Source organism: Mytilus edulis, chromosome 10 (genome assembly GCF_963676685.1).
Source record: "Mytilus edulis chromosome 10, xbMytEdul2.2, whole genome shotgun sequence".
Lineage (NCBI taxonomy): Eukaryota > Metazoa > Mollusca > Bivalvia > Mytilida > Mytilidae > Mytilus > Mytilus edulis.
The window spans coordinates 7,668,422-7,812,600 of NC_092353.1; the positions used below are offsets into that span (position 1 = coordinate 7,668,422).

Below are 144,179 nucleotides of genomic sequence, written 5' to 3' on the forward strand. Positions count from 1 at the left end.
CTTCGTCATCAGACCAGACGAGTTTCCTCGATAAAAGAAAATGTACGAAGGTAAATAACAATACACAGTCTTATTTGTGTTCAAATGAAAACAACTCAAGTAGTAGTTTCAATCAAAACTTTCCGATGAATAATTCCAATCAACAATACACCGGCCCAATGGCTAGTTCACCGATAGGATACCAACCTTTCCAAACATATCAACAGTACCCTCCACCACCTTTAGCTAACGTAACGCCCCCGCCCAATACAGGGGATAGAACGTACACTTCAAGAAATGTGTCAAAGGATGGCCAATATAGAAACAAAATTAACAACACTTGACAAAATAGAGTCCCGATTAAACAAAATGGAAACAAAATGTGGTTCTATGGATAACGAAATTATAGACTGTAAAAAGCGCATTAGCACATTAGAACAAAGTGCACAATTTCTGTCAAATGCACACGACGATCTAAAAGGTTTGAAATTAAAAGTAGACACTATTAACTCTGGTGTAGAATTGACGAAAAATGAAAACAAAGAGGTTCGTGATAAACTAGTGGATATTGAATCCCAAAATCTAAAGCAAAATTTAGTATTCTTTGAACTTGAGGAAGCTAGTGAAAACAATGAAGGAGCTAAGGGGGTGCAACGGGAGAAAAGGGGGGTGCAACGGGATCAACATATAATGAAAACTGTGTAAACAAAATTTTGGAATTCTGTGAAAACCAACTGAAAATAGAAAACGCAAAAGACAAGATAACCTTGGAAAAAGCGTATCGCTTAGGAAAAAGGAAAGATGGAGCAGCCAAACCAAGACCAATTGTGGTGAAATTTAGAAAATTCGAGGATCGTGAAATGATCCGCAGTGTCTCAAACCGTTTAAAAAACACCAATTATGGTATAAGCCCACAGTATCCCAAAGAGGTTCTAGAAAGACGGAAAAAACTGGTACCCATCATGCTCAATGGCCAATATAGAAACAAAATTAACAACACTTGACAAAATAGAGTCCCGATTAAACAAAATGGAAACAAAATGTGGTTCTATGGATAACGAAATTATAGACTGTAAAAAGCGCATTAGCACATTAGAACAAAGTGCACAATTTCTGTCAAATGCACACGACGATCTAAAAGGTTTGAAATTAAAAGTAGACACTATTAACTCTGGTGTAGAATTGACGAAAAATGAAAACAAAGAGGTTCGTGATAAACTAGTGGATATTGAATCCCAAAATCTAAAGCAAAATTTAGTATTCTTTGAACTTGAGGAAGCTAGTGAAAACAATGAAGGAGCTAAGGGGGGTGCAACGGGAGAAAAGGGGGGTGCAACGGGATCAACATATAATGAAAACTGTGTAAACAAAATTTTGGAATTCTGTGAAAACCAACTGAAAATAGAAAACGCAAAAGACAAGATAACCTTGGAAAAAGCGTATCGCTTAGGAAAAAGGAAAGATGGAGCAGCCAAACCAAGACCAATTGTGGTGAAATTTAGAAAATTCGAGGATCGTGAAATGATCCGCAGTGTCTCAAACCGTTTAAAAAACACCAATTATGGTATAAGCCCACAGTATCCCAAAGAGGTTCTAGAAAGACGGAAAAAACTGGTACCCATCATGCTCAAAGAAAGGAAAAAAAAACAAAAAAGCTTATATTGCTGGAGACAAATTGTATGTTAATGGTGAGCTATGGAAGGAATAGGAGGTAGCGGAGAATGATTGTGCTAAAAATAGTGGTTCCTTGAAAATTTGCTCTTGGAACATATCAAAAGGGTTGATCCGGAAATTGTCAGATAGAAATTTCTTGAATTTAGTAAATAAATATGATATATTGTGTCTAAATGAATGCTGGCTTAAATGTCCCGATGAATTTGAAATGAAAGGCTACGAAAAAGAATTTGTGTATAGAGAAAAATGTAAAGGAGGAGGTGTAGTTATTTTTTATAAGAAATGGTTAACTCCCTATACTACTTTATTGAATTGTTGTGCAGATAGTATGATCTGGTTAAAAATTGACAAAAATGTATGTTTAAATGGTTTAGATTTGTATATTTGTGCTATTTATATGCCGCCTGATAAAAATGTATTTTACCGTAAATATGATATAGATGTTTTCGATATACTGCAAGAAAATATTGAACATTATAGTACATTAGGAACTGTGGCTGTGATAGGCGACTTGAATGGACGAGTAGGTCTAAAAGCGGACAATATAGTTAATGATACATTGGATAAAGAACTGATTAACAGTATTTCTTTTATTGACTATGTAAATGATAGTTATATTTGTAATAGAAAATCTGAAGACATTAAACCTCCAAATAGTTTTGGTCAGCGTATATTGCAGTTATGCCAGTCGTCCGGTCTACGTATATGTAACGGCAGATTTGGAACAGATAGTGGGAAATTAACATTTAATAATAAAAACGGTAGTAGCGTTATTGATTTTTTATTGTTTACACAAAGTGAAATGTTTAAATGTTTAAAATCTTTTTATGTTGAACCATTTAATATGTATTCATGTCATGCTCCAATAGTAGTTGAATTGTACCTTAAGGGTAATAATCAGTCTTACGGTCAATGTCATTGTAATAAAACTAAGTTCAATATATTTAACTGGAATGAAGGGTCAGAAGATGATATCAGAAGTAAATTGATACTCAACACACAAAAGTTTGATGATCTACTGGTAAATTTTGACGAAAACAGCGATATAGATACGTGTGTAGAAAGACTTTATAATCTTTTAACTGATATATATGAACAGTATACGAAATCTGAAGTAACATACAAAGAACAGTGTGAATTTTGTGAAAATGGCGATAAAGTTCATAAATCTAATGCGGACAAGCCTTGGTTTACCGATGAATGCAAAACATTATACATACAATATCAAAATGCATTAGACAGTTTTAACAAATACCGCTCGGATGAAAACAGAATTAACTTTAACCTTTCAAAGCAAAAGTATAAGTGCTGCGAAACAAGACTTAAAAGACATTATAAGAACCAACGAGGAAATATGCTGTCGTCACTAAGGAAGAAAAATCCGAAACGTTTCTATAAGAATTTTAAAAAACGTAAAAAGCGCGTTAAAAATAACATTTCATTGGACCAATTCGAGGAACATTTTAAAAAACTTATGTCTAAACCGCCCGAAGTGAATGTTGGAACGAGTGATACTCCGGAAACAGTTTTTGAGGAACTTGATCTTCCGTTTACAGAAAAAGAACTGGATTCGTGCATCAAAAAAACTAAAAAGAGACAAGTCGACTGGTTATGATGATATAATGAATGAGTATATACTGTTTGGTAAAACTTTATTGAAACCTGTACTTTGCAAACTGTTCAACAATATTTTATGTTCTGGAAATTTTCCTGAAATATGGGTGAAATGTATTTTAATTCCAATTTTTAAGAAAGGAAATCCTGACGATCCTGGAAACTACAGAGGTATTTCGTTGGTGTCACATTTAGGAAAACTATTTACGTCGTTGATTAATTCAAGACTTATAACATGGTGCAAGATTAACAACACTCTGACAGATGCACAATTTGGATTCCGTCCTGGATACGGCACTTCTGATGCCATCTTCTGTCTTCATTCCCTGATTTCTAAGTCATTAAGAAAAGGTAAACGCTTATATTGCTGTTTTATCGATTATATTAAAGCGTTTGACAGTGTTTTTCATGTAAAATTGTGGTTGAGATTAGTTAGATGTGGCGTTACTGGTAAACTTCTTACTGTAATTAAGTCTATGTATTCTAAATTGAAAACTAGTATAAAGTGTAATGGAAAAATTTCAGATTTTTTTAATTGTAATACTGGCTTGATGCAAGGGGAATCTTTATCCCCTTTATTATACTCGTTGTATGTCAATGATATGGAAGTAGAGCTAATCAGTAATGGCTGTCAGTCATATGAATTGAAATCCTTAAATTTATTTTTACTTATGTATGCAGACGACACTGTTTTATTTAGTGAGAACATAGATGATCTGCAAAATATGATAAATACTGTAAACTCTTCTGCAGAGGAATATGGTTTATATATTAATATGTCTAAAACTAAAGTGGTCGTGTTTAGAAATAGAGGTAGTGTAAAAAGTCAAGAAAAATGGTTTTTGAATAACAACCAAATAGATATATGTGATAGTTTTGTATATTTGGGTATTCTTTTTAATTATAATGGCAGTTTTTTACATACACAAAAAATGTTAGCCAATCAAGGAAGAAAAGCTGTTTTTGCTTTATGTAGTAAAATTGTAGATGAATATTATAACTGTGAAACGTTACTGTCCTTATTTGATACTTATGTATCTAGTATACTTAATTATAGCTGTGTAGTGTGGGGTAATCATAAAGCTGATGATATAGAGAAAGTACATTTATATTTTTTAAAACGAATTCTAAAGGTTAGAAAAACTGCTGTAAATAACATGGTTTACTGTGAATTGGGACGTTATCCAATGTATTATGAAAGACAAAGAAGACTGATTCAGTTTTGGTTTAAATTATTAAATACTGATAACTGTATACTTAAAGCATGTTATGAAGATATGTTGGAGAGTTCATTTAAAAAACCCAATGACAAATCGAATTGGGCATGTTCAGTCAAAGATATTTTATGTAGATATGGTTTTCATGATGTATGGCTAAAACAAAGCGTAAATAATGTTGATATATTCATACATGAGTTAAAACAAAGAATGAAAGATACCTTTATTGCTGATGCTAATGCTTTTTTTAATAATTCATCAAAATGTATACTTTATAGATATATATATGACACAGATATACTGCAATTTTATTTAGATAGACCTGTTAATCAAATATATAAACCTTTTATATGTAAATATCGTATATCCGCCCATAGCCTCAACATAGAAACAGGCAGATATTACAATGTAGATAGAGAAAATAGATTATGTACTATGTGCAATAACAATATTGTAGAAGATGAATACCATGTTGTTCTAGAATGTAATAGATATAGTGATGTAAGAAAACTATACATTAAGAAATATTATTGGCAATATCCATCCACTTTTAAACTTATACAGTTGTTATCAGTTCACAATGTGAAAGAACTTAATAATTTAGGTAAATTTTTGTTTAATATTGAAAAAATTCGTAATATGTAGTTGTATTAATTATTTATCATATGAATTTATTTTCATTCTCCGCCATACATGTATTGTGTATAATTATTGTATTTATATTTCACTGATACAAAATATTGTAAAATTGTATATTCTATAAGCTGTATTGCTTCTGAATAAAGTATTTATTATTTATTATTAGTAAATAGAAAGCATCTCACTGATACTAAGGAAAAGAATACGCATTTGCATCATCACATATCTTAATCTAATAGTTACATTCGAATGTCAAACGGCCTACATTAAATGTTTTGACTCCGGATTTATTGACATTTTATCCGGAATTTTTTAGAACGCAAACCGATAGTGTGCTTTTGAAATGTGATCAATAATGTGAATGAATCAAGAGGTGTAGGATAGTTGGTCAACACAATGAATACAATTTTCAAAATCGTACCATATAGTACAAATATGTAGATGCTATACGGTAAAACTATTAAAACAAACAAACAAAAATTTAATTAAAATTTTATAAAAAACTAACGTTCCTGTTAGTATTTTTTTTTTAAATTCTTTTGAATATATATAATATCAATAAACACGAACGTCAAGTATTTACGGATGGACAGTTTATTTATCGAATGAATCTACTTTTAAATTCTAACATTCCACTATGTGAATATATTACTATACAAAATATAAGCAAAGACTTCTAAATCCATACTAAAACGGTACAAAATAATCAACATTATGGTTGTAATTAAATTTTGTTGTGATTATTGTAAATTATTTTTACGGTTGTTGTGAGTTGCAAGGATTTAAAATCATGCTTTATGAATTGAAAACACACAAGTATTTTTATTCACGACCGTTTAAAATTTAAATATTTTCTAAATGTATCGTACTTTCCGTGTTATGGATATATTACAATACAAAAAATAAATAATAATTACTCTTAAAACCTAAATACTAAAATGGTATGAAATAATTAACGTAGAAATATAATGATTATTGTTTATAAACATTTTTTTTTAGGATGCAAAATTTTATTTAGATTTAATTTTTATGTTTTCTTTACAAACGAATATCAGGGGCGGATCCAGTCATTTTAAAAAGGGGGGGGGGTCCCAACCCAGGACAAAAAAGGGGGGTCCAACTTTATGTCCCATTCAAATCCCCCCCCCCCCCCTGGATCCGCCAAAGAATATTTAAAAATACCAAAACAGAGTAGCTTGTAATATAAAATACTTATTTCTTAATTGCAACTCTGAAAATATTCTGATTTCAATCATTGTTAGTTTCTTCAGAAACAGAAATACAGTATATATTTTGTATATATGTCTTTGATTCCGATTGAATTAAATACCTTTTGATAAGAATATTATTATCTTTCTGTTCTCCGATCTTATATTAATATTTTAACCAGAATCGTTTCTCCCGTAAGTCTATGATGAAATACACACTCGGTATCCCGTGGTTAAATCTTCAAACATAATTAGTTCACATGTTATCGAGACAACATACATTACCACGTTATAATTGACCCAGATACACACAGTGTACAGTGGTCGTTTTAAAACAAATATAATTGCGTCGTCAAGGGCCATCAAGGGACCATATCAAAGACGTAGATAACAACCTGTTAAGACCTGTATAAAAGACCAAAAACTTTCGAGATGTTCCGAGAATTTTATTCTGACTTCCGGCCGAGAGATATCGAGTGTAGACACATCCAGAACTCGCCAATATATAAGCATGAACCCCTTAAGGGGTTCATGCAAAAACACATGCAGACAGAGGTAAGCATATCAAATATAGTATGATTAATTTTATCAAAGTTGCATGTGCGCCTCACGAGAGTATGATGCAAACGCCCGTGTGTAGCGACTGTGGGTGACCAGTCCTGCTAACAAAATGCAATCAAACAATTTAAATTGATTTGCAAGCTAGTTAGTTTGGAAACGTACACATTTCGGAACATGTATTTAATTAGATAAACTGCAAGCAGAGCAAAGCAATGCAACAGCAGTTAGAACCAATACAGAAGTTTACAAGAGTTCTAAATATGTGACGATGTTTCAGTCATAAAGGGGTATGAGATGCAGTGTTCATACAGAAATACTTGCTATATATGTGATGGTTCGAACATATTAAACGAACGGAAAAAAACTGTCATATTCCTGAATTGGTACAGGCATTTTCTTATGTCGAAAATGGTGGGTTTTATAGCTAGCTAAACATATCTCTTGTATGACATTCGCATCAATTTCCATTAAATTGACAACGGTGCGTGAACAAAACAAACAGACACAATAGATAAAAATGTAAAAAATAGGAGTACAGCGGTCAGCATTGTGTTATCATCGTAAGCACTATAAAAACAAACAAATGTAACAAAGATGCACAAAAAGACATACGTCAAAATTAACAACCTCATTTTGCTTTTTTATTATACGATTTTATTTATATAAAACTATGTAAAATCCACCCATAAAGGATTGAAAGAAAAGAACATTCTGAAGTTAATTTTGCAAACAGAAAGGATTTCATTATTCAAAATTGTATAAGACCTTTGGAACCTTGCACCGATGCATCACACTTGTTGATTTGGAGATTTGCATTCTCAGGAAGACATTTAGGGGATGAAATGAATCGTCATAGACGCACCTATGCACCCTTTTTTTCACCATATTTTAGAATGTATATCAGTGCAAAAATATCAAGCCAAAGTCAAAAGTTGAAATACAAAATTGAAGGTATGTAAAATTGTTATTTTGTGTCGTCTGGTAAGATAAAAAAAAAATATATATAATCTTGGAAACACTCAGATGTTGTGGATCATTTCTATACAAGTTCCTTTTATATACATCGAATTGGTATTCTACATGTACATCAAATTCAAGTAACTTCACAGTTTCTTTATATGACCAAATATTTTGCTGATTTTTGTTTTGTCTATAATAACCGACAACTAGAAAACCATAACATTTCATGGGATTTCCCTCAATCTTATTTAATTCAACCATTCAATCAGCAATAAGGAAAACAGAAAAGAAGTAGTCAGTATCCTTTTTTTTCTCGTTTGGAGGACCTGTTTTTCAACAAACTATCGACATTCCCATGGGAACCAACTGTGGTCCTCTTCTTGCAGACTTTTTCCTTTATGCTTATGGGGCTGAATTCATACATAAAAATCTTAGTAAGAAAGAAAAGAAGTTAGCAATATCCTTTAACTTTACTTTCTGCAATACAGATGATGTTCTACCTAAATAATTCAAAATTTGATGACTACGTTAAACGCATCTTTGAATTCCCATCCAACTTCAGATAAAGGACACAACAGATGCAACAATAAGTCAGCCTCACAATTAGAAATTGGCAATTAGGGTCGGTTGAAAACAACCTTTTACGACACAACAGATAATCAGCTTTCTAATTGTGAACTTTCCATTTCTATGTAGCAACATTCCAGCAGCACCTGCATACGGGTATACAATTTGTTTAACCTGGTATTATTATATATCCAGATACTAGTTTACTAACTGTAAGTAATATGGTTTGCTCTTATCCCTTCAATTCCATCAAGGTTAGTAAAACCCATATGGGGTGAAGCCGAATTCCTTATGTATTTGAGTAACCCTCTATCCTCATAGCGGGGTCACACAGTAGTAAACCGTATTTAAGATTTTATCGGCACACGCGACTTTGCTCGCCAAGTTTTGTAAATAAAATAAACAATGCAATACAACATTAATACATTGCGTCATCATTATTAGAAGACATAGAGTCATGAAAACCATATGAAAGCTACTGACCCCATATAAAGTCTGGCATAGGGGTCACCAAGTATCAAGGAGCACAACGTGAGTGAGTGCACCCTTAAGGACTTCTGTACATAGTAGTTTTTTAGTAATGTCAGAGAGAATTTGTTCCAGTCTTTAATGGTTTGAACGGAAAGAAAATTGTTAGCTGTCTTTATTACATTAAGTTGATCTTGTAGAAGACTGATTCTGCTGTAATAAATTTTGCGATGGTATGCAAATATTATGTTTATGAGGAGCTAAAATAAAATTTGAAAAAAATAGGCAGGACAGGAGTTTTGAATAAAAAAAAAAGCCAGGATGAGACACTTAGTAAAAAATAAAGGCAGGATGATATTTTACATGTTTTATGTAAAAAAAAATCCGGATGAACTAAAACAAAAAACAGGACTTAATAGAGTGAAAATGAAAAGGCAGGACAGAGATTACAACTAAAAAAAATGTAGGGCAACTTTGTTTATCCTAGCCCCCTATGAAAATCAAATGGTAGCTACCTTACAATTTTGTGAAACATTACTGGGTTCTTTCTTAGTCGGCAGTTTTGTAAGGTTTTCCAACTCATAGTACGTGTCTAACATTTTAAAGAAACTTCAGAGGTTTTTTTTATTTTTTTTGGTTGGCACACATACCTTGCCGCCCGTTTCTGTACCTTTTCTAGTGTTCGTATATTTTAATTTGTAAATTATAGTTCCCATATAGTACAACAGTATTCTAATTTAGGATTTTCGAAATGTATATATGTGTTTGATATGCTCTTTATCAAATTGTTTTTGATTGCATTATAAGTTTCTTCTGATGAAACATAAGGATTTATTTGCTTTAGCAGCGGTTTGCTGTATGTGGGTGTTCCATTTTAGGTCTTTGGAAATTGTGATACCTAAGTACTTTGAATGCTGATGTGGTTGTACATATTGTAAAAAAAAAGTAAATGTTTTTTTTGGGCTTTGTTCATGATGTATAGAAATAAATTCTAATCAGCCAGTCTCGTCCCTATGAAATGGCAGCTTCTATAGATCTTCTTAAAGCTTGAGGCAGTTGTTTTGAAAAATTAATTTGTCAGCACTGAAATTACACTGTCATATGCGAAGAGTCTAATTTGACTATGTTGGGTATATTCTGGAAGTTCATTCATATAAGTTAGGAATAGTGTTGATCCTTGCAGCTGGATTGTGCCCAGTTGGACACGGCTCTATAGCTGATATCACTGCCTGGTATTTTTTTATGATGATATGTTTTCTAAAGGTACTGTTTGATTTCTGCTTGAAAGAAAAGATTCAACCCAGTTTATTATTATTTTTCTGATATGACAAAGTATTTCATATGGAATAGTCTTCTCTTGTGTGTAGTTAGGTACCTTGACAAAAGCTTCAGCAAAATACAAGATTACAATAAAGATGTACTGTCATTCCGAGTTTGTGGAAACCATCATAAATTGGCAGATAGTTAAATTGTGCATGCAGAATCAGTAGACGCATTGAAGTCATTTCTACAAGAACACCGTACATGAAATCGGCGGCCTCGGTCTGCTTAGTGAAGCATTCAAGACTACCTGCATTGGTGGCAGTATGTGGTAGGGCATTCCAGTCTCGTATCGTCCTTGGGTAAAAAGATTCCTTCCGCACTTCGGTCCTACTCTACTGTAGTACAAGATGGTACTTGGTATCCATTGGTGTTGATGTTTCTGGATAGCCTATCTAGTGGAATGAGAGTATTACTGGTGTCAACTTTCACTACCCCGTTGGCAAGTTTCATCATTGAAAGCCTTGATGTACACCTACGGTCTTCGAGGGTTTTCCATTCTAGTTGGTTAAGCATGTCACTAACAGATGATGTGTTATGATATCTGTTAGTGATATATCTGGCTGCTCTCCTCTGTGCCATTTCCAGTCGGTTTTTGTTGTTTTGTTGATAAGGATTACAGACTGTACATGCATATTCTAGAGTCGGTCTTACAAGTGATTTGTATGCATTTTCTTTTATTGTGTTGTTATTGGTGTTCAAGTTACGTCTGAGGAATTAGCCTATGGTCTTGTTTGCCTTAACACATATATGTTTCACATGTGTTCATTCCATTTTAAATCGGAACTAATGGTACAGCGTGAGCCAATTAAGGTACTTTGCAGAATTAAAAGATTCGAGGGTGTGGCCATGCAGTACATTACTAGTTTGATTTATTTTGATTGATTTGATTGATTCTTTTATAATTAGGCTTACGTTTTCTTGAATCGTGTTTAGATTTTTCACGCAGACACTGTGCATAGTTTGTTCAAGTCAGGAAAATAAAAATTCATAGGTGGCAACCATGCACTTATAAAATTTAAAAAAAAAAAAAAATTATTTAGCTCAGATCATTTTTTAAGTTTTCGATGCTTTCCATCGTTTTTTATTTTTTTTATAAATTTAACACGTAATTCAGAATATTATTTTTAATCAAATACGATTCCAATACGGTATCAGAATACTTGTTTAGTGAAAAAAAACATATCGGCTCCTTTTTTGAAATTGAATGGTTGTTCCCTGAATAATATTATTATTAGACTTTCTTTGTCTGTATTTGTATTTATCTTCTTTTTCGATTATAGATAAAGGATCTTAAAGGGACCGACAAAGAAAAAAAATGCCTGTGTACAATTTTTAATTTTTTTTAAATAATCCCGCCAAATATTAATTTGATCACATGATATCCATGTGATTTATTCTAGCATGGCAGCCTCCATGAGTGTTGCCAACGCCGCAGCTAACGGCGATTTAACGGTAATTTCCAGCATAAAGAATCGAATTCAGTTAATACTCACAATAACAATCTGATGTTTATTGATTATTCGTTTCGCCTCAAAGTGAATAATCCCGAAGTAGCGACTAAGGAGAACAGAAGGTGGTTGTCAATGTAAACCACTATTAAAAATTCAAAATCAACAGCATGAACAGTGTTAAAATCGAAACTATAACAACTCGTTCCACTTTCGAATCGCCCCACCTTCTAAAGAGTCGTCCCACTCTTGTTTACCTGAATGCTCTTAATTGTTTACCAACTAAAAATAAGGTTATGTCCCATACACCATTATAAGTGATAAGTTATATGATTTGCTACTGACCCCCTACAGATCCATCAGGATAGAGGGTTAGTAAAATCCATAGGGGATGAGGTTGTAGGCTGAGTCCCCTATGAATGTTACTCACCCTCTAGTGAACTGTATATATAATTAATTTATTGCACGCAAGACTTTTCCTGCTGCTTTTTGTAGAAAAATAAACAAAGAAATACAACAAAATCAATAGACAACGTCACCATTAACCCTCTTGGAAGCAGGACAAATCGCCCCACTGGCAAAACGCCCCACACCAAATCGCCCCCACTTTTTCACCAACTCGCCCCACTTTTTGAAAAAATAGCCTCACTTGTGAAAAGGGTTATATCCCGTTAATTTTTCCCCGCTCAACTCGCCCCACTTATTGAAAAAAGGTAAAATCTACTTCAATATATAATTTTCAGGTCTTCCAAATAGCCCCACTCACAGACATATATGTGTATATACGTCTTTGCCCCACTTAAATGAAAACTAATTTACACAGAATACCAAAAAAAAGACGAAATTTATTAAACCATTATTTTTTAGGTTGAATAATGTTTAACATTCTTAAAATATAATTGCAAATACATTTTCGTATCATCATTGGAGAATAACTTTATACTTGTAAAAGAGGGACGAAAGATACCAAAGGGACAGTCAAACTCATAAATCAAAACAAACTGACAACGCCTGTAGTATCCTTTATCTCCAATTCGATGGGATAGATGCGTTCCACATAGTCACCAAATTTTGAATTGTTTAGTGAAAGAACGTCATCTATATAGCGGAAAGTAGAGTTAAAGGATATTGCTAACTTCTTATCTTTCTTCCTAAGAAGTTCCTGCATGAAGTCAGCCTCATAATAATGTAAGCTTAGTTGTCAGGGGCGGATCCAGCCATTTTAAAAAGGGGGGTTCCTAGGTCAAAGCGGGGGGAGGGGGGGGGGGGGGGGGGGGGGGGGTTCTAATTACATGTCCCCATTCAATTGCATTGATCGTCCAAAAAAAAAGGGAGGTTCCAACCCCCAAACCCCCCCCCCCCCCCCCCCTTCTGGATCCGCGCCTGGTTGTATAACAATTGAAAAGAAATCTGTTAATCAGTGTATCATAATCATACAATTGAAGGATTTCAATTAACAGCAATTTGATGTTATAGCACTTCACCAAGGTTTTCATAGGTATTGAAGTGAGGCAGGGACAGATATACAACGAGATTGCATCTTTTTTCATAAGTGGGGCGAGTTGACACTAATAAATTCATTGTGGTTTATCTATTTGTCCCGAGTGGGGCTAGTTGGCAAACCTTATTTCAGCAGGATTTCAACCCTTTTCATAAGTGGGGTATGTTGTTCAACCTTTATGCAATGGGATTTTAACCTTTTTCATAAGTGGGGCGATTTTTTATAAAGTGGGGCGAGTTTGTAAAAAAGTGGGGCGATTAGGAGTGGGGCAATTTGCCAGTGGGGTGATTTGTCATGGATTCACCCTCTTGATGCCGGAGAGACACATATGTCCACACAGGCAGTGCAGGAGGGACACATATGTCCATAGTTTAATTTATGCAAGCTTCTAATCAATGCTACATATCTCTTTCAATTAAAAGACCGAAGATTAGACAGTGTTATGTTTTTCTCCAATGGGTCCAAAATGTAACGGTCATTACATGTATGTCGTGACGTCATTTATCGAATAATGTCATTGTTTGGCATGTTACGTGACAGACGTTGAGCTGTCGTATTTTCCAGCATATAAAATGCAACCTTGAAAAAATGACGGCAGCAAGAGGGTTAACAGTAGATGTGACGTCATAAAATATCCATAAGGGGTCACCACGTGACGGCGCTAAACCAATCACAACGTGATATTTTACCAGCAGTGTGATAATGCATGTAATGCTACATGAATAAAATGGAAATCTGTCCCGGTTGACCTGAGAATCTGATATGCATGAACTATTGATGTCAATTTACAACAATAGACAACTTTCGAGTTCGATGCATTTCCATCAAAAACTCTGGTTTTAGTGAACGTCATTTGTGCTTTAAGGGGTGTTGTCACTTCCATTCCAATGTTGAGCCAGTGGTTGGAAAACAATAATCTATATTGTACGAATTATTCGGCAAATTGAATTCTCAAAATTGACAATCAGCATTGCTGTCATTAGGGTATTGTCATTAAGTACATTTTGTACCTACAGAACAACCATTATTTCTAGTTTATCCTGCATAATGACGATCACTAAGACGCTTGATGAACGTAAATAGTGCAGGGATGCCATAGATTTGTTAGAAATTTACACATGGCCTTAACCTTGTTGTTAGATTTCTATCCAGAGTGTTTGTGAGGGATACAATTAACAAATATCACGGCCAAGGCCATCATAGCCATGTGTAAATTAAAACAAATCTATTCATAAGATATTTGCAACTTCAGTTCATCTAAGACCTTCATCAATGAGCAAAACATATACAGCCTAGCAAGCTATAAAAGCCTGACCTAACAAATCATACAACAATTGATTTGCCTACAGTAATCTTATGAGTAAATGTTTTATCTGTTGCAGTATGCTAGACAATGTATAGAAAATGGTGGAAAAGTAAATGAATACTCGAGAGATGGCATGACACCATTAGCTGTAGCCTCTTTCTGGGGATATGCTGATATTGCAGAATTCTTACTGGAAGTAGGGTAAGTTTTATCTCAATCTAAATGAACCCATAGACAGACAGATATGGAACACCACAGCTGTCTTATGTGGAACACAGATATTACTGTACATTATGTTGTTTTATTATAACTTGATGGTATTTTGTCTTTACCTGATATGATTTTGAAAAATATGTAATAACATTTTGATATAACTCAATATGGAATAGTCATTACCGGTACTTGATGATATTTTGTTATTACCGGATGTGGTATCGTATTGACTTGATATACAACATGTAGTTTTGTCATTACTTAATATGGTTTTGTCATTACTCGATGTGGTTTCACCATTATTTAATGTGGTTCTGTACATGTCTTCAGGTAATTTGGTTTTAACACTTGTAAGGAAAAATATTTCTGGAAAAATTTGCTATGTATTTTAACTAAACTAAAAATTTTAATCAAGAACAGTGTAATTTTAATTAAAAAAGATATGAGGGAAAAATAGTCCAGTCAATCCAGCATAAACTTGCCCCCAACCTTGAAGTAATTGCAACAGACGATTTTTAAGTTTTAATCTTTAGCATTATACCCCAAATATACAAAGAAAAAAGTCCAACAAAATCTTACTTGAGGAAAACTATAAGATTTGATTTTTAAATTCCTATGGAGATTTGCATTTAAATGAGCGATAACTCTGCAAAAAGGCAGACATATCAATAAAAATTGTTACAAAATTATAACTTTACCGCTTCTATTCAACAGTATGTATTGATTCATAGATTTTTTTTTGTGCTGTCATTAGTATAACAAACAACTCTAAAGTTGTTTTCATATCTTTTATCAAGCTACAATCTAGATTTCATAATTCATTAGTTGACCATTTATTAAAACTTTCAGCATCATCATCGTAATGTTCAGTCAAGGTAAAGAATCTCAAATCTAATAAAACTAATAAAGCATATATTCTTCTTTTTGTGATTTAAAGTTTTTAAAAAAAGGTAGATGCTGAACAACATGAACAAATATAATTTACAGATATAAACAATACCAAATATTCACATTAATTTTTCAAAATGGTATCAAAGCCATAAATTTGCAATTTCTTTAATGAAAAATGTTCAAAAAGTTAAATAAAATACCCATAACCCATAAGAAATCAACTAAAAACTGAAGAAGGAAAAAAAGACTAATTTTTTGTGGAGTTATCTCCCTTTGCAATGTTAATTTCCATTAGAAATTAAAAAATGCTGATTTGAGTTTTCCTCAAGTTAGACTTTTCTGTGTATATTTGGGGCTTAATGCTATAGATTGGAACTTAAACATTTTCTGTTGCAATTAGTTTTGAGGTTCAAACTTAGTTTGACTGGACTAAAATTACTGTGAATTTTTTATATACATGGTATATATTTGAATTTTCTCTAAATTAGCTTTCGATTCATAGTTAACTTATTCTCATCAATTGGCGTCCGTTGTCTGTCGGCCGTAAACTTTTACAAAAAACTTTTCCTCTGAAACTAGTGGACCAAATTTAACCAAACTTGACCACAATCATCATTAGGGTATTTAGTTTTAAAAATGTGTCGTGTGACCTGGCCAAGCAACCAAGATGGCTGCCATGGCTAAAAAAAACAGGGGTAATGTGTAGATTTTGGCTAATATCTCTGAAACCAACGCATTTAGAGCAAATCTGACATAGTTAAAATTTTTATCAGGTCAAGATCTATCTGCTTTTAATTTTTCAGATTAATCGGACAACCCTTTGTTAGGTTGCTGCACCTGAATTAGTAATTTTAAGGAAATTTTGCCATATTTGGTTATTATCTTGAATATTATTATAGATAGAGAAAAACTGTAAACAGCAATAATGTTCAGCAAAGTAAGTTCTACAAATAAGTCAACATGACCAAAATGGTCAGTTCACCCCTTTAGGAGTTAGTGCCCTTTATAATCAATTTTAAACAATTTTCATAAATTTTGTAAATTTTTATATGCCCGTCAAAATTTTGACTGGATATAATATGTTATACAAATGTCCGGTGTCCGTCCATCTGTCTGGCGTAAACATGTCGCACTGTAAATTAAGATTGACTTATCCAAATTTCATGAAACTTATTATAGTTGTTTCTTATGATGGTCAAATGATCTGTATACTTTTTGGTGAAAATAAGATTAAAACTTTTTGAGTTACAGCACTTTGTAACTAAAACAGGGGGGTGTTTTTTTCACATGTCGCACCGTATATCAAAAACGATTTTTGATTATTGCTTAAAACTTTACACAATTCTTAGTTATATTAATCTTAAGATCTATATACTTTTTGGTGATGATTCAAAATTTCATTTTTGAGTTATTGAGTATTTTGTAAAAAAAGGGGGAGGGTTTTTTTACATGTGGCACTGTATCTCAAAAACGATTTATGATTATTGCTTAAAACTTTACACACTTTGTTATACTAATCTAAACATCTGTATACTTTTTGGTGATGATTCAAAATTTCATTTTTCAGTTATGTAGTATTTTGTAAAAAAGGGGAGGTTTTTTTTTTACATGTCACGCAGTATCTTAAAAACAATTTATAATTATTGCTTAAAACTTTTCACACTTCTTTGTTATATTACTCTAAAGATCTGTATACTTTTTGGTTTTGATTCAAAATTTTATTTTAGTGATATTTAGTTTTTTTGAAGAAAAAAAAGAGGGGGGGGGGGGGGTTCATATGTCCCCTTGTATCTCAAAAACAATATATGGTTATTGCTTAAAACTTTATCAGAAACTATTTATGATTATTGCATAAAACTTTCACACAAGGCGACGGGCGTAACATGCGCTCATGGCGCATCTGTTTATAACAAAATAATATCCACTGAAACTACTGGGCCAAGTTCATTATAGATAGAGATAATTGTAAGCATCAAGAATGTTCAGTAAAGTAAGATCTACAAACACATCACCATCATCAAAACACAATTTTGTCATGAATGCATCTGTGTCCTTTGTTTAATATGCACATAGACCAAGGTGAGCAACACAGGCTCTTTAGAGACTTTAGTTTATCATGTTTATATATGTTGTGTACAAGTTGTAATTTTGTACAAACTATAAAATCCTTGTACAAATTATATAATTTGTATAAAAGAGGAACGAAAGATACCAGAGGGACAGTCAAATTCATAAATCAAAAACAAACTGACAACGCCATGGCTGAAAAGGAAAACCCATCCCTAATATTTTCATGGCATTCCATCTATGCCATCGATTTTTCATGGAAAAAGGATGGAAATGATGTAAAATTTGATGAAATTCAATGAAATTCATGGCAAATATTTTCCATGGCAAAAATCAAAGATAAACAGACAAACAATAGTACACATGACATAACATAGAAAACTAAAGATTAAGCAACATGAACCCCACCAAAAACTAGGGGTGATCTCAGGTGCTCTGGAAGGGTAAGCAGATCCTGCTCCACATGTGGCACCTGTCGTGTTGCTTATGTGATAACAAATCCTGTAAATAGTCTAAATCAGTAGGTCACATTCATGAAAGAAAAGGGGATTATAGACACTACCAACATTTTGTGCACAACATATATATATTTTATATTTCCTCATGAACAAACTTATGCAAAAAAGGTACACTATAATACATGTATTAATTTTCAGATAATTCTGTTATTTTGTTTTAGAGCCAACATAAACTTGTGCAATAAAGGAACACAATGGACACCACTTCATTGTGCTGCTTTCCAAGGTCATGGGAAGGTCATAATGAAATTGATGGATCATAACCCTGACATGACATTGAAGGACAGTCAAGGAAGGTCAGTTTATTTCACAAGCATGAAAACAGACTGTAGAACTAGCATGGCAAGAATGTCCTAAAAAAAGTTTGTCTACTCATTTTGTTTTATGATAAAGAGATCAGCTCATTTCATCTTAAAGCTTTCTATATGTCTTAAATCCTTTATATCATTTGGCAAATTATTCCAAATGATTAGACCAGAATATTGAAAAGTCTTTTTGAAGTATTTAGACTTTGGCCTTGGTACATGTATATGAAGATGTCCAGATATTGTTGACCTAAGAGAATTACTATATAGATCACTGCATGCAGTAAATTTACTTGCAAGATAATCTGACGCTAGTCCATTCATACATTTAAACATTAAAATGGCTTGAAAATATTTTATCCGAGTAAAAATGGTCATCCAATTAAGTTCTTTAAACATTGATATTGATGGATAATCAAAAGGCTTATTCAAAATTAATCTTGCTGTGCGCTTTTGTGGTTTTTGAATTCGCTTAATGTTGCAATTTGCGGTAAAACACTATATGGTGCAACAATAATCAATTATTGGTAATATATAACTATTATAAAAAAGGATAGGACCTTTGCGAGGTAAGTATCATATTAGTCTTTTTAGCAGGTATAATCTGCTTGAAAATATTTCACATACTTTATCTATGTGAGTTGACCATGATAGATTTTTATCAATATGGATACCAAGAAGTTTTTCCACTTCTACATTGTCAAATGCAGTTTGATTTTGCGATAATACACCCAAGACATCGTTACAATTCTCAAGTTTTCTCTCAGATCCCATAAGCATACATTTGGACTTCTTGTTATTTATTATCATATTGGTTTTAGCACACCATTCAATGCATGTATCAACAATTTAATGTATTCGTTTATTGTTTCAGGACTGCAATTGATTTTGCATCAGCATTAGACTCAATATGGCCATTTTTTGCTGGTAAGTTAAATCAGTGTTAAAGCAATTTTGGCAAATGATATGGAAGTGATCTTGTTCAGCAATGCTCATGTGAAGAAAAATAGAAAAAACCGATTGAAAAGTATTTAAATATTGCTTACAACATTCTACTTGATGTGGAATATACTTTGTTCCAGTTTATTTTCACTCATCGGACAAATGTTGTCTTCATGTGATGTTTCTAACAGTCATCTTACTGTAGTTAAATGATAAATTTGTTTTTTAATTAGAAATAAGAAGATGTGGTATGAGTGCCAACGAGACAACTCTACATCCAAGTCACAATTTGTAAAAGTAAACCACTATAGATCAAAGTACAGTCTTCAACATTGCAATTGGCTCACTCTAAACAGTAAGCTATAAAGGGTCCTAAAAAGGACTAGTGTAAAACTATTCAAACAGGAAAAGCAACAGTCTAATATATATATAAAGATTGAAAAAACCCTTATGAACCACATCCACATACAATAACCACTGAACATCAGGTTCCTCATCTATAATGTTCTTTTCTAGAAGCAAAGGTTTTTATGCCCCACCTACGATAGTAGAGGGGCATTATGTTTTCTGGTCTGTGCCTCCGTTTGTCCGTCCGTCTGTGCCTCCGTTCGTCCATCCACTTCAGGTTAAAGTTTTTGGTCAAGGTAGTTTTTGATGAAGTTAAAGTTACATCAACTTGAAACTTAGTACACATGTTCCCTATGATATGATCTTTCTAATTTTAATTCCAAATTAAAGTTTTGACCCCAATTTCACGGTCCACTGAACATAGAAAATGATAGTGCGAGTGGGGCATTCGTGTACTATGGACACATTCTTGTTTATGATGATCTATTTTTGTTTGAAATACAATGAAAGAAGGATAAGATACTTAGGCAATTATAAACCATAAGTAAAAGTAAGGACACACAATAAAAACACTATGGAAACAAAACATTCAGCAACAGGCTTCAAAACATATATACTTCTAATATTTCTTAAATTTTCTTTGATAAAATGACACTCTTTGTTTGAAAACTTAGACTAAAAATAAAAATCATACAATAATGTGTCAGGAAAGGGTGATTAAAAAGTTTAAAGAAAGTAAAAATTCATGATTATATTTACTCCAAAAAAAGTACAATCTTTCAAAATGGAAAAGGATTAAAAGATATCAAATTAATGATATTTACACAAGCTAAAATATGATTTTGTTATTTAACTGGGTCTTACAGTAAAAGCGTATTTTTTTACTTTGGTTTTGGTTTTTTTCAGCTGCAGGATGTAGACGTACTATGAAGTCAGAATTAATACAAATGGATATTGTTAAAAAGGTATAAATTGTTAATTGTATATATATTGGTTGTTTAAAATTAATATAAAGTACCATACTACCATGTTGCCATAAACAAAACCATACATGATGATTGAGTTCAGCATATGGTCTTCAACTTTTAACGTAATCCAACATCAAACTGGTTATTAGGAAAGCACTTATAATAGTTGGCGTTAGATAGAATTGACACCATGTTTTTGGTGGAATTTTTAAACCTACCAACCACTTCATTCCAGATGACTTTAACAGTACTGTCCTAACTTTTGGAGTGATTGTGATTAACAACCATTGCACATAGACTGAGTAATCTATTTGAATGGGCTAAGCTGAATATGACAGATTTGACTAGATATGGTATACTTGTCTTTGTAATTTCTCATGGTTTTTGTTTAAAAAATGATAGTTGACCCCCTAGTATGGTTGAATTCAGTTTTGATAAATATGACAGTTGAAATGTTATAAAATATTCATGCTAGGACTGAAAAATGCAAATATTTAAAAAAAAAATGTCAGTTTCATATTTATGCTTTGATTTACTGTTCAATAGTAAACAACTTTAATACTGATATTTCCAGGTTAGCCAAGATGATCCATCAATTGCTGTTATTCCAAGATCAGATTTTGCTCATTTTTCCCGACCAGGTTCTGCTTATGTAATGAGATCTCAACCAATGAACGGACCAAGTACAGACAAATATAAGGTAAAAATACATTAATAGAATGAGAAATATATGATTCATTTGTTTTATTGTTCTCCATTTAAAATGTAAATGAGTGAAAATTAACTCTTGCTTATCTTATGTCTACTATTTAGTTTTAAATTGAGAATGGAAATTTGGAATGTGTATTTATTTTGGCTACAAAATGAATATAAACATGCACCTAAATAATCTGTCATCAAGAGCACGTCAAGTTTAAGGGGGACTATCAAACAAGCACAACCCAAGGGACAGGGGATCAGTCTTTCCCAAGACCTGAGCAATGGCAGACAAAACTATAAAGCAATCAGCAAGTTTTAACAGTTTTATACAATAACAGATCTAAATGATGATAATGTCAAAACAATAAACAAATAATTAAAATCCAAATGTTCTAAATTATAAAGTCACTAATCCAAAATCAAAGTACAGTTCAAGGTTCTAAATGTCCAAAGTTAAGGTTCAATTAAAATAATTCCACTTAACATTTCATTATCACTTGAAGTCCAAAGATTGGTTGAGTTGAGTTGATCTAGTTTTAGTTTTTTTCCCTCATATTCATGGTTTAGTGATCAGCATTTAGTGTTTGTGTTTTTCATAGATACCATAAATAACAGGTTCAACTGTATTTGGTGAATAGAATGATTTTGAAAGGTGTACATGGCAGAGTTCGACCTTGACCTAAACTCCCTACCAAATACTTCTATATTCTAAAACATTATCACCATGTGTTTAATTTCCATCACATTTTTTATTGGGAACTACAAACAACAAAGTTCTGATTGTTTTTATCTGAAGGTTAATTGTGCTCATGTTGTAAAATTATTCTTTTGTTTTTTATAACCAGATTGAGGCTGCCCAAACAGGTGATGTCTTAGCTGGGACACCTGATGAAATGAACCAGTGGGACAGACGAGGGAATCCATCATTATCCATGTGGAGAAGTTGATGACATTATGTTAAAAGTCAGCCATCCGTCCTATTACCAAGCTTCATACAGTACGTTTATAAAACAATGTAATTATAAATGTTAAATGGTAATATTGAAGCATACGTTTATAAAACAATGTAAATTGTGATATGGTAATATTGAAGCATACATTCCTGTCATCATTTACATACACATAAAATACATTTTATATATTTTTATGTAAATAAAAAAATGTACTAAGATTTATTTATACAGTTGTTTATCATAATATTTATATTTGTTTCTACTGTAAAAGTGTGGTATAGTCAGCAATGTTGGTGGAGTGTGTATTAACTTAAGATGCACCGTGTTATATTTGATCAATAGGTGAGGGATAGTACAACAATGTACACTAATAGTTAAGTTAGATGAAAGTGCAGATTCATATTACCTTATAAGTTTGATTTTTGCCACATTTTCGTATGTTAGTTTTATATATTCCAATATAAAAGATGCCTTCTTGTTATAATTTGAGTGGAAATCTGTTGTTATACAATGAAATTGTATAGTTGTAAAATGGTTCAAAGGGAGGTAACTACAATGCTGACTTGCTCGTTCTGTAGGTGAAATGATCTGATTGTTAATACCTTAGATGTTTTTAGTATGAAAAAAACTTTATTGATATCAGATAATTTTATTTAAAAAATGTTTTTCTGAACTGCGCCTTAGGATAGGAAAACATTTTGCAAAAAGAAAGAAATATTTATGGTATTTATTTTAATTGCAGAAATTTTATTTCTTTCAAAATTTAAACAGTTTGATTTATATAGGCAAATAAATCTAATGAAAGGATTGTGTAATAGATTGAATTTTAACAATTGGGAACAGTGTTTTGTAAAAATCTAGGTCATTGTCAACAATAAGAGGAGTTTCACATTGATGTTCTGTTATTTTTTGTGATTATGAATTACATTGTTAATCTTTGAAAATTCTAAGACTAAATTGTAGGTCATTGTCCATGTATCAAAATTTGGATTGTTTGGTCATTTTGTTGAATTTTCTTAAACCTCTGATGTTTTTGCATAAACAGTAAATTAAGATTAACTAAGGCAACAATAAATAATAAATGGGCATTACCAAAAAAACCTTAATTACATGTGAAAAATATTGTTTCAATTTCAAAGCTTTAGAGAACTTTGGTATATCATGTGAAAGTAAGTTTACATTTGCTGACCTTTGTTTAATTTTCAAATTGTGAAACAAGTACATTTAAAAGTATGTAAAACATTTCTTTCTTGTTTGAAAAAACAACAACACAAAGTTTATGAAAGTGTGAATTTCCAAAGACACCTCATTTTCTAGGGGGAAAAAACCTCACACGATCGGAGAGAGTATTATGGCATCCTCCATTAAATTTTAAATGCAGAGCGAAATAACTTATATGTTGTGTTCTTTTCAATTATAGAAATGTCATAAGATTTTTGTTTCTAATTCGGTGGGTAAATCTGTACCACTTGAAAGTTTCAGAATTAAAGTCTTGTGATATCATTCTATTATTATGAGGTCATCATAAAAGAAAACTGTAAAAACTGTTGTTGAACATGCATTATTGAGCTAATATTTTCTCCCCTGTACATGCATTGACTAATCATTAATGATTGCAATTAGTTTTATGTAACATGTACATTTTCAAGCATTGTAACAGAGTAAATAATTTACTGTAATTTTGCTAATTTACTGTGAAATCATGCCAGTCAGAAAGTACAGATATCTTCATTAAATAATATTTTCTGATTGGCAGTTACTGTTTTCTTGGTTAGTGCTTTTTAAAATACAGACAAACCATTTTTATTGATTTTTTGTTTATTCTGTAATAAAATTACAATAACATATATCTATTGTTGATGTATTTTTTCTGCACATACAACTTGCACTGTTTTAGATAGAAATCTATCACTGGAAGAAGATAATAAATTGGTGTGTTGCATATATGGTTTTTATCTTTTTCACCACAAGTGGTGTCTGTGGCCAAGCTGTCTTAGTAGTTCAACTATGGTGTTTAACTCCATCTTAATTGACTATATATCTATGATTGACAGTTTTCCTACCTTATGTGGGTTATTCTGTCAGGGCACTCTTGCTTCCTCCACCAATACAATTTGTATGGAGCTTAATTGGCCCTGCCTTTCAGTCCTGGTTTATTGACTTTAAAACAATTTCATGATTAGGTTAGTTATTAGGAAACCACTTATGCTAAGTGATATTTGGAATGCAGTTGTTTTGGCATTTTGATATCTTGTTTCCTCATATTTGTTTCTGTGTAGCTTTAGTCATAGTTATTTGACTGAATATTTTTCATAAATACACGCTTTTTATTTCCATCAACTTTATACTTTATACAGCCATTGAAAAAACACATGTAACACATACATGTTTTTCTTTTTTACCACATGGGGCTAGGTAGTCAACATAGGCGGATCTAAGGGGGGATAGGCCCAAGCTGTTTAAGTAGTTCAACTTTTATGTCACTAGCCTGTTAATACTTAGGTTATGATTTTAAGTCTCACACGTGGCAGTGCATTCTACTCAAAACTGAAATGTAGGTAGGATTGTCAGTTTTCCCGACTGAAGGTCAATGATTTTCTCAGTGCATTCTTGTGTCTTCCACTAATATATTATCTAGGAAGCTCATGAGGCCCTGTCCCCTCAGTCATGATAAATTGACTTTAAAATAATTTAGTAGTGTAAATGCTGAGGTCAGTTAATTGCAAAGAACTGATGGTAAGTTAATGATATTTGGTATGCAGTTTTTGTCGAGCCTGCAACTTTTGTTGCAGAAAGCTTGACATAGGGATAGTGATCCGGCGGCGGCGGCGTTAGCTAACTTCTTAAAAGCTTTATATTTTAGAAGGTAGAAGACCTGGATGCTTCATACTTTGTATACAGATGCCTCATGTTACGAACTTTCCATCAGTCACATGTCCAATGTCCTTGACCTCATTTTCATGGTTCAGTGACTACTTGAAAAAAAGTTAAGATTTTTTGAAATGTTATATTCTCTCTTATTATAAGTAATTGGATAACTATATTTTGTATGTGCGTACCTTACAAGGTCCTGATGCCCGTCAGACAGTTTTCAATTGACCTTGACCTCACTTCATGGATCAGTGAACAAGGTTAAGTTTTGGTGGTCAAGTCCATATCTCAGATACTATAAGCAATAGGTCTAGAATATTCGGTGTATGGAAGAACTGTAAGGTGAACATGTCCAACTGGCAGGTGTCATCTGACCTTGACCTCATTTTCATGGTTCAGTGGTTATAGTTAAGTTTGTGTGTTTTGGTCTGTTTTTCTTATACTATATGCAACAGGTCTACTATATTTGGTGTATGGAATGATTGTAAGGTGGACATGTCTAGCTGACAGGTGTCATCTGACCTTGACCTCATTTTCATGGTTCAGTGGTCAAAGTTAAGTTTTTGAGTTTTGGTCTATTTTTCTCATACTTTATGCATTAGTCAACTATATTTGGTGTATGGAAATATTTTATTATCTATATGTCTGTTACGCAGGTTTTATTTGACCTTGACCTCATTTTCACAGTCCATTGCTAAGTGTTAAGTGTTTGTGTTTTGGTCTGTTTTTCTTAATTTATAAGCAATAAGTCAACTATATTTGTTGTATTGAAGAATTGTTAGCTGTATATGTCTGCCTGGCATGGTTCATCTGACCTTGACCTCATTTGCATGGTTCATGATCAATGTTTTTTTTTCTTTGGTTAATGTTGAATTTATGTGACAGTGTTGTAATATAATTAGCTTTATATTTAGGTCTATCAACATAATATCAATGATTAGTAAAGAAGGCGAGACTTTTCTGCGTGTGCACTCTAGTTCTAGCATTGGCATATCTCATCTCTGCATTTTGTGTTTCTGTGTAGCTTTAACCAAGGGTCATGACTTTGAATATTTTCATAATAACATATTAAAGTATTGGTATTTTTACTTCAACATTTGCTATGATAATAACTTACAGCCAAGACATGTGTTTGTGTCAACAGTTTATTCTATTTAGATAGGAGTTTATATTTGATCTTTACAAGTTGTGTCTTATGTGAAAAGAGAAGAAAGATACAATAGGAACATTCAAACTCATAAGTAGAAATTACATAAGCAACACCATGGCTTTAAGAAAAAGACTTGGCAAACAAACGACTGGAAACTCTCAAATATAGACAAATATATATACTAGTACATTTATTCAGTAATGTTGTAAAATGAACCTTACTTATCAGCTGAGGGAATAATAATCTCAGAAAATAAAATATCCTTTCTAATCCCAGATTACTAGTATTTAAGTTCTCTGTGATGTATATACAAAATGCACAGCCAAATCGATAACTGAGGAACACTTCTGAAATGTTAAAACACAGACTCTGTAGTGAATAACTACTGATAGTTCTCCATCAATATCCTTATGTTTGTATAATGATGAAAATTAAAGCATGCAAGATTTTGAAAGGTTAACAAAAACATAATAATTTGGCTTAAATAAGCATCTGTTGTTGTCCGTCCTCCTCATTAAGTCTTTCATCTGTTTTTCAAAGATATTCTCTTAATTATGTAAATTAAACTACTGAACCAATTTCAACCAAAGTTGATGTGAATGATCTGTAGGGTAACTCAGTATAAAATTTGTGAATTTCATCCCTATTTACCAATCAATTTGGCGACTCTGACTTGACATATAACATAGGGATCAAGGCATATTGTTGGCTTCTATCTAAAAAAAAAAAAAAGAAATTTATATTAGAGGACAAGGATTTGTAAAGTAAGATCTATTTGGCGATGCATATTCTGGTTTTTTTTCCGTACCTGAAATTTCAGTGTTAATATACTCTCCCACCCCAAAAAATGTCCACGTTAAATGTATGTATTTGCCTATTAGTATTTGAACTTTTCCAATTCCAATTGTATCAACTATGATACGGTTAGCTTTTTAGAAAAGCTATTATTTGTTTACTATTTTCTTTCAACATTGCCAATATCTTGATATATAGATAATTATTGATTGGTAATAACATATATCTTGTATAGAGTGTTGCCTCAACACAATTGTTTTGTTTTATGTCGTTGCTATTATAAACAATGGTTATATATGTTTCTAGAAAATCTACAACATTCAAAAGAGCTTTCTGAAATGTGATCTGTATAAGATATCTAGGTCAATTGGAAACAGTGGTTCAATGAATCATCATTTTACATGAAGGGCAAGTATTTCTACATTTATTTATATACATACATTTTATTTAAAAAATGGATATGTTTGTTTTGAATTTATCAATTGATTGATCATGTATTGTATTTTATATTTTATAGAATATAAAACTAGAGCATTTACAAGATAAAATACATTAAAGTTAAATAATTTTGTCTGTACAATGTGTACGTACATTGGGAAAACACTGTGATGTATCATACCAGTTAGGCAATTCAGTCAAACTTGGCTGTTTCGTATTTTCATTTTAATACATGTCAGGGCTGTCTTGGGGATGTGGTGGTTTTGATTGGGATGGTTAGGGACTATAACCTCATTTCCCTTTATGACATTTTTATTTAGTAGATATTTCGTATTGTTTACCAACTCTTCTTTAAAATATTGTACCGGTGCCTAGATGTGTAAATTAAATTTTATGAATATATCCGAATAAAAATAACATCTTATGTTAGTATAAAAACATGCTAGAAATCAATGGTATACAAGCTGGTATAATAATATTTAAATAATGTGTTGCACATTAGAGAAATAATTGATGTCATAGTTATATTCAAATTAATATCACAAGGAAGAAAAGCACTTTAATAATTCATGTTGTTTTTATTTTATCAGTAGTAATGTATAATTTTTCGATTTGACATATGTGTGCAGAACAGCATAGTGCATATTTATACCTATACCTTCATAATTTGTTCATCATATCAACCAATGAAGTACGCGCGCTTATGAGAATACAAATTACAATTTCATTATCTCAATAAGACAATTCATATAATATTTCAATTCATTTTCAATGATTCCGTAGAATTAACAGTCAACATAAATACCTTTATTGCAAAACTGCATATATACACTTCAGATCAGTAAAAGTCTGCAATGGGTTATATATGTACACGGCTGTACTAATTGTTACTCGACCAGTCTGAATTGGTGTGAAATTACTTGATATTACTCGGCTGTAGTCTGAACCATACTTAACAATTTTATACGTATCTGGACCAAACTCAACATAGACTGAAACATGCTCGACCAAGTCTAAACCATGATCCGCATATTCTGAACCTTACTCGACCTTGTCTAAACAAATCAGACCTATTTTTTGTATCTATCTTGTATTTCATCAATTTTTCAACTATTTTTACAACAGCTATTTCCTCTGGCTAATTGATTTAAATCCAAAAGAGTTAAAATTAAAGTTTCAAAATAAACATGATAAACATAACATGCATAATGCAATGAGCATTAGAGAATGTTAAAACTTTTCGTTGTTATTAGTTGTTGTAACGATGGTTCGACATGTATATCTGTTTGCTGAAAATAATTCTCAATGTATATTTTCTGTTTGCTAAAGTATGAACTACTCAAAATTATTAGGATTTTCTTAGCGCAGGCAAAAATGACCGTAGCCGTATTTGGCACAACCTTTTGGTGTTGAGGGTCCTTAATACTCTTCAACTTTATACTTCTTTCGCTTTCTTACTATTTTGATATGAGCGTCACTGACGCCTCTTATACAGACGAAACGCGCGTATAACGTATACAATTATACGCCTGGTACCTTTGATACCTATTTACACCACTGGGTCGGTGCCACTACTGGAAGATGTTTCGTCATTGAGAGTATTACCATCCTAGTAGTCGGCACTTCGGTGTTCACATGAAATCAAATATATGGTCATTTGTATAAATTTGTTGTTTGCTCAAGTATGAATTATTCGAAATACTAATAATTGTCTTATCCAAGGCATAGATTACCATAGCCGTATATGGCACAACATTTTGAATTATTGGTCCTCAACTCTCATCAACTTTGTACTTGTTTGGCTTTTTAACTATGTTGATATGATCATAATGAGCGTCACTGTTGAGTCTTATGTAGACTGAACGCGCTTCTAGCGTATCAAATTATAAGCCCGATACCTTTGATAACTATTATGCGTTGTTTAAGTAATGTAAGGTCTCTGCTCGTCACTGAGACATTATCATGGCGGTAAATCCGTTATTTTTGCAATTTAATAAATAAACTTTAATAAAGAGAATTTTTAAAAATATGTATGATCAGATAAATCAATTAAAGTTACTAAAATATACTTTACAGAATTGACAATAAAAAAAACGTTTTCGTTTTTAGCGTAGACAACTATCAGATGGCTACAGTAACTGGTGAAGACGTACAACGATCAGTTGAAAGAAAGCAGCTTCCTGATGGCAAGAAGTTCCACGTGTTTATATCCTACAGTGAAAGTGACAGATTGTGGGTGGGAACAGTAATACAGCACTTACAAAATTACTATAACTTTAAATGTTTCGAACATTCAGCGGATTTTATCCCAGGAATGAAAATAACAGAAAATATAGAATATGCTATGTCCAACTCCGTGAAAACAATGTTTATTTTAACGGAGGAATATAATAAGAGTTACTGGTGTCAATATGAAGTAGAATTCGCTATTTTAAAGTTGTTGGCTGAAATGAAAGAAAATGTCATCATTCCAGTGTTGAAGGAAGAATGTGAGATACCAGGATATCTTAGGCCGTTTACCTACATAAATGGTACTGGAGATATGGACGTCTGGCTTCCTAAACTTGCCTTAGCCATTGAAGCAGAAGGTATTGTGTCTTACAGTTTTACATTAAATACATGACCCTGTTTGTCTTTTTTGCATAATTATAGATTATCGTTGGTCATCTCAACGAGATTGATTTACTCGCTTGAGCCGGTTATATGGTTTTAGTGCTAAGTCATTGATACTGAGTATGTACTCGCTCGTGTATGTAACAATGTTTTAGATTTTAACGAGAGAAATTTATGTATTACTGAAAAATTATTACACCAGGGTTTTCGATATCACAAACTAGTCAAAACATTTACTAAATTTTATCATCGGTATAAAGACATCATTCGTAAATATAGCTCAACATGCAGACTTCTAATACGTTTAGGTATTTCACATCCAAGTTTTTATGGTAATATTCTTTATAAAGCACAAAGGTGTCAGTATTCACCTCAGAAACTTACAAAACCTTTGAATAGACTTATTAAGAAGGGATATAATTACGATACTGTTGTCAAGTCATTAAAGATTGCATATTTTGGCGTTAATATTGAGTCACTGATAAGGTCTTTGCATCGGAACTAAACACATTATTTTTTTTTTAAACAGTTGTTGGCATGACACGGGTTATGTTCTTCTCATATATGTTATGATGGTATGATACTAAACCCCTAACGGGAAGGATTGTGCCTGATGTTCATATGATGAAATCATAATCTTTCAGTCAGTTTAATTGAAGTCTGGAGCTGGCATGTCAGTTAACTGCTAGTAGTCTGTTGTTATTTATGTATTATTGTCATTTTGTTTATTTTCTTTGGTTACATCTTCTGAAATCAGACTCGGATTTCTCTTGAACTGAATTTTAATGTGCGTATTGTTATGCGTTTACTTTACTACATTGGTTAGAGGTATAGGGGGAGGGTTGAGATCTCACAAACATGTTTAACCCCGCCGCATTTTTGCGCCTGTCCCAAGTCAGGAACCTCTGGCCTTTGTTAGTCTTGTATTTTAATTTTAGTTTCTTGTGTACAATTTGGAAATTAGTATGGCGTTCATTATCACTGGACTAGTATATATTTGTTTAGGGGCCAGCTGAAGGACGCCTCCGGGTGCGGGAATTTCTCGCTACATTGAAGACCTGTTGGTGACCCTCTGCTGTTGTTTTTTATTTGGTCGGGTTGTTGTCTCTTTGACACATTCCCCATTTCCATTCTCAATTTTACTTACTGTTTGTTTTTGGTTTTTTTTTCCAATATTAAATGTACTATTCTAGAAGATATGATCGGAACTGATTCTGACTAAACTTGAAAAAAATGTGTAATCTGAGCTGGCTCTACTTCTCGCCGTATCAATTTTTAAAATCTTTTTTTTTACATTCAGGCTATTTGTATTACCATGATGTTTCAGATTTACTTTAAAATATGTTTCTACTGTGCAATTTAACAGTCAGGGGTATTTCTAAGGACAATATGTGCAGAAACACTCAATGATTTTTACCTACTAGTCTTTTCGATAGTATTTTAGGGTACCCAAAAACTGGTACCCAAAAACTGGTCATATTCAATATACCCTACACATAAAATGAAACGGTGAATTTCCGTAAGACTTTGGCAGATGATGCATGGACCCCTACCTTTTCAATAATGTAATTGTAAGAAAAATTAAACGAGAGGAAAATTTTGGTGTTACCACAAGGCCTACCCCCGTAAAACAAAATATGCTCATGTACTAAATAGTTGTAAAAATAGTTTTCTGTTTTTCTTCTTTGCAGGGCAACAATATAACCATGAACTGGCATTAAATCGGGTGAGAGATGCAGGTAAGCTAGTAAATTACAAGTTAGTCGATAAAAGAGAGGCGAAGGATACCAAAGGGTCATTCAAAACTCACAAGTCAAAAGAGACTGACAACGCCATGACTTAACAGATAAGCACAAACAAACAACAGTATACAAAGCACAACATAACATAGGAAACAAGACTCTGAGCAACACTAAACCTACCAAAAACTGGGGGTGATCTCAGTCTCCATGTTGCACCCGTCGAGTGGCTCATTTTAGTACACACCCGGTGACAATGTCAAATAGCCTGGTCACACACGGCGAAAATGGGACGAGATTGTATTTAAGACAATTGGAACATATCCATTTTCGTCTGTAAAGTGGATATTTCAAAACTTTCAACCAATCGTGATGGCGTGCGGTACATATACGAAGGGAAGATTTCAACTTCACCACAATGAACTCTTGGTTGAATAGCTTCTTTATTAACAGCAACATTCTATTAAGTAATTCATTATAGGACATACAAGCCCTGGAATATCGTATCAATTACGAGATTTATACTCCGTATGCAGGTGCTGATGGAATTTTTCTACATAGAAATAGGAAGCTGGCTATTGGGAATCTGAAATCATCTCTTTTGTCGTAAAGTTATGTTTCAACCGACCATCATTGTCAATGTCTAGATGAATAAAGAAAGACAACAGTAGTATACCGGTGTTCAAAAGTCAAGTAAACAAATCTTGTGGGATAACTATTAAATAATATTCAAATTTAAACCATTGTCGTGACGTCAGCTTATTCATTTACCGTGGATTCTTTTTCCAGAATCAACGCTTTCTAGATCGGTCGCTAAATGGAATCATCAAAGTATATCTATTTGAAAGAAATCAACACATCAGTTTGTAATTAATAGTTATCCAACAAGGACGCGGTGTGTCAGTGTAAGATCACCCGATGGCCGGAGGCCAGAGGGTGATCTAACACTGACACACCAAGTCCGATAGGGATAACTATTTTACATCCCAGCTGTTTTAGATTAGACGAAAAATCATTTACAATTCATAAAATCTATTTTAGAACGCCACACAACCATTATAATATACAGTATATATTACTATATGATGTATACCCCTTATGACCCCGAACACGATGAGTAGTTATCAAACCATGTCAACTCGCCCCACTTGCCAATCGGTCCACACTATATCGCCACTTTATAAAAAAATCGCCCCCTCTTGTTTACCAACTCGCCCAACTTTTGAAAAAGTGTAAAATCAAATTGAACAATCAGTCTGACAACTCACTTATTAGCGAAAAAGGTTTAAACCCCACTGAATAAAGGTCACCCAACTCGCCCAACTTATAAAAAGATCTTGCTTCCTTTAAGTATGTTAAATTACTATTAGTTCGTATCCAGTCGTCATGGTGTAGTGGTATGTGTGAATGTGCGAATGCTGCCTTGTAGCGTCATAAGCCTACTTTTTTTTTCGAAATCTACAAGGGTGTCTTCAACGTGCAAGAGATATGGCTCTCTTTTAACACGGGTCAGCCATTTATCATCCCTTCCGACGGACTATCATCGTTTCCTCAAGACGATACTCGCAAATGGTGTTGAGGGAGAGCCGAAAATTGAGTTCCTAAAATTTTCATCCCGATCCGGCTGTTAATAAGAATTATGAATAGGGAACTATCACAGGTGCAGTCATTATCTTTCGACTTCAAGTTGTCAATACCTTAATTCTGAAAAAACACGATTGAAAGTTTTAGTTGAAATTGTATTAGTATGTCTATAAGTAAGTCAAAGATTGGTGCATTTGGTTAAATGAAGTTGAAGAAATTGTCTATGACTTATTTTCAGCTATTTTAATCAGATCATATAATATCAAATATTAACTTGATAACTAGGTAGCAATCACATACTATGCAATGAACATATATTTAATGAAAATGATTTAATCCTGTTTGTAACGATAAATATTTCTTTACTTACAGTGAACCGAAATAGGAACCTAGATCTTCTTCATGAGGAGAAAAGTCATTTCAGCTGTAGAGGACCGGTTTTTAAGTGGAAGTATGTGCCAGAATCACTTAGTATACCACCAATGCAGGTTAATATTTGTGAAACAAAACTACAGATGCAGAGGGTCAATGAAAACATATGTGTCATTAACTATCTGTACTTATATTATCATCAGCTGAATGGTACGAATTTTGTGAATAATGTCTTTTATGGCTATTGTGTTGGTTTAGTCGGGTTTGTTGTCTCCTTATCCTCCCTATTTAGATTATGTATCATCAACTTATCAAATCCGGATAGTGCAAAACAAACAAAACGTAATGCAAGTTGTAAATTGCTTACTTTATGATTATATTTAGAACAGAAGTGTGTTCGAAGCTAATAATATAGGTTATTGGTGATTTTCGTACTCTTCTACATTACATCTGCATGCCCCCGCTGCTAGGCGAAGGGGACATAACGATTTCCCTTGGCCGTCCGTCCTTACGTCCGTTCAAAGGTATTTTTACATCTTATAAAAAGCTTTAGTAGGGGCATTCGTTTCCTTAGACATAATCGTCTCTTTTATTATAAGCTGAATACTCTTACCTCACAGATTTGCCTAAGTCAATTCGACAAAAAATTGATAAAGCTCCGTAAGAAAGTCATTTCGTTTGAAACATAAAAGAACAATAAAAATGAGGAAAATTAGATACTTTATTCAAACGTAATTTTTTTCTCAAAAAGTTGAATCAATCTATAGATCATTTCCGGATGAAAATAAAAATGTCAAAGAGGGCAAATGATTTCAGAATACAAAGTCAGATATATGACAACATTTCTAGACGAATCTGAGACTTTTAAAGATTACTTGAAATCGTGTTGATGATCATTTTCATTACATCATCAGTTCGGAAGGTACTCCGAGACATAATTTATTATTTAAACGGGTAAAAGTTATAATAATGTGTCTGATCGCACAAATTATGCAAATTGATATGGTTATTCGCCGTTCGTTGCACATATATATATGTATGACGTTTCAAACATGACTCAACTTATTTTCATATGTTATAAACTATGTTTATATCTATAAGAGGAAGGCATCTTTCGATTAGAAAAAAAATAGTCATTTTTTTTATATCCCAAACTTCGGATAACAATTCTGTTATGGTAAGATTTCTCCACAAGTTCATACATCAGTAAACGAAATGTTCCAAATTGGTCCTCAGTGTCAGGTCCTAAAAAATGGAATAAATGAAAAAAAAGGGGGAATTCGTTCTAAATATTAAAGACAAAGTGGTAGTAAATGATGTTAAATTGCTTAAAAAAAGATATAAAGGTATGAAATACCTTTTCAAAATGTTTCCTTGTGTAAAATGATGTGTAGTTTTCACATCAATAATAATAAAAGAAATAATACATGAATATCCACAAATGATAGTGTTTCTCATCTAATTTAAAAAAAAAAGGCAACATTATATACCGCTGTTCGAAATTCATAAGTCGAGAGAGAAAAAACAAATCCGGGTTAACGAGGGAAACGTATCAGATATAAGAGAACTGCGACACAACAGAAACACAACACCAAAATGTAACACACACAGAGACAAACTATAATGTAACAATGGCCATTTTCCTGACTTGGTACAGGGCATTTTAAGAAAAAATGGTGGGTTGAACCTGGTTTTGTGGCATGCCAAACCTTCATCTTTAATGACATTGTTAATTAATGATAATGTTAAATTTGCATCTTACCACAGGTTAGCTCTGAGCTGTATAACGATATCATCAAGACAATTTCCTCAAAACATCTGGTGCTTGGACGGCATTGCAGAAATCTCTGGTGGCCTGTTATATGCTGCGTATTAACCATTGCCCTCCCTTCATTAGCTATTGGAATTGGAATGTGTTTTGGAGACATCGGTGATAAAGATCTGCAGATAGTGATAATTTCTATTTTGTTTGGAATCCCTGCTGTAGCATTGCTGTGGTTGGCTGGGTGTGGCTATTCGGAATATTGGGTAATATGTTGTAAAACTGATTCTCCGACATCATTATGAACATTAGCATTCGGCTGCGAGCAGTAGCATTCATGTCATCACGATAAGTATAGCTACACTTGAAAATTGAAACAAAATTAAATGATGCATGGATATTCTGAATAGCTAATGCCTTTTGTAAAGAATCAATATTAAGGGTTTAGACACGAAAATTCCCCCAACATTTGACATTAAGTTCAAAATTCAAGGAAACATCATGCGTGTAAAATGATGACACATGTTTACACAGGACAACCAAAAAAACTACGATTTGACCAACAGGTATACCTACAGGTCAAGGTCATTGTCATTTAAATGGTATGATCATTCGCGACATACATGCAGTCTAATTAGTGTTTTTCACTTTCATACGAAAGTCTGTGACGAAATGTAAACAAGTTATTGCTCGGTCAAAGTTAAAGAATACGATCAGAAAACGAAAAGATATATTTCCCAATTATACCGACACTCTTTTGCCGGAGTGAATATTATCATAAAACATATGAAAAAAGAAAAACTTTGTATAACATGAAACTCATACGATTGATACAAAGCACACAAAAAGAACAACAAAACCACAAACGAAACAAAGTACTAACAGTGAATGAAGCTAGTTGGAAGCTTTTGACAACTAACAAAAAAGTCATGTATTATTGAAATAGCAATAAGTACCGATCCAAAATCAAATGGACTTAGCGTCAAAATGTTCAAATTTAGGTAACGACAGGTTTTTAGCAATTTAAATAGTTGGGTTTAATCTGCTGATACAAACAAAAATAAATATTTGTACCGATTAAACAATATTCAAAGATATAATTACAGTGTTGAATTGGTAACCTTTTATAAAAATGTGCGAATCGATAATCATAAAAATAAGAAGATATGGTATGATTGCCAATGAGACAACTCTCGATATCAACCAGACAAAATAAAATAGAATTTTAAATCACCGTGAGACCTTTTAAATTTCTTACATGCGCAAAACCCATTCCGCATATTCAGCTTTAAAAGTCCCCGAAATGAAAAATGTACACCAGTTCAGAGGAAAACACTAACGAACTGATTTATGTACAAAATAATGAATACAAATACATATGATATACAGTATATGTCTATCAGGATAGCATCTAAATTCACGGTTGCGATAAACATAACCGTAAAAATAAGAATGTGCTATCCCGTTAGTAATATATTTCTACAGGTGCAGTAAAACTTCCAAACCAAATATTTGTATCTTAAAAAAAAAATAATGGTTTTAAAGTAATGTGTGGTGTCAAAATCATTGACTTACATTTTACCAGTTATACATAGATTACGTTCATTGAAATCCAAAACGTCTCTACAAACCCGGGCAGATAGAATATATAAATATAGTGATAAAAAAAATGAATCCCAGCAAATTGATGAATTTGCCAGCTTAGAAGTCATTATATAAATATACATACTTTTAACAACTACTAGATTTGAACAGTCAAGATTAAATAATTGTCCCGTTTTCTGGTATTTCATTGTTTATAAAAACATAGATCAAAGAAAGCTAATGTACTCGGTTATAATAATGCACGTGTCAAATTTAGTCCAGTTCTGCTATATAAAGTTGTGCAAATTAGTTGGTTCATAAGACTGTGAATCGGAATTGTAGTAAGCAGACTGAATTGTCGTTTAAGGTCAGTAACTAATTCTCTGTTGTTTGGTTGTTTGCTATATAAATTTAGGAGAAGCGAGTTAAATGATTTTAAAATGTGTGTTTTAGTAGAGTAATTTGTTGTTTATTAATCATATAATATTCATAAATTTATAAGACCAAGTTCCCGCACAATGTTAACACTGTATTAGATGTTCATTTGAGAAGAAAAACCAAAACAAAATCAAAATCGTAAACCAGTGTGAATTAATTTGTTTTACATCCTACATTCCTACATTGAACTTTTGATGTAGGTCTTAAGCAAGAGCCAAACAAAACATCACCTTTCATTAAGGAAATGCAACATAAGGGGCCGAAAATATAATCCTTTTTAATTTTGTCGTACATGTTTCTGTTTTCCATGTAAAACTGAAATATCTATATATAGTTGTTCGGCCATAAATTGTGATACATTATATAGATGTTGCGAAGAAGGGATTTTACAGCTTAATAATCTCTTCACACTACATGTAAGAATATCTAGCTTATTTTCTATTTAAAATTACAAAACAGGGCTTTACATGAGTTACAGAAGTTTAATTTCATTCAGATCTTTTTAGGAATATGACAGCTGTTTTCCATTCGTTTGATGTGTTTGAGCTTTTGATTTTGCCATTTGATTAGGGCCTTTTCGTTCTGAATTTTCCTCGGAGCTAAGTATTTTTTGTGATTTTAATTTATACCGCGGTTCAAATGTCATAAATCGATTAGGAGAAAATAAATCCGGATTACAAACTAAAACCGACAGAAACACGTCAACTATGCGAGGAAAACCACAGAAACTTTGAAGTGCAACAAAAACAAATGACAATGCAACATACATACATAGAAACGAACTATAAGTTAACAACTGCCTTATTCTTGCCTTGTTACAGGACATTTTATGAAACAGAGATGTGGCTAGCCAAACCTCGCACTTTATTGCAATGTTAAGCATACCGCTAAAATGACAACATTACATGACAGAAATACAGTACAAATAAATGCAAGAACACTCAACACAAAGAAAAACATAAATACATAATGTTATAGTATATTTTGACATGTTAACCACAGAATATCAACGAATATCTTAAATTAATTTAGGACATTACACAAAAACAGCATAATAGAATTACGAACCAGTTGTTATTGTATTGTTATATGTTAAATAGCATTTACTATCTTAATATATTCTTCACTTGTATTTTTGTCCATCTGATGAGTTAAGCCTTTTTCAACTGATTTTTATAGTTCGTTCTTATGTTGTACTGTTATATCACTGTCCCAGGTTAGGGAGAGGATTGGGATCCCGCTAACGTGTTTAACCCCGCCACATTATTTATGTATTTGCCTGTCCAAAGTCAGGAGCCTGTAATTTAGTGGTTATCGTTTGTTTATGTGTTACATATTTGTTTTTCTTTCATTTTTTTACATATATAAGGCCGTTAGTTTTCTCGTTTGAATTGTTTTACATTGTCTTATCGGGGCCTGTTATAGCTGACTATGCGGTATGGGCTTTGCTCATTGTTGAAGACCATACGGTGACCTATAGTTGTTAATATCTGTGTCATTTTGGTCTTCTGTGGATAGTTGTCTCATTGGCAATCATACCACATCTTCTTTTTTATATTCTTTTTAACACAGGGGCGACTGGAGATGAAACACACTTTACTGGAGGTTAACAGAAGATTTTTACCAAATAAGGTCATGGTTACTTATAAAAGACAAAGATTGACTGCTAATTTTACTGTATCCTTTGCAAATCAATTATTTTAAATCTATAATTGACAAAGAGATGTACGGATAAGAACCTAACATTTAACAAAGAAGCAAGATATTATGAAATAAGTTATATTTAGGCCGAAATCTTACATTTTATCTAAACTGAAAAAATACATTGATATTACATGTATCATTACAGCTAACGAAGATCAATAATATTTTAAACAAAAATAAAATGCGAAGAGAAAGAAAAATAAAAAGACAAAAACAAATAATAAACAACCTAACATCATGTCTGAAAAGAATAAAAAAAAAACAACCTCGGTTTCCAGAAACAGAAACGTGGAAGACATCTCTCAACAGCACCAGATCATTTGATTTTGTAGCTTGTATAAGAAAACTCAGATTGGGAATGTTCAAGTTCTTGGAAAAAATCTAAAAATCTTGTGAAAAGAAATACACCACCCACTCCCTCGATACACACAATAGTTTATTAAAAAAGATATAATTTCTAAATTTTTCTGTATTGACCTTGTTATTGGTCCGAGGCAACCTTGCTATTAAACTAGGTAGTCATTTAGCTTAATGCAAAATACACATAGGTTATAATATTTCCTTAACACAATATCAGATTTATTTCCTATTTTTTGACATGACATCATGTGTAGTAAGTATTTATGATATCTATGCACAAATGTTTTGATTCATACATATGCATGTATATAAGATATTTATGATATATACATTAACTTTTTCTAGAAAAATTAATTGGTTGCACCAGTAATCCATAGTTTGAAAGACACTTTAGCTTATTGAAGTTACATCTTGCACATCTTATCTTGAAACAGATGAATTTAATTATACCTACTGGTTAATGCATTAATACTATAACTTCTTTCAAGAAAAGAAAAATATTTTAGAACCAATGTATTTTGTTTTGGCTTTCATTGTAAGCTTAATGTTCAGAAAACCTTGTGTTTCTTAGTAAACGTGTATGACAGATCAATATTTGGTTTGTGGTTGGTAATGAAAGGAAATAGTCTGATCAACTATTACCATATGGTTTAGGAATGCTAAACTAAATAAATATTTTGGAATGTGTCAGTTTTTGTAGATGATCAACAGTACTTTCGGTTACCCTAACTCGTAAACAACTGTTAAGCTGTTAAGGTGTTGCGGGCGTGTTGATAGACAGATATGTTCTAAAAAAAAACAAGTTTACCGATACAAAACCAGTCGTGGACAGTGACTACATGATTCTAAGTTTGAACAAAACTATAATTGCAATATAATTCGGAGGTTTCGTTTTTAAGCCGAGTTCCATTCAACATTGTTACTCCATAATTGCTCATTTAAATGTAGCAGAAAAAACAGGAGTGTCTGAAACTTCCAGCAATTTCAATACCAGTGTGTAGTGGAATTTGTGGTACGTAATCAAAAGTTTTTTTTTTTGTGAACTGTAATTAGTGATTTCATCTTATCGACTTATTTTTTTTAAATCTTCAAATTGTTTGCATTTCTTTTTTTTAGAAAACAGATGTTTTTCATAGAATTAAAAATACATGTTCTGCGTATGTGAGCTGTAACGTCCTGTAAAATTTTAGATTTGGGGTCTCAAATTATTTTCTTACTTCCTCTGTTGAACATAGTTTAATGTCGTGCCCTTCAGGAATAACATGACTTACCAACAAAGTTTAAAAGTATCACGACGGGTGTCTATTATAGAACAGGAAAATATGACTGTAGAACACATGAGTACACACATGGCTTGTTTGTATATTTCTTTTGCCTAATCGTGTGTGTATAGGGTTTTGTGAGACTGATGTTGGATTCTTTATCTTTTTTTTTATTTTGGTCATTACATAATTGTCTGTCTTCTTCGCCTTGTGGGTTTTGATTGCATCATTAACGTATTTTTTTCTTTTTGTCTATTGAAGACATAGATTAACATTGAACCCTATAAATACAAGTGAATAGCAAGCACTGTCAACAGATGCTTCCCGAATTGTACAGTTATCAAGAGATTTTTTTTATTTCAAGTGTTCGAAATATTTACAAGTAAACTTTGAAGAACAAATAAAACATGTATTATTGCGTTTTTTTACCTGACGTGTATAAAACAATATAACTATGCAAGGACTAAATGTTCCATGTTCTATACAAAGTCAGGTATTTGGAAACCAAAATGGTTACCAATACTTTCACATATAGTCCCAATATACATGAAGACTCCTTTCGAGCTACGCTAAAATATATTTGACAAATGTTTCCCTGACCCTGTCTAACTCGCTAGGAGATCTAAGGATACATGGCTAATAATGTTGCTAAAAATATAATTTACAATTAAAAGGAGTTCATCCACCATAGAAATTAGGCGACGGTTCCTTGAAAAAGAAAAAGAAAAGTTACATTACATTACACATGTTTCGATACATTTCATTTAACATTTAAAAATGGACAAGGGTTTCTTAACCCTAGCTTATCTAGAGGGTCCAAATAATAAAATAAATAAAACGTATTACCATATACTTAGACTAAATGACATATGATTTTTACTGTATGATAATAGCATTAAATTAACGTATCTTTCATATTTTTCGAATTGTTGCTGATATGAAAAGTTTATCACATGCTTCGATTGTTATCACATGCCTTTCCGTAACGTTATCGCATGGCATTCCGGTGATACTCGGCATATTCTGGAAAATACACCGCAATGCTACGTTTCCAGTTGAAAACATTACAAACTAGTGTACAAAACAATTATTTGGATACTGAAAAGTGAATTGTGTAATATAATAATAAAAAACAAATATAAAAAAACAAACAAATTATTAAATAAATGCATTTTTCAAAAGTTCCGAACATAAATAAAAATTCAAAGCTAATTGAAAAAGATGCCTGTTCCAAACAGTGTTCATAATGTATATTGTTGATGTTTTGTCAATTCGTTCATATTAGATTTTTTTTCGTCTCTGTTGAGGCATATGGTAAAAAGATTTCATATCGAATGTTATAAATTTTGAGTCTGACGTCCGTGAACTTTTCACTCTCTGAATTTCATTTGGGAACCACGTAAAGTGATCAATATATGAATCTGTTATTTTTTCCATTGTTGATATGAAGCATATGATAAAAAGATCATAACATGTCATTGTCATATCGGACGTATTATCAGCCCTCGGTCAATATCAGCCCTTGAGCCATGCGGCTCTTGTGCTGATACATTTATCATTAGCATATAATACAAAAACCGCCGAAACATTAAATTAATGTCGGATTGATGTAAAGCAATTGCAAGTCTAGTAATACTAGCATCATGTGATCAATATTTTGTAATATAATTACAATAAAATACTTATAGTATGTATACGGAGTCTTCCGAATAAGATTGTTTACTATCAGAATTCGGATTGATGTTGAAATACGTGGATGTTAGGTGTCACTTTTATACAAAGTCGAGACAGTTTATTAATTATTGTTTTTCAGAAGTACAAAACTGCTGCTGCACATTGTGAAAATAACCGATATTAATAGATAACAAGGGAGTAACTGAAGTGTCGAACTTACGCATGTTACTTCTGTGATAGTGTTAAAAAATTGATTGTACTATTGAACCTGATTTAAAAAAAAAAGTATTGTTTGGTCTTAGAGGACTTGTTAATGCATAATAGCTGTTTGGTTCGAAATTTAATCATTACTGAACATACCTATACCACATATCATTTTATGCTGTAGAATCATATGGCTTCAGAACTACATAACAACAGAATCCGAGATAATCAAAGACGTGAAATGGAAGTTGTTAATATGAACGACGAGGATGATGATGATGAAGCACTATTAGATAATACAAATGAGAATTCAGTTACATGTGATGAACAGGTAGAGGCAATTAAGTATATGGACATACATATATATATTATTATGTTATACTTTATACTTATAGAATAGCTTGTTTGCAATTTATTCCTATGTCACCATACATCACGAACTGTGTAATAAACCAAGATAAAGCTGACAAGAACAGACGTCACTCGACTCACGAAAGCTATATGTATAGCATAGTTTCCCGAGCTTTACGAATTTTAATTTTTTGAACTACAATTATGTTTCTGCAAATTATAAATTTTGATATAAAATACATTCAGTTCACCGTTTTGTTAGATGTTTCTTATAAAATTCATGTAATGATACTTATAACACAATATATATCGTCTCGAACATAGTCTAGCAATGTTCGATCTACAAATGTTTTGTTCTTTCCTAAGAGAAATCACAACCCTTGCATCTGATGCATCGTGGCAGTACCGATTGAACTGTGTCAAGCGCCCTAGCCCACTCGACCAACTAGGCTTTATACAAATGTGGCTTTCGTTAGACGATAAATGCTTTTCTTCGTTACATGATGTATAGTGGCAAGTTGATGGCATACCTTTCAGCTGTTTTTTGTCTATCGTAAAGGATGACAATATATATGTACACAAATGTGTATTTGTTTTATATACGTGAGGTAGTATAATTATTTGAAAATATTTACGACCTTACACGTTTTGAATGACCCGTCTTAGATAGCAGAGGGGTACTATATGTTCTGCCTAGTGATATGTGCATTCGTCTGTTATTCCATATCAGTTTATTGTTTTGGTCAGAATATTTTTTAGTGTAGTAGTTGAAAGAAATTTAATACACTATTGAAAAAAAGAAGATGTGATATGCAAAATGACCTAAGAGATATAATGACGTAGAGGTTTACAACGAGGTTAATAATGATCAAAATCTATACATATTCATTCAGATACATCCTTTCTAAATTCTAAAATCAAGGTTATAAACTTAGTTCCACAGTTCACTAAACATATGACACTGGGATAATCTGATGATTTTTTTTTGTTCCTTTGCTAACTTTTGCTTCTTGTTGTATAATGTTTTCAGGAATTGTCAACTTCGTTTATTACGCAACAAATATGAAAGCTTAGAAAAGCAAAGAAATTTAACGTCATAATTGAATTTTGGCCAGTAAAGAACTGATAACAAGTACACAATACTTCTATTATGTTAAATGAACTTACGACAGAATTTTATACGACTGCAAACAATTTTTGCGGTCATTTATATTGGTATGATTGACATTGGCGTCGTCGTCGGCGTCGTCCGAAGACACATTGGGTTTCGCACAATAACTTTAGTTTAAGTAAATGGATCTCTATGAAATTTTACCGTAAGGTTCAATATCACAAAAGGAAGGTTGGGATTGATTTTTGGGGTTATAGTACCAAACAGTAAAATCACACAAATACTGAAATTAGAGGAAAATCAATTCGGAAAGTCCATAATCACATGGCAAAATCAAATAACAAAACACATCAAAAACGAATGGACAAGAACTCTCATATTCCTGAATTGGTACAGGCATTTTCAAATGTAGAAAATGAAGGATTAAACCTGGTTTTATAGCGCAGTGAAGGAAAAAGGGGCCAAAAATAAGCATTTTGTGGTAACTTCCAGACAATAACTTGTGTGTTAGTGTTTGGATCTCCCTTACATTTTCCTACAAGGTTCCATATCACAAAGGGAAAACTGGGTTTGAGTTTTGGGGTAATTGCCTCAAAATTTTAGGAATTTAGGGCCAAAAAAGGGTAAAAAATCAAGCATTTTTCTAGTTTCATGACAATAACTTGTATGAATCTTTCTGAAATTGTACTACAAGGTTCCATATCACAAAGGGAAATATGGCATTGATTTTGGAGTATTTGCCCAAAAGGTTTAGGAATAAGGGGCCAAAATAAGCATTTTCTAGTTTTCAGCAAATAACATGTGTTCAAGTGTATGGATCTTCCTGAAGTTGTACTGCAAGGTACCATACCACAAAATAAAGGCTGGGATTGAAGTTGGGGTGATGAATCATAAGGGGGTTCAAAAAATTTGGGCGGTTTTTTTTTTTTAATATTTTTTTTCTTTTTGGATATTGGATCATAATAGGTAAATTAAGATTTTTAAGTATTTAGACCGCATTCATTCTGTCAGAAACCTATATTGTGTCAAATTGTAATCACAATCAAAATTCAGAGCTGTATCAAGCTTGCATGTTGTGTCCATACTTGCCCCAACTGTTCAGGGTTCGACCTCTGCGGTCGTATGAAGCTGCGCTCAGCGGAGTATTTTATTTTTATTTTATACATGTGACTGAATATTTTTTTGACATTTATTTGACTGCGTGTGTGTTGGACATTTATACTACTGTATAGCTATTTTACATATGTTCGACTACATGTTCCTATTGATTTTACATTCATTCTATTTATTTGCATATTTGTTTGACATATACATGTTTTACAAATTATCTTGTTGTTGTTGTTGCAGGAGACGGTAACTAGTTACCTACTGGACTTATCTAGTGCTTACCTCATGGATTATATGAATGAAAAACTAGAACATGCTGTGGATAATAAAAGGCATGCAACAAAAGCAAAATGTATTTGTCAGTTTGCTGAGTCACTTAATTTAGCAAAAATGCAGATCGTGTAGGGTCGATGAACTATTAACATATATATACTCTTTCGTTTGTAAAATGTTTGTAATGTAAATGATTTTAATGTTATTTAACTTACATCTGTCTTAGGAATTATGACTTAAACAGCAAGTCATAAACACTATGACATTGTTTTAAATGTGTTAATATTTGTTAAACGAATCATCAAGAGTCATTGATTTGATTCAACACATAACTCAGTTGACTACGGAATGTCTTCACTCGGGATATATTACTGTTCAAATTTGAAGATTAGAGGTTTCTTGAGTGGTGGAACTTTTTATGCCCACTTACGATCCATCTTCGATAGTAGAGGGGCATTATGTTTTCTGGTCTGTGCGTCCGTCTATCCGTTAGTCCACTGAACATAGACAATGATAGTGCGAAGTTCAATCAACTTAAAACTTCGTACACAATTTTCCTATAATATGATCTTTCTAATTTAAGTGCCAAATTAAAGTTGTGATCCAATTTCACGGTCCACTGAACATGGAAAATGAAAGTGCGAGTGGGGCATTCCTGTACTATGGACATATTCTTGTTTACTTATATTTTAAAGGGAAATGCTGATTGCAATGTAACGAATGGATATGGCGTGCAATTACACAAAAGAAGTGTCTTAAACGTGTTTTTTATCACAATTAATTCAACTGTTGAATTAAATATACAGGGACGAAATAGAAAAATATAGAAAACTGTGTTATTCGTAATATCATTATAATCAAAAGTAAACTTTCGTCCTGTAAAAACTGAAATATAAAACTAAAGACAGAACAACACGAATACAATCATAATCAAGAGTAAACTCATGGAATTGTGCAAATGATGATACAAGCATGAAAATTACCACAAAGCATCATTATTATGTACTTTTTAAGAAACAACTGCTGGCCACTAAAAAAAATCATTTTTTCAAGATGGCCACGGCCTTTTTCTAAAATGGTTGTTTTTACAGTTTGAAAATACTGATTTTTTACTGAAAAACTTTTCTTTTACCTTCTTTTAGTGAAAAACAGCTATCAAGTTTGGTAGTTACCTTCCTTACATGTGTAAACATTTACTAAAAATGAATATTTGTAATATCCAGGGTTTGCACATGCGCGAAAATGTATCAAAATTCCTTTAAAAAAACATTTGAACTATTTACTATAAAATTAGGGTTTTGGGATTTTCAATGATCTTATGATTTGGTTTGATAACATGTTTCAAGGTTATGATATACATGATTTAAACAATTTTGCGCATGCGCAAACTATATATTGACATAAAGAGCAATTTTTATGCACTATATATATAGCTACCAGGACACACTGGTATAAATCGTAGTTCATCTCATTACTCTAAAAATCGAGGCTCTTATAGAGCTGTTCAAGTAAGTGTAACATCTATGATGCCACTGTTTAAAACAAAGCCCATTCAGTTGCAATGATCAGATATTCGATGGATAAGGCGTAAAATGTGGTTAATACGGAGAAACATCAATAGTAACGGCAGATCAGCCACTTTTGGTAATGACTATTCAGTGGGAATGGCCTGATTTGTACGGCGAAGATAAGTTTATTGTCATGTGAGGTGGATTGCACATTGAAATGACTTGTTATAAAATTCTGGGTGATATATTACGTAATAGTGGATGGACACTAAAACCAATATTGCAACACCTAGAACGGCAGATTCTTTGTATGTATGTATGTACAAATGTACCTAGGACTAGACACGCGCATCAGTTTTGCTTAAATTGTATATATCGGCTTAAGAAAGCTAAACACAGAAATTATAAACATATCATGACTCTGTGAATTTCGATGATTTGATAGACTGGTGTACGGAAATATAGTCATCTAGACCACAGTTTAATGCCTGGCGTTCAATTATAAAATAAGAACTTCCTGATAATTTGGTAGTATGCTCATTTCATGCGTCAGATTTTGTACAAACAGTCAATATAAAGCATGTTGCCGTATCTATCTAGGTCTTGATCGTGTTAATTATTCTCGATCGTTACCGACCTTCTCCGAGATATGGCTTCGATCTCTTCTCTAACATCACCCACAGGTGGCAATTGATTTTGAAAATGATAATTTTACTGTACGTAAGACTTGCAAATATTTTTCTTATAGCACAATTGATCAGGCAAAAAACAGAATAATGCAATTGTGAAGGGCGATGTTGTTGTCATAGGGTTAACCGAGGAACCCTTTTAGACAAATGAATGGTAGCTGGACCAGAAGTCAGATGAATTTGAAAGATCTAGTGGTTTGAGGCATTCTATAACAGATGAACCACTTCATGAACACTCTACAAAAACAGGATTTCTTTAAAAAGATCAAAGGCAAACAATACGAAGATCGTTTGAAGCAAATGCCAAACGAAGGAGAACCTGTTTCTTATAACCAGATCAAAAAGAACAACTTCCTAATATTATGTCCGTAAAATAAAACTGTAAACGTCTCTGTCAAAATCAAAGCTAGAGAACCTTAAAAGTGATTGCGATATCTTTTCTTGACTTTTATTTCTTGTCACAGTAGACAAATTGACTTGGAATATTTCTTTATCCATAAAAAACAAACTGCTCTTCCGTTTTAGTCTCAGGATGTCACTTTAAACAGTGGTATTAAATCGGTGCAAATGGGTATACTTGAAACATTTTGCGATTAGCTGATCCAAATTCTGACGCAATTGTCGTTGGTGGGGTAGCAATGGTTTATTCCAGGCCACCTTGTTGGGCAACAATATTTGATGATTTTGCAAATGATGTCATACTGCCTTACATAAAATCTTGCATCGATGAGTATTCAAGAGTAGACATTGTATTTGATGTTTACTAAATGAATAATTTAAAGGCTAGATGTGACAAGTCAAATGCAAGGTTCTTGTTCTAGACGGAAAGGTGTTGGTTCTAGTAGAGCACCAGGGGACTGGAGTAGTTTTCTTTGTGAAGATGACAACGAAACGAATTTTTTCAAGTTTCTTGCCGACAGAATTGCTTCTTTAGAGACTACTAAGGATACTTACCAGCTACCAATTGTAATCATGGAGAAGCATATACACGAATGTTTGTCCATGTTCGGCTTGCTTCCTGTACGTGACATATCAAATGCGTTTGGTCCTCGTGTAGCTAATCTTCCTTTCGTTCATGCATTCAGTGGATTTGTTTTTATCGGATTTTCGTGGGAAAGGGAATAGGTCAGTTTGGATGACATCGGAAGTATTGCCAGATGTAAGGGACGTTTTTTTCTTCGCTGAAGTATACAGACACATACATGGACATCATAGAAGCATTTGTTTTCATCATGTATGACAGAACAACATTTTGCTGTTAACAAGGCGCGATGTAAATTGTTACCCAGGAAGCAGCGGCATTGTGATGCAGTTCCGCCTACTAGAGTTTTTTTTTATCGGAACACATTCAAAGAAAAGCATATCAAGAAAGACAAGTTTGGGCTCAGCCTGATTTATGTATTCGACAGGTACCAAGTCATGAACACTTGGGTTGGATGAAAGAAAAAAATCGATGACAGTTGGAAACGAAAAAGGACTTCTTCGGCTGCCGTTACATCCTCCTGTCAGGTACTTATGAAATGCGAAGGCAAAAAATCCAGCTGTGTTGACAACTGTAAATGCTACCGTTCTGTCCTTCCTTGTACGGGTTTTTGTATTGGCTACTGTCAGATTATTATAAGATAACCAACCTGTCTATCTAACAAAACTAGGCATATAAACTTAACAAAGAATGTGATATCACTTGTTAAGTTGATGGAAATTATAGAAACAAATACATTTTCAAAATTTTTGCCACCATTTTGGAACCGGAAGTCACTTTTTTTGTCATTTATGAGTTGTTTTGTCGTTGTTTTGGAACTGTAATTTACGTTTTATCAAAACTTACATAGGATTATACCTATAAGACAGCTTTCAAGGATTTTCGAAATGTAACCAATTAGATATGACGCCATTTGCAAAATCATCGGTGGTCATCTTGAAAAAATGGAAATTTTTGATGGCCAGCACCTGACTTTTTTTCATTATCGTTTAGTCAAATTTCATGCTTGTATCACGATTTGCACAATTATGTCCATAATATCTCCCACTATATGTGGCAGCTGTCGTGTTGTTCATGAAAGTACAAACTCGGTGATATACATGTCTAATCATGGAAATAAAATGTCAATATAATACTTCCATGGGCTAATTCATCAGCTTTGATTAGTTCAAGGACAAGAGGACGGGATTGTGGTTACGATAATTGAAATATATTTTGTAAAAAAAAAGGGCAATGTATGGAGCCTTCGTAAAGCAAGCTATTAAGATGCACAGAGGAGAAAGATACCAGAGTTACATTCAAAGTCATAAGTAGAAATTAAATTGACAACAGCATGGCTAAAAAATAAAACGACTTCGCAAAATTAACTAAGGAATTTGTTGAAGTTGATTGAACTAGTACGTATTTTCCCTTTGCTATGAACTTTCTCATTTGAATGCCTAATTAGAGCTTTGACTCTTATGTCACGGTCACTAAACATAGAAAATTATAATACGAGTGTGGCATCCGTGCACTATGGACATATTCTTGTTTTTTGGTATCATTTATAATTACATTGTAGAAAATGAGATTGTCATATCAAAATATGACAATAAAAATGTGAAATGGTTGTATAAAATAAAAACAACAAACGTATACGTATCTTTACGGAAGCAACTAATTTAGGCCATTAATTTACACTTGTGGGAAAGTTTTTTTTAGGTTTTCAAGAGTTTTATTTGTATGTTACAGTAAACACAATGGATTCTTTCTTTTAAAACAATTACTTGGATCAATCAACTAATTTTGGCAATTTTTTGCTACTTTATTCATATACCTTCAATGTATATATAACAATCTCATAAAAAGCTTGTTATTTCGAAACTGAATAGCGATCATCCTGCAGACATTCCAAGATATCAAAAGTCATATATATACATATAAGTCTGAAAAATACACCCAACAGTGTTAGAGTTGTATTTTCTACTGACAAATTGTTGTCCGTCCCTCAGCGGGATTCGAACTCACACCGTTGATACACTACAGCACCAATCACTTAGCCTCATCCGCATCCGCTATATAAAAAAATAACTTCAATAGTCGTAGTGTTTATCTAGAGATAGACATAAGACACGTGATTTTTAAGCGTGTGTAGATGTTATATTATATATATATGTCGTGTACATTTTATTATTTTGTACAGGTTATTACTTGTACAAAATTTTCATACAAGTAATTACTCGTATGATGCCATCATACAGGTTATTACTTGTATAAATATAATTGTACAAGTAATAACCTGTACAAATTTTGTGGAGAAAAAGATAATAACTTGTACAACCCACTATCTTTCGTATTTTTTGAAATTTATATTGTGTTTGTTTTTCTGTTCTTATTTTCAAGTGTTTATCAGTATAATTTTTGAAATGTTAGAAAATTACAGATGAACGAATGACACAAAGCAATAATATAAGCTAAAGTGACACCTTGTGCAAATTTAGCTAAACTGCTAGATGCCATGTAAATACGGACTTTTGGTACATAGTGACATGGTCGTTAAAAGCAAAAATAAATTGGTATTCTCCATTCATTTATTTTCAAACACACATCATGACAAAATATTGCATACATAATATCATATATTGGAAATATGAGTCAAGCCTAATGGATTAAAAAACCTATTTGTTTGCACAAGACAAGGAAGCATGGCATCTTGAATTACACAATAAGTTCATTTGTTTGCATTTACATTTGCCTGTTTTACAGCCAACCCGACAGCTGCAGTGAACATGACCTTGGCCACCACTTATATAATTAAAGAAAGCAATTGTACTGCTTTTCTGACGTTAATCTCTGTGTTCTCTGGTGTGTCCAATATTGTCAATTCCTTTCTCTGAATCTTTTCAATTTGATTTCGACTCATGAAAGCTATCATTATTCCAATTTTTTTACCTATTTTACATGCACTAATTTATGCTCTGGCCGAAGGAGTTTCAGTTCTGTAATTACATTAGCCATAAATTCCCTTCCATTATCACTTTGCAGTATATGTGGAGCTCCCAAAAGCAAAAATATATCAGTGAGTTGGTAAGCCACTTCAGCTGCTCTTTTTGTCTTTAAAGGGCACAGTACACTACATTTGGTTAGGTGGTCCTGGTAGTGCATGATCCACTTGTATTCTCCATCTGGACATGCATGATAGTCAACAAGGTCTACTTGAAAACGGGAATTAAAGTATTGTTTTAAACATGTAAGATATAGTGATTTCCGATCTTGACATGGTTTGTAGGCTGTTAACAAACAGGAGACTATTTTCACTGTTGATGTGACAAAGACGTCTACTTTTTACTCTCTTTTGCGTTGTTTTATCTCCCTTGTACTCGTCCAACTTACAAATATTTCATCATATTTATTTTATTTCGCATGGCACACCATCAAATATAGTAAATATTAACACATTTAAGGTCAAATATTTGTTATTATACGTCGTTTTTGTAGAAAGTACCGTTTTACCTATAGCAGAGTGAAAACGTCAAAATGACGTCAATTATCGCCAAACCATGAACGATAGGCAACTAAGAATCAGAGAGACGTTATCATAGTATCGTGTAAAGTAAAATTTGAATTAGCTATATTACTAGCTGCTTAAAATAAGACAATAATACTACAAAAGTGTTATTCTTTCAATTTTTTATGAATGACCTTTGACCCCAATTTAAAAAAAATTGCACCATATTTCACTTTTGCGCCCGGGAAAAATGGAATCTACAATTTTTTTCCTTTCGAATGATATATAATATAGCTGTGTGTTAGATAGGTGCATTAAAAATATTTTTTAGGTCTGAATGTCACTCGCCTATTAGGCAAAGAAATGAATTATATATTAAAAGGGGAACGATATGTTGTGAACTTCAAATAGGCCAAAGTAAAATAATGATTTGTACAAGTTATTATCTTTTTCTCCACAAAATTTGTACAGGTTATTACTTGTACAATTATATTTATACAAGTAATAACCTGTATGATGGCATCATACAAGTAATTACTTGTATGAAAATTTTGTACAAGTAATAACCTGTACAAAATAATAACATGTACACGACATATATATGCAAGTAAAAAGTAAAATAGCAAAATAATAAACTCAGAGGAAAATTTAAAAAAAAAACAGTTTCTAATCAAATGTCAAATGTCAATATTAAAATCTGGAACATATCAAACGAATGGATAACAACTGTCATATTCCCGACTTGGTACAGTCATTTTTTTTTGAAGAAATTGTGGATTAAACCTGGTTTAAGAGCTAACTATTCCTCTCTCTTGTATGACAGTCGCATCAAATTCCATTATATTGACAATGATGTGTGAACAAATAGGTAAACATGTCAAAATAGGGGTACAGCAGACAACATCGTGTCATAAAATTTATCACTATAAAAACGAACAAACATGTAACAAAAAAGCACATAAAGACATCAGACAAAGTTTATTAACAAAATTTTAAAGACAAGAATACAAAAATGATCAATAGCACAATAACACAATGGCGGGATTGATAAGTACAGAGACACATCATATGCATCCAAGAAACACAAAAGGGCATATAGACAAAACACAATAGCAAGAATGAAGGACAAGAATACAATAAATTATAATAGAACAATAACACAATGACGGGATGTATAAGTACAAAGCCACATCATATGTATCAAACAGACTTACCAGTAAAAGCATTAAATTAAAAAAAAGAATGCTATAACACGTTATTATGAAGATAAACAATGTCAATACTCAGAGTTTATACTTTATGACCATCGTGTATCATTTGTGATGTTCAAACGGAATATTTATACACAAGGTCTTGGTACCTTCCGATAATTTTTTTCAGTAAAAGTACAAGACGTTCTTTGACAAACACCTGGTTCATCAACTTTCTGTTTAGACACTCTTCATTATCAGGGAATATATGATATACAAAAGATTTTAGTGCTTATAAATAATATCTGAAAAATATGAGTATCTGTATTATCCCTGATTACTATTAAAAAAATTATGTGTGAATAAATGCAGTCAAATCTATAACTGTCCATTTTAGACGTGTTCCCCAGACTGAGAAACAGTTCTGAAATGTATCAACACAGACTCTTTTGTGTTCTCTTTAGTTAATAAAATCTGATAGTTCTTTATCAATATCTTATGTTTATGTAATGATAAAAATGAAAGCATGTAAGGATTTGTAAGGATTGGTTTAGTAATTTAGATTTATTTGTCGCCGCATACTCAGTTTTTTTACGTACCTGAAAATCCAGTGTTTATATACCTCCCTCCCCCAAGAAATGTGAATGCTCTCAAGTAATGTATTTGCCTTTAGAAGGTTTTTTGTTTTTGAAATTTTCAATATCCAATTTCACCAGCTATGATAAGACTAGCTTTTTAGAAAAGCTATTACTTGTTTACTATTTAATATCAATATTGCAAAAGAGGGACGAAAGATACCAAAGGGACAGTCTAACTCATCAATCGAAAAAAAAAACTGACAACGCCATGGCTAAAAATGAAAAAGACAAACAGAAAACGTAAACATGACACAACATGACAACATAGAAAACTAATAGCTTTCTGAAATGTGATCTGTATAAAATATCTAGGTCAATGCAAACCAGTAGTTCAGTGAATCAACATTCATATCAAGGGCAAGTACACATACATTTATTTATATACAATTTTTCATGATATAAACTGATAATGTGTGTATTGAATTTATCACTTGATTGATCATAATTTGTATTCTATTTCAAACTAGAACATTTACAAGATACTTAAGTTAAAAACTAATTGAAGGTCTTTCCACGTCAATTTTATAAAATATTGATGAGAAGCTACTTTCGGTTTAATACTCAAGGCTATTTTTGGCGTCCACATGGTCTAGGCATAGGCCGGGGGTTACTGACTATAATTTCGGGTATAACTTTGCCGATAGCCTGGTCTAAACCAGAAAAAATTGAACAACATACCATGTTCTTAACAAAAATGTTGAAAAACATACCCTATTCCATACATCCTCAGAAAATGTATTTACCCTGTTAGTAGACCGTGTAAAATTGTTGCAGTTCTAAATCCGGGTTCTAGACTGTATCTTTAACAGTTAAAAAAGCGATCCTGTTCTAGACAAAAACTTTGGTGAAAAAAAGACCCTGTTCGCACCAGCAGTGCAGGAAAAAGCGGCACTGTTCTAACCAGCAGGGCATGAAAAAGGGACCTTGTTTTGTGGCACACTCATACCAGTAAAAATATAGGAAGGACCCCTCCCTTTCCCCCCTGGTTTCTTTATACTGATTTATTGTTTACCAGTAACAAATGAATATCATTTATGTCAAATGCATTAGGGGAAATAAGTTTTATTAATATGAAGTTTTCGTATCGCTTCTGTCAAATTTAGACAGAAAATCCTTAGGATATAGCGAGCAAATTGGTAGAAGAAATGTGTCGCTTTCTTTTACGGTTGCGGAGGATATATCACTGCAAAGAAAACAGTGTTTGTGGAGATAACTCTTACAATAAAAAGTTTCGCCAAAGCAGGGTCAATCTCAAAAGCGCAATATCAAATGAAAAAAAGTCTAAGCGACATCTTGCGGATTCATATAACTGGGCACGTAATAAGTTTGGAAGAAGAGGAAGAAAAAACTTATCGGAATAAATTCAAGAGGTCTTTACACAGAATAGTGGAAAGACCTTGTAAATATACAATAAGTAGCGTAGCCTGTACAATAGTGACGTACTTTGGGAAAACACTGCAACGATATTTTTTTCTTCTAAAATTCAGTTTACAAATAAAACGTAGATGAAATGGATGATTTTAATTAAACTGATCACAATAAAAAAAATGCCAGTTAGTTTTGGCTGTTTGATATTTTCATCTTAATACGTATCAGAAGTGCCACGAATGAAGTGGTAGTTAAGGTTGGGATGGACAGAGACTAACCTCATTTCCCTTTATGACTGAGCATTTCTGTTTAGTAGATAGTTCTTATATTTGACCAACTCTTCTTTCAGATATTGCATTAGTGTCTTGATGAGTATAAAGTACATTATATGCATATACCATCTTATGATACCTTAAAACATTCTGGAAATCAATGGTATTCAAGCTGGTATAGTTATATTTTATGTTTTGCACATAAAAGTTATAATGGATTTCAAAAGCTATAAATATAGTTAAATTCAATATCACAAACGAGGACATCCACTTATTTAAATTATGTTTAGAGTATTCACCGTTAGTGGTAAAAAACGGGTAAATTTGTTTTAAATGAGCAAAGATGTTAGAATATGCGTAAAATATATTAATAACCAGTCAAAATCCGGAATTGTTATCATATAAGGTGAAATTTCAACAGAAGTTATCTATAACATTTAAATATGAATATGTGTGCATAACAGCATACACCATGTATATTATTACAAAATGTATATTTATACCGCCATATTTGTTTTTTTCTCAATGAACTTTTTTTATTCATTTATTAACCAATGAAGTGCGCAGATGAGAACCGAAAATCACAATTTACTGTACAAATCATACAATATTTCAATTAATTTCAATGATAGATTGTATTAAGACTCAGCATAAATACCTGTATTCTGAAAATAACTGCATATATATCTTCTGGGGAAACACATTGATTTGAAATTGAGTAATGAAATAAACATTGTAAACACCGTTCTAGTACAACCGAACCGTATCATTTCGTTCGAAACCTGACAAATATTCTGTATCTCTCATTCGAAACCTATATATTTGTGGACAAGATGCTCATTATTTTTGTGCGTGGCTTCACTTTTAATTTACAACTTTTTCTTCATTTTGTTATATTCTTTTCCAAAATCCGAAAAATCAAATGGTCATGCTACCCCCTCCCCTAAAATAAACTACAATGGATATGATTATCAGTCCACTACACCCCCTCCCCCCCCCCCCAAAAAAAAAAAGCAAAACAATGGACACATAATGGACATGATTTTTATCCCACTACCGGCGAAGTCGATGAGGACTTTCGATTGTCTGTCTGTCTGTCTGTCTGTCTGTCTGTCTGTCTGTCTGTCTGTCTGCCTGTCTGTTCGGTCAATTAGTTTGCCATATTTTTTCTCTTCCTGCATGAAGATATTGATTTGATACGTATTGTATTTTTTTTATCTTGGTAAGATATAGATCAAATTCGAATTTTGCTTTTTTTATATCGTGCTTATGATGAACTGACAATATCAGACATAAATTGTGAACTTTTATTGATAAATAGGCGTACAGTAAGATGTTGACTGGATACATAAATCGTGAATGTTGGACTGGTTGACTACTTAACAATACATTTACGGTAGTCTGACATGATTCCAATATGTAATCAGAACAGTTATAAACAGGTTCTAGGCATTTCATGTCAAAAACATGTAAACACAGTAAGCTGGCAATAATTAAAGTCTTGTTTTCAAATTCTTTAAAAAACTGAAACATTATGTTTTTTTAGGATATTATTCTGATAAATAAGTATTAATATGAACAAAAGGGTTTTTAGAGAGTTCTCTATTTGAATAAATGTTTGTATAGGTGGCACTTTGTAAATACACAAACCACGTCTCTGTTAAGGAGAACTAGACTATTCATAGATAATTAATTTTGTTAACGTGCTTGTGTCGGTTTCACGACTAAGATTACCGAATTGTGCATGACTTACAAATATGGTCTCTATGTTTCATCTGATAGAGCCGTAACTTTGGAATGTTACCAGTTAATATACATATGCATCTATACTTTCAAACGAGAAGACGGCATTTTGTGTGTCGCTCCTCTTCCTTCCACAATAAACTAATCGTCATGACTCTGTGTCTTATAAGTACCATGATATGTCGCATTTGTCATCCATTATTATGATTATTCAGTTTGGGTTATTTTGGAAGAAAAACAAAAATAAAGGCTTCCGGATATTGTTTACGTTATCAGACCGACTTTTTAGTCGGACATGAATAGAACTAACATATAATGTTCATAAGTACTCGGGACAGGACAGTTATTTTCGCGTTTATCTGCATGTATACTATGATTATACTACTATAATTACAAAATGTATATAGATACTCTCTATATAATATAGCAGTGATCGCCAGTGAGTACAAACTAAGAATCGATAGTTAATACCAAATACACTTGATGTATGATATGTATACGTATGCTCATAGTATACAGAAACGCGAAAATAATGGAATATAACAGAAAACAAAAAATAATGGGCTTTGAAAAAAGGTAGATGGGTTTTCTTTCTGAAATTTTCCAGACATAGAATCTTTTACAAAAATTCATCCTACAATAGTTTACATACTTTCAACCAAGCTTAAAATGCCCGCGTTCTAGTATTGCTAACATTGAAATCTGTGATAATCCTACAGTCAAGGTAGGGGTAGTTAAGAAGATTACTGTTAGTTGAAACGCTAAGAAGTTCGGGTATGCATATAAACGTTAAAAATATGCCACACATACCTATATTCTAACCTTTGAAAATAACAGTAGTGCATTCTAGGATATAGTAATAGTGGTACAGTTTTAGTCGTAAAAGGACTTCCTATGGTAAATTAACTGCGTTGTCGATATTTACAAAAATGCAACTTTAATTTCCTATGTTGTGTTTTTTATTTTGTTAGCCATGGCGTTGTCAGTTTGTTTTCGATCAATGAGTTTAGATGTCTTTCTGGTATATTTCGCCCTTCTTTTGGAACTTGCTTTAATAATAATACAAAAGAGACTACTTGAAAATATACAGAATCAATTTAATCAAGAGTTACTGAAATATAATTTTAGAATTGACAATAAAATGTTTTGATTTTAGCGTAGACAATTGTCAAATGGCTACGGTAATTGAGGGAGACGAGCAACGTTCAGTTGAAAGAAAAGAGCTGCCTGATGGAAAGAAGTTCCACGTGTTTATATCATACAGTGAAAGTGACAGATTGTGGGTGGGAACAGTAATACAGCACTTACAAAATGACTATAACTTTAAATGTTTCGAACATTCAGCGGATTTTATTCCAGGAATGAAAATAACAGAAAATATAGAATATGCTATGTCCAACTCCGCGAAAACAATGTTTATTTTGACAGAGGAGTACAGTAAGAGTTATTGGTGTCAATATGAAGTAGAATTCGCTATATTAAAGTTGTTAGCTGAAATGAAAGAAAATGTCATAATCCCAGTCTTAAAAGAGGAATGTGAGATACCTGGCTATCTTAGACCATTTACCTACATAAATGGCGCTGGAGATATGAACGTATGGCTTCCTAAGCTTGCATTGGCCATTGAAGCAGAAGGTATTAAGTCTTTTATTTTAACCTTAAATACATGAAAAAATTGTGAATGGAAATGGGGAATGTGTCAAAGAGACAACAACCCGACAACAGAGTAGACAACAGCCGCAGGCCACCAATGTTTGTCTTTTTTGCATACTCATCAATATATCAAAAAGTGTTACATTAATCAATGATGCCTATTGGAATGTACATACGGATAATGTTTTTTAATGGTATTGAAACATATAAATATTTGATAGACATGAGTAGAAAATTGAAGTATAGGTGAAGGGAAAAGAAATTAAAAAAAAGGGAGGAAACAATTATATTGTACATGTTGTAGGCCAGGGCTGATATCCATGTCACTATAAAGGACATAGTTGTAATTAGAATTCTGAAGATCTCTAGGAAATGACAAATTTGATGCTACCGTTCGTTAAGAGCAAACATTTTCAAAAATCACGCGGTTTAAAGTTGGACGTTCAAATGAAATTATTCTTATAGACCATTGAATTTGATGCAACAACCCCTAAAGAATTAAAATCAGTGCATACGTTTATGATTGAAAAATTTGAGGAAGACTTTTCTCAATGAATTTCAAAATTACGAAAAATCTCCGGAAAGGACAATTTACAGTTGGTATTTTTGTATTGCTTATATTGATCCAACTGTTAAAAGGCTTTATTGCCTAGTACGGTGTCAGAGTTTGCGGGAAGAGTTCTGAAACTATATCATGTTTCATATCCAAAGCAAAATATCCTCATGTAGTAAATAAGGTAACAGTTGTATACCGCTGTTCGAAAGTCATTAATCGATTGAGAGAAAATAAATTCGGCAACTAAAACTGAGAGAAACACATCAACTATAAGAGGAAAACAACGAAACAACAGAAACACTGAAGTGCAACAAAAACCAAAACGACAATGTAACACACACAGAAACGAACTATCAGATAACAACTTCAATTTTCATGACTTGGTACAGAACATTTTAAGAAAAAAATTGTGGGTTGAACCTGACTAGCCAAACCACACGCTTGTCTGACAATGTTAAAAATAATACTAAGGAATTGTAAAAATAGTTTCCTTATTACATTATTTATTCATCTTTCGCAGGGCAACAATATAACCATGAATTGACATTAAATCGGGTGCGTGATGCAGGTAAGTTAAGCCAAATAAAAAATAGGTGTGGTTTCCAATTGCCCTATCAACCTGATATGTCGATGTCTTGATGTCAGTCACACATACAAACTTCAAGTAGGGGTTTGATTCCAAGGGAAGGCCTATTATAGTTACAAAAGTTAACGGCAAGCTTTTCAATTAATACCAGAAGTGAACCGAAATCAGTAAACTGGCCAATTCAAACTTAATGAAACAAGCGACAAAAGGAAACAATTTTGGTGAGTCTATTTCAGCAACAGATATAGGAATGTAATATAATGAATTATGAATAGGGAACTATCACAGTTGTTGACAGGATCTTTCGGCTTTCAGTCGTCCAAACCCTTATTCTGAACAAAAATACGCGATTGAAAGTTTTAGTTGCAATTGCTTTAGTATGCGTGTAAGAAGGTCATACATTGTTTAATTTGGTTAAATGAAATTAACGAAATTGTCTATGACTGAAGACTAATGATAATCTGTTGATCACTATAATACCCTTCACGACATTGTTAGTTTAATTGATGCAGGCACGTGCGCCCAAAAGTTCTAGCGATAATTTTTCATGTCACTGTGCTGTGTTGAGAAAGGAAATTATCAGTCACATCAATCACATACTATGCAATGAATTTATAGCTGACTATGCGGTATGGGCTTTGCTCATTGTTGAAGGCCGTACGGTGATCTATAGTTGTTAATGTCCGTGTCATTTTGGTCTCTTGTGGACAGTTGTCTCATTGGCAATCATACCACATCTTCTTTTATATATATATATATATATATATACATCTAATGAAATTGATTGAATCCTGTTTGTATAAAGATAAATATTTCTTTACTTACAGTGAACAGAAATAGGAACCTGGATCTTCTGCATGAGGAGAAAAGTCATTTCAGTTGTAGAGGACCTGTTTTTAGATGGAAGTATGTCCCAGAATCACTTAGTATACCACCAATGCAGGTAAAATTTGTAAAACAAAACTATTGATGAGGACGGTCATTGGAAACATATGCGTCATCAACTACCTGTACTTTATTATCATGAGATGAATGCATATGCACTTGTTTCTATCCATTATATGTCGACTATCCATATAAAAAGAATGTAGCGAACGATTTTGTTTTAGGTCACCTTCGTCTCCGTGCACATTTTCTAAAATAACTTTAAATCGTGCTGATGGTACATTGTCTTGCATCAACAGTTTTTAATGTACTCCTAGACGTGAAGATAATTTATTGTTCAAAATGTGATAATGTGTCTGACCGCACAAATTGGTATGGTTATTCGCTATGAAATCTGTCCGTTACGGGATAATTAGTCGGCTAGGCCTTTATGATGTCACTCTGTCTGTCTATACGTTTGTTGGTAAGCACATCTATATATGTCTGTCGTATCAAACATGCCTCAGCTTATTTTTATACTTAATATATTCCATGTGTATACCTATAAGAGGAAGGTAGGCAAATCTTAAATTTTTTTTCAGAACCCAAACTTCGGGTAACATTTCTGTTATGGCTAAGATTTTTACACAAGTTCTTACATCATTTTGAAGTTATGTTTAAAATTGGTCCTCAGTGTCGAATAAATAAAAAAAGAGGGACATTTATTGCATGATTGGAGGTTTTCAAATAATAAAAGAAAACGTGGTAGAATATGATTTTAAATTGGTTAAAAATCTTAAATTTGAGAAGCATTTATTTGCGCTAAAAATTAAACGATAAACGATATAAAGGTATGGAATATCTGTGCAAATCATTTCCTTGTGTGAAATGGGATGTAGTTTTCATATCGATACTAATAAAAGCAAAGTATACATAACTATTAACAAAATTGGTAGTGTTTCTAATCCAATGTTAAATTTGAATCTTTTCACAGGTTAGCTCTGAGCTGTATAATGATATCATTAAGACAATTTCCTCAAAGCATCTGGTACTTGGACGGCATTGCAGAAATATCTGGTGGCCTGTTATATACTGTGTATTAACCATTGCCCTTCCTTCATTTGTTTTTGGAATTGCAATGTGGGCCGTAGGCAACTTTGAAAAAGACATGCAGACAATGATAACTTCTATCTTGTTTGTAATCCCTGCTGTAGCATTGCTGTGGTTGGCTGGGTGTGGCTGTTCGGAATATTGGGTAATAAAATGTCACTGTGACACTGAAATCAGATTTTGTTCTCATATACCGACCTCCGTCATCATTACGAACTTTAAAATTCGGCTGCGACCAGTAGCATTCATATTATCCTGAAAGGTGTACAGCAAACATTAAAATGATGCATCAATATTCCGAATATTTTAAAAATGTCTTTTGTAAATAGTAGGTGTTCAGACACGAAAATTCTCACATTTTTAAACTTACTGGTCAGAATTTCAGCAAAACATTATGCGTGTCAAATGATGAAAAATGTTTAAACAGGACATGAAATTGTTTTCAAAATCTATGATTTGACCTACAGGTCAAGCGTATTTGAATGGTATTATCATTCACGACATAAATGCAGTATCAATGGTTTTTTTCTTTCATACGAAATGTGGTAAATCTCTGCCGAAATGAAAAACAAGTTATTCTTAGGACAGAGTTATAGAAAAAGAAAGGAAAAGAATAAGATCATATGTTTGTAATAAAACATTATAGTAGCATTTGGTTTTGTATAAGGAAAATAAATGATAATTTCAAACGTACGGTTTATATATGGCCTTCGGGAATTTTCTTATTTTTATGGAACTTGTTAAAAGGAAATATCGGTCAAATAGTTTGTATTGTAGTATCTAAAATAGCATTTCATATTTAATCTTTTTTAACACAGGGGCGACGTGAGATCAAACGCACTTTGCTAGAGATTAACAGAAGACTTCTTCCAAATAAGGTCATGGTCACTTATAAAAGGCACAGATTGACTGCTTCATTCACTGTATCCTTTGCAGAGACATGATTAAATATATATAATTGACAAAGAGATTTACGGGTAAAAACAGTAAACAAGTAAGCAAGATATTAGAAAATAAGTTTAATTTAGGTAGAAATAAAGCAAGTCAGCAAGATTTTAGAAAATAAGTTCATTTAGGTAGAAATCTGACATTTATGCAAACTGAAAACTATATACATTATCATTACAGCTAATTAAGATAAACAATATTTAAATAAAAAATAAGACACGAAGAGAAGCAGTTTCTGTACAACATCATATCCTTCCAAAATAAATACTGTATATCTTGTACTTTTTTTTCGCTCTGCGCATTTTTCTTAAATAAAATCGTTAGGCCTTAAATTACTTCCAAGCACAACATTCTAATTAATGACTTACCTTTAGAATTTTCATTTCGATAGTTTATAATTTAATCCAAAAAAAACCCGTGATAACAACGGTTAAAAATGTGCAATCATGCTTCGAGGAAAAACAGATTTGAACAAAAATATACGGAACATCGAAATTTCATCTTTGCTAGCCAAGGATTACGATACACTCCCCTCCTCTCCATCCTTGGCGGATTGAGATAGAATTTCGGAGATACTAGGTGATGTTTTTAAAAGGATGCAGTCGTAACGTCGTAACTGAATGCATAACATCAAAAACCACATATAACATATTCACATGTAAATGTAGAAAATATAGGTATTCAATTGCGTGCTTATTGTCTTTACACCCAAAACATACGACAATTATATTAAATAACAATTTAAATGTTTTTAACAAACTAAAAGAAGTTATTATGCATGTTTCTTGCAAAAATGTTGGAATGTCAACGTATCTTTTTGTTTCCTACTTCACCAACTTTGTAGACTCTAGACCCTACCTTTTTAGCTCACCGGGCCCGAAGGGCCAAGTGAGTTTTTCTCATCACTTGGCGTCCGTCGTCCGTCTTCTGTCGTCCGTCGTCCGTCGTTAATTTTTACAAAAAATTTCTCCTCTGAAACTACTGGGCCAAATTTAACCAAACTTGGCCACAATCATCATTGATGTATCTAGTTTAAAATTTGTGTTGTTTGACCCGGCCAACCAACCAAGATGGCCGCCATGGCTTAAAATAGAACATAGGGGTAAAATGCAGTTTTTGGCTTATAACTCAAAAACCAAAGCATTTAGAGCAAATCTGACATGGGGGTAAAATTGTTTATCTGGTCAAGATCTATCTGCCCTGAAATTTTCAGATGAATCAGACAACCCATTGTTGGGTTGCTGCCCCTAAATTGGTAATTTTAAGGAAATTTTACTGTTTTTGGTTATTATCTTGAATATTATTATAGATGGAGATAAACTGTAAACAGCAATAATGTTCAGCAAAGTAAGATTTACAAATAAGTCAACGTGACCAAAATGGTCAGTTGACCCCTTTAGGAGTTATTGCCCTTTATAGTCAATTTTCAACCATTTTTCGTAAATCTCCATGATCTTTTACAAAAATCTTCTTCTCTGAAACTACCAGGCCAAATTAATCCAAACTTGGCCGCAATCATCATTGATTTATCTAGTTTGAAAATTGTGTTTTTTGACCCGGCCAGCCAACCAAGATGGCCGCCACAGCTAAAAATAAAACATGGAGGTTAAATGCAGTTTTTGGTTATTACTCAAAAACCAAAGCATTTAGAGCAAATCTGACATGGGGTAAAATTGTTTATCTGGTCAAGATCTATCTGCCCTGAAATTTTAAGATGAATGGGACAACCCGTTGTTGGGTTGCTGCCCCTGAATTGGTAATTTTAAGGAAATTTTGCTGTTTTTGGATATTATCTTGAATATTATTATGGATAGAGATAAACTGTAAACAGCAAAAATGTTCAGCAAAGTACGATTTACAAATAAGTCAACAGGACCAAAATGACCCCTTTATGAGTTATTGCCCTTTATAGTCAATTTTTATCCATTTTTGAAAATCTTAGTTAACTTTTACAAAAATCTTCTCCTCTGAAACTACTGTGCCAAATTTTACCAAACATAGCCAGAATCATTATTAGGCTATCTCGTTCAAAAATTGTGTTTTGTGACCGGGCAAACCAACCAAGATGGCCGCTATGGCTAAAAAAAGAACATAGGGGTAAAATGCAGTTTTTGGCTTATAACTCAAAAACCAAAGCATTTAGAGCAAATCTGACAGGGTAAAATTGTTTATCTGGTCAAGATCTATCTGCCCTAAAATTTTTAGATGAATCGGACAACTCGTTGTTAGGTTGCTGCCCCTAAATTGGTAATTTTAAGGAAATTTTGCTGTTTTGGGTTATTATCTTGAATATTATTATAGATAGAGATAAACTGTAAACAGCAATAATGTACAGCAATTTAAGACTCAAAAATAAGTCAAAATGACCAAAATGGTCAATTGACCCCCTAAGAAGTTATTGTCCTTTATAATCAATTTTTAACAATTTTCATAAAATTTGTAATTTTTACTAACATTTTCCACTGAAACTACACGGACAAGTTCATTATAGATAGAGATAATTGTAAGCAGCAAGAATGTTCAGTAAAGGAAGATGTACAAACACATCACAATCACCTAAACACAATTTTTTCATGAACTGTCTGCTTCCTTTGTTTAATTCACATATGCCAAGGTGAGCGACACAGGCTCTTTAGAGCCTCTAGTTTTCTTACCTCCGCACTTAAGAGAGTTTAAGTGCTACTATTGGTCAAATATGGTTTATTTGGAATGAGCGTGATTTTTATCGACCGTTAGATGGTGCAACATTGTTATCACAAATTTTAGCTTAACCTGCCAAGGGTAGAGAGGAGGGGAGTGGATCGTAACTCTTGGCTATCGAAGATTAAAACAAGTAAATTCAACAATATGCATGACTTTCTTTGGACAAATATATTGTTTGAATGTACATTTTGTACATGTGGATTTTTTTTTGTTGAAATCGGAATATCACATTTTACCTTATACGGTAAAACATGTAGAATTTATAAAGCCCCATGAATTAAGTTACGATTAATGAGCGAACAGGCGGGCGATCGGGCGGCCGGGTGGGCGGGCTACAGACTGTTGGTCAGCTGATGGTGGGTGGAGCGTGCGTTGGCATGGGCGACTGCCAAACATTGTCATTTACATAAAAACGCTTTGAAGATTTTTTTGGCAAATTAAGATATGTTTTGTGACTAACAATTTTCAGAATTTAAGTTTTCTCGTTAATCATTTTTGATGAATTCATCCGTTTCTGTACGAAGGGAATGACTAAACTTTTAAAACATTTTTAAAATACATTTTTAATGATAAATGACATTTTGGATTATTTTTATTTTCCTTGGTAAATTGTTTGAAGAAGTTTGGTAGGTTAACATGGTTTATTTGTTATTCTGTATAAATTATTTTTTTTGTTTCTCTAACAGCCTCTTGTTTAATTACTATGAATGTGGTGTGTCTAGATAAACGCTCGGTATTAAGATATTCACAAATATAATGTCTACATATATGCTAAAACGAAAATAGTGCATGGCATGATAGAATTAAATGTATGTCAATTCTAATTGGAAAACTTTGATCTGTTTACCCTTCTGCTCACTCTTTCGGAGCACATGAGATATGCCTACCCTTCCAAATAAACAGCTATAGTTCACCGTACGACCTTCAACAATGAGCAAAGCCCATAACGCAAAGTCAGCTATAAAAAGACCCGAAATGACATATTTGTAAACCATTCAAACAAGAAAACTATAACAGCTTAATTTATGCACAAAAAGGAAAGAAAAACAATTATGTTACGCATAAACAAACGACAACCACTAAACTACAGGCTACTGACTTGGGATAGGCAAGTACAGAATATAGCGAGGTTAAATGTCTATTTTGAATTCAGGCGTTGTTAAAAAAACTGACGTTTCAATTTCAGTTGAAACGTCAATCACGTGAAGCCCATATGTTTAATTTGAATTATATTTCGACTTTGAATTCAAAGCTAAGGTACTACATCACTGATCATATTTGAATAACACTTTATATGGCAGTATCTGAAAAGAATTAGAAAAAAATCCTCACTTTTTCAAAAAAAAAAATAAAAAAAAATGGAAGACTCTGCCGAATAGCACCAGATCATTTGATATTGCAGCTTGTATATGAAAATTCAGATTGGGAAATTTGAAGTTCTTGGATGAAATTATAAAAATCTTGTGTAAGGAAATACCTCTCCCCCATTTTTCCCGATAAAAACAACTGTTTTTTAGTATACATAACATTTCTCATTTTTCTGTATTGACCATGTCGGTTTTATTCTTGGTCACTTTTTCCATTACTTTAAAAATATATATAAGTAGGAATATTTATGTAATGGTTCATGCAAAATACAGTAAATCTAAAATTACATAGATTATACTAAAAATGTAATACTAAAAAAAATTAAGGAATGAATTAAGGGGCAATTACTTCATAAGTAAGCCGCCTTCCAAAACAAATAACAAATAACCACAACAACAACATATATATAATATTTCCTTAACATAACATCAGATTTGTTTTCTTTTTTATGACATGACATCCTGTATAGTAAGTATTTATAATATCTTTGTCTCTGTACAAATATTTTGTTTCATACATATACTTATAAATATAGATTAGTTTCTTGTTTAAGACGTTATTCAACTACTGCACTACATATTCTACTTACAAGTAAAATAAATACAAACTTATATCTAATAAATTGTTCAAATAAATTAATTACTTATAGAGTGTCAAAACATATTTGGAAGTACTTGATAAATTGCATGCTTATGTTGGTGATTTTGAGTCTGTTAAAAGTTTTGATTTTTATACCCTATATACTACTTTGTCCCATGGTCGTCAAAAAATTCAACTACCTGCTTAAAGATTTAAAAAGTCGGAATGTAAATATATATGTTCAAACTCTTTTAGTTATTTTTTTAATAACTGAAAAATTATTACACCTGGGTTTTCGTTTTCGATATCACTAAGTAGTCAAAACACTTACTAAATTTTATCAGTGGTACAAGGATGTCATTTGTAAATATAAATCAACATCCAGACATCTTATACGTTCAGGTATTTAACATCCAATATTGTATGGTAATATTATTTACAAAGCACGAACATGTCGACTTTCACATTAAAAACTAACCTCACCTTAAACAGACTTATTCAGAAGGGATATGGTTACATAACTGTTGGCAGCTCATTTAGGATTGCATATTTTGGTATAAATATTGATTCACTCATAGGGTCTCTGCATCGGAAATAAACACATTTTTCTAAAACCAGTTGCTGGTATGATACGAGTTATGTTCTGCTCATATATTTTATGATGGTATGATACTAAACCCCTAGCGGGAGGGATTATATTTGATTGTCATACGATGAAGACAAAATCTTTCACTCAGTTTAATTTAGGTCTGGAGCTGGCATATTAGTGACTGCTAGTAGTTCTTTGTTAAAGTATGAACCATTGTCATTTCGTTTAGTTTCTTTTAAACTGAGTTTTACTGTGCATATTGCTATGTTTCTTTATTCTGCATTAGCTAGAGGTAAAAAGAGAGGGTTGAGATCTTACAAAACATGTTTTACCCACCGCATTTTTGCGCTTGTCAGGAGCGTCTTGTTTTTGTTAGTCTCGTATGATTTTTTTATTCTAGTTCATTTATATGTTTTTGAATTTAATGCGACGATCTGCACTTTGGTCAGGTTCTTGTCTCATTGACAGAAACCCCATTTCCATTCTCAATTGTACAACATATACATATATATATATATTTTTAACTTATATATAAATGTTACGGCATCAACACTAGACAGGTATAAACGATATCCATTTATTTATACACAAAACACATACTTAAAAAGAAAAGGCAGTTCGAAAATTGTTGGTTTTTTGCAATGTTATGAAAAAGTAAATTGAATTTCTGTCCGGTGAACTATTATCTATTTTATCCAATTGAAATTATATTATCTTGCATTATATCACATGATTTGAATTATACATGCATGTACTGGTATATGCATATAAACACTAATTTCTTTCGATAACAAACACATATTAAAGGGACTAGATTGTTTTTGGTCCATTTGTAAGCTTAGTGTTCAGGAAATTACAAATCGTTTTACCCAAACAAAAGATTGTCTTTTCACCTAAGTATTAAAATCTGTTTTGTCAACTCTTTATTTAAGATATTTCAATTTCAACAAATATTTTCAATAATATTTTGTTTTCATTAATGTGTTGATAAGAGACATGTCTTGCTTGTTGGTAAAAAAATATAGAACAATATTGCTGGTCTATGACCTAAGGGATAGGGTCTAAACAAATAGTTAAACTGATAGTACAGTTAGTATTGTATATTCTTTACCCCACTGAATCCATAACCCTGCTGTTGAATATCAATCAACGCGGATTTCATCAGCTCAGTAGTCGCTACTTCGATATTGACATGATCGATAAAAAATCTTTCTAAATTCTAATTCAAATTGAACCTGATTAAGAAACTGTAGTGTATGGTTTTCGAGGGCTGGCCCATTCCTGCTGTTTTGATTGAAATATTATTAGTACTGGACAAACGTATACTTATTTTTTGTAGAATCACTTGGCATCAGAACTACACAACAAAAGAATCCGTGAAAATCAAAACCGTGAAATGGTTGCTCTTAATACGAATGACGATGCCGATGACGATGACGCACTTTTAGATAATACAATTGAGGATTCAGTAACAAGTGATGTACAGGTATGGACATACATATATATAGTAAAAATATCGTAATTACTATATATATATATATGCAATGATGTCATCATTCACTACCTATAAACTAAAAACAATGTAGTGTGTTTGCAAGGTACTCCTATATGCCACCATACATCCAGAATTGTGTAATAGACCGAGGTCAAGATTACGAGAAAAGGCGTCACTCGACTAACGAAAACTATATGTCATAGCCTAGTGTCCCGTGCTTTAATCGAATTGTAATTGTTTGATAATACATTTTGATAAATAGATTCTGTACACCAGTTTTGTTAGAATTTTTTTTATAATTTTGATACATATAACATAATATACATCGTCTCGAATTAAGCGCAGAAATGTTCGATCTGAAAATGTTTTGTTCCTTCCTCAGACGAATTCGACCCCTGAATATGATGCATCGCGGCACCACCGAATCACTGTGACAAATACGGTTAAAATGTGAAAATATGGGTTACAGCAGTGAAGCTTGCGTTAATCCTAATCAATATAAACATTCAAAATACTATATTAACAAAGTAAAACAAAATGATACGCACAAAAGCAAATGAGCGAAAATGAGATTTATTTTACACATGTGACTGAATATGATTTTTATACGACCGCAAAATTTGAAAAAAATTTCGTCGTATATTGCTATCACGTTGGCGTCGTCGTCGTCGTCGTCGTCGTCGTCGTCGTCCGAATACTTTTAGTTTTCGCACTCTAACTTTAGTAAAAGTGAATAGAAATCTATGAAATTTTAACACAAGGTTTATGAACACAAAAGGAAGGTTGGTATTGATTTTGGGAGTTTTGGTCCCAACATTTTAGGAATTAGGGGCCAAAAAGGGCCCAAATAAGCATTATTCTTGGTTTTCGCACAATAACTTTAGTTTAGGTAAATAGAAATCAATGAAATTTAAACACAATGTTTATGACCACAAAAGGAAGGTTGGTATTGATTTTGGGAGTTTAGGTCCCAACAGTTTAGGAATAAGGGGCCAAAAAGGGACCCAAATAAACATTTTTCTTGGTTTTCGCACCATAACTTTAGTATAAGTAAATAGAAATCTATGAAATTTAAACACAAGGTTTATGACCATAAAAGGAAGGTTGGTATAGATTTTGGGAGTTTTGGTCCCAACAGTTTAGGAATAAAGAGCCCAAAGGGTCCAAAATTAAACTTTGTTTGATTTCATCAAAAATTGAATAATTGGGGTTCTTTGATATGCCGAATCTAACTGTGTATGTAGATTCTTAATTTTTGGTCCCGTTTTCAAATTGGTCTACATTAAGGTCCAAAGGGTCCAAAATTAAACTTAGTTTGATTTTAACAAAAATTGAATCCTTGGGGTTCTTTGATATGCTGAATCTAAAAATGTACTTAGATTTTTTATTATTGGCCCAGTTTTCAAGTTGGTCCAAATCGGGGTCCAAAATTAAACTTTGTTTGATTTCATCAAAAATTGAATAATTGAGGTTCTTTGATATGCCAAATCTAACTGTGTATGTAGATTCTTAATTTTTGGTCCCGTTTTAAAATTGGTCTACATTAAAGTCCAAAGGGTCCAAAATTAAACTAAGTTTGATTTTAACAAAAATTGAATTTTTGGGCCTCTTTGATATGCTGAATCTAAACATGTACTTAGATTTTTGATTATGGGCCCAGTTTTCAAGTTGGTCCAAATCAGGATCCAAAATTATTATATTAACTATTGTGCAATAGCAAGAAATTTTCAATTGCACAGTATTCAGCAATAGCAAGAAATCTTCAATTGCACAGTATTGTGCAATAGCAAGAAATCTTTAATTCAACAGTATTGTGCAATTGCAAATATTTTCAATTGCACAGTATTGCACAATAGCAAGAAATATGTAATTGCACAATATTGTGCAATAGCAAGAAATTCCAATTGGATTTCAATTGGGGTTATCTTTCTTTGTCCAGAATAGTAGTTGAATCAACTTAAATCATTGTTTTATACAATATACAATGTATATTCACTTTTACTACCAACTGATAGATTAAAACAATCTTTACCATTCAGTGATAACAAGCACTTTTTTTACATTTTAATATCTTATGATGTATTTAAATGAGTAGTTATTGTTGCAAACTTCATTAGAAATTTGAATTGAGATCAGTTTTGAAATAAGGGAAAGGGGGATGTGAAAAAAAATTGGGGGGTCAATTTTTTTCATTTCAGATTTCATAAATAAAAAGAAAATTTCTTCAAACATTTTTTTGAGAGGATTAATATTCAACAGCATAGTGAATTGCTCAAAGGCAAAAAAATTTTTTTAAGTTCATTAGACCACATTCATTCTGTGTCAGAAAGCTATGCTGTGTCAACTATTTAATCACAATCCAAATTTAGAGCTGAATCCAGCTTGAATGTTGTGTCCATACTTGCCCCAATCGTTCAGGGTTCAACCTTTGCGGTCGTATAAAGCTGCGCCCTGCGGAGCATCTGGTTGACATTTGATAACTGCATATGTGTTCCACATATAAACAACTGTATTCAGTTATTTTGAATATTTGCGGGCGTGCATTTATTTTACATTTAAATGACTTTTATGCGTATTTGTTTAACATATGCATGTTTAGCTATATAGAACTGTTTATTTGTTTAACTTATTATATTGTTGTTGCAGGAGACAGTAACTAATTACCTGTTAAACTTATCTAGTGCCTACCTCCAGGACTATATGAATGAAAAACTTGAACATGCTGGGGACAATAACAGACATGCAACAAAAGCAAAATGTATTTGTCAATTTGCTGAGTCACTTTACTTTGCAGAAATGCAGATCGTGTGAGATCGGAGAACTATTAACATATATTTCTGTTGTTCAACATATGTTTGTAATGTATATGACCATAATGTTCTTTAACTTACATCTGTCCTAGGAATTGTGACTTAAACAGCAAACCATGAGCACTATATGGTATTGTTTTATATTTTTTTTCTTGTTAAACGAATCAACAACTCAGTATGAAATGTATTCAATCGGAATGTCGGTATGTTCAACATTTGAAATTCGATGTTTCCCAAGTGTTGGAACCTGTTTTTATAATGTTTTTAGGAAATGATGATTGCAATGTTCCGAATGGATATGCAGTGAAATTACAAAAGAAGAGTGTCTCTTATGTGTTTTATCACAGTTTATTCAACTGTTAGAAATGTATACAGGGAATTAATAAAACAATATAGAGGACTTTAGTTTTAATAAAAGTAATAATGCCATTGTGATCTAAAGTAACGTTTCTCCTGTACAATTTTGAATAGAAAATTAAAGACTGAGCAACACGGGCACATTAAAAACGAGAGTTTAAAGAAAATTCAGTGTAAAGCAGACACTTGGCCACGGATTTATATAGTTACCATATTTTAACATTTTATACTGTTCAGACAGAATAATTTGTGTTGCATATCTTTATTATATATGTATATGTATATCGTTTGAACCTAACAAAAAAATCTTCCATGTCTCTGGTTATGGGGGGGGGGGGCATTTATCCATGCACCGAACATCTTGTTTCCCAAGTGTTTCCCTATTTAAAATATCAACAACATTTCATATTGTTGTATTAAAGGGATTTATATTACGCATGTTAAGAACACCGGTATCCTTGATATAAACGCTACACCAAACCTTCTTATACGTTACAATATTTAGATAGGACGTCTATGCATAACCCAACAATCTTCTCCGGATTTATAAAAGGGGAAGCTATTCGCACCTACCGAAACAACAGCAACACGCAGTATTCAAAACATACATTTTGTAAATTCAAAGGCCATCTTAAGCAAAAGGGATATAAGGAGCATGAAATACTTCGTAACTGTAAATCGGCTCTCAATATCGAACGACTAGAGTTACTCCGCTTTAAACAAGAATCTGACAATCAGATACCACTAGTATTTGTAACTAAATATCATTTTTCGTTAGGAAATATAAATAAAGCTTTACGAAAACATGATAAAAAAACTACTTCGCAATGCGAAATGTAAGGTGTTATTTCTAAAACCACCAATGGTGGCGTATAGTAGACATCGGAACTGAAAAAAAAATACTGACTAGATCGGTAGTTTACAACATGAAGGATCGGGTCAGGACTCCTGATGAAGCACACACCTAAATATGAGCCACTGAGTATTATAGAGTTTGTCCTATTCTGTACTGCAGAAACACGACGTAAATAATAAAATTGAGAAAGGAAATGGTGAATGTGTCATAGCGACAACAATACGACCATAGAGCAGACAACAGTCGAAAGCCACCAATGGGTCTTCAATATAGCGAGAATTCCCGCACCCGTAGGTGTCCTTCAGCTTGTCCCTAAAAATATGTATACTAGTACAGTGATAAAGGAAGTCATACTAAACTCCGAATTATGCACAAGAAACTAAAATAAAAAAAACATACTAGACTAGCAAAGGCCAGAGGTGTTGGGTCCTGGAGAATAGGCAAACGTGGCTGATAGGTACTTCCAGACATTCAACAAATTGATAATGAACTATTTTTTGGCAATCAACATTACATATTTACACTGACGAGCAGCAAGACACAAGGAACCGCAGAAACCTTTTCATTTTTCTTCTCAGAATTAGCCCTGTTAAATTATTGTCAAATTTAACAATAATTGAAAACGTAGTATTCTGTCGAAAATAATTAGTATTCAACATTAAAACTAATTAGTTATCCCCTTTCTTTATATATATATAAACAATATGTTGATGTTCATTTCTTTTAGAGAAGAAGGGGTTAGGGTCGACAAAAAATAGCATAAATTTTGCTTTTTGATGTCGTCGCTTGTCTTGTTCGTATACATGAGTCGTATTTCCAGAAAATCTGCAACATGCAAAGTTATTTACTGATATTCATTCTGTTAAAATGTAGGTCAATGGAAAACAGTGGTTAGATGAATCATTATGTCAAATTATAAATACACATGCAGCTAGTAGGTAAGTGCACACATTTAATTTTACGCATAAATTGTTGATGATAATTACAGCATTCTAGTTACGTTTGGATTGATTTAATCACTTACTTGACAATGTATCTTTATTTCATTTTTAAAGGGACATTAGTTGTAATATTTAGTATTCGATATTTAGTTGATAGGGGTTGACCCTTACTCCTTTTTTATATTTTTACAAGTGTATATCTTTTAGTGTATTGCGTGAGTAAAAATTTAATCTTTTTCCATGTTGTTTGTGTTTCATGTGGTGTGTAATGGAAGAGAATTCACATTGCACTATGCCCGACCTTTGTGTTTCATGTGGTGTGTAATGGAAGAGAATTCACATTGCACTATGCCCGACCTTTGTGTTTCATGTGGTGTGTAATGGAAGAGAATTCACATTGCACTATGCCCGACCTTTGTGTTTCATGTGGTGTGTAATAGAAGAGAATTCATATTGCACTATGCCCGACCTTTGTGTTTCATGTGGTGTGTAATGGAAGAGAATTCACATTGCACTATGCCCGACCTTTGTGTTTCATGTGGTGTGTAATGGAAGAGAATTCACATTGCACTATGCCCGACCTTTGTGTTTCATGTGGTGTGTAATGGAAGAGAATTCACATTGCACTATGCCCGACCTTTGTGTTTCATGTGGTGTGTAATGGAAGAGAATTCACATTGCACTATGCCCGACCTTTGTGTTTCATGTGGTGTGTAATGGAAGAGAATTCACATTGCACTATGCCCGACGCTTTGTGTTTCATGTGGTGTGTAATGGAAGAGAATTCACATTGCACTATGCCCGACCTTTGTGTTTCATGTGGTGTGTAATGGAAGAGAATTCACATTGCACTATGCCCGACCTTTGTGTTTCATGTGGTGTGTAATGGAAGAGAATTCACATTGCACTATGCCCGACCTTTGTGTTTCATGTGGTGTGTAATGGAAGAGAATTCACATTGCACTATGCCCGACCTTTGTGTTTCATGTGGTGTGTAATGGAAGAGAATTCACATTGCACTATGCCCGACCTTTGTGTTTCATGTGGTGTGTAATGGAAGAGAATTCACATTGCACTATGCCCGACCTTTGTGTTTCATGTGGTGTGTAATGGAAGAGAATTCACATTGCACTATGCCCGACCTTTGTGTTTCATGTGGTGTGTAATGGAAGAGAATTCACATTGCACTATGCCCGACGCTTTGTGTTTCATGTGGTGTGTAATGGAAGAAAATTCACATTGCACTATGCCCGACCTTTGTGTTTCATGTGGTGTGTAATGGAAGAGAATTCACATTGCACTATGCCCGACCTTTGTGTTTCATGTGGTGTGTAATGGAAGAGAATTCACATTGCACTATGCCCGACGCTTTGTGTTTCATGTGGTGTGTAATAGAAGAGAATTCACATTGCACTATGCCCGACGCTTTGTGTTTCATGTGGTGTGTAATGTAAGATAATTCACATTGCACTATGCCCGATGCTTTGTGTTTCATGTGGTGTGTAATGTAAAGGAATTCACATTGCACTATGCCCGACGCTTTGTGTTTCATGTGGTGTGTAATGTGAGAGAATTCACATTGCACTATGCCCGACGCGAGAGACCACTCGACCACCTATAGGCTCTGCAATAATAAAGCGTTCGGTGGCCAAGTGTTAACTTTACTCGTAAGGTTTTATCTAGCTCCATAACACAGTACACGGTATATAAGGTATATAAGATAGAATATTTCAGATCAGTTTTTGTTATTTGCATTTAATGTCTATTACTCAGCTTCTTTCCATCATTTTCTACATAAGAAAATGCCTTTATCAAGTCAGAAATATGACAGTTGTTCTCTATTCGTTGGATGTGTTTGAGTTTTAGATTTTGCCATTTGATTAGGGACTTTCCGTTTTGAATTTTTCTTTGGAATTCAGTATTTTTTTTTTCTTTTACTTTTTAAATATGCAACTGGTATTTTAGAAAAACACTGTGAATTTTTGAAAATACTAAGGCTTTTCTATCTCAGGCATAGATTACCTTAGCTGTATTTGGCAAAACATTTAGGAATTTTGGTCCTCAATGCTCTTCAACTCCGTACTTTATTTGGCCTTTTTAACTTTTTTGGATTCGAGCGTCACTGGTCTGGCGTATATACTAAATTTAGTCCTGGTATCTATGATGAGTTTATTTATGCCAATAATTTTTTCTTTTACATTTTTTTGTATTTAAGCAGTATATTTTAGGTGAACAAGATGAAGGAATGTAAAAAAAAAAAAAAAATCACAAGACCCAGAGTATATGATACAAGTGCCGTTTAGACAATTCTGTTGGTGTTAAATACTTTCAATAAAATACCAGGGGTGCTTCGGATATGGTAGGACTACCTTCCTACCCATTTGGGATAATCAAAAATATGAATTTTATGAGACATTGCACCCATTTTACCGGCCTCTTCCATGTCTAGATGCATATACTGATACATTATATTCATGCCAATAAGTTCCGTGAAATTTTTGTTTCTAATAATAAACATATAAATATAATAAAATGTGGTATGATTGCCAATAAAACATCATTTCATCTACGACTTATTGCTGTAACATGTTTGCTTTAATTGCAAAGAATTCATTTAATGAACAGAAACGAATAAAAGTATGTAACATGATTATATAACAAGCTTCTACATTAATTTTATTTCATGTTTTACACACAAATGAGGCAATCAGTTTACTTTATTTATAGTAATAAAAAAACACTTTTCACTGTGGTATAAATAATTTTACTGAATAATTTTGGCAGCCACTTATCTGTTTTATACTGTGGCTAGAAATGTATTTCTATGTTGTGGATGTCATGTATATTTTATCATCTAGTCTTGATTAACTCTAAACTAGTACCCACTGTGGATAATTTGAATATCTATATATGCGTTTTCCATACTGATTTGTGAGATTGATTTCCGAATTAAAAATGTGCAACACAAAATCTTACCATAGACTAAATCACAATTGAAGTTAATAAAGAAAGACACGCCGGCAATAAGTACTTTTTTCTCAAGTAAAACTAAGTAAATAAAGGTTGCACATTCTTACTTGAATGAATAATAAATGAAAACAAATATAATTCTATTTTATAATTATTTTTAAATTTCATTTTGGCAGACTTAGATTTAAAAACAAATGTGTAGTGAATTATGACGTTTTTTGGTTTATACATGTGGTATTACTGTTTTATTTATATATATGAAGATGTGGTATGAGTGCCAATGAGACAACTCCCAATCCAAGTTACAATTTATATAAAGTAAACCATTATAGATCAATGAACGGCCTTCACCAATTAGTTATTTGCTCACACCGAACAGCAAGCTATAAAGAGTCCCAAAAATTTCAAGTGTAAAACTATACCAACGCCAAAACCAACGGTCTAATCTATGCCTTTTATTGTTAAAGGTAATTATAACTAGCTACTAAATAACGCGTTTCTTACATTGCTCTTGTTGGAACTTCAATCAAACAGGAATACATTTAATGAGATTGTGTTAGATTCTTTTTTAATGTACCGACTTCGGTCCCTTGTACATAGAATTACAAGGTTCATGTTTTAGTCTTACAAAGTCAATTTGAACCAATGGTCATGATTATTTTATTTCGGAAGTCGGAATGCGTTACGTCATGAACTTTATATCATATTTAAACTATGCAACAACTGTATAGTTCGTTATAAACACAGTTATCTGTAATGTCTTAATTTATTTATTTTAATCAAATTTGTTTTACATGTTTTGTGTACTATTGTGTGTCTGTTGGTTTGTTATAAACATAACGTTGTCAGTTTATTTGGAACTTGTGAGTTTGACTTTTCTTTTTGTATCTTTCGTTCCTCTTTTATCATTAAGCGTTATAACCAACACTAGTCAACTAACGTAATATGTTTTTATCATTTTTTTCAGATTAAAAACACCGTGAATATCTTAAAACAACATTATACAATTACGGGGTTTTTTTTTCAATCTGAAAATCGAATCTGATTCTTTAAATTGTTTTACTGTTTCGTCCAAGTACAGCTTGCTTTTTACTCAAAATCGTGGCTAGAATAATCTTAAACTTATCAAAGGTAACTGAAATATCTATATATATATATATTCTTATAGCATTGACAATAACAAATCTTTCTTCTTTTTTAGTTTGAACGACTAGACAATGGCTACAGTAGTTGAGGAAGAAGAACACTATTCAGTTGAAAGAAAGATGGTGCCGAATGGTAAGAAGTTTCACGTGTTTATATCCTACTCTGAAAGTGACAGATCATGGGTTGGAACAGTAATACAACACTTACAAAATGACTATAACTTTAAGTGTTTTGAACATTCAGCAGATTTTATACCAGGAAGGAAAATAACAGAAAACATAGAGTATGCTATGTCCAACTCCGTGAAAACAATGTTTATTTTAACAGAAGAGTATAACAAAAGTTACTGGTGTCAATATGAAGTAGAATTCGCTATATTGAAGTTGTTAGCTGAAATGAAAGAAAATGTCATCATTCCAGTTTTAAAGGAGGAATGTGAGATACCGGGTTATCTTAGACCATTTACCTACATAAATGGCACTGGAGATATGAACGTCTGGCTTCCTAAGCTTGCATCAGCCATTGAAGCAGAAGGTATTGTATATTTATGATTTCTAAAAATCCTTTAATACACAACGTGACTGTGTTTAAAATTATTGCGTGTTCACAAACATCATTTAAATTTGTCATTCCACTCGCACACATCTTTTACCGGGCATTGCTCTGTTTAATAAACTTGTAAGGCAGACCGACCTTTAATACAATTCGATTAGAAACAAAACAAATAGAAATATTGGTTTTAAGATCAGACAAATATATGATATTATTCTGAAAAAAAAATAAAATAAAAGAAGACATTTTATATAAGTAAAGCCTTTGTTTTTCAGAATCGACATTTATGACAGAAAAAAAATGTAACTAGCTTTATCAGATTGTTAGAAACTAGTTATAAAGAGATGTATTCTACATTATGGTAGGTCACAGGTCCGTTCAAAATATAACCAATACGATAAGGATGTCCGATTGTATCTCTCTTTTTTGTTATACCAGTAGAATCAAAGCTTTTGATTTCAAATGTGTTTGCCTTGATCATCACTGAAGATACATTTATTGTCGAGATACACATCTGGTGCAGACAAATTGGTATCGTTAGTGTTGTCAAAGGCAATACGACTAAGACGTACTTTAAATTTCAATAGAAAAGATATAAAATTTGCTAATCATCTGACGATACTACACATTTCTTTAGTTACAGAAAGAAACGAGTTTGGCTCTTAATAGTTCAAATGAAACATTTGGACGTGTATCACGCACAAGAACGAAGGGATAAGGTTAGAAAGATTAAAACAATCATAAGATAAATATGAAAATATAAATAAGACAAACAAACCAATTATAAGCCTTTGAATCATTTTTGAGTGGGTTAGAAAAGAATGTTAAACATAAATATGAAAAAGCTGTTGGATAAATAACAAAACATGTGGAAAGAAAACAAACGTTCTACTCCTTGGGCAGATATAATAGTTAGTTTTTTGTTGACTCTCTTTGTTTCAATAAATGGAGTATAGTAATAAACCATGAAATGGAAAGAAACTATCAATATTCAGGCTAAAAGGTTAAATAACACAGGTTCTAAAAAGCCTTACAATACAGAAAAAAAATCTACCATTATTATAAAATTGAACGTTCCAAAGGATTCACTGTTATATCGCACAAAATATATCGCCTCCGTCGACCCCCCCCCCCCCCCCCCATTAAAAACGAAACAAAACAATTCAGAGAAATCAGAGCCTATGAGAAAGGCTATCCTCAATAAATGATAATTGTAATCGCCAGAAAAGCAGGTTACTGTTGGTATGTTTTAATGATCAACATTGGAAAATTTAAAAGAAGAAATAGTCAATATGGTATGCATGGATGTCAAGAGGAGTTTAGTGTTTGGAACCATATTTATTATCTTAATCTTAATTCTCTCTGCGCCAGAATTAGCAAAAGTCCTCAACGCTGCTTATCAACCCTTTTCTGTTTTTTGCCGTTGTTCTGGTTACGTTTCAACTTGTCCACCATTGTTGGGTCCTGTCTCTCTCTGTTGTTCTTCTTCATGTTGTTGTTGGCCTTCCTCTAGTTTTTTTCTTTTTCGTTGCCAATTGTAGAGCTACATAGCTGTTGTTATCTCTTTCACGCCTGTATATGTGTCCTATCCATGTCCACCGTCTCCTTCTGTTTCACAACCGATGTTTCTGGTGTTAGCAATTTAGTCTACTGTTTTGTTTGATGATTTACTTTGCCATCTTTTTTTTTTATCTTTCTTATGCATTGATGTTCTACAGTATTAAGTTTCATTTTTTCAAGGTTTGTGAGTACCCATGTTTCACATCGTTACAATAATACAGTTTTGGTTTGTTGCCCTGATTTAGTTTTTTGTCCATGGATTTGTGAGTTTTGAACGGCGGTATACTACTGTTGCCTTTATTTTACTAATGATTTATAAAGCATGTAAAGGTGTATTTTTGTTATTCGCCCTATTCCTCTTACATGCCATATATGTCTTAGGCGAAGGAATGTCCCTCTTGCTTTATGTATTCTGTTCTTGATGTCGCTACTTCCTCCTCCCTCGTTGTCCTTGACTGCTCCAAGATATGCGAACTTGTCTACGTCTTCTACTTTCTCGTTGTATAAATGTTATAATCTCTTTACTCTTTGTATGATTTAATCTAACAGTTTTCCATTTTTAGGGGTTAAGTTTCAATCCAACTCGTTCATCAAGATCGCTAAATTTTGAGGAGAGAAGTACAACATCGTCAGCAAAGTCAAGATCTTCTAGAACAGTATTAAAGTTCCATTCTATCCCTCTGGCTTTGTCTGCAGTTGTTTTTCGTATGATTCAGTCTTTAACCTGAAGGAAAAGAAAATCTGACATTACACAACCCTATTTCACTCCTGATTTTATCTCAAACCATTCTGATGTTTCTCTTTGATCAATGGAACCATATTTTACAGAACATTACGTACCAAGTAAATTTTTTTCTTTTATGTACTGAGTTCTTGATTTCTTCTTTTCAGGGGAACATTATAACCATGAATTGGCATTAAACCGGGTAAAAGATGCAGGTAAAATAACTTATATTCTCATCAAATATTTTGTTATTCGTAAAACTTTCGGACGAATGACACTGATCTTACCGCTTGGAACCTTTTAATTAGTTCCCTTGTAAATAGATATCTCCATCAAGGAAATCTTGATAAGAAACGCAAGATATAGTTAACACTGTTTCAAGTGGGACATATATACTTGATATACTATTGCTGCTGGAACTTTTTTATATAGATTTAAAAAGTTTATAGTTTGGCAGTCGAAATCATCTTGTTGGTCTAAGGTTCTTCTCAAATGACTTTTAGTGTCAGTTTTTAAATTTAAGTCCAAACTCGAATTATGGAGGTCCTGAAATATATACAAGTCATGAATCGGAATTTATATATTACTTGAAAAAAAATTCTAGTTTTAAACAATGCGAACAATTTAGTGTGAGTTGAATTCAAATTATAGATGCCTTTCAAACAAAAAGTATAATTACAAAAATACCGAATTCAAACGAAAATTCAAAACGGAAAGTCCCTTGACAAAATCCAAAGCTCAAACACATCAAACGAACAAAAACGACTGTATCAGTCCTGACTTGGTACAGACATTTTCCAATATCGAAAACGGTGGATAAAAACCGGTTGAATAGCTAGCTTAACCTGCCATTTATCTGACAGTCAAAAACCATATGTTGACATCCATTTAAATTTTTGTGAGCAAAAACGTACAGATATAGTAGCTGAAAATGTAAAAAAAAATCTAATACAGCAGTCAACATTGTGCAATAATTTTAACTACTATAAAAACAAAAAAACAAACATATTTCTCGTCATGATCAATGTTAACATGAAATTTCAAACTAAAAATAATGCTTCTACACAAGAACGGCAAAGGCTACCAAACGTAACTGTAATCAATCTCATTAATATAAACCAATCTGACAAAAGACTGGCCTTGTAGTCATAAATACTCCAAAACCAACACCAATCAAAATGCTGGATGTCATGTTTCGAGTATGAATTTTGTGCTCCGAGCACTGAGCAAAGATTTCTGACTTCAATCCTGGGCAAAATTATAAAAAAGACAAAAATGAAAAGCAACAGTACACAAAACATAAAATATAAATTAATGACTATATATGACATGCATTGTTTATGTATGTACCTGTCCCAAGTCAGGAGCCTGTAATTCAGTGGTTGTCGTTTGTTTATGTGTTACATATTTGTTTTTCGTTCATTTTTTTTACATAAATAAGGCCGTCAGTTTTCTCGTTTGAATTGTTTTACATTATTTTATCGGGGCCTTTTATAGCTGACTATGCGGTATGGGCTTTGCTCATTGTTGAAGGCCGTACGGTGACCTATAGTTGTTAAGGTTTGTGTCATTTTGGTCTTTTGTGGATAGTTGTCTCATTTGCAATTATACCACATCTTCTTTTTTATATTGTACAATGGATAACGTATACAACATGCACAATGTGCATATTTTCTAAAATTTTGACAATCTTGTTTGCATAAAAGTAAATGTTTTTGTTATTACAGTGAACCGAAATCGAAACTTGGATCTTCTACATGAGGAAACAAGTCATATTAGTTGTAGAGGACCTGTATTTAGGTGGAAATATGTTCCAGAATCACTTAGTATACCACCAATGAAGGTAAAAAAGTGTAAAATATTAAAAATACAATCAGATACTCAATAAGAACATAATATGCTATATCTACTGCAAGTAATTTTATAAGTAGAAAGTGAATCGCGAGTCGAGATTGATAATGTTGTTTAATCAGAGAAATAAAATAATAGAATTTAACAGCACCGGCATAAAAAGTCAACATTTTTTATAAATTAGATATTCCAGAGCTAACGCTTCATATATTATAAAAAAGAAGATGTGATATGATTGCCAATGAGACAACTATCCACAAAAGACCAAAATGACACAAACATTAACATGATGAACAACTATAGGTCACCGTACGGCCTTCAACAATGAGAAAAGCCCATACCGTATTGTCAGCTATAAAAGGCCCCGCTAAGACAATGTAAAACAATTCAAACGAGAAAACTAACGGCCTTATTTATGTAAAAAAAAAATGAACGAAAAACAAATATGTAACACATTAACAAACGACAACCACTGAATTACAGAATCCTGACAGGCACATACATAAATAATGTGGCGGGGTTATACATGTTAGCGGGATCCCAACCCTCCCCTAACCTGGGACAGTGGTATGACAGCTAACATAAGAACGAACTATAAAAATCAGTTGAAATAGGCTTAACTCATCAGATAGACAAAAAATAAAATACAATATTGTTTTCTTGATTGACTGAATAAAAGAAAGCTTTCATTTATCATAGAAAATGATAGTGTGAGTGGGACGTCCGTAAGCTATGGACACATTCTTGTTTGTACATAGATAAGACGATTACTTTTCTAGTTTAAAATGGTTAAGATAAGTCATTCAGGTCCCATTTATAGCTGACTATGCGGTATGGGCTTTGCTAATTTGCTTATTGTGACCTTATGTTTTTATTTCTTCTCTAGTTGAGAGTTCTCTTATTGGTGATCATACCACATCTTTATTATATTCGTCTTTTTGATGTCAAAGTTAAGGTTTTGATCAACCATCACCTATTATTTGGGCGCAGCCATTTTATAAAATTTACATGGTATTTTAAATTGAATGTACAGCTTTCTCTTGTTGTGAGATAAGTGCAGCCGGTAATTTGTGTATTACTAACCAGTGTGTGCACTCTGATTTATACCTAAGGCAAAATTATAGTTTCGCTATTAATTTTTTATGATATAATAAGATATGTGTTTTAAGTGCAAAATTGATATCCAAATGAGATAATAAAATTGATAATGGAAATAGGAAACATGTCAAAGAGACAACAGCCCGACCAAAAAGTAGAAAGCAACCGAAGCCTACCAATTGGTATTCAAATATGAATAACGTAAAGAAAAACAACAGTAACATGATTGTTGGACAAAAATACTGTCGTAAACATTTTTCTTAATTCTAGCTAGATTATTAAAATTTAACTTTTAAAAGTATGTATTTAAAAAGCTAGCACTGTCACCTGTGGATAAACTAATCCCAAGTCAGGAGCCTGTAAATTCAGTGGTTGTCGTTTGTGCATGTGTTACATATTTGTTTTTCGATCATTTTTTTTACATAAATAAGGCCGTCAGTTTTCTCGTTTGAATTGTTTTACATTGTCTTATCAGGGCCTTTTATAGCTGACTCTGCGGTATGGGCTTTGTTCATTGTTAAAGACCGTACGGTGACCGATAGTTGTTAATGTCTGTTTCCTTTTGGTCTTTTGTGGATAGTTGTCTTATTGGCATTCATACCACATCTTCTTCTTTTTTATATAATTGTGTTTTTGGAATCTACTAGTATTTGAAATATTACCACCGATAGCGTTACTGATTTATTTATATAAGGAGAAATGGAATAATAACCAATGTTTTAACTTTATACTAGACACATTTACGAAAAATAAAGCCAACAGCAGTATACCGCTGGTCAAAACTCATAAATCTCTAGAAAAAATCCGGATTACAAACTAAAACCGAGGGAAACGCATTAAATATCAGAGGAGAACAACGACACAACATTAAAATGTAACACACACAAAAACGAACTAAGCATTAGACGAAATCCGATGAGAATAACAAGTATAACAAATATAACATCAAAACCAAATACTTAAAACAGTGTTACCAGTACACGATTTTAAAAGCTAAATTGGTAACGGTGTTGATAAAATAAGATACGAAAAGAAATATCGATGGAATTTGTGATTTTATAAAACGAAAACCATTCTTTGTAGGTATGTTTGAAACGACTATACTTCAAAATAACCTACACACGTATTAAACAGAATTGATGGCTTGAGAGGAAACTCCGATAAAATTAAAATCTTTTAAGACACAACTATTCAGTCATAAAGGTGAACACGTCAATATCGTAGAGAAGTGCTAACCCATAATATGGATGTGGAGATTTCGAAACCAGACCGAAACGTTTAAAACTATTATATATCAATATAAAGAACCTTTGATATATTTTTTTTTAAGTTTTCAGTTACATTCAAGAAATTATAAAAGCAACCAAGCTTGACTTGCATTGACAATGCCGATCGTTCTATATCCCCGCACTCACAATTACTCAGAGTAATGCATCAATTGAGACACATGAACTCCATATGCTGGTGCAGCTGGGATGTTCCAACACAGAAATGAAAGTTGACTTTAGGAAAACTAAAAACTCGCGTTAATCATAAATTTGGGTATTTAACCTACCCTCAGTAGTCAATCCGAGAAGAAGGTCTAAAGATGAAGCAGATTTATATGTGTCGGTAGTATCTTTACTTTCAAGGTCAATTGGATATATTAAATGTAAGTGACCACTGAATCTATTATAATTAAGGGACAGTACATCATCAATATACTGAAAGGTGAATTTTAAAAGACTGGGCTGATTTCTTTTCTCCTTTCTGTACAAGCCCTTGGATAAATTCGGCCTCATAGGAATACAAAAACAAATCTGCAAGTAGAGGAGCGCAATTGGTACCCATTTGGATTCCAATAGTATGTTTATTGAATTATAAGGACTTATTTACTCATATCTAATAATTGTATCAGATATTATGAAACAGGAATAGTCTGCTATTTGACAGACCTGGCATATCATTCATGAAAACAAATATACTTTTGATCGGTCGAATGTTTCACTACTCGAGAGTCGATACTCAAATGATATTTATTTATCAAAGCCGCCCTGTTTAATTACTAGTTAACTTTGAATCATGCTATCTTTGTTTTGGAGCAGACCAGACAAAAATTGACTGTTCAAAGAACAGGTCTGCGTTGGAAAAAGCAGACCGTATCAATGACTGCTTTAAAAAGTAGACCTTGAAACATGTTGTCTTGCATGTGTGGCAGGGTTTGGCAGGGTTAATTTCAGTATTGGACCTAATAAAGTTAAATTTTTGTGCAAATGATCAAGTCTCCTTTTTAATTAAAAATCTGTCCCAGAATCGGTCAGAGCATTCGTAAATAATATGTCATGCTAACTTTCACCAGTCATAAAGTCTGGTCATCAAGTTAACTATATATACAGATTTGGACTGCACATATCTGTACCAGCATATGATAGCGTGTTCTAACAACTAGTTATATTTAGTATACATCTCTCCACAGGTTAGCTCTGAGCTGTATAACCAAATAATCAAGACAATTTCTTCCAAGCGTCTGGTATTAGGACGGCATTGCAGAAATATCTGGTGGCCAACGATATTGCTAGCCTTAGTCATTATCCTCCCGACATTAGGTGTTGCACTTGCATTTATTGGTATTTCAATCAACGAAAGTAATGATAGTCATGATAGTAATGATAATCTTACACAGTTGATTTCTATCCTGATGGTATTTCCTGTTGTAGCAGTGCTGTGGTTATTTCTGTGTGGCTGTTCAGAATATTGGGTAAGTATAACTATATTGACAAGTGTAGTAAATCTAGAAAATTGAATGCAACACAAGCAAAAATATGCCATATATGAATTATCGTTAGATACTATGTACTCGAAACCCGTTGGTTAAATATGTAGACCACATAAAATACTATACCACTTGTATGCCGACGACACTAAGGCATATCAAGTGATTAAACCGGAAAGTGATTTGGACGATATATCCAACCGTTTGAAATCGTGTTTGTCAGATATAAGCGATTGGAGGACTTCAAATATGCTGAAACTGATTCAGGACAAAACAGAGCTCATCGTCTTTGCTCCGAAACATCGAGTCAAACAGTTATCAAAGTATGAGCCTACTCGTCGATGGCACTATTTTACGTAATGCAAACTGTGTTAGTGTTCCTTGATAAGAACTTGAGAATGGAAAAGCAGGTTACATCCGTCTCAAAATCATGTTACCACCAGATTCGAACCATCGGAAACATAAGATCTTATATCACTGAAAATGAGTGTAAGACACTTGTCTGCTCTCTTATCACCTCCAGTTGATAATATGGGAACGCTTTGTTATATAATGTAAACTCTGCTACTATAGCAAGACTGCAACGCGTTCAAAACACAGCTGCTAGACTTATCACAAGAAGAAGGAAGTTTGACTCAATAACAAATGTTCTGATGCAGCTACAATGGCTCCCCTTGCAATACCGATCACATTTTAAACTTTTACTTCACGTTTGTAAGGCATTACACGATAAAACACCTAAATATTTGGAAGAACTGATTGTACCATACGCTCCTTTTACAACATTTCGGTCAGAAAATGAAGGACTCATATCGAAACCTAGAGATGTTCGCACTAAAACATACGATGAAAAACGATTCGACCAAGCTGGAGCTACATTGTGGAATGACCTACCAATTCATTTACGGAAAGGACAATCGCTTCCTCGTTTTAAGAAAAGGTTTAAAGACACATATTTTTAGACTGGCGTACTGTGATGTGTAAGACCTGTGATATTTAGTTATTATTCTTACACATGTTACAGTTTAAATGATAGGGCATTTTTATTTTTATTTTAATAAAATTTTTAATTTTAGTTTTAAAGTTTTATTTAAGAGACAGTTTGATTTATTTTTTCACTGTGTTTTACTGGTTAAATTTTTATAGATTTTATATGTGTATATACAGCAGGGAATGTAAATACTTAAAATGTTCATCATTATTTTATTTGATTTTTGGTTGACTGTTATACTATAATATGTTTCATGGTATTCACTGTACGCATTGTGATAAATATTTTCCTTCAATTTCATATGTTAAACGCTTGGAGAATTATGCTTATAAGATAGGCGCTATATAATAGCAATGTAATAATAATAAATAATATGAATTTTTATGAATTTCGTGGGAACAGGTGAACCACGAAATTAAATGTACAATGAATAACAATTCTTCTTTAGGCTTGTACGCAGCCTTCGGAAAAACAACGAAATCAAATATCCACGGACATGTCAGTTTTCCTTAATCCACCTTAATCCTCGATAAATTGATACCCATGAAAATAAATGAATCCGTAGTACCATGTTTAATCCGTAAAGAAGAAATCATTACTTGATCAACAGGTCAATGTCATATAAGAAGTAAAATAACTAAAATACTGAACACTCATAACGGAATATTGTTGTATCTATGAATGAATTTACCATGTCAAATGGTAAAATAAAATGATAAAACACATCAAACGAATGGAAAACAACTGTCATATTCCTGACTTGCAAACGTTATGGTTATGTCTAACACAGTCTTCTGAGTTTTAACCTTCATACAAAATATCGTAAAGATGTTATTAGGAAGAAAAGACTGTTTGAGTACGAAAAAAAGGGAAAATAACATCTATAGCATTATTGGGACTTACTTGTTTTACTTTTAACCATTTCATTATATATACCCTAATATTGAATTCGTAGTTATAATCGGTAAACAAAGCTTGCATAGTAATCGTCTTAACATGGATTCAAATGTGTTTGAACTGATGTTTACTTGTTAAGAACTCTTAATTCTCATCAGATTGATCATATTTATTTTATGCTTCGATTTGTATATTTTGTTCGATTTTAATTCATTATACAATGTATTGTGATTTTAAAGTAATGTTGCTGTATTTTAATTGCAAGTAAATGATAACAACATTATTATATATAAAGATAAAACTATATATTCAAAGACTGTATTAGTGTTGAATTGGCAACCTTTTATAATAAGTTTATGTAAGGATTGATAAGTTAACAACGATAGACAAAATCACCGTAAAATGAGGCTGATTTTAAGCTATGTCGTTTAAAGTTAATAGTGCAAAATTTCAAAATTTCAAAAGCGTTGTATTTATGAATTAATTACACCTCATGTAAGAATCCTGGATTTTGATTGGTTGATAGCTAGTGTATTTTTCACCAATTTACTGTTTTCAAATGAATATCGTTCATTTTTAACGCCGCCGGGGTATTTGCCAAAAAGGATTTGCCTTTTTTACCCTCTCTGCCGTGGTATTTGCCAAAAAATACTCTACCCGACTGGACGCTTGTAACGTCACGATCATCAATGCGTTTTTGAACATTAACATTCGGTGTAATTAAACAGATATAGCATGTTCTTGAGGGGTATTTGCGAAAAATACCAGTCTTGAGAATGAATTTCCCTCGCCTTACGGCTCGTGAAATTTAACATTCTCTCGACTTGTATTTTTCGCAAATACCCCTGCTTAACATGATATATCTGTTTAGAATTCACCAAAGGTTTTCAGTAATTTGTGGTGACGAAATCCTTGACATAATTATTGACCGGTAAAACATACAACACTTTCCTCAAAAAGCAAAACTTCACTTCAAACTAGTGCATGGCGAATGAGATCGATTATACACACATCATACGATAAGAGCAAAAGAACATTCCAGCCCAAAAAGGCAAAATGAACAATAGGAAACTAAATGTTGTCCTTTCTGTCGTAATTTGTTTCAGTACAGATGTTCGTGTAGTTCTGGAATAACTAAATCTAGAAAAAGACAGTTAATGCTGGTTTTTTTTTTTATTATTTTATGCCCGTAGGAATACTTTAAAAAATTGTCGTAACGAATAGTGATGTTGTGTTGAGGAAATTTACAGCTTTATTCATATCATCTTATTTCCAAAAATCTATTTCGCATATTAACCTTTTTCATTGCAGACAAGGCTTTACAAAATTCGCAGCAGATGCTTCTCCAATAACATTTTTCAAACAACTGTCGTTAAATTCAAAAGCGTCAATCGAAATGAAAGGATCATCAACACCACGTTATATGTCTATAACATCAAAAATATTGTTTTTGACTTAGAAATACGTAATTTAATTTTTTGCATATGCTTCATTACAAAAGTTGAATTTATTTTTATAAGTTGATTGATAGATGTTTAAGAAACTAGTTAAACGCGATCAATGATTTGTTATTGAAATCTTACTAGGGGTCAAGATCAAACAATATTTTATTTGGTGTAGTTTATTTAGCCCAAACATAGAAGGGACCTTCAAAGGTTCATCAGAGGTCTTAAGGTCGAAATGATATGATTGTCTACAATATGACTCTTTGTGCCATTCGGAATGTAGAAGAATTCATTATTTCATTTTTAAGAACATCTGTACGCTTGTATTATCTACGTTATCGTTTTCTCAATTTGGTATATTTTACCCTTTTCTACTCATTTGAGCATTTTTGTACTGACTTATATTGAATATAAATGATACAGAGTTCAATGCTTTATGTTTGGCTTTCGAGAAAACTCATATTATGTTCAAAAAAAAAATCTGTTCATATTTGTGTTATTTTATTGTGATATTTAGTAAGTAGCATTTCATATACTATACATTTTTTTTTATCTAATTTCAAAATAGGGACAACGTGAGATGAGACACACTTTTCAAGAAGTTAACAGAAAACTTATACCAAATAAGGTCATGGTCACTTATAAAAGACAACGATTGACTGCTAATTTTACAGTATCCTTTGCAGAGCAAATAATTAAATATTGATAAAAGTATGAACCACATTATTTCAGGGTATTTCGATTAGATAGAAGATATATTTGAGATATTACTTGTACTGTAATTCTATATTCTGTTTTTAAAAGTAAAAACATAAAAATAGTACCTTGACGTTACGTCAAAATAATTATGACAAAATAATTTCTAGATCTATGAGATGATGGACAAAAACATTTGAGCTTAATATCACAGTTAATATGCATCCTTATAAACGTGCACCAAAAGTTCTTATACTTAAGTAGCTATGCATGGAGGTAGAGAGAGTTTATTTTCATAAACACCGCTTCATATGATATATGCCTGTCTCAAGTCAGCTGTTTGTAATTCAGTGGTTGCCGTTGTTTGCTGTAAGTCGAAGTTGTTTTCTTTTACTGTTTTATCATATATCAGACTGGTTTTTTTTTGTCGTCTGAATGTTTAAAATTTGACATTTTGTTCATTGCTGAAGACCATTGGGAGATCTAACTTTGCTTCAATCCACTTTATTTAAACGCTGTCGGATAGTTCTCAATGGTAATTTTACCCATTTCCATGTTTTATAAAGATGTCAATATTCAAGTTCGTTTGAGGTTTTTTTTTAAACATTTTTTTTTTTTTATTGTTTTCCATTGCTATTAAACCAGGTATACAAAATAGTTTAATGCAAAATTCAGTTAAACATGTTTAAACAATAATTGACATAATATATACATTTTCTTTAACTTGATATCAGATTTGTTTTCTTTTCTTTGACATGACAACATGTGTAGTAAGTAATAGTTATATGTAATTACTCGAATTTTTTTATATATTCATAAATACGTAATTTATACAATATATGAATTAGCTTTTTCTAGAACTGACTAACTTAGGCTTTAGCACCACACATATGTTTGCATTCCATTTATTTCTACGATGAACATGTTTTAATAAATAAAAAAAAGGAAGTCCCAAAAATAGCGTTATACCCCACCTAGGCTCATTATTCTACTCGGTCTGCATGTCCGTCATTTAGTCTGTTCATCCGTCTGTCCTGCTTCAGGTAAAAGTTTTTTTTGTCACTGAAGTGTTTGATGAAGTTGAGGTCAAACTTGAAACTTTAGTACACATATTCTCTATATGATTTTTCAAATTTGAATTTAGAACATTTGTCCACTACGAAACTGCCTCAAAACACAAATCTTATGGAATCTTAATGTCTCCTATTGCAATTCTAGTTTGTATTATTTCATATTCTGGAAATATCTCATTTTTAATTGGAGAACCATTTTTATCGATAAAGATTGGACAGTACTTCAAAAATGAAGGTACATCTCATGTTACGTTATGAGTTTAAAATAAAAAATAGTTTCGTAGTGGACAAAATGTTTCGTAGTTGACATTAACACTATTCTTTGTTATAAAAATATATTGAAAACTACTTGAAACTAACCCTTGTTATTTGTTTTGCAAGAATATAATTGAAAAAAGAGTAAAACACGACTGTATGTTAGTGATAGTGTCCACTACGAAATGTTTTTTTTTCCAAAACTTGTTTCGTAGTTGACCGCTTGTAGTGGTCATATTCACATGTTTTATTTTTCCCCATAATTTTTATATTGCAATAGTAACAAAAATGATTCTTTTCATCAAAATACATGCTAACGTTGTACACCGATACAATGACTTTGTTGAACATTGTCATTCCATCTAATAAGTAAAATCACAAAAATATGGAACTTAGAGGAAAATCAATTCGGAAAGTCCATAATCACATGACAAAATCAAATAACAAAACGAAACGAATAGACAAGAACTGTCATATTCCTGACTTGGTACTTAAAGTATTTCAATTTGCAGAAATGCCTGTTGTTCAGCGTTTGTTGGTGTGGTTCATAAGTGTTTCTCGTTTTTCTTTGTTTACATAGATTAAATCGTTTATTTTCCTGTTTGAATTGTTTTACACCAGTCATATTTGGTCCCTTAAAGCGTGCTGTTCTGTGTGAGCCACGGCTCCATGTTAAAGGCCATACTTTTACTTAAATTGTTTACTTTTTACACATTCTGACTTGCATGCAGAATTGTCTCATTGTCGCTCATACCACATCTTATATTTAAAGAAAGTGAATTGGTTGGTCTTTAATGGCTGTTCAATTTATAATTGCTGTTCATCCCTGAACATAAATATACCATATTGTCTTATTCTTATACTGCAGAATCACATGGCATCAGAACTTCACAACACGAAAATCCGCGAGAATCTTACCCGTGATATGGTAGTTCTTCCAATGAATGACGATGATGATGAGGCTTTATTAGTTGGTACAAATGAGGATTCGGTAACATGTGATGAACAGGTATTGATATAAATCGTAATTATTGTATCTACAATGTGACTGCATGCTTACTGCACGAATTTATCACCCTTAAATGCTGATAAATATAGTTTGTGTGCAATGAACTGTATTGTAAACCACGGTAACGCTGAAGAAAAAAAGGCGTGACTCGACGAACGAAAGCTATATTTCAGAGCTTAATTGGACGAGCTTTTAACGAACTTTATACAGTGTTTGTGAATTACATTTTGATATATACATAATGTACACCATTGTTTTTGACTTTTGTTATCTATATTATGCAAATGTGTATTTGTTTGATCTATTGGAGGCTATATAATCGTGTACAACGTTAAACGTTTTTCATGCCCTGTCTAAGATAACAGATTGTCATTATGTTTTTCGGTCTTTGCGTTCGTCTATTTATTTTGTTCATCTGGCCATTTGACTCAAATCAAGTCAGTAAATTCAACCTGAAACTTAGTATAAATATAAAGATAAAATGATATGGTATGATTGCCAATGAGATAACTCTCCGAAAGAGCAGGTTACAAATATTGGTCACCAAACAGCCTTCAACAACGAACATTGAACAAACACATAATTGTTTATTTAGATATATGAGCATGTTAAATTGTATTCAAAATTACTCTTACGAACCTTTCTTTCTGAACATGTGACACTGAGATAATCTAAAGATGTTTTATGTCCCTTTGGTAACTTTTACAAGGTTTTTATGACATAATCCTGCATGGTCGCTTTAACGCCACAATATTAAAATCATAGAAAAACATAACTGAATTTTTACACATACTGAACTGATATCAACATGATCAAGGAAATTACACGTCGATTGTGTTAAAAGACCAAAGGTGAGAAATTTTATTTCCCACATGTGACTAAATATGTGTTTGCCATACACCTTTCACAGTGTTTGTACTTATAGACACAACAAGACGGTTGCCACATATGGAGCAAGATCTGGTTACCTTAACGGAACATCTTACATTATCTTTCTTAGTTGGACTCGTTTTGCTCTGTCTATAGTTTTCGTATTTTATATACTATTGTTTATTTTACATGTTATGTTGTTCTTGTTGCAGGAGACAGTAACTAATAGCATATTGAACTTATCTAGTGCCTACCTAATGGATTATATGAATGAAAAACTAGAACATGCTGGTGACAATAATAGGCATGCAACAAAAGCAATATGTATTTGTCAGTTTGCTGAGTCACTGGAAATTAAAAAAAATGTCGACGTGTAATGTCGTAGAACTAGAAATAGCAGTTTTTTTTTTAAAATGAAATGTTCAAGGAAAATCATTATAATGATTATAATAATATGTAATATATATGCTTATTATATTCTTAAAATTTGTGTACTTTTACTATAGTTATCAAAGGTACCAGGATTACAATTTAGTACGATAGACGCGCGTTTCGTCTACATAAAACTCATCAGAGACGCTCATGTCAAAATATTTTTAAAGCCAAACAATTACGAAGTTGAAGAGCATTGATTTATGTTTTATATGTTATGTGTGTACATATATAATAGATAAATGTAATATACCATTTTTATAGTCTATCATAACTCTTTTTAGAGTGATTCTTGTTTTATATGTGAAATTGTGATATTATATAAACGTTTAAGAGGTGACAGAGACTCAAATAAAAAATTGTCTTGTCTTGTATTGTCTATGTACCTGTCATGGTAATTTGACTTGATCAGCAATCATGAGGATAACTATATTGTTTTATATTTGATAAAGGGTCATTGATTTGATTTATTACACAACTCGGTTGATTATTGTATGTATCCAATCGGAATAGACAGCTGTTCAAAATTTGAAATCTGAGATTTACTGAGCATTCGAACCTTTTTTCAAATGGTAAATGGGAATATTGATTGCAATGTTATCAATGGATATGGTGTGAAATTGAGAGAAGTGTCTCAAACGTGTGTTTTTATGAAAAGGTATTTAATTGTCAGATTATTTGAGGAATAAAAAAAATAGAAAAGAGGTTTAAAGAAGTAACAATGCCATTATAATTGGTGTTCGTTCTGACAATTTAAAACTCAAAAAGAAAACAAAAGAGTAAGCAAGACAAACTCTACCACAAACTATGGTTAAATTCTGGTTCTCTGAAAGGATTAGCAAATCCGGATCCACTCGTCGCTAGTGAAAGTACAAACTAGGTGATAAGTTTAAATGAATTGTTTACTTTCTTCTCGAACACGAGTGCGGGATTATGGTTATGACAATTTGATTATACAATATGCATACTTTGCGAGCGAACGTCTGATGTAATATTTTAATAAATTCCGTAAAATAGAATTTATTACGAATATAGTCAATTCTATATACAAATCCAAATCTAGATCAAGATCAATATTTTGGACCTTTTGGATTATAGCTCTTCATCTTTTATATAAGCTTCGGATTTCAAATATTTTGGCCACGAGCATCACTGAAGAGACATGTATTGTCGAAATGCGCATATGGTGCAAAAAAATTGGTACCGTTAATTTTATAACTACCACTGGGTCGATGCCTCTGCTGGTGGACTATTAGTCCCCGAGGGTATCACCAGCCCAGTAACCAGTACTTCGGTACTGGCATGAAAATACGGATTTTTGTGTTATTAAAATTTGCTGTTACAAAATATTAGAAATTATTATAAATTAATGAATGTATCTCCCTCATGCAAAGCTCTGATTCCTTTCACGGATTTGGCTATACTTTTTTGGACCTTTTGGACTATAGCTCTTCATCTTTTATATAAGCTTTTATTTCAAATATTTTGGCCACGAGCATCACCGAAGAGACATGTATTGTCGAAATGCGCATCTGGTGCAAGAAAACTGGTACCGTTAATTTTATTTATGAAATCGATCCTTTACTATGACACGCCGTCATTGTATACACATAATTTGGATAGTTAAGCCCATCCACGTCGACAAAGGGGAACATTTTCCGGTTTTATTCTAAATCTACATCACATACTAACAAAAGGTCCTTATCATGGGCTTATGCACCTACCTTACTCACAGCTGATTTTTTTACACGTGATATATGAATATCTTAACTGCATTTTTAGCCTGGTCGTTTGTACTTATCGACACAACAAGACGGTTGCCACAAATAAAGCAGGATCTGGTTACTCTCACGGAACAGCTTACATTACCCCCTTTTTTGTGGTGCTCGTTTTGCTAAGTTTATAGTTTTCTATGATGTATTTCATTTACTATTGATTGTTTAACATATTATCCCGTTGTTATTGCAGGAGACGGTAAATAAAGCTTAAGGCAACAGTAGTATATCGCTGTTTAAAACTCATAAATCCATGGACAAAAAACAAAATCGGGGTAACAAACTAAAACCGAGGGAAACGCATTAAATATAAGAGGAGAACAACGACACAACACCGAAACGCAACAAACACAGAAACGGACCAAGCATCAGACAAAATACCACGAGAATAACAAATATAACATCAAAACCAAATACATGAATTTGGGATAGACAAGTACCTTGCCACGTCTTATCTTAATATCTCAAAAATAAAAGAAAACAAACGACACAACGTTAACATTAAAAATACAACACACACAGAAACCAATTACCAATTACCTACTGGACTTACAAAAGCAAAATGTATTTGTCCGTTTACTGATTCACTGGAAAATTTAAAACAAATGCCGATGTGTGACATGTGTTAGGTTTGAGAACTTTTAACATGAGTTTTTTTTAATGAAATATACAAGGCGTATGATTATTATTTTATCTAACATATATCTGTCATCGGTGTTGTGACTTAAACAGCCAGTAGTGAGGATAACTATATCATTTTATATTTGATAAAGGGTTATTCATTTGATTTATCACACAACTCTTTTGATATGGTATGTATCCACTAGAAATAGATAGCTGTTCAAAATTTGAAATCTGAGATTTACCGAGCGTTAGAACATTTTTCAAATGTAAAACGGAAATACTAATTGTAATGTTATGAATGGATATTTCGCGAAATTTCACGAGAGAAGTGCCTCAAACGTGTAATTCATAAAAAAAAGTATTATCACTGTCAGAAATATATAACTAAATAAAAATAAAATAGAGAAGACGGGTTTTAAATATTAATAATGCCATTATAATTGATGGTCGTCCTGTAAAAACTTAAAGGAAAACTAAAGCCAGAGCAAGACGAACCCAACCGAAAACCGAAATATATACGCTACTGTAACAGATAATGCCGGCGTCACATATCAGCGTATAGCCAGGTGTAGTAAAAAATCATGTATGCTGCCAATACGTTAGTAATTTTTGATGTATTCAATCTGTCAATCTTAACTGTATCGTGTGCACAACGAGCTTTAAGCGTGTATTTGGCGTACGAGAAGCATACCTAACCCAACCGTTGATCTGACGTTCAAGTTACGTATGGTGGCTTGTGCCTGGCGTTTGTCTAACGTAGATGGAATGCACGCTACGAATGAAAAAAGTCTCTTAAACATATTTGAGACGCGTCCCGGTCGTATCTTGGACGATAATTCGTGCTTTCGGCGTGTCTGGGACGTTTTATTACGGTGTTTGTTACGAACATACCCGCATACGTTTTAGTTAAAGTAAAGGCAACAGTAGTATACCGCTGTTCAAAACTCATAAATCCATGGACAAAAAATAAAATCGAGGTAACAAACTAAAACCGAGGGCAACGCATTAAATATATAAGAGAAGAACAACGACATAACACTAAAATGTAACACACACATAAACGGACCGAGCATCAGACAAAATCCCACGTGAATAACAAATATAACATCAAAACCAAATACATGAATTTGGGATAGACAAGTACCGTGACACGTCTTATCGCAATGTGAGTTTACACTAAAAAATAAGAGAAAAACAAACGACACAACATTAAAATGTAATACACACAGAAACGAACTATAATATAACAATGGCCACATTCCTGACTTGGTACAGGGCATTTTTAAAGAAAAAATGGTGGGTTGAACCTGGTTTTGTGGCATGCCAAACCTCGCACTTTTATGGCCATGTGAAATAAAACATCAAAATGACAACACAACACCACAGGACTACAATATAAATAAATTGGAGAACACAATTGACAAAGAATCACACGAACAAAAGCCAACAAAAGGCAACAAGTTCAAAATTTTAATACGCCAGAAGTGCATTTTGTCCACACAAAACCTACTGGTGACGCCCAGATATAAAAGTTTGAAAGCCGAAACAAGTACAAAGTTGAACAGCATCGAGGACCAAAAGATTAAAAAAGTTGTGCCAAAACCGGCAAGGGTTTTCTGTTAGATACCAGAACATCCCTATTATTTAGAAGAATTTATACTTTGCAAACAGTAAATTTTATAAAATGACTATACAAAAGATGTACATGCTAAAACTGAAGTATTAACTAATTACAGGAAACAACTGAAGTACATTACATAACCAGACATTTGAAACACAAAAGTACCCGAATAATTTTAAAGGTCGGACGATCTTGAAGCGTATACAAAGTGCCCTAAACGTGTCTCAATGATAGATATGGTAAATAGAGAGATTTACAGAAAAAGAGAGAGAGACTATGATAGTATGTGTGTGTAAGTTGATTTCCATGTTTCTTATAATGTAGTCATTTTATTGAATACAATGCATTTCAATGATAGATATGGTAAATAGAGAGATTTACAGAAAAAGAGAGAGAGACTATGAGAGTATGTGTGTGTAAGTTGATTTCCATGTTTCTTATAATGTAGTCATTTTATTGAATACAATGTATTTCAATGATAGATATGGTAAATAGAGAGATTTACAGAAAAAGAGAGAGAGACTATGAGAGTATGTGTGTGTAAGTTCATTTCCATTTTTCTTATAATGGAGTCATTTTATTGAATACAATGTATTTCAATGATAGTATGGGAAATAGAGAGATTTATAGAGGGACAGACAGACAGATAATTTGTGTGTGTAAGTTCATATCCTTATTACTTGACAGACAGACAGACAGACAGACCAGACAGACCAGACAGACAGACGGACCAGACAGACAGACAGACAGACACAGACACAGACAGACAGACAGACAGACACAGATAGACAGACAGACCAGACAGACAGACAGACAGACAGACAGACAGACAGACAGACAGACAGACAGACAGACAGACAGACAGACAGACAGACAGACAGACAGCAGACAGACAGCCCAGACAGACAGACAGACACTGTTACCTATAATGTATTTATTTTATTGCATTTCCATGATAGTATGGAAAATTAAAATGATATACAGACAGACAGACACTGTTACCTATAATGTATTTATTTTATTGCATTTAAATGATAGTATGGAAAATTAAAATGATATTTATTTTTCAAGGTTGGGTTATTTTCTTTAATACCAAAAATCAAATCTGGTAAACAGAGTTCATCTCAGGATGACACAAAACTACCTTCTTCTAAGAAAAATGTGTAATGATTCAGAGGTAAAAAAGTATATTTTGGATACAAAAAAAATGTGACACTCTATTTATACAGATTTTGTGATAACAAAAATGATTCTTTGAAGAATGAACAGAAAACAAAAGTAAACTAAAGGTTGGCAGTTTCTTAATGTGAGTTGAATTAAGAAAAAAAAACCACAGAACTTTCAAAAATACAAAAGCAAATACTGTAAAAACAGACAACCACGATTATCCTACCATCTGGAAAGAATCCTAACATACAAAAAAGGCAATGCTGAAACTCTGCATACAATACATCCTCCCTTGCAACCATGCATGTAATAAAACCTATAGTGACTGTTAAATACTCTACTAGTATGCTGGAAAAATCCGAAAATACAAACTTTGTTATGCTGCTACATTAAGAAAGTTACTGCAGCCTATATACATGTAAAGAAATCAAAGAAATATCGAAATCAATCATATGATTTCTACACAACTAATAATAAAAATGCAAAATTGACGTTGCTAGGTAGTTTTATATGACAGAACCAATCTGAAACTTATGCATAGGTAAATATAGCTTGCATGAAGGAATTCTTTGTTGTTGTCATGCAATAAAAACTGAATTTGCAAATTCAGATTTAATTGCCTGAAATGGTATGGTTGCTATGTAAAATACACGTTGCTAGGTAGTTTTTAAGCTAAAAACCAGTCTGAAACTGATGCATGCAACAAACTAGCTTGTTTGTAATAAAATGTTGTTGTCAAACACCAAATGAAAGTTATATGTTTAAATACATGTATAAAATGCACGAAATAGTATGGTTGCTATCGAAAATACATGTTGCTAGGTAGTTTTTATGGAAAATACCACTCTTAAACTGTTTCATCGGATAATCAAGCCAGTATGTATGAATTATTTATTTGTGTCATGCGATTTAGAATGTATGTGCAAAAGCATACTATAAATGCCTAAAATAGTAAGGTTGCTATGCAAAATCTACGTTGCTAGGTAGTTTCTAAGCAAAATACCAGTCTGAAATGAATTTATGGGATAAACTAGCTTGTTTGTATTAATTCTATGTTGTTGTCACACACCTAATGTAACTTGTTTGTGCAAATACATACATTACATGCCTGAAATAGTATGGTTGCTAAGCAAAATATTATGTGTTATGTAGTTGCTATGCATAAAACCTTTATTTTCTTTGTTGAAGGAAACATAAAACCTTATACAGATTATCAATATAATATAAGTTAACATAATAATACACCAAAAACCACTTAAAAAATAGATTTTTGACGAAACACAGGCACTGCAAGTTTGATTTTAGAAACCGGTTGCTAGGCAACCAATAAGTCACGGGGACAAATAAAAGTTGTTATTTTTTTAAGTACCTGCCCAAGGTCTATCGATGGTATGAATATGAACAGGTTCTGAGAGGGGGCCAAAAATGACCCTTATCATACATCGTCCTTTATCTGTAGTGTTTTCAACGCGCTTGTAGCGTATGCTTTGTGTCCGTGTAGCGTACAGGTATACGCAAGACAAACGCTTGAGCTGGATGAATAATTTAAAGCTAGCTGCATAACAATTTCCTGGAGTTAAAAAGTTCACCAAGCGTATATTTTTGCATTTCGACGTACTTCAAACTTTGCAACGTGCGTTAAACTATTGCCTAGAGCATTCCTCTGACGTGCAGCTAACGATATCGACTTTGTAAATTTTCTTTGTACTTTAGGTGCACGCCGGTCTATACGACAAGGTGTGACATCGGTATAAATTTGAGTCACATTTAGAACACGTTGTATACGCCTCAAGACCGTTAGATTTTTAATGGGACGTACATGTATGCGGAACGTGTTTGCAACAAACTACCCATAATTACACGTCCAAGACACACAGAAAGCACGGATAATCGTCCAAGATATGAACGGGACGCGTCTCAAATACGTTCAAGGAAAGTTTTTACTTCGTTTCAACTACATAAGACAAAGGCCAGCCATACGCAAACATACGTTACTTGAAAGCCCGATAAACGCTTTTGTACGCTTCTCGTACGCTCTAAACATAATACACCCGGCGTTTTTGTTCTTTTTTTGCAGAAAATTGTAATGTATATAATTATGCTGACGACATGCTTTTTTCAAATTCAGGAAATATCTTACAAGATGTAATTTTTGTTCTTGATGAAGACAACAATTATTTGATACAGTAGTTTTCTTCAAATAAAACGCTGACCAACCCAGAGAAATTTCAAGCTACCTCTTTTAGCAAAAGAAAAAAAAAACATGATAAAAAGATAGTGATTGATTTGAACGGTATTTTTATATCATGTGAAGATGAGGCAAAACTACTTTGAGTTACAATTGATTTCTAACTAAATTTCAATTTACAAATTTAAAATATTTAAAAAAAAAAAAAAAAAAAAAGCCTGCAAGGCAATTACATGTTTTAATAAAGAAGAGGGAACACCTAAACAAACTGAGTCGACTTACAGTATACTACTCTTTTATTACGCCCAACTTAAATAATGCCCGTTGACTTGACATTTCCTTAGGTAACAAAATACCAGAAAAATGGGGAAAAGTATACTAGAACGAGGACTTCGCTTTATTTATGAAGACCATCAGAATTCGTACGAAACACTCCTGCAGATTTCAAACCTCCCATCTATAAAAACTAGTAGAATATACTCAATTTGTTTATGTAATTTATACGTGTTTCTTTTTTTATATAAAGATTAGACCGTTGGTTTTTCCGTTTGAATGGTTTTACACCAGTAATTTTGGGACCCCTTATAGCTCGTTGTTCGGTGTGAGTCAAGGCTCCGTTTTGAAGGTCGTACATTGACCTATAATGGTTTACTTTTATAAATTGTTATTTGGATGGAGCTCGAGAGTTGTCTCATTGGGCACTCATACCACATCTTCCTATATATATCAATTGCCTAGGAGACCTTGTACATGATTAATAAAAAATGTCTATTATTCTATCAAGATCTAGTTGTTATAAAAAAAATCATTCATACAATTTCTAGTATGTGAACACTGCTAAGGTACCTACAACCTCAAGTTATGGTAAAAGATCTTTTAGATTTAGGGAAGCACAAGTATGGAACTCCCTTCTAATTGAGGCTAGAATTATGAACTCTTTTGACCAATTTAGGAATTGTATAATTTCCTGGTGTGAAGTAAAAAATGCAACTGCAGTTCAATCCTGTGCTGTCTCATAGCTGATTTCTTTCTTTTTTTAATATAGCCTTTTCGGGGATATTGTTACAAGGCTGGCTTTGTGTAAAAAATATATGATGGCGAATGTAACCCCATCTATGGTCAATAAGGTTTGTCATTAAAAACATATCTATATGTAATGTTTATAAATATGATTTATTGATTTAATCATTATTTTTTCTTCACTATTTTAATAATATGAAATAAAATTACACTTTTCAATTCATACATGTGTTTGTTTATCATTCATTCATCCCATCAAAAAAAAAATTAAAAAAAAATAATAATGTTTTTTTGGCTTAAATGTCGTCTCTATATAAAGCGACATACATGTGTAACTCTTTGGCGTTATGTTGGAGAAATGTTTAATTCAAAGTTAGTTCCTTCCCCTGTTGTTATATCTAATTTCAGAATTAGGCACTTCAGTTGCACAAGTCGCAGATTGAAAGTAAAAGAAATATTTTGGAATTGGGGTCAATATAAGCCCATCCCTGTGATAACTGATTTCTGTAATATTTATATTTGAATCATTTTGAAATTGACTTGTTTAAGTGAGGCACATACATATTGTTATACTAGATGTCAGTGTTATATTCCAATGTAACCCCATCCAGGATGGGCGAATTAATGTAACCTCATCTTTGATTCGTTGGGTCAATAAGGTTTTGTCATTATAAACGTATAATTATGTTGTTTCTAATTATGACAGTTTTCAATTCATACATGTGTTTGTTTCCCTTCATCTCATCAGACGGAGCCTGACAACAAGATTTTTGATTTTCTGAAATTTGTTCTGCAAAAGATTTAGGTCAACGGAAACCCGAGCTTGAACATGTTCAATAAGTAAGTTTTACACTTAATACACATCGTACAAACACAGGTACTAGGTAAGTACACAGAAATGCTTTATGATAATTTTATATAATATTTTTATGATAACTGCATGTTAAAATCTGTTTGTTTATTGGTTATATTGTTCAAATTTAGTGTTTCGATTGCCTTGATGTCAATATGTATGATCTATACAGAATATTGACACAGTAAGGTACTATAGACCCTACAATATCTCTTTTCTGAAATCAATGGTGTGTACAAACTGGTTACTTTTGGAGAAACGCTGTCACAAGTTAAATGGAGCTACCCTCGAGGAGCTACCATTTCATTTATTTTTGATTTATTTTTTTTCTGGGGGGGAAGGGGGAGACTGCATCTGCCCTGCATTTGTTTATAGTTGAAATCTTTGACTCTGTCCTGTCTTTTAATTTGTTTAACTCTATTCGGTCCGACTTTTTTTTTCAGTTTATCCTGCCTTTATTTTTGTCAAGTTTCCTAATCTACCTCTTTTTACTCAATTTTCATGTTCTGCCTATTTATTTCAAATAACCTATCCCCCGGCCGACCCGCCCCCCCCCCCAAAAAAAAAACAAAAACAAAAAAAACAAACTCAAATTGAAACTCCCTCAATACTTAAGTTAAAGAGAATTTTTCTTTAAAAATAATCAGTTTAAAGTATGATATATAATTACAAAGTTTAGTTGCACTTATCAAGAAATACATTCATCTCATCAGACAGAGCCCGTGTAGACAACAAGACTTTTGATTTTCTGAAATTTGTCCTGCAAAAGATTTAGGTCAACGGAAACCCGAGCTTGAACATGTTCAATAAGTAAGTTTTACACTTAACATACATCGTACAAACACAGGTACTAGGTAAGTACACAGAAATGCTTTATGATAATTTTATATAATATTTTTATGATAACTGCATGCTAAAATGTTTGTTTAAGATTGGTTACATTTAGTTTTCAATTGCTTTATCATAATATCAATATGTATGATCTATACAGAATATTTACACGATAAGGTACTATATAGACCCTACAATATCTATTTTTGAAATTAATGTATTTGTACAAACTGGTTATTTTTGGAGAAACGCTGCCACAAGTTGAATGGAGCTACCATTTGAATTTGATTTTATATTTATTTTATTTTTTTTTTGGGGGGGGGGGGGGGCTGCATCTGCCCTCATTTTCTATTACTTGAAATCTTTGACTCTGTCCTGTCTTTTAATTTTGTTTACTCTATTCGGTTCTGCCTTATACATGTTATAATGTATATACAAAGTTTAGTTGCACTTGTCAAGAAATAAATGGCCATGTATAAAATTTTATAGACAATGTACAAATTTAGTCAGATAGGTTTATGATATAAGTAAACACTTCTATTCAGATTACTGTATGGCCATGTAACGTAAACCCCATTACACATGTTACTTTTAAGTGTATTGGGGAAGTTAAGAGTTTAAATATTAAGAGTAATTCAACGGTCACTTCAAAGATGCAAAAGTTTATTACTTTATTTGATTAATGGGATATATCTCCGGGTACTTTATAAACAAGTTCTGTTCAGTTGGTGTGCTATCTGTGTATTCCAACTGAACAGAACTTGGTGTTGTTATTTAAAGGCTGGTAAACTTTTTTTGTAACAACTTAATCATTTAAATTCTGTCTAATCTGAAAATAGAAACAATGTACTCTTAATTTTATCAATTTTATAATGGGAAGCTATATTTGTTCAATATTATTTGATTTATTTACAACGTTATTGTATTTGTTAATTATATAACTAATTTAATTTGTATTTTAATTTTGATGTTTAGTATTTAATTTATACAATAATAAAAAAAAACAGATCTGTGTATTCCAAATGAACAGAACTTTCAAAATTGTGTTTTTATTTAAACAAAACCTAATAACAGGACAATTACAGAAACCCTAGCGGTAGGATAAATTCCAAAGAATAACACGAAACATTATATATATATAAAGTCACTTGGCTTCTACATAAACCTAAAGTTTATCAAACCTATCACTACACCAAGTCGAGTAAAGTCTCACCCCAACCAACACCAACACCAAGTATATAAAACTGTCCTTCCATTATACTGACCCGTGCCATTATCAGCATAAATTATTATCATTCACAAGTAGACACAGAAGCAAGTTACTAAGTTTTCAAGTTTTCAAGTTTCAAGTTTTTATTAAATCAGGAAAATCAATACAAGTATAATGATGTCTTCCCCCACATTAACATGATATTACATCACATAAATAAATATATATTATGTATGACAAAATATCAAATCAAGGTTAAATGAATAAAATTACAAAGATTCAAAGCATAATTGTATGTAATGGCATATATTTTTTGTATCATCAATATTTTGTGGGTTAAGTAAATTAATAATGGTTTTCATAACTTTTTCAGGGCACAGATCTTGTGAATTAAAATTTAGTTTATTAAATAGTTGTTTTCTATAATTTTCAAATTTTTTGCAATAAATAAGGAAATGTTTTTCATCCTCTATTTGATTGCAGTTCAAGCATATTCTGTTTTCTCTCTTAATTTTTGGTCTGAAATATCTACCCTTTTCAATCAAAAGAGGGTGGGAACTAATTCTTAATTTTGTAAGATTTCTTGTTATATTAGGAGAACATTTATAAGATAGATAGTTTTGCAATTTAAATTCTTCTGAATAAATATTGGCGTAGAAATGTAATTTATTGTCTTGTTCAATTGAACGTAATTTTTCTAGATTATGCCAAGTGTTATCAGAATGTTGGTTATTAATATTTTCCTTTAAGTTCTTTAAATTGAGATTATTGTCTGTTAAATTATATTTTTAAATAGAGTTCGAGATAAATTTGTGCCAAGATCTGTGTCCATCAGTATATAATGAATGATCTAATTTATATGTTTCACTAAGCAATCTGTCAGATGGAAGCTGTTTAAGTCGATCATAATATTTAAGGGCTAGGATTAGTATATGATTCAAAGTAGGTTGTCTTCCTAATTCACACTTTACTGCCATATTTGAACTTCTCTTGTGAACTCCTAAAATATTTTTATAAAATTTATTATGAATTTTTTCAAAAGGTAATTTATCAATTTTTGAGTCTTTTATATTGTAGTCACTAATCCATATTTCAGATCCATAAGTACTTATGGGTTTTATAAGAGTATCAAAAAGTTTTAATTTTAGTTTACTGTAGTTTGTTGTTGAAAATGAAAGTCATTGGTATATACGTGAAATGTGCAAACACAGCTTTTATTTGTATATACAGTGTCTCGTAAGTCTTTATATGCTGGGTATCGGTCCATTTTTATGAAGTTGTTTTGTTATTTTATTGTAGATCAATATGTGACACTTGAAAAAACTTTGGGGGTGGGGGGGGGGGGGGGAGGGTATATCAAATTTGTGTTTTCTGTTCGTGACTGTATATGTTTTTCTATATATTCTTTATAAAGTTTTAATTTCCCGCCTATGATAGAAAGGGCATTTGTGTTTTTGTTGTTTTCGGCCGTCTACCTTGCGATAGAAACAAGTGCCTGTGATCCGTTCGTCCGTCTGTTCGCCTAGACGTCAATTTGGTTAAGGCAGTGAAATATGAAGTTATGTTCATTCCAATTTGAAAAGTAATACACATTGTCATTACGATATGATCATGAGCTTTGTAAGTTGTAAACCAAATTACCATTTTGATCCTGAACTGAACATAGAAATGTCATTTTTTGAAATGTGTCCTTTCTCAGATACAAGTGTTTGTGGTTGTATTAATTTGAAAATCAGTACACTTATTCTTTAAAAGGCAAGCTTTCAAATTATATACCAAATAACAATTTTAATCCAGATTTCATGGTTTTATATGAACACAAAATAGTTTGAACGGGGCATTCTTGCCCATAAAACATTATTTATCCTTGACTGTTGTTTTTTTTTTGCATTGTAAGTTCAATGTGCAGGAAAAATTATAGTATGTAAAGTATAATAGTTAAGGTGGTATGGGTGTCTTCCGCCATCTTGGATTGTGAAAAACAGAGATCATAAGGTCCAGATTTTCAATCAAATTATCAAAATATGATGCAAGAATGCAGATATTAAATGTAAAATTTCGTTTTAAAGAACCAATTTATAACAATATAAATTATAAATATTAATATTTAAACAAGTGTAGATTATTTTTGGTTGTTTTTAAATTTCTTTAAATTGGCATTTTAAGAGGAGGTAACTCTAAAACAGTGCATTTTCTGAAGGACTATTTATGAAATTTTCCTATTTAGTATTTTAGCCGGAAAAAATGTACGGTGACTATCTTTTCTTTTGATATTCTCAAAGCATTGTTTAAAAGCTAACTTTTCCTAATTTATTTTACAATTCTATCATTTTGTTTAGTTTTTAATCACAAAATGGTGTTTTTTTTTCTGTTTAATCCATACAAAATGTGTCATTTTGTCACAATCTGTAACTTGAGACAAATGCGCGGTGACCTATCATTTTTATTATATTTTTGAACATGTATCAATAGATACTACAAGTAAACACCCGTGATATCGCGATTATAAGATACACAGTTTTTTTTTTGCTTTCAAATCTTTCTGTTTGAACCCGTCGACCTGGAACTTATCAATTATTGGTAATATTAATTATTTGGAAAACAAAAGGTCCTGGCTATCCAGGAATGGAGTATTTTTTAATCAACAGCATTGTCCTATATTAGTTATCTTAGAAAGTCTTGCTGATTGCTGAATAAAACTACAATAGGGAACAATTTGACAATGATAGAATTTAGTAGTGTCAGCCCTTTGATTACAAATGGATTATGACCCGTGTATATAGCAAAATCCTAAATACACCGTTTGGTGGTGCGCCTGTCAAATGCGGAACGTACAGATAAGGTTATAGCTAACAGGTGAATATACTATTGGTATCGGTATCGGATTCGACCCGGAACTTGTTAATTATTGGCAATATTAATTATGTGGAAAACAAAAGGGTCTGGAGTGGTGTAATTTTTAATCTACACCATTGTCCTATATTAGTTTTATATAGAGTTGAATTCTTTGATTTGTCGTTTTTACCCGATGACGGCTGACAAATTGGACCTCGTAATTTTAGTATTATAGATGTTTTGGCAAAGTTTGAACAAATTCTATCATTTTTATTTTAGACTCCCATACCACCTTTAACAAGCTTTTGATGCTTTTTCTCGATGACAGACAGATTTATGTCTTCTCCGCTGGAATTATCTCTCAATTAATAAAACATATTAAACATTTGTGACTTTGTATTCTAGAAAAAGGTTATCATTGGTTAGGAGACACACAGTCAGGCTAGGATATGTACAAAATCGTCATCAATTACCCATGTGTGTCATTACGATCAGTAAGTTGTATTTTGTATGATAACCTTTGTTCCTGCCTTGTAACTCAATTTAATGTTAGAAATATTCTATGCGATTATGATTATAATAGTATAATACTTACTTTAATTGTCCATATAAATTACAGGACGAATGCATATGAGAATGCAGGGTTGTGGCAGTTATAAGAATGGGTTATTGTCAGTTGCTTGTTCAATTTTAATCATTTTATAATTACTAAACGTTTTTCAATTTTAACCTGAAAAAATTCATACAAAAAGAAACAATCAAAATCGTCAATATCGAATTATTAAAGTCATATACATAGGAGTTTGTAGTCCAGAGGTTTTGTTTATTTTTGCTGTTTATTTTTTTTTTTCCATATTTTTTGGAACATATATCACGCCGTTGGTTTCCCCGATTATTTAACATTTGGATATGTCGTGGCCTTTTATATGTGTAAGACCACCAATTAATAAACCCTATCTGTTCAGCCATATTTCGCAATTTTCACAGCTTTCTAAATATTTTACCTTAAGTTTAACTTCTTAGAAACCAGATACATCCTGAATTGTACATGTATCCTTTTTCTTCATGCCAATTTTCAACCCATGTTTAAAATAATTGCCTTTGGGAAACTCTAAAAATAAGCCCTGGTTTTCTGGAAACCTTAAATTAGTATACTATGTAGCACATGTATCCTGAATTTTTAATGCAAACTCATAAACAAATGAATTTTGTTCTAAATATATTTTTCTTTCACCAAAAGTTTCATTTCTGTAAATGTTTTGATTAGTAAGCAATGACATCAAAAGCACTATTTTGTGTCAGAGTATAATGTAGGGCTACTTTTGGATACGTTCTAAATTGGAGGGAGTAATTGGTCTTCTGACACCTATAGCTTGTCGTAAATGTGGTATACTAGGTTCGGTTCATTGCTGAAAGATGTACTATAACAAATAGCTAATGTTTACGTCATTTGGTCTCTAATCGATAGTGGTTTAATTGGCAATCATACCAAACAAATCTTTGTTTTACACAATTGAGCATGAACATATTAATACAACTGATTAACTTATAGTTTCCGGAAGCAAAGCTGTTAACTTGTGTCCTCGACGATATCATGCGTATATTAATCTGTTTCCTATTGTTGACGACGAGTGTGGATTACCACTCCTTTAGTTGCTTTCATCCACATCATTTGGTCTAGAGTATATTTGCCTCATTGGCAATCATGCTCCCATCTCCTTTTTAGCTCACCTGGCCCAAAACAGACTATGTGAGTTTTTCTCATTGTCGTCGTCCATTAAATTAAACCAAACAAAATCTCCTCTGATACTACTGAGCAAAACTGAACCAAACTTAGCCTTAATTATACTTCGCGTATCTAGTTTATAAAATGTATCCGATGACCCCGTCCCTCAACCAAGATGGCCGCCATGGCTAAAATACACATGGGGGGTAGAATGCAGTATTTGGCTTATATCTCTAAAACTAATTTACAACTTGACTATTAAATCTAACATATGGATAAATATGTTCATCAGGTGATCAGAAGATCTATCTGTGCTGAAATTTTAAGATATATCAGACAATCCGTTGCTAGGTTGCTGCCCCGGAATGGGTAATTTTAAGGAAATTTTAGTTTTTGGTTATTATCTTGAATATTATAATAGATTGAGATAAACTGTTAACAGAAAAACTGTTCAGTATAAAGTCAGATCTACTAAGAAGACCAAAATTGTTAATAAACCCCATAATGAGTTGTTGCCCTTTAAAGTAACTTTTTCACAATTTTTTCCGTAAATTTTTGTAATATTTTACATCAATCTTCCTCTCTGAAACCCACTGGGCCAAATTCAACCAAGATCAGAAAACCCGTTGCTGCCACTGAATTGGTAAAATTTAGGAAATTTTGCAGATTTTGGTTATAACATGCATCCTGAATATTATAATAGCTGAGATTAACTATAACAGCAAAAATGTTCAGTAAATTTAGCTCTACGAAAAAAGTATGCATGATCAAAATTGACCCTTCAAGGAGTTATTGCCCTATAAAGTTGATTTTTTCAAAAATGTTCGTAAGTTTATAAAAAAATCTTCTACACGTAATCTACTGGACAAAATGGAATAAAACTTAGTCACAACTTTCAATAGAGTATTTTGATTAAAAATGTATACGATAAACCAGTCATCCAACCAAGATGGTTGTCACTGCTAAAAAATGAAACATAGGGGGGGGGGGGGGGGGGGGTGCGTAAGAACTCTGCGGGAAAATTGTAATAAAAAAGCGATTTCAAATGTTCACAACTTGAAAACAAAAGTAAATAAGGATAAGGGTCTTCAGAAACTTTTGTAAGACTACAATGGGATAACCTATTTTAAATATAATTACTGGACCATTTTAACCAAACCGTTGCCTAAATCATTATGTGGGTATCTACATGTAATACTATTTATTATGATTTTAACCTTATTTTTACATGATTATCAAAACCTCAGTAGATACAGGTGAGCGACACAGGTTCTTGAAAGCCTCTGGTTGTATGTTGAATTAAAGTTAGACTTCATGTTTGAGTTAAAAATCGAGTGAGGCTTCGAGGATTGTTAAAGAGCTAGTGTCAAAGTTCATGTTACAATTCGAGATGCATTGTAAGTAAAGCTTCGAGTAAAATTAGACTCGACTCAGAGTCAAAATTGGGGTTAGTTTAAGTATTCTAGTTTTAGTTCCGAGTTGTGCAAAGGTAGTTTGTATAGAAAAACAATTCAAATGCAAGCTTCAGGGGCGGATCAAGGATTTTTAGAATATATTTTTTGGCAGAGCGATATCAAATTGGTCTACAATAAGGTTTAAAGAGTCTAAAATTACACTTTGTTTTATTTCATCAACAAGAATGTGTCCATAGTACACAGATGCCCCACTTGCACTATAATTTCTATGTTCAGTGGACCGTGAAATTGGGGTCAAAACTTTAATTTGGAATTAAAATGAGAAAGATGATATCATAGGGAACATGTGTACTAAGTTTCAAGTAGATGTGACTTTAACTTCATCAAAAACTACCTTGACCAAAAACTTTAACCTGAACTTTGCACTTTCATTTTCTATGTTCAGTGGACCATGAAATTGGGGTCAAAACTATAATTTGGCATTCAAATTAGAACGATCATATCATTGTGAACATGTGTACTAAGTTTCAAGCGGATTGGACTTCAACTTCATCAAAAACTACCTTGACCAAAAACTTTAACCTGAAGTGGGACAGACGGACGAACGAACTGACAGACGAACGGAGGCACAGACCAGAAAACATAATGCCCCTCTACTATCGTAGGTGGGGCATAAAAACTGAATTCTTGGGGTTCTTTTTTTTTTTTTTTAACAACATAATTAAATATTTATTTCAAATATTGGCTTGTTACAATATCCTTCAAGAGTCCAAGCTCCTCCTGATGTTCCCTGTTACAATCCACTAATCACTCAGGGTAGTGAAAAGTTGTAAAATACATATTACATTTGTATAGCAAATATATATTAAATAATACACTTAGTATGACTATTCATATGTTTTCTAATAGTTGCTAAGAAATTACTTTTTATATGTAGACATACTCTTCTATTGAACTCATTGAGAAAAATTGAGAAAACATTGACATTTTTTGTCTTTTGATCAGATATGTAATAGGATTTGTAAATTGAAAAACCAACAATTGTTAAAAAATAGTTAAAGTCAAAATATTCTTCGTCAGAAGTTTTATATCCAAATATCAAGTGTCTTAGTTTTATCTTAAACGTTATTTTACTGTTCTTTAAAACATCATCTATTTTATTCCAAAAAAGTTTTAAATACGGACACAGCATAAAGAAGTGATTATAATCCTCTTCTTGTGTACTAAAATTACAAGAACTATTGTTTACCATTTTCCACCTGCATAAAAGTTTCTTTGTAGGTAGAATATGTTGTAGTAATTTCCATCTAAAAATTTTAAGTTTATTTTCTTTTAAACATATGAATAAAAATTTATTTAAATTGTTTTGATATAACACATCATATATATTAAATATACGTAGCCATTTTTTAGGTCCAATAGCTGGTTCAAATTTTTTATTTATCAGAGACTTATATAAAAGTTTATTTGATAGTGATTCTAATTTTATAGGTAAACCTTCCATTATAAATTGGTTTCTTTTTATATTAACAATACTTTTTACAGAGTTTTCCGATTTTAAAGTTGCTACCCAATCTTTCGGTATTGATTTCTTTATTAAATTAATTTCAGCTATCCAATTTGATTTATTTTTTAGTTTATTTAAAATGATGTCTTGAGAAATACAGCCTTTTTCATCTATGATATCATTTACATAAACAAGATCGCTTTTAATCCAATTTTTTAAAAATATAGCTTTATTTTCAAATTTAATAAATTTATTGTTCCATAATATTTGGGGTTCTTAGTTCGCCATACTGAATCTAACTGTGATTTTGGAAATTGGATATTGGACCATAATAAAAATATCTCCAAATTGTTTAAAAGTTCTAAGACTACATTCACTCTTTGTCAAAAACCTATGATGTGTCAAATACTTAATCACAATCCAAATTCAGAGTTGAACCAAGCTTGAATGTTATGTCCCTGCTTGCTACAACTGTTCTGGTTACGACCTCTGCGGTCGTATCATACTGCACTCTGCATAGCATTTTATTCCCTTCGAACTTGAGCTATGCGATTTCCAGATTTGTAACGAAGGGTGTCGTTTTTGAGGTCACTGCATACGGAAAAGCTGTTTACGAATACGAGAACGAGAAGACAATGATTTAGTTGTTATCCATTCGTTTGATGTGTTTGAGCTTTTGATTTTGCCATTTGATTAGAGACTTTCTGCTTTGAATTTTTCTCGGAGTTCAGTATTTTTGTGATTAAACTTTTTCTTAGCAGTACAGGTCCAAAGATCGTCATATAAAAAGGGATTTTCTTCTGAAATTAAGTCTTTGTACACGGGTATTTTTAAGTTAAAGTATATTCAACATGTTTAAGTATATAAAATAATTCATCTCTTTCGTTAGAATTGAAGGATCATACGACTTCAACTTAAACTTCGTGATTTGCCATGTAAAAAGTATAGTTTGTGTTTGTAGTAAAAGGGTTTCCCATATAAGGTAAACAAAAAATGTTATGTTCTACCCTTTTATCAGATATTGATGCAGTATAACCAATATATCTCCTCATAATTGCGTAAACCCCTGAGGGTTTACGCAGTATATATTGGACGAGTGATGTTAGTGATGTTAGTCGGAACACTTCTGGTCTTTCTATGACCACCTTTCAAATACATGCGCAATATTTAGCTATGACCACCTTTCAAATGCATGCGCAATAGCTTACTAATCTGTTGAATATGCATTAGCATCTTAAGTTGCTATAGAGATATTTTACGTATGATCTGAAATTTATTATGATATAATATTTTCTTGTACACGATTACAAGCTGCTAATATTAACCTACATGCGTAGTATTTTAATTAGTCAAACGATGTAACCAGCTGTGTTTAGATATGAGATCAGATTTCATGTAAACAATGCGCTTTATATTCTGAACGAGAATAATTAAAAATAAAATCTTTAGAAAGAGTTTTAGTAGCATTTTATTTTAGATTTTACGTTTAGTGAAGATGTACATGTTGTAAAAAGCAAGCTATTTATTTTTTTATACTGAAATTAAAGGGAAGTCTTTTTTGCATATGATTAAATTACAGTTATTTTTTTTGGTTAAATATTGCAACTTTATTAAAAAAAAAAAATGGTCATTAAAAATCAAATTTAATAGATATTGAATATGAAAAAATAAAATATTTTGAACGAGAACAATTAAAAATAATATCTTTAAAAAAAGTATTAGCACTTTTTGAAATTTTACGTCTAGGATAGACCAAGGACATGGAAATATAATCACAAATACATGTACGTGCCTCAAATAGGTGTAAAAACGAGGATTTAAACAAAAAAATCGTTTATTGAAAATAACGTTAAAATTAATTATGAAAGTTATGTCCGTATTTATTTTCATTAATATTGCAAATTTGAAGTTATTTTCTTTGTTTAAATATTGCAACATTATTTACTTTTTTTAATAACCTCTGAATCCTTTTCGTCATTAAAATGCGACTGATAAGTATAGATATTCAATATGAAGGGGGGAAAAATGACCGTGACTGAAATCTAAATCTAAAATTTATTTTAAAAAAATACACATTTGACCATGCAGATGTAAGAAATGATACTTCAAGCAATGAAACAACGAATTAAATGTGCCACTTTAATTACGACTGATAACCTAAAAATGAATCATGCATGCATTTTTAGCAGACTTAACCAGGTCGGCGATAAGATATCGAATATAAAAAAAGAAGATATCGGGTTTGGTGTCAATGAGACAACTATCTACAAGAAACCAAAATAACACAGAAATACAAACTATGAGTCACCGTACGGCCTTCAACAACAGGCAAAGCACGTACCGCATAGTCGGTTATAAAAGGCCCCGAAATGACAATGTAAAACAATCAGTCAAAAAAGAAAATTAACAAAGTCCGTATCATCGTATGCGTAACTTAGTTGCTCACCAGAGGAACTCTACGCAAGCGTTTAAACACGCGTTCCATAAGTTTGAAGTACGTCGAAATGCAAAGGTATACGCTTGGTGAACGCTTTTACTTCAGGAAAATTTTAATGGAACATAAAAAAAATCATTCAGCTCAAGCGTTTGTCAAACGTATATACCTGTAAACTGCACGCACATAATATACACGCTACACGAGCGTTGAACACGCTACAGATAAGTTTTAGACACGTTAAGGGCACATTGCATACAAAAATACTCGTCGCCTTAAAGCTTTCATTTAGGAAAAGAAGTCCGATACGGGTGAAACTTCATCAAAACTACAGAAGATATTACACCCTCTCCAACGATGCAACATGGAACTAGACATAGAAGTACAGGAACTACTCACATTAGTTTGAGCTGTACAAGATCTACAAAAATATCCCGCCTGCCTCAAAGGTGCATATAGGATCGACCATGGTCCAGCACTAATGATACAAATACCAACCAGAGTTACAATGACGTGGTAGTAAGTTTTTAAAGGCCACCGAGCGGCCTCCAAAAATGAAAAAAAAACCACTATTTAGTTGGCTATTAAATGCCCCGACCATTAAGATTTAAAAACAAAAATCAAACAAAACTAAACAGCCTTATTGATAACAAAATAATTTACGAAAACAACTTGACCGACATGAATTATGAACAACAACCACTGTACTACATGTTTCTGGCTTTAGAATGGACATTGGCACATAAACAATGTGGTGGCCATAAACCCAACCCTCTCAAATGAACCAAACCTTAAGGACAACACATCGCAAGAAAAAACTGTAAAATATCAGTTGCAATTCGCGTCCCTAAAATTATGGGTACAGTGCACAATAATCGCTTACATAAAAACAATAGACATGATAGACACAAATCACTGAAATAATCGCACTTACCGAAAGCTATTTCAAAGCTAGTGAACATGTAGACGAACCAGTGGACATAGACGGACTGGTAAACATGTAAACAGACAGGCGAATGTGACAGACTTATTGACAAACATTCACATATAGACAGACCTGCAGTTGGGAATGTAGGGAGACTAGGAGAAACGCTAAGGTACGCTTTACGCACACCCAATACACGCTTTAAGCTCGTTGTGCACACGATACAGATATGATTGACAGGTTGAATGCATCAAAATTACTAGCGTTTTGGTAGCGTGCATGATTTTTTTTTACCTCGGCCGACGTACGACGGATCTATACGTTGATGTGTGAAGCCGGTATTACATTATTTAAACCACTAAACAGGCAATGTCAGTTTCTAATTCTTATGCACAACAAAAGTAATATAAGACAATACATTTCGGTTAAAAGCTCATTAGAGCTTATGTTTGTCTATGTTTTATATACCATGCCGACTCTAAATAAAGCTTATTTATTAATACATCTTTATTAAACAATTATCTAATATATATATGTCAAACAAGCATTTGGGTTTACGATTGCATTTCTTTTTTTAAAGAAAGCAACTTGTTTTCTAATATAGTTCGAACAAAATGGCTGCAGAACTTCAGGAAAAAGAACAACGCCCAATCGATAGCAGACCACTTCCTGATGGCAAGAAGTTCCACGTGTTTATATCCTACAGTGAAAGTGACAGATCCTGGGTCGAAACAGTAATACAACACTTACAAAATGATTACAATTTTAAGTGTTTTGAACATTCAACCGATTTTATACCAGGAAGAAAAATAAGAGAAAACATAGAATATGCAATATTGAATTCTGTGAAAACACTATGTGTTATAACGGAAGACTATAATCAGAGTTTTTGGTGTCAATTTGAAGTAGAGTTTGCTATACTAAAGTTGCTAGCTGAAATGAAAGAAAATGTCATAATCCCAGTTTTAAAGGAGGAATGTGAGATACCTGGCTATCTTAAACCATTTACCTACATAAATGGCACTGGTGATATGAACGTCTGGCTTCCTAAGCTTGCATCAGCCATTGAGTTAGAAGGTATTATATCTTAACTGAAGTGCAAAACTGTAGGTAGTACATAATCCTGTTTGCCTTCTCTTTTTTTTTTACATAAACATAAACTATTTTAAATATCATTATATAATAGGAAAACAAAAGAAATATCATGAATACTGATCAAAGAAACACACAATATATAAATGTTATCATGAATACTGATCAAAGATGCACACAATCCTAAATGTTATAATTGCTAGTAGATTTTGCTGTTTTATCTTCTAGATACATTATTTTAAAGGTCTATATTATGAGACAACTACCAACACCAATTTATAAGACAAGTTGATATATCAACTAAAAAAGAAAAAAAAAATCATATCAATACGTCCAGTACGTCAGAAAACTTTTCAATCTCCAGGGGAAGGGTGGTGCGACTTCATGGTTCGTTTAAAACGATGTAATGAAATTTCAAGCGCCACGAGTCTGAATTGAACATAGGCCCTGCAGCACTACAACCATTGACCTTAACCACTACACCACGAACTTTCACATCTCTATTGAGTCCACTGTATCTTGACTCGCAGCTCTCTATGGGTGTTTCGAATGACATTTTAATCTACCAGTACATATATATACAGGGTATCCTATGATGGAAATTATTGAACGTATATTTTTTATGTGACTAATTTATATATTAATTGTATTTTATGAACATATATGTATTTCAGGGGAACAATATAACCATGAATTAGCATTAAACCGAGTAAACAATGCAGGTAATATAATTGTAATTGACCAATGAAGATGCAGTTAATATTATGCTACCTATATTACTGTCGGGTCGTTCTCCTAAGGATGTTCGCTACTCTTGTCAGATATTCGGAATCATCTAGATATACCCATGTATTGTTCATAACATTTTTGCCCGCTTTTCATTTCAAAATTTCAAATGCATTTAGTTTTTTGAAAACTTATAAAATGCCTGCTATTTTTTAATAGTTCAGTTTTGAAAGGAAAAAGTTGTCAATATTAAAATCATCGAAAAAGACATAGTAATTGGTGCCACTAAAATCAGCGACGGTAAAATGTGTTCGAAATTAATTGCCAAAATGTCTTTTGAAAGCTGCCATTTTTCAATTGTGATTAATTTTGTATGTTTTTTTAATATCAAAAATTTGATACATCATATTTGATTGTAACATTACTTTATTTTTCCATTACTGGCCATGACGCTAATGGTTATCAACAGTTTTTGGTTTGTTTGACGAAATTGAAAAAAATGGAGTTGCATATCGGAAAACGAAAATGAACGTATAGTTATACATTTTTGCAACAGTATTTATAATTGTTTAATGAATCCACGAAATTTGTTTTTAAAATGTTAATAATAATAAAACCATCATTCTTGTGCCTTAAATACTTAACTGAATTGAACCAGCTATTGTTTATACTAGTATTACGTCATAGATTTAAACAAATAAAATTGCAATGTTGAAGAATTTTTTCTAGGTAGTTATTTTAGTCATTTTGATGTTAATAAGATATACAATAGTGAATAAATAACATGAAAACAAAAATCAAATTAAACTAAATGATCTACTAAATATAATGATAATCTCTTTTGAACGTTCTTTATTTCTCATTTGCATATATATTTCTATACTTACAGTGAACCGAAATCGAAACTTGGACCTGCTTCATGAAGAGACAAGTCATATCAATTGTAGAGGACCGGTTTTTAGGTGGAAGTATGTTCCAGAATCTCTTAGTATAGCACCAATGAAGGTATATATCTGTAAAACAAAACCTGCATAAACATTCCCGTTCTGTTTTAGAACATATACGTTATCGACTAGGATTTGTTCTTGTCATGATCGACGAAATAGGTGCAACAAGGGACGCTTACTCTGAGATCACATTTTATTTTGAGCAGTGATTACTCTGTTTAATCAATGTGTTTTCCTTGCAGTATATTGTGAACTGTTATATGAAATTTTCTGTTTGTCATTTTTCTTTTACCCCTGATGTGTCTGCCCAAGCCTTTGACCTGACTTTGATCTTTGTAGCTCATTTGGTACAAAGTGTAAGTATGAGGCACTAAAAAGTCATTTCTTACATTTCCTACATTTCAGCACACGCCTAAATTAAAGCGCTCCAGGGGTAATATGTGATTTATCATGTATGACATCATGAACACAATGGTACACGGGGTAACATGAATAGTAAAATTAACATTTTGTTCATTTTGGTGTTTTAGCTACATTTTGATGAATAAAAAGTGAAATCTTTGATAGAAAGAGACAAATTTTAACACCAAACATTATCAGCTTGACAAGGTCAACAAAATCAGATGATCAGAATAGTACTGCACATTGGTAAATTTATAGGAAACAAAGTAAATAAAAAGAAACGGTAAACAGTCAAATTGATAAGCAATATAAGATATACGAAAAGTTAAATGACGACAATCGCAAGTCGTCTCATTAGATCATAAGGTTACTTCACATGGAACGTTTACTATTTGGAGTATACCTATAAACTTGTAGTTACTAATAGATACAATGTTTCATTGTTTTAATGTCGGGGCCTTTTACAGCCTATTATACGGTATGTTTTTTTTTCTTATTGTTGAAACCTGAACGGTTGCCAATAATTGTTTTCACCGACTCTATTTGAACTTTGATGGATAAAGAGTAAAATCACAAAAATACTGAACTCCGAGGAAAAATCAAAACGGAATGGCAAATCAAAAGTTCAAACGCATCAAACAAATGGATAACAACTATCATATTCCTGACTTTGTAAAGACATTTTCTTATGTAGAAAATGATGGATTGAACCTGGTTTTATAGCTAGCTAAACCTCTTACTTGTATGACTGTCGCATCAATTTCATTATATTGGCAACGATGCGTGAACAAAACAAACAGACATAATATATCATAATAGGTAAAAATGTCAATAATACAGCGGTTTACATTGTGCCATAATCATAATTACTAAAAAAAAACATACAAACATATAACAAAGAAGCACAAAATGGCATTCATACCAAGCATATTAATAAAGACAAGAATACACAAATTCACCCTAGTATTACAATAACACAATGACGAGGTGTCTAAGTACAGAGCCATGTAATATACGTTACGAAGAATCATAAAAAGGATAGTTGTCTCATTGGCAGTCATACCCCGTCTCTTTATTTTATATTATTGACACACATCACACATTTGGTTGTCCCTAACTAAACAGTATATATGATCTTTGAATGAAGTTATATTCGAGTACCTCTGATGATACATTAGGATCAATAGGGTGTCTCCTATTCTATTCTGAAATTGCATTTCAGTGGACGAACTGTCTTATTCTTTGTAAGATAAAATTGTTGCATATTTAAATATATATGTCAATCGAATAGTGGCGCTTTCTATGATAAAATGTCTCCAATTTTCTGAAAAATGAATTCAAGGATTGGACTCTTTAGTAGGATTTGATTTAATGAATCGATACATGAAAATGATTTATTGTCATGCTACGTTCATCGTGGTGTAAATATCAGAGAGAGATTAATGGGTAATTGAAGTGCCCCTTTCCCGGGCGAAAATCTTGAAGGGGAAAATATAAATTTGTATTATATGTAAACCACGCTCCCTGCTTTCAAAACCAATAGAACGAGTAGTTTTAGAAGAGGTTAACGATGGAAACCTTTTAAAACTTAAATTTTAAAGGTATTCTATCCTTCCCAACACCACGAAAATTATCGATTTATATGGGCTGTTGATCGATAAATACTTTAATCATGCTCAGCTCACGAGGATATAAAGTGATTTTGGAATATTCATTTTGACACGACAAGGTATCGACCAATATATATCAATATCGCCTCTTTTTCTAAAGACCTATTCTTTTTTGTAGCTTTCCTCTGGCATTCATTTGTTACAAGTATGGGAAATCACGTTTAATTTAGGGGTAAGGTTTACAAGTTTGGATAGTTTTAGGGGTAGCTTCCGCCCCTTCCAATCCTTTCCCCCGATTTTTAAAATTTTATTTATTGTTGTGTATGCGTTTTGTTTTTATTAAAATGTTATGAAATTTTATGATCATTGATTTCATTGTTTACTAAAGATAGAGATGGAAGTTGGAGCTAGAGTCTAAGCTCCTATTCGTTGCCTTCCTTATTGAAAGCGTTGTACACGTCGGGACTGGAGAGTGTAATTACTAAAAATCATCCAGTTAAAGCACTCCTCTTAAAATAACTGAAGTTAACTAACTCGAAGGTCAAAGTAAAATTACACTTCATGTTACAACTAAATGTCAATCTCTCCACAGGTTAACTCTGAGCAGTATAACGAAGTAATCAAGACAATTTCTTCAAAACATCTGGTTATAGGACGACATTGTAGAAATCTTTGGTGGCCGACAATATGTTTCGCTGTTACTATTGTCATCCCAACACTATTCATCGGACTTTTATTTACCGTTGTTACTGTAGACTCTCATTATTATACGCCTAGTGGTATTCTGTTTGCATTCCCTGCATTAGCAGTGCTGTGGTTAGCTATGTGTGGATGCTCGGATTATTGGGTAATGCATTATTTTTTTTAACTGTTTTATATTTGTCATTTCGTGCCTTTTATAACTGACTATGCGGTATTGGCCTTTGCTCATTGTTGAAGGCCGTACGCTGACCTATAGTTAATAATTTTAGTGTCATCTTATGAAAAGTTATTGTTTATTTTTGTTTATGTATCCCCAAATATGGCAAAATTGCATAGAAGGGATATGCTCTATGAAAAATGACACAGAATCCCTACACGCACCTGTCGAAACCAAAAGCAAAGGAGCATTGTAAAGTCACAGAGGGGCCCTCGGCATAAAGTAAAAGTTCAAGGCTGCCCTGAAAAACGGTTGGAAGAGAATTTCTTGCTTGAATATAACTATTAAGCAACTTACAGTATTATTGATAAGCTTATGTGGGCAATACTATTTTATGAGTGCAGTCGACAAATAACTATGTCGACAGCTCTACTAGCAATCTTGATATTCACAAAATTAATGTTCTTATTTCCATAGTCGTGGGACAATGGGAAGGGATTGCTTTCATTAAAAGGTAGGTCAATGAATTTATAGTTATATATTACATGATAAGAGTTAACATATATATCTCAATGTATTGATATATATATATATTAGTGTGCAGCCGTTGTTAAGAGTGGGTATTACTTTTTTTGCATAAACGGTATTCTCTGGAGCGTATGATATCTGTAACATCATGTCAAAACATCATTGTAAACGTACATATAACGTTCACTAAATATTAGAAAATATAATCCATACGCCAAGACGTTTAATATATACCCGGCCCACTACCACATGGTACATCTTATCAATATGTTTTTTTAGTATCATATAAATTGTTTAGAATCCCCAAACCTTATATATATATGTTACAGTAAATAGGTGAAATTAGGAATTACATGTAATTACTTAACATTTCAGTAAATACCTGTAATTACTAGCCAATTTAGTAATTACATGTATTTACTAGTTGTTTCAGTGATTACTGGTAATCACTGATTTTTGTTGTAATTTTTACAGCTATTTTCTTACTTCATGTTTTTGTTTTAAAATTAAAAACATAATTCAAGATAACAAATAAGAAAGTAAAGGGGTAGGGAATTTAAGGGAGCTTACTTAAGGATGTAGGAATATAAGGCACATTAAAAGTGCCTACTCTTTAGTGTTTGTGAATTGAAACTAGAAAATGGTTGTTTTATAGGTTTTGAAACTCTGTAAATATATGCATGCAAGACAATGATATCAATCAAAAATTGATTTTCATAATTTTGTTAAACTAAAATCTCCACCATGCACTGTGGTTTAAAACTTTAAAATAACTTTCTCCAAATATCCTCGATTTCTACCAAACTTGGACAGAAGCTAAATGTGTATGATCATAAGATAATATCAAAAAGTAAAGTTTGTAATTTTTTTTCCTATATTACTTATAAATGGACTAGTTTTTTTCCCAGTTAACATTACATACACTCTGTAGTTAAAGTTTTTAAAACATTAGATTTTATAAACCATCCTGGAAATTTACCCAATTTTGACAGAAGCTTCTTTCAGTACTAGTCAAAAGATAGTATCTAGAGGAAAATTTTAATATTTTTTCCTCATTTTTGTTGAGCCTGCGATTAACAGCAAAAGTAGGCGAGACTATTTGTTCTGCAAAACCCTTACAATTTTAAAAGCTTAATACATTGATAACCTATCTCCAGCTAGGGGTTGAATTAAAGGTAACCTGAATACGTATTCAATGAGGTCCAAATATTCACTCGCAAGTGCACAACTCATCAGCCTTCTTTCTCAGCTAATTTAACTAATAGAACCAGATTGGCTGCCAACAGTGAATTATAATTTCACTATATCATTTTTATTAATGATTTAACAACATAAAAAGACATTTTTTTTTATATCTCGAAGCTAATGCACATAACAGTTCATTCCAGTTCTTAACCTACATAACGGTATCTTATCTTTATAAGGCAATAAGTCGAAATATTCTTCAAATTCAAAGTTTTCTTTAAAAAGTTTAAACATAATGCTTTAGGAGAATTTTTCATTTCTGATTTCAATGTCTGCTGAAATTGGTCAAACATTATCTGTATAATGCTCATTTTAAACATTTTGGAATAAAACTACAGTTACTCTTATTTAACCAAATATTTGAAAGTCCATATTTATTCAAGATTTTTTTATACAAATCAACCATTCAAAATTTTGAGAGTACTAACCGATCTTCTAGTTAGTATTATCATAACTTTTGATCATCTGACCATAATACAACATTGTTTTAGCAGTCAGTAAACAGGTGTACAAATCCATTTTAAAATTAGTAATTACTGGTAATAACTGGGCTGTTTAAGGAATTACTTGTATTAACTAAGTGCACAGGTAATTCCTAAATTTTAGTAATTACATGTTATTCCTAATTTCACCTATTTACTGTGCACCTACATTTATACAACAAACCAAAACACAAACTACTACATTTTGAAATGTTTGAATGCCTGACACTAGTTCTGTCTTGTGTTTTGTTTTATCAACACTCAAAATTATACATGTGACAGAATTTTTTTTTTTTGACTTATTTAACACTAAAATAAAACACACTGTTTTTATTAACTTCTTTAACTTTTGTGCGGGATATTTCGCGGACCTAGCAATATAAATTGGTTGAATGTGCGATTGTTTAATTTTGATAGTCAGTAGCGTAAAAAGATCAAGTTTTTATCTTTGGCTGACCTATAACCTATCTATGATTTTATATTGTTTTGTTAAAGGAATAGGTATAATGAGAAGGTTGAAACACTAAAGCGGTCTTGTAATAGTTGAACGATAGACAGTCTTTGTACGGAATGTTTTCTTACAACCTGATTGGAAGATATTATTAACTATAGTAAACGTATCTTGATTGGTTTGGACAATTCGAACCCTATAAAAATGTCTCAATCCCGCAGATTAAAACGGATGAAACCAAATCAGTTATTAAAGATTAAAACTAATACTGATTAATACGGGAATACTTATGAGGAGGATTTGCGCTGGGCTAGACGATGCCTAGATATCAAGATAGCGTATTTAGAAGAAAATCAGACGAAAGTATCTATATGAGAAGACGGAAAAAACTACTCACGCACTATTAAAAAGAATATTTATGCATGTTAACACATTATAATTCAAAATTACAAGACGTTGTGCCATTCACAGCTAAGGTAAACTATGCCTGGGGTAAAAAAAATCCTTAGGATTTCGAAAAATTTATACTTTAGTAAACAGGAACTTTATAAAAATGTACACATAATTGATATTCATGTCAACACCGAAGTGCTGACAACTGTTCATACCCTTAGGGAAAAAACGTCCACCAGCAGTGGCATCGACCCAGTGGTGTATATAGCTATCAAAGGTACCAGGTTTATAATATAAAAACAGGAAGTGGTAAAATTGTCAATGGGACAATTCTCGACAACATACCAAAAAACATAGAAGTTACCAAGTACATTGCACCGTACGACCATTAGCAAATCATTTATTTACAACCACTGGGTCGATGCCACTGCTGGTGGAGATAATTCCCCGAGGGTATCACAAGCCCAGTAGTCAGCACTTTTTGTGCTGACAAGAAATTTTCATTGATATGGTTATATTTATAAATTTACTGTTTACAAATTTTAGATTTTTTTGAAATACTAAGGCTTTTCTACCTCAGGCATAGATTACCTTAGCTGTATTTGGAAAAACTTTTAGGAATTTAGGTCATCAATGGTCTTCAACTTCGTACTTTATTTTGCCCTTTTAACTTTTTTGGATTCGAGCGTCACTGATGAGTCTTTTGTAGACAAAACACTTGTTTGGCGTATAAACTAAATTTAGTCCTGGTATCTATGATGAGTTTATTTACTGCATGGTCAGCTATATAAGGTCCCGACATTAAAAATGTTAAACAATTTAAACGAAAAAACTAGCGGCTTGATTTATGTAAAAACAAAACAATGGACGAAATGAAAAATATGATATACAGCAACAAACGACAACCGCTGCATTACAGGCTCCTGACTTTGGGACAGGCATATACAGAATATGGCAGATATGACATAAGTGACTGCTTATATAGACTCGGTACGATACTTATTTATAATTGTTGAAAACTATATGTTGCCTTATTCATGCCTTTTGGTTATTTTTTGTCGATGAAGCCTGTTCGATATGAGGAGAATGTAATTCATTTGTTGTCGTTTGTTATTGTTTATTGCTTTTCGTGTATTTTTTATTAAATGGGTCAGTCATGTCAATGTTATTTTTATCAGCCGTTTCAACACATTTATTTATCAAATGTTTATGATTACTTTTGAATAGATATTAAATTGCGTTTTGAAGTTTATGTTTACACCTTTTACGATTTTTTTTTTAAATGTAACACATTATCAGTAACATTTAAGTAATTCATTCTGGTCGTACCATACTGATATATATATATATACTCATAGTCTTTTTTATTCACAGGGACGACGTGAGATGAAAATCACTTTGCGCGAGGTTAACAGAAGACTTCTTCCAAATAAGGTCATGGTCACTTATAAAAGACAAAGAACTACAGCTACATTTACTGTATCCACTTAGGCTGCAATTCAAAAACTGCAAATGACAAAAACACACTCAAAGAGAGGGTTAAGATATTAACACAAAATAAAAATAAAACACATAGAATATTGCAATAGAAGTTACATCATGTACCTAAAGGGTAAATCTGTTTTCTTTCTCTGTTGATTTAACTTTTAACATATTTCATAACGAACTTTTTGGTTCGAGCGTCAATGATGAAGACTGTATTACTGTAGCCGACACCTGAGTTTGGCTTTAAAATACTACGCCCTGGTATCTTCGATGAGTTTTTAGGCTAAAAGTAAGTTCGGTTCTGTATATTTCTTTATCATAATAACAATCTATTCGAACGTAATTGTAAAACATTCCAAACACAAAAATTGTGTGTGCCCTCAATTTTTTTCAATATCTAACAGATGAATTAACGAAAAACAATATCAGGTTTCTACTATTCCTGTACCCTAACAGCATAAATATTAATACTCGTAGAATAAATAATATAACACTGGATGACACGTCGCCCAGTATGAAAGGTGTCTATCAGATATTGATAAGGTTACAACAACACCGATTGTATCAGGTGTCCCCAGGATCATCTAAAATGATGTAATGAAAATGAAACATATGCAGTCTCGTGAAATCTCGTTGTACTTGAAAAATTCATTGACATTTGGCCTTGTACTGTTTAACTTTTACATATTTTAGATTCTAATGATAAGTTTAATTTTTTGGTTATTTTTAAATGTACATTAACCGTACAAAATGTTAAACATGTTAAACATGTGCTTAACCAATATCTGATAACTCGACCACCAAAAGTTACAATAAACAGAGTCATAACGGTCTATCCCTGTTATAGTTATATGTGTTTCCCTCAGTTTTTATAATTATATCGTTTGTTACCCTGGATTGTTTTCTCTCAATCGATTTTTTACTTTTGAACAGCGGTGTACTACTGTTGCGTTTATTTACGTTCTGACGAAGGAACGGAGAGAGAAAAGGGACAGGCCTAGACCTCATTAATCAAGACTTTTTATACGTTTCCACTATTACAGAGAAAGGTAGAATCGTACCCAACTGTACAACGCGTAAGAAAGTGGTGTACGAAAATGACATACCAATGCACATAACTTTTCTTTAACTTAATATCAGATTTGTTTTGTTTTCTTTGACATGACATCATGCGTAGTAAGTATTTTACTTTTTATATTGACTCAGCACGAATTTAATAGAGATAGAAAATATTTATTTGTTTTTAACAACTCGCCCAGGTACACCTTTACCTCTAAACAGATGTTGCTTTTCCATCTTTTTTTTTTATGGAGGGCGAGTTCCTTAATTAATGATTTTTCAATGCAATATTTAGAAATTGAATGTCGCATTATAAGCTGCACCAGTAATGGTTTGACAGAAAATAAGTTAAGCTATTTCTTGAGTACCCTATATTGAAATACCTAAATTGAATTATTTGTACTGATCATTGCAACAATCCTATGCCTTCTTTCATAAAAAAAGAGTTAGCAACATTTTTGAGACTATCCTTGTATGAACTTGTTTATATCACTTCGAATTCTTTATCACAGAAAGGCTTAGGAATTTCTTTTCTGGTGATGGTTTGCAAAGGTTAAAAAAATTAATATACTATTCCTTATTTCTCCCACGCATTTTGGATTTGTTCATAGCATGAGTCAGTTAGCTGCAACTTATTACCTGACGTCGACCACATTTTCTCGCTTCAGAAGTCAGATTGAAGACAGGGTCTGTTCCATAGTAATGATACATTACCACGACACATAGTTGTATATGCATGTGTTGCAAAACATTAATATGTTGTATTGCTAACGTATGAAATACAATGTGAGGGCTTAAAAACTAGTCTCAATAAAACGATCGATTAATTTTTTGAGGAATTCATTATGTTGAGTATTGCTGAAATATAGATACTGAATACAGGAACGATTAATGTCACTTGAGGCGGAGTATGTGAAGTGTGTGTGTTCATGTCTTTGGGTAAAATAAAAATGAAAGGCAAATGATAAGGAATCTGAATCGAATTCGAACATTCCTTGTTCGGCTTTCTCTCATTGATCCATATTAAACTGTTAAGGTAAGTTTATAATTTACCAAAGAAATTAATTATATAATATGGTCACGAGAGTTAAGGTTAACTGGATAGATCATATCTCCTTATCATTTAAACTGAATTGATTCAGCATTTTTCATAATGAGAAGGGGGCGTCCTAAACAAACATTGCTTCCACATTTTGATTTTGATTTGTATCATATATTTATATACTAGTATATAATTCGTCTAAATACATGCTTCAGCCCAACTATGTCAGATTAGTTATTATGCGGAAGCAAATGATTTGTTATTCCCTGGCCGGAATTTGAACTCGTGCTACTGATATTTTGTGGCACCAATTCGCCTTGCACTTTTCCCGACGTGCTAGACAACTCGACCATCTAGGCACTACAATAATAATAAAGCTTTCGGTGGCCGGGTGTTACCTCTCCCCGTTAGTTTTTATCGAGAGTCGTAACACATCACATAAAATATAAGGCATAAAGATGGTATTTTTACAGATCATCTGAACTCTCTATTGTAGGGGATGTTACTAATTAATGTATGATGCAATCACATACATAATTATGTTATAAGTACGTCTTAACGAATAACAACTCTGCGACAGTTTGTATCCATTGGATCACCATTGATGGTGATACAAGACTGAAAACACATTTTTATTCGTCTAAGTATCATTCCAACAATGTAAGATTTGTAAATTTGCGGAAGCAAAGTTTTGTTCTTTCCTAGCCGGGATTCAAACTCATGCTTCAGAGATATCAGGGCACCAAACCATTATACTGATGTATTTTCTGGAATTTTGGCTAGCTCACATGGATGTTCTTTCAACAATTGTTTAATGAAGTTTAAGTCTAAATCGGCAATTGAAATTATGGAATCGAAACAAAAGAGTTGATTTTTGTTTTTGGTCGGTAACTCAATACCATTAATTCACATTCATGGCAACTCTTTGTTTGTTGTTTTGCACTTGTACATACTTCTAAATGAAATTTCTATAATAATTATAGTAGCCGTAATCACTACTGAACATTATGAAAAGTGGTCGAGCAGATCCTAATAGATAACAAAGTAATAATCTGATTAGTACTGAATTTAATACAATGGTTCTTATAAAGCGAATCTACAAATAATTATTGATTTTATTAAAAAAAAAGTATTCAATACAATATATTTAAGTAATAAAAAAGGTTTGTAAAATCTTATGGGAGCAGTTCATCTAAACTGGCAATTTCGATTAGAATCTGTTAAAGAGTGAAAATTTTGTAGAATCACATGGCGTCAGAACTACACAACAAAAGAATCAGAGAGAGTCAAACCCGTGAAATGGTTGCTCTTGATATGAATGACGATGATGATGAGGCACTTGTAGATGATATACCTGGGGATTCAGAAGCATATAATGAACAGGTATGAATATTTATCGTAATATGACCAGCAGTGGAAGATTATCCTAGATAAAAAAACTTCACGTGGACAAGGTATTAAGAATTGGTCCGATGCTATCATGGATACAAAAGTGACCTGTCAATTTATTAGTTTACATACTAAGTGTTTTGTTCGCAAAGTCAAGGATTTTTGCTTTTGACAAATCATTTCAGACGGGAAACTAATTTCAAATAAGTGTCCACATTCTGTTAGTAAAATAAAAAAAAGTTTGTGTTTTGCATTTGTTTTTATAACGTCTTTGTATTTACAGTGTAATACGTAAACATATACAATTCAGCCACTTTAATTAGAATCTAAATGCAACAAGGTCCTCCGCATTGGCTTTAATTTCCACGCGTGTTGGAAACAAACTGATCTATTTACATAAGGACATATGTTTTAGAAAATAAAACAGTTAAACTTCCTAATGCAATCTTACAATATAAATGCCAGTGCAAAGTATCACACGCTCAGGTTATAATTTTTGAATAAACATGTTAATTAATATCTGAAATCGGAAAGCTTCTGTCAACATTTATTCATTGTTTTTACCAAATGTTTAAAATCCTAAAGTTTGCTCTCTTACGGCTGTGTCATTGTTTATTTTATACGACTGAATTTATGCACGAATGAATAGTTGTTTGACATAATTATGTAGGGCTGTATAGTTATTTGACATATGTACGGCTGTATAGTTATTTGACATATGTACGACTGTATAGTGGTTTTGACATATTTACGGCTGTATAAATGTTTGACATATGCACAACTGTAAATTTATTTGACATATGCACAACTGTATAATTATTTGACATGTGCACAACTGTATAGATGTTTGACATATGGATGGATGGATGGATGGATGGATGGATGGATGGATGGATGGATGGATGGATGGATGGATGGATGGATGGATGGATGGATGGATGGATGGATGGATGGATGGATGGATGGATGGATGGATGGATGGATGGATGGATGGATGGATGGATGGATGGATGGATGGATGGATGGATGGATGGATGGATGGATGGATGGATGGATGGATGGATGGATGGATGGATGGATGGATGGATGGATGGATGGATGGATGGATGGATGGATGGATGGATGGATGGATGGATGGATGGATGGATGGATGGATGGATGGATGGATGGATGGATGGATGGATGGATGGATGGATGGATGGATGGATGGATGGATGGATGGATGGATGGATGGATGGATGGATGGATGGATGGATGGATGGATGGATGGATGGATGGATGGATGGATGGATGGATGGATGGATGGATGGAGGGATGGATGGATGGATGGAGGGAGGGATGGAGGGATGGAGGGAGGGAGGGAGGGAGGGAGGGAGGGAGGGAGGGAGGGAGGGAGGGAGGGAGGGAGGGAGGGAGGGAGGGAGGAAGGAAGGAAGGAAGGAAGGAAGGAAGGAAGGGATGAATGGATAAATTGAGGGAGGGATGAAAGGATGAATGGAGAGAGGTAGGGAGGGGGATGAAGGAACATGATACTCATTTACTCATGTACAAATACGATTACCATTAGGAATATTGTAAGAAAACGAATTTCTTCATACATCTTTTTTATTATACATTTGTTTATTTTTTTTTTGCATATGTAGCACTGCATGATTGTTTAACAAATAAAATACTACACATGGTTGTATTACATACGCACGACTCTATGTTTGTTTTGCATACGAACAACTGTATAGTTCATTACATATGTACGACAGTACAATTGTGTTACATATGTCCTAGTGTGTTTGTTTCACTTATGTCCGATTTTAAGCATTAAATTTGTTCGACATGAATGTATACACGATTGTATTTGCCTAACTTTTTATTACGTTTTTGTAGGAGATGGCTACCTATAAACTGTTAGATTTATCCAGCGCCTACCTAATGGACTATATGAATGAAAAACTAGACAATGATGTAGACAATACAAGGCATGCAACAAAAGCAAAATGTATTTGTCAATTTGCTGAGTCACTTGAAATCAAAACAAATACAGATGTATGAGAACGAAGAACATATAATGCATACATGAACTCTGCCTTTTTCATATCAATCTTGAAATTTTTTATTGTAAATTCAATATATCACAAACAAAATAAACGTATAAACAATGACTGTAATTATGTTGGGTTTTTTTTAAAGCAGATTTTGAGTAATTCGAAACAGTCGTTATACATTAAATTTGGAACACAGAATTTATTTCAAAATAGCCAGTAGCAATTTTTGTTCTTATATCTTGATTACGATACAATGAAATCTTGCCCTTGTGGTCATTCATGCGTAGTTACTTGGTACACGGAAAAAGTATGTACTATGAAAATTATAAGGCAAATTCAAGCAATTTGATTGGACGAGAAGTTGTAAGTATGTGCTAATTGTTATGGTAAATCGGTAAGCCGTAGAATGTTTGTTATAGTGCCTAACAAGATTTTGTGAGGTAGACGAAATTGACTTTAAAACGATCGTATTGACTTTTGATGTGCAGAAATAGGCAGATCGGACATATTTTGACTTTAGTTACTTACTTCTTAAGTTTGGGATTAATTGTAATCAACATATTCCAATGAGACTGAAAAATGCTTTTTTTTATTATGATAAATAATAATTTTACCTGCCGTAGTCGTGCGTAAAATATATTTCGGTATTTCTCTTACGAAAATGACTTGTTTAATGGAACAAAACGTATTATTTGTAAACTTTCTCTTTACTCTTCACAATAGGCTTTTAAAAAATAACCTTTCAACTGTATATTCCGAAAATTTTGTGAAAATCGAATAAGTGGCAATTCTTACCTTTTATACCTTAACTTTCATTGATAAAACATAATATTGACTCGTCCAGTGTCCAGTTTGAAGGTCATTTTAGTTACCGTACACATTCATGCACGTTCTAATTAATCAATAGTCATGTATGAAAAGCATAAACAAGTTTGAAGGTAAACTATAATAACAACTTAATCTAATCAAATTGCCTACGATTCAATAACAATGACCAGTCCACATCATACAAATGTATAGGGGTAAACTGGGTAGGGAGAAAATGTGAAATATATTAAGTTCATTATTTTGCAATAACGAGTAAAAATTTGTTAACCAATAGATTTGTTATAATTTCATAAACATGTCGTTATGTATTGGTATAGTTTTTGGATCTTTCATTAGCGTATTTAAGGATGTAGAAAGTTTGGCCTTCAAAAGTCAACACAATCATTGACTTTATAAAGAAAATTCGCCTTTTTAAAACATTGAATGTTTCACAAACAATACGCGACAACAAAGCAAAATCATTTCTTAAAACCCTGCAAAAAAAATAATTCTGATTGATGCAGTGGTACTGTCATAAATTGCACTGGAGTGAACAGTGGTACATCAAACGTCGAATTCCCTCACACAATGTTATCACACACTATAACATAGCTTTTATATAATTGATTAACCTTCTCTCTGTTTTCGAATTGTTAAAATCAATTCAATTCAATTCTTTATTACTTTAAGCACGTTATGCTTATCAGTGCAATAAATACAAATACATTTCTATAACACAACATGACATAATACATCAGAGAAGCAAATAAATATCAAGTATTGACCAATAACAGTTTGGTCCTATGATTAAGTGCATTAAACAAGAATTTACACAAATTACGCAAATCTTTTACATTTTCAGTGCTGAGAAGTTGCACTAATTTGAACGACGATGGACGTCTATAATAATAAGGTTTAATAAACTGTCTCCTCAAGTCTCTATAGCTTTCACATTGTAAAACAAAATGGAATTCATCTTCAGTGATATTCAAAGTACAAAGAGTACACTTTCTATCTAACCTATTTACCCCATGATAACGGCCTACCTCAACAAACAAATTATGAGATGACAATCTAAGGCGAGTTAAATACACTCTAAAATTCATATGTTTAGTTAGATAATTCTGTAAACATACATTATTGACAATATATTTATATAAATAACACTTAGATGAAACGTTCAGTTGATCATTCAAAGTCTGTTTTGCTTGATCATATATCCTTGTTTTTACAAATAATAATAAATTTGTATCGATAATCAAATTGTCTTGGTTATACCAGATCTCATTTAAACCTAAGTTAAATAATAATTGTTGTAGTTGATAAATCCAACTGCTTCTAATATTACAGAAATTAAACAGTTGTTCCCTGTAGCAGTTTTTAAGAATACAGTTGCTTGTGGATAACAAATTTAACCAGTACTTCACTATTTTGTACATTCTAAAATATATCAAAGGATATCTACCCAATTCAAAATAAACCATAACATTTGTTGTACATTGTTTGACACCTAATATGTTTTTGCAAAAATCAAGTTGTATTTTTTCAATATTTTGAGCTTTATGGAAGCCCCATATTTCACAACCATAACATAAAATACTGCTAATGTAAGTATCAAATAAATTCAAATATGTAAAAACATTCAAATACAATGACGAAACCTTCGACTTTAAACTAAAAACAGCTTTTCTACTTTGCTCAGCTAAATGTTTTTGAGCTTTAACAAATTTACCGTTAAAATTTAACAGTACACTAAGGTAACAAAATTCATCCACTATGTCAATAGCATTGCCATCATAATACCAAATTTCTTTGTCTTTTACAAAACCTCGGTTTCTAAATACCATAATTTTTGTTTTGGCAATATTTACAGTCAAACCCCATTTACAAGCATATAATAATAATGTGTCTAACATATCTTGCAAGCCAATAACTGAATCAGAAAATAAAATCATATCATCAGCATACATAAGTAAAAATAATGACAAGTCTTGTATTGTGACAGATATTTGACATAAATATCACCATCTTAGGCATTGTTCCCAGCTAGTTTCCCCATCAAGATATCCAAAGCTAGTTTCCCACAAAATGTAAAGATCCCGGAACAAACTCTCACAGATGTAATTCGTGTGTCGAGAGTCCGAGGGAAAAGAACATCAAGCAGACCATGTTTCAGTACCCGAATATTCAAAACTAATTTTGTTATAATATTTGTTGGAGGCCCGTTAATAAATGTTGGACGCCAAACATCGACACCTATCATAACAGCATGCCAGAAACTAAGACAGTGTTTCGACAATTCGAACCGGAATATTTACAGTTGAACATTATTTTTGTACCGTTCGGACTATTCAATTCTATATATTTCCAGTAAATGATTTATTTGTGAATAATCAGAATACACCATTGAACAATGACACAAGCTGAATATCAGAGAACTGTTACATATTATTATAAAAGAAGAACTTTTATCAACATCAGTGACATTAATATTAAATTTATATTGTTGTGTATTTTCATTGTAAACATATATTTTCAAGAAACTGTGAGTACATCAAAAGCTTATTTCTAAAATCTAAATTTTTAATTTAAAATTTTCAGCTATGAAACAAAATGTTCATTTTCATTTCACAAATCGTATTGCGTTTCATGTCTTAAAATTTTAAGAACAACTTTTCTAAAAGACTGTCTGAACAAGTTATAAAATTATGTTTTTTATAAGATGTTGTAAAATTTTATTCATTTAAATCATCCATTGAATAATTTTTCAGAATGATGTTAATTAGAACTGAAAGTTTGTATTTCAAACGCATGTCAATATTAATATTTGCAATCAGTCGTCTTTAAGATTAGGTTCACTTCATTAAGGGTTACATAACGTAAATATCCTTGTTTGTGAGTTACCTATTAGGAACAAGTTAGTAAAATTCTTGTTGCCATTTACTGTACATTTTGGAAAATCTAATACCGGTACAGAGTTATAATAATTCAATATATACATATATAGGCAAGCATAATGCTCAGGCTACCTGAATAGCAGGAACGCCACAAATAATAGATATAATGTGTTACCTCACAAGAAGGAACGCCATACAAAATATGCGCATGGGTCACCTCAGGAGCAGGGACGCCACAATCAATTGACAAAATGGGTTACCTCAAGAGTAGGAACGCCATCAAAATGATAAGACAGTAACTTAGAGACTGAATTGAGCAAAATCAAATTCTATTTAAGATTATTCAAGTTTTTCATAATTCATATATTTTTGCAACATTTTGTTTAAACACTTTGCATATATTTCTAATAACATTTCATCAACTGTAAAAATTAACGTTCATTTGTAAGCATGTGAGTAACAAACTTTCAAGAACAACGATTTAAAATTAATACTTAATAGTATTTCATCATCATAACATCAATTGAAAAAAAAAAAAATTAAAAAAAAAATTAAAGAACACTAATTGAATAGTATGATTAAGGAATCTAAATAATGAAGAAAAAAAAAGAAAGAAAGAAAAAAAAAGAAAAATATTAAAATTAAGTTCAAGTTTTTTCCCCCGCTTAAAATCAAAAAGTAAATGCTGTATGTTTATGCATCCATTGGTTTTTCATCACTCAATTGCTTGTCTTCTATATTGTTTTGCGGTTTATAAATCCATTTTCAAATTAATATAGTAAACATAAAAATACACAATTTCTTTAAAATTTTCTTTATTATTTATTTTATTTTGGAGTCCAAAATTTCTAAGGAGAGTAATGTATTGTGACAGATATTTGACATAAATATTGGACATAGCTGACGTTACAAATATTATTTTCATGTCCAGTTTTTAGTTCAAGTAAACTTCACGTTGGTCAAACTAACTTTCTTTGGTCAAATAACTTTCTGATAGAACAAATATTACTTAAATCTTTGTTTGAAAGTAAAAGATGAACAAACAAGTCAACTTACGTCAATAATTTAACTTTGATAAACTATAGGGCACAAACTAGTACCAAAGTCATTAAGTGATTGCTATATAAGTAGAAATTCTGCTTTGAGACGTCAAAGTTTGAATTTTGAAACTTATAGGTAAGTCATGATTTTAAAAGTATTAAGATTTAAAGTAAATTATTTTAAAATAAGTTTAACTAAATAAAGATAATTAATAGCCATCATAAATAAAGTTTATCAAAATATTTATTGTTTTCTGTAAGGGAAATAATTGAAAATATTTGTTTTACTTTATTGTTGTTTGTAACTGTTTTGTATTATTTTTGTTTTTATTTATTTTATTAAAAAAGTTTGAATTTTGAAACTTATAGGTGTCAGTCGATCCCGGCCTGCCTCTACATCGGCAACTACGCCCGGCCTGCCTCTACATCGGCAACAACGCCCGGCCTGCCTATACAGCGGCAGCAATGCCAAACACCATCTTAGGCATTGTTCCCAGATAGTTTCCCCATCAAGATATCCAAAGCTAGTTTCCCACAAAATGTAAAGATTCCGGAACAAACTCTCACAGATGTAATTCGTGTGTCGAGAGTCCGAGGGAAAAGAACATCAAGCAGACCATGTTTCAGTACCCGAATATTCAACATAATAAAATTGTTATAATATATGCATCGCAAGCGAACACGTAAAGGCGCATGGTCACTAAAAGAAGTGAAGTTACACACAATAAACTGGTCTATAATGTGTAAAAAGTCATATGGAGCCAATAAGTAGTCCACAACACTCATTCCCCGGGAACCACAAAATGTATAGTCATTAGCTAAGCCATCCTTATGCCGACCGTTCAAAATACGTAGACCAGTGCTTCTACACAGATTGAACAATTTTAACCCGAACTCATTAGTACTTTGATCTGGATTTCTTCTTACTGGTAGGTTTGTGTCACTTAAATACCCAAAAATATGGTTGAACTATCAAAAATTGGCCCACATACATTGTCATTTTTTTTATAAAATCATTAACTATAGCAGTTCTTGCATTCATAACACCTAGTAAAAATACTCTTGACGTTTCTGATGAATATTTTTCAACAGAATTTAACAAATCATAGAATAAATCACAATCATACATTTTATAATAATTTGAATAGGCAGGAGGCAAATATACACATCCAATAAAATAATCAAACCCACAAGTTGATATATCCTTTGACACATTGAGCCATATAATTGTATCGTTCTGAATATCAACTACTTCAACATACTTTGCAAAACAGTTTTTTATTAACAAATATAGTCCACCGCCTTGTTTATATTTACTTTTTAGTAATGGGACTGGCTTACAAATATAACCATCTACAATATCATCAAATGACTTATCAATCCAACACTCAGACAAAATAACAATATCATATGTTTTAATGTAAGATAAAAAATTTGGCTCATTAAGTTTATCATGTAAAGCACCATTAATGTTCCAATACAAAAAGTTAATAAAGGAGATGCTTCTCGATGTGTCCTAGTCTGGACCTGTGTGCATATCTGCTAACACTTCAAAGCGGGATCCACTAGACGAGCCATCACTCACTGAAGATTTACTAGGTTTTATACTTGAAACGCTCGGTGTTTTTTTGGCCACTGAAAACCCTGGACCCGACGATGTATCCGACATTCTATCACCTGACTGATCACGACGTGTAATTTTGACTAGCTCGTTTGATTTAACCACAGTCTGCTCACCATCAATAAAATAAGAAAAAACAATTGAGAATATTCCTCCGTGAGTAAGGTTTATTGTAAGCAAAAGTCAAACTATATGTTGACTTCTTCAACTCTACCTTTTTTGTGTATGTTATACTGTTTATCTTTATTCTATGATTTTTATTTATGATATAACAGTCTGAAACAAATGCATAATAATGATATTGCCATGCAATGACAATCAAATAATTTATTCAGTAAATACAAATTCACAATGCAAAAAGATATATTTGCGAATAACGTTTTCTCACGTTTGTTGTCTCTTGAGTGTCAACATTTGTCCTTCTGATTAAAATGATTAACTGAAATCCAACTTTGATTTTTCATGTAGCTTTTGCAATAAGGATATACATGCCTCTTTCTCCAACAGTTGTTTTACTTGCAACTTTCTCCAACATGTGTGTTACTTGCATCTTTCTCCAACATGTGTGTTACTTGATTCTTTCTCCAACATGGGTTAAAATGAATTTATTTCAAACATGTGTTAAACATGTAGCGTTGTCGTCTAACATGGGTTTTACGTGTAGTGGTTCCGTCCAACGTGGGTTTTACATGTAACTTTCTCTAACATGGGTTTTGTAAAATGTATGTAGCTTTGTCGTCCGACATGGAATTTTATATGTTGTTTTGTCGTCCAACATGGGTTTTACACGTAGCTTTGTCCAACATGGGTTTAACATATAGGTATTTCGTCCAATATCGATTTTACATGTAGCTTTGTCCAACATGGGTTTTACATGTAGCTTTGTCCAACATGGGTTTAACATATAGCTTTGTCCAATATGGGTTTTACATGAAGCTTTACCCAACATAGGTTTTACATGTAGCTTTGTCCAACATGGGTTTTACATGTAGCTTTGTCCTTGTCCAACATAGGGTTTACATGTAGCTTTGTCCAACATGGGTTTTACATAAAGCTTGTCCAACATGGGTTTCCATGTAGCTTTGTCCAACATAGGGTTTACATGTAGCTTTGTCCAACATGGGTTTTACATGTAGCTTTGTCCAACATGGGTTTTACATGTAGCTTTGTTCAATAATGGTATACTTCTTTTGCTCATCAGCTTCTCGTGTACCGAATAATACTAGAGGGCATTTAGTTAATAAGCTATAAACAGTCATCTTATGTGAATAAAAGTAGTACCATCATTTAAATATTGTTGATTTACTTAAAACAATATTTTTTTTCGATTGTTTACACATCCTTGTATTATCATCGTAGGTAGTAAAGCTGGCACAGACAAGGGCATTCAGCAATGAGTTTACTATAACTCAAATATTATTGCATCCAAAGAGTACTGGCAGCATAAGATTAAAGAGTAAAGACCCGTTTGTTCATCCGATAATCGACCCTAACTACCTGATTCATCGCCATGATATAGATATTTTAACTTTTGAAACGTATATTGCCTCTTTTTATTTCCAGCCATTTTGCTTAATTATTGTTATAATTATCAACGTTTACATGTTTTTGCCATATGCACAGTCCGCCTTCTGTTAAAATCAGATTTTTTTAGTATACGGACGAATTTTATATATCGTAAATTAATAAAAAAAAAAAAAAAAAAAAAAAAAAAAAAAAACCAGATGATATATATATAATGTAAAAATATGATCGACATTGCTAATATTTATGAATATAACAAGTGTTTTCAGCCATGTATCACCTTCACCGGTGATCCGATGGATGTATCTGTTAAAATGGTGTCAATTGTTTAAAAGACGTTTGTAAAACAATTTCTCTTACTGCATCCTACAATCCTTAACGATACTTATTAAGCTAATCTGTAATCAATTCAATCATTATGCCTAACATATATTGTACTGTGTCACAACTTTTGATTCTTTTACCGACGAGTTATTAACACTGAATTATTCGTTCACTCAAATAATAATGATGCTTGTCATCAAATGATTTAACCGAGGTCCAATAATCATGATAGTATCCAACTATATTTTATTTGAAAAATAGAGAAAATAATTTGTACTTATATTATATAGAAAATGATACATGAGGTATAATAAAAGATAATTATACATTCCTCCGTACGTTTTGCCAATGTGATCACTATCTTATAGTGACAAAATTAGTACGTTATATCAACTGTAAGTCAGCGAACTGGCTTCAACAATGAGCAAATTCCATACAGTATAGCAAGCAATACAAGACCCCGACATGACGAATTGCAAATCAATTCAAACCAGAAAGTCGTTCAACTTTCAGTAAAATACAATACACGAAAACAAACCTGACTAATTATAAACTTCTGTATGAATCTATTTCTTATATAACCATGGATATGTTAGATATGTCGTTACCATAATCCCTTCTGTGTTTTTCGATAATGAAATGTTTATCAAATGCGAACTTTCATCGAATTATACCTGCATTTATAAATATGACTGGTTCCATTAGATCAGCAAAACCTGTTTATTCTTTCAGAGCACTTGAGTTCCCTTAGGTGTTTTTTTTTCAGTGCATCAATTGTTATGTATATTTATCTTTATGTCTGTGGTGGTTTTGTTTTACTTCTTTCTTTGACCTTTGTGTGATCTGTATTTGTATTGCCCCCTTGATAAATTGTCTCCCTTGATAAATTGTCTCCCTTTTTCAATAGAATGTCGATCTTCAGCCCATATCAATATTGTTTTTGTATTCTCCTGGTACAAACCGCTCATCAATGTAGACATAAAACAAATACTTGCACCTAATTACCAAGTATAATCAATACTTGTACCAAATATCCAAATATAACCAATAATTGTACCAAATATCCAAGTATACATGAATGCTCTGAATATACACGCCATAAATAGCTATAATAAATACCAAAGACTTTTTAAAGTTGATAGTCGCACGACAACGCCGATGCTCCATATTTAATAAGAAATAAACAAAATTCATACATATATATCTACACATTTCATATATAATTCAAACATCAGTATCAAACAAAAAACTCTCCAAATATAAAGCTTAATTAAATTTAACCAGAATTAAAATTTACCCAGAAAATTCGACTGCTCAGATTGACGATGTCGTGCTGAATGATAATATAGGCAATACAATACCGCGATAATTGATAATTGTACTGTGTTGTCTTAAGAGAAAATTTGCATTACTGGGGGGGGGGGGGGGCATATTATGAAATACTCAAATACCATTTTAAGAAACATCTATAATGTATAGACATCAACTACACAAAACAACTGTTTGTTATATATTCGTAAGTGACATGGAGTCATATGAGAATTTTCTCGTCTATGGAGAAAAAAAATGTCCACAAGCGTTATTAACTTATAAATTTGTAAATGGAAACGGGGATCGTGTCAAAGAGACAACAACCCGACCATAGAAAAAATAACAGCAGAAGGTCACCAACAGGTCTTCAATGTATTTAACATTTAACTTAACTTATTTAACATTTGTACAAAAACTGTACCTGATGTGTTGGAGTAATATTTCTATATATTTCTACAAAACGAAAGATCGAGAGAGAAAAATAATTTTAGGTCTATATGTTAGCAAACATTTCATTATATTTGAGGAGTATTTGTGTTACTATCTTCATAAGCTTTGTAAAATTGAATCGGGTTTCAACTGTTCATTTCGCCCCGATATAGCCTTTTTGTGCTAATGCGGCGTAAAACAACCAACAACCAATCAATCAATCAACTGTATATCTCAGCACCATTGATAATGATATGCAGACAAATCTCGTGTATGATGGGCCTCAATAACAGCCTTATATCTTTGTTTGTTTTTCCACTAAGATAGGTATGATAAATCCAATGTTATCTAGCCGCAATCAAGGGACATAAGCTTTACTGAAATGGCTAAATCCGACAAAACACAAACTGAATTTCAAAAGTCAAATTATACTATCATCGTCTATCATTTCTACCTACAGTGAAGTTATTATAATAACTTAAAAAAAGTCTGAACTAAGTTGTCAATAGCTACATGTAGGATATAACATCCGAAAAAGTCCTAACGGGACAATGACTTATAGAAACTGAAATCTGCTGAATAACACAATATTTTTTATGCCAGGCACGAGTTTCGCTTATACAAGAATTAGCAGTGTAAGTAAAATCACAAACATACTGAACTCCGAGGAAAATTCAATCGGAAAGTTCCTAATTACATGGCAAAATCAAATGACAAAACAAATCAAATCAAATGAATGGACAACAACTGTCATATTCTTGACTTGGTACAGTGTTTACATCTAAACATAGTTTTGTGTGGACGTAGCGCGCGTCTGGTGTATACAAATATTTGTCAACCTGTTACCTTTGGATGGCTATTATTCGTTTCTTTCTCTGTCCTCTATATATTTTCTCCCATTTATCGGTTTATTTATTGTAACCCTGTCGTGTATTGTTGTAATTTAAATGTTATAATTAACACTGCCATTCA

The 144,179-nt window shown here is 32.5% G+C and overlaps 6 protein-coding genes across 17 annotated transcripts; all 6 read left to right on the forward strand.

Moving 5' to 3' along the window:
- The first annotated feature begins 948 nt into the window (after positions 1 to 948).
- LOC139492561 (uncharacterized) lies at positions 949 to 1,665 on the forward strand. The gene has a single exon (XM_071280713.1). It carries the CDS (start codon positions 949 to 951, stop codon positions 1,663 to 1,665), a length of 717 nt encoding a protein of 238 aa, XP_071136814.1.
- Positions 1,666 to 11,545: 9,880 nt separating this feature from the next.
- On the forward strand, positions 11,546 to 24,313 carry LOC139493281 (ankyrin repeat and SOCS box protein 16-like). The gene is made up of 7 exons (XM_071281513.1): positions 11,546 to 11,662; positions 14,542 to 14,666; positions 18,316 to 18,450; positions 19,334 to 19,386; positions 20,656 to 20,714; positions 21,292 to 21,417; positions 22,262 to 24,313. The coding sequence occupies exons 1-7, from the start codon at positions 11,612 to 11,614 to the stop codon at positions 22,361 to 22,363; spliced, it is 651 nt and encodes a 216-aa protein (XP_071137614.1). The 5' UTR covers positions 11,546 to 11,611; the 3' UTR covers positions 22,364 to 24,313.
- Positions 24,314 to 27,420: 3,107 nt separating this feature from the next.
- Positions 27,421 to 46,072, forward strand: LOC139493284 (uncharacterized). Of its 2 annotated transcripts, XM_071281526.1 has the most exons (9): positions 27,425 to 27,593; positions 29,733 to 30,211; positions 31,928 to 31,975; positions 33,932 to 34,047; positions 35,699 to 35,959; positions 39,288 to 39,392; positions 39,997 to 40,032; positions 43,104 to 43,250; positions 45,729 to 46,072. In XM_071281526.1, exons 2-9 carry the CDS (start codon positions 29,749 to 29,751, stop codon positions 45,891 to 45,893), a joined length of 1,341 nt encoding a protein of 446 aa, XP_071137627.1. In that variant the 5' UTR covers positions 27,425 to 27,593; positions 29,733 to 29,748; the 3' UTR covers positions 45,894 to 46,072. The 2 variants fall into 2 exon arrangements, with proteins under 2 accessions (XP_071137628.1, XP_071137627.1); XM_071281527.1 differs by lacking the exons at positions 39,288 to 39,392; positions 39,997 to 40,032 and having other exon boundaries at positions 27,421 to 27,593.
- An 11,430-nt stretch (positions 46,073 to 57,502) lies between these two features.
- On the forward strand, positions 57,503 to 73,300 carry LOC139493285 (uncharacterized). Of its 2 annotated transcripts, XM_071281528.1 has the most exons (8): positions 57,506 to 59,273; positions 60,368 to 60,415; positions 61,261 to 61,376; positions 62,292 to 62,552; positions 63,226 to 63,330; positions 67,859 to 67,894; positions 69,934 to 70,080; positions 72,736 to 73,300. In XM_071281528.1, the coding sequence occupies exons 1-8, from the start codon at positions 58,811 to 58,813 to the stop codon at positions 72,898 to 72,900; spliced, it is 1,341 nt and encodes a 446-aa protein (XP_071137629.1). In that variant the 5' UTR covers positions 57,506 to 58,810; the 3' UTR covers positions 72,901 to 73,300. The 2 variants fall into 2 exon arrangements, with proteins under 2 accessions (XP_071137630.1, XP_071137629.1); XM_071281529.1 differs by lacking the exon at positions 60,368 to 60,415 and having other exon boundaries at positions 57,503 to 59,273.
- Positions 73,301 to 74,893: 1,593 nt separating this feature from the next.
- On the forward strand, positions 74,894 to 96,723 carry LOC139493282 (uncharacterized). Of its 2 annotated transcripts, XM_071281514.1 has the most exons (9): positions 74,896 to 75,050; positions 79,225 to 79,703; positions 82,173 to 82,220; positions 83,733 to 83,848; positions 87,410 to 87,691; positions 91,608 to 91,712; positions 92,470 to 92,505; positions 93,932 to 94,072; positions 95,155 to 96,723. In XM_071281514.1, exons 2-9 carry the CDS (start codon positions 79,241 to 79,243, stop codon positions 95,317 to 95,319), a joined length of 1,356 nt encoding a protein of 451 aa, XP_071137615.1. In that variant the 5' UTR covers positions 74,896 to 75,050; positions 79,225 to 79,240; the 3' UTR covers positions 95,320 to 96,723. The 2 variants fall into 2 exon arrangements, with proteins under 2 accessions (XP_071137616.1, XP_071137615.1); XM_071281515.1 differs by lacking the exons at positions 91,608 to 91,712; positions 92,470 to 92,505 and having other exon boundaries at positions 74,894 to 75,050.
- A 7,862-nt stretch (positions 96,724 to 104,585) lies between these two features.
- On the forward strand, positions 104,586 to 133,372 carry LOC139493283 (uncharacterized). Of its 9 annotated transcripts, none has more exons than XM_071281523.1 (10): positions 104,619 to 104,653; positions 105,336 to 105,432; positions 118,086 to 118,582; positions 119,272 to 119,319; positions 120,213 to 120,328; positions 122,875 to 123,129; positions 127,615 to 127,719; positions 128,866 to 128,901; positions 131,069 to 131,209; positions 133,097 to 133,372. In XM_071281523.1, the coding sequence occupies exons 3-10, from the start codon at positions 118,120 to 118,122 to the stop codon at positions 133,259 to 133,261; spliced, it is 1,329 nt and encodes a 442-aa protein (XP_071137624.1). In that variant the 5' UTR covers positions 104,619 to 104,653; positions 105,336 to 105,432; positions 118,086 to 118,119; the 3' UTR covers positions 133,262 to 133,372. The 9 variants fall into 9 exon arrangements, with proteins under 9 accessions (XP_071137621.1, XP_071137625.1, XP_071137624.1 ...); XM_071281517.1 differs by having other exon boundaries at positions 118,110 to 118,582; XM_071281520.1 differs by lacking the exon at positions 105,336 to 105,432 and having other exon boundaries at positions 104,586 to 104,653.
- The last annotated feature ends 10,807 nt before the right edge of the window (positions 133,373 to 144,179 follow it).

What these genes read in the sequence shown, in the direction of transcription:
- LOC139492561 (XM_071280713.1), top strand. Translation starts at nt 949, where the DNA reads ATGGCCAATATAGAAACAAAATTAACAACACTTGACAAAATAGAGTCC.
- LOC139493281 (XM_071281513.1), top strand. Translation starts at nt 11,612, where the DNA reads ATGGCAGCCTCCATGAGTGTTGCCAACGCCGCAGCTAACGGCGATTTA. An exon ending in TTGAAGGACAGTCAAGGAAG is followed by an intron (nt 18,451 to 19,333) that starts GTCAGTTTATTT and finishes TTATTGTTTCAG; the next exon opens with GACTGCAATTGATTTTGCAT. An exon ending in CAAGTACAGACAAATATAAG is followed by an intron (nt 21,418 to 22,261) that starts GTAAAAATACAT and finishes TTTTATAACCAG; the next exon opens with ATTGAGGCTGCCCAAACAGG.
- LOC139493284 (XM_071281526.1), top strand. Translation starts at nt 29,749, where the DNA reads ATGGCTACAGTAACTGGTGAAGACGTACAACGATCAGTTGAAAGAAAG. An exon ending in TTAGTATACCACCAATGCAG is followed by an intron (nt 34,048 to 35,698) that starts GTTAATATTTGT and finishes ATCTTACCACAG; the next exon opens with GTTAGCTCTGAGCTGTATAA. An exon ending in GATTGACTGCTAATTTTACT is followed by an intron (nt 39,393 to 39,996) that starts GTATCCTTTGCA and finishes ACACAATATCAG; the next exon opens with ATTTATTTCCTATTTTTTGA.
- LOC139493285 (XM_071281528.1), top strand. Translation starts at nt 58,811, where the DNA reads ATGGCTACGGTAATTGAGGGAGACGAGCAACGTTCAGTTGAAAGAAAA. An exon ending in GATTGACTGCTTCATTCACT is followed by an intron (nt 63,331 to 67,858) that starts GTATCCTTTGCA and finishes ACATAACATCAG; the next exon opens with ATTTGTTTTCTTTTTTATGA. An exon ending in CAGTAACAAGTGATGTACAG is followed by an intron (nt 70,081 to 72,735) that starts GTATGGACATAC and finishes TTGTTGTTGCAG; the next exon opens with GAGACAGTAACTAATTACCT.
- LOC139493282 (XM_071281514.1), top strand. Translation starts at nt 79,241, where the DNA reads ATGGCTACAGTAGTTGAGGAAGAAGAACACTATTCAGTTGAAAGAAAG. An exon ending in AAACCGGGTAAAAGATGCAG is followed by an intron (nt 82,221 to 83,732) that starts GTAAAATAACTT and finishes TTGTTATTACAG; the next exon opens with TGAACCGAAATCGAAACTTG. An exon ending in GTGGCTGTTCAGAATATTGG is followed by an intron (nt 87,692 to 91,607) that starts GTAAGTATAACT and finishes ATTTCAAAATAG; the next exon opens with GGACAACGTGAGATGAGACA.
- LOC139493283 (XM_071281517.1), top strand. An exon ending in TTAGTATAGCACCAATGAAG is followed by an intron (nt 120,329 to 122,874) that starts GTATATATCTGT and finishes ATCTCTCCACAG; the next exon opens with GTTAACTCTGAGCAGTATAA. An exon ending in TTGACATGACATCATGCGTA is followed by an intron (nt 128,902 to 131,068) that starts GTAAGTATTTTA and finishes AAAATTTTGTAG; the next exon opens with AATCACATGGCGTCAGAACT.